The 144,179-nt window shown below is 39.9% G+C and overlaps 5 protein-coding genes, 3 long non-coding RNA genes and 3 pseudogenes across 8 annotated transcripts; 5 read left to right on the top strand and 6 right to left on the bottom strand.

The window, feature by feature from the left end:
- Window positions 1–12,093: 12,093 nt before the first annotated feature.
- On the top strand, window positions 12,094–41,669 carry LOC148926337 (polygalacturonase-like; annotated as a pseudogene).
- On the bottom strand, window positions 23,009–26,377 carry LOC125189821 (zinc finger CCCH domain-containing protein 40 pseudogene; annotated as a pseudogene).
- A 649-nt stretch (window positions 41,670–42,318) lies between the features above and the next one.
- LOC125189818 (putative E3 ubiquitin-protein ligase ARI8 pseudogene) lies at window positions 42,319–43,826 on the bottom strand (annotated as a pseudogene).
- A 779-nt stretch (window positions 43,827–44,605) lies between these two features.
- Window positions 44,606–46,874, bottom strand: LOC125190578 (pentatricopeptide repeat-containing protein At3g53360, mitochondrial-like). The gene has a single exon (XM_048087908.2). It carries the CDS (start codon window positions 46,816–46,818, stop codon window positions 44,872–44,874), a length of 1,947 nt encoding a protein of 648 aa, XP_047943865.1. The 5' UTR covers window positions 46,819–46,874; the 3' UTR covers window positions 44,606–44,871.
- A 19,321-nt stretch (window positions 46,875–66,195) lies between these two features.
- On the bottom strand, window positions 66,196–68,635 carry LOC148926338 (copper transport protein ATX1-like). Its single transcript, XM_089058209.1, has 3 exons — window positions 68,491–68,635; window positions 67,852–67,927; window positions 66,196–66,563 (listed from the first exon to the last, which is right to left on the bottom strand). Exons 1-3 carry the CDS (start codon window positions 68,497–68,499, stop codon window positions 66,415–66,417), a joined length of 234 nt encoding a protein of 77 aa, XP_088914335.1. The 5' UTR covers window positions 68,500–68,635; the 3' UTR covers window positions 66,196–66,414.
- A 2,184-nt stretch (window positions 68,636–70,819) lies between these two features.
- Window positions 70,820–77,664, top strand: LOC125186491 (pleiotropic drug resistance protein 2-like). The gene is made up of 21 exons (XM_048082860.2): window positions 70,820–71,084; window positions 71,620–72,024; window positions 72,095–72,215; window positions 72,297–72,385; window positions 72,455–72,539; window positions 72,615–72,905; window positions 72,979–73,069; window positions 73,141–74,041; window positions 74,147–74,307; window positions 74,392–74,495; window positions 74,577–74,742; window positions 74,821–74,907; window positions 74,972–75,075; window positions 75,154–75,486; window positions 75,567–75,857; window positions 75,923–76,006; window positions 76,084–76,217; window positions 76,303–76,530; window positions 76,614–76,785; window positions 76,854–77,108; window positions 77,305–77,664. The coding sequence occupies exons 1-21, from the start codon at window positions 70,942–70,944 to the stop codon at window positions 77,572–77,574; spliced, it is 4,515 nt and encodes a 1,504-aa protein (XP_047938817.1). The 5' UTR covers window positions 70,820–70,941; the 3' UTR covers window positions 77,575–77,664.
- A 300-nt stretch (window positions 77,665–77,964) lies between these two features.
- Window positions 77,965–78,650, bottom strand: LOC125186492 (uncharacterized). The gene is made up of 2 exons (XR_007170455.2): window positions 78,437–78,650; window positions 77,965–78,252 (listed from the first exon to the last, which is right to left on the bottom strand). It is a non-coding gene; the product is annotated as an uncharacterized LOC125186492 (long non-coding RNA).
- A 15,563-nt stretch (window positions 78,651–94,213) lies between these two features.
- Window positions 94,214–95,230, top strand: LOC125189817 (uncharacterized). Its single transcript, XM_048087046.2, has one exon. It carries the CDS (start codon window positions 94,214–94,216, stop codon window positions 95,228–95,230), a length of 1,017 nt encoding a protein of 338 aa, XP_047943003.2.
- A 17,355-nt stretch (window positions 95,231–112,585) lies between these two features.
- LOC148926339 (uncharacterized) lies at window positions 112,586–113,282 on the top strand. Its single transcript, XR_016130175.1, has 2 exons — window positions 112,586–113,007; window positions 113,105–113,282. It is a non-coding gene; the product is annotated as an uncharacterized LOC148926339 (long non-coding RNA).
- A 20,907-nt stretch (window positions 113,283–134,189) lies between these two features.
- LOC125186690 (uncharacterized) lies at window positions 134,190–135,278 on the top strand. The gene is made up of 5 exons (XR_007170487.2): window positions 134,190–134,250; window positions 134,421–134,470; window positions 134,645–134,752; window positions 135,012–135,074; window positions 135,169–135,278. It is a non-coding gene; the product is annotated as an uncharacterized LOC125186690 (long non-coding RNA).
- A 529-nt stretch (window positions 135,279–135,807) lies between these two features.
- Window positions 135,808–136,826, bottom strand: LOC125189815 (uncharacterized). Its single transcript, XM_048087045.1, has 2 exons — window positions 136,729–136,826; window positions 135,808–136,594 (listed from the first exon to the last, which is right to left on the bottom strand). Exons 1-2 carry the CDS (start codon window positions 136,824–136,826, stop codon window positions 135,808–135,810), a joined length of 885 nt encoding a protein of 294 aa, XP_047943002.1.
- Between the last annotated feature and the right edge of the window lie 7,353 nt (window positions 136,827–144,179).

Consider the following 144,179-nt stretch of genomic DNA (forward strand, 5'->3'; position numbering starts at 1 on the left):
AGACTCTACCATGGAAGCCGAGTATGTGGCCGCTTCGGAGGCTGCAAAAGAGGATGTATGGCTTAAGAACTTCCTTCTGGACTTAGGTGTGGTTTCGAATATGCCCAAGAGCATCACCATTAATTGTGACAATTCTGGTGCTGTGGCAAATTCGAGAGAACCACGGGCTCATAAAGCGAGCAAGCACATAGAGAGGAAGTATCATATTATTCGAGATATAGTGCGGAGAGGAGACATAAAAGTGGTCAAGATTGAGTCAGAAAACAACCTGGCAGATCCTTTCACGAAGGCATTAGCGGTAAAGCCGTATGAAAGCAGCCATGTTGAAGGAATGGGAGTTCGACTAATTCAAGACCTCAATCTGCTTTCTGTATAAGTGGGAGAATTTGACGTTAGCACATTTTGTATACTCGAAAGTGTTTTGAGTATAAGTGGGAGATTGTTAGAGTTTGTATACTAGAAATCACGTTTCGAGTGATTGAATACTGTAAAACTCTTATTTTATTTTCCAATGAATAAAACAGATTATTTTTGTCATAATGTTGTTATGTTTTACATTTAATGGATGTTAATACATGTTTAAATGTATAAGTTAACTTAACAAAGTCTAAGTCTTTGTTTTAGTAGACCGGTTGTGGGCGTCGTCCACTTTAAGGTAACACGGTCAGTTCTAAACAAAGAAAAAGATGAATTTCACAACCTAGATGGAATTTGACTATCTATCGAGAAAGGTTGCAATGTCAGTCCGCATATTTCTAAGCCTTACTACATTGGTGTGGTATAGCACTGAACGGATCTAACAGCAAGACTTGTCCTTGGGCTATCTACTGAAAGGCGAGGTCTTGATAATATTTGTTTCTTAATCAATGTAGGTTAGCATTGAGCATACGGTATTTGATTATGCATTACTTTGACTTATCAAATAGTGCGGGTTTTTCGTAACCCAATGATCCTGATATATTGGGTAGTGATGATCAATATCTAGCGGTGCTAGGATTGCTATTATATTGAATCGTGCGCGAGGTGAGTCTCGTTTGATAATGTCCTCAAGAGGAGCGCGAAACAAGGTTTTATTATTTGGAACCTAGCTAGTTAGAGTTTGATTACTCTATGAATAATAAATAAGCGTTTCATGCTAAGTCCACTATTGGAATTAATAAGAAGTCAATTAATTAAGTCCATAGCAGACATTAATTAATTAACGGACATTTTTATCTTAAGCGCGGGAAATGAAAGTTAAACGGAAACCCAGATTACTTATAATTTCGGATTTGGATGGGGAGAGTTCAATATTACTTCTGTAGTGGTTGCTCGTAATATTCCAATTATAACTTATATTAAATTGTGGGTTCAATTTAATTAGTAAAAAGTAAATTGGATGTGCCCATTGTCTGGGCCCAAAAGGAACTTAATATAAATAGGAGATTAAAGGAGACAGAATTATCACAATTTCAGCACTGAAATTTTCGAAAATTTTGCCCCCCCCCCCCCCCCCCCCGAGGAGAGGAGATTTTCGATTTCCACTCCTATTCACAAAAGGATTTCTTCTGTCTTCTTTATTTAAGTCCTAGTATTCTGGTGAGATCAGCCCACACTGATATTGGAGTACAGTTCGGGAACCAGAGAGAAGATTTGTGGTCTAGTATTCAAAGCATCAGAGAGAAGATTTGTGGTCTAGTATTCAAAGCGTCACGTGGAGAAGCTGCTAGCCATCTTCAATTCTTTGGAGAATTAATTAGGTATTTTTCTGCTCCGTAGAAAAGCATGTTTTAGGTTTCAATATTCTAAAGCATGATTAATTCAAGTTATGAGCATGATACATGTAAGAATTACGCGAATAAATTTTGTATAAATAATCTTCTAAATAGATCTGATTATTATGTGATTTATTGGTGTGATTAATGATTGCTAAATTATGTTAATTCATGCAAATTAATTAATATCCACCCGCGCTTCCGCTACCAGTTCCTTCAGATTAATCATAGAATTTAAAAGAGCCGTTAATTGCCATGATTTAACCACTTAATTGAGAATTAATCTCAATTGATCCACCTGATTCCTAATCTCAATTAGTCTCGCTCTCCATTCCCACTTTTCACAATCTGCATTTTCAAGCAAAACAAAGTGAGAGAGAGCCGAGAGAGGAGGAGAGTAGAAGAGCTTTTGATATTCAAGTTTCTACCGTCTCAATTCACGGTAATTCACCTTTCACTTTTGATTCTCCAATTTCTGGACAATCAAGAACTCCTCCTTTTCATGGCAGAAACCGAGAACTTCTAAGGATTCATCCCTAGTTCTCGTCCAACAACCGAGTGAACTATAGGTAATTCCAATCCCTCAGTTCATAGCACGATTTAGCACTTCTTTCGGAAAATCAGGCATATGCTTTTGTAGACAGCAAACGAGTCTGCCGAGTTCAAAGAGTCATTCTTTTCGGCCTTCCAAACCTCATCACCAAGTTCCAATCCTTTTCAATCCAACTTCTACACAAGCATAGCATATCAATACATGTCACATTCTGCCAAATTCAACCTCCCACAAATGAACTCAATCAATAATCAACACCAAGTAATCAGTCGAATTTCAATCAGTAGAACAACAACCCGATCGCATAACTCAAACAAGAACTTGAACCGAACATTAAAATTGAACACCCCACGGATATTAATCGGAGAAATGCGATTTAATCGGGGTGATCGGAGTTGTTTCGGGGCTGCCGAACAGTGAGCAGACACCGGTAGCGGTGAATTGGAGAACGGCGAGGGGGCCCGCACGACCGCCGACGGAGCAGCGGCGTCTGACGGCGAAGGCGGCTCGTCTGGACAGTAGCGGCGACTGCCCGATTTGTGACGGCGACGCACGGCTGGCCGCTGCTGTCCGAACCACAAGGCGATTCAAATTGGGGATCGGCGATTTGGGGGAAACTGATGGAGGTGACCGATGGTTAAGGAGGGAGTAGCAATCTGCCTCCTGTAGTCGCCGGTGATCGGAATTGAGAAGGCGACGGATTATGGAGTTCTCAGTTTGGGGATTTGGTTCTCTTGGAGAAGAAGGGAGGTGAAGAGAGGGAGGGAGTTGACCGATAGTGAGGAGAAGGGAGTTAGGAGGGTTCTTGTTGGACTCTCTTTTGAATAAATTGGTTTGGGCCTCCCTCTAATTTAAATAGTTGGGCTCACAAATTCTTAGGGAGATAAAAGGAGGGGGAACTAATTAAATCCTTGGGCCGATAAAATAGATTAAATCGTGGGGAATTATTTAATTAAATCCCGGAATAGTTTGCGAGGTACGAATAATCTTTTTCTGTGTCCGAAATAAAAATAAATGCGAAGGGAGATAATTTATTTATGCGCTTAAATAATTTTTGGGAATTTATTCCGACATCGTGGAGGAAAATACGAGGAGCCAACAGAGGAATTTTAAGCGTCAGAGGCCGACCGGCGTCGCACGCGACGCCTTGCGCGGCTGCCGAATAATCGAAAATGCGAAAGTTGAGAAGCGAGATAAAAGACTTTAATTAGGGTGCATCCATTCTAATTAGTAGTGTTCTCGCGCTAATTGTTGTGTTACTACCTTTTTGTTAAAGGGAATTTGTTCCGTGAGACTCTAATCCGGAAAGAGGAATACGCAAGTGCACGATCTTTTAAGTGAACTAGGTGGCCTTTCTTGTAAATTATATTTTGGACTTTGTTCCCAACGATGATAAATACTTTAATGTGAAATAAATGATTGTCATGCCGTGTTTGGATTTTGTGGAATACCTATCTGCCCTGACTTTGTGTCGGATGCCTGCCTTTGCCAGAGGTTTAACACTTCCTGTAATTTGTTGGTAGTTTATATTTTTCCTTAGCCCTATATAAGGCATCTTCCTGTAATTTGTAGATTAACACTTCCAAAAATGTAGTTAATTAGTAAAATTTTTCCTTTTCCGCTCTTCTCTTCCGCACTACAATTTTCCCCCAATTTTATTAGTTTCTTCATAATTCATTGATGAAGGTTTCAATCCAAATCAATTCTACATTTTCAACACATTCCACCACGTATCATTTCAAATTAATATCTATTAGCACTAACAATACTTGCAAGTATACAAGGTAGATCTTGTATAGCTAAAGGTCAGTGTCGGGATATCGAACACATGGAATAAGATTGCAACTGTCTATCATATACTAAGGGTTATATACTATTTAGAGATACATTATTTTGGGGTTGATTAATGAAAATAGACGGAAAGAAATAAACAAATAACATAAAACATAAAAATATAAATAACACATAATACAAAGCAGACTAAGGAATGTAGAGTTTTAGGAACCACAATCAAAAACTAATATCTAAAGGACTTCCTCGAATTACGGTCTCTAGAGTTACTAAGCTATCACAAATGTAACACTATATCTTCTCCCGAAGCATACAATTTGTTGATTGCTACCAAGAACCGAATTGTCCTTCCTAGAACTAAGACAACAACTCCTAAAAGCTCCTAAGATAAATTTGCTTCAAATTAAATTTCTCCTCTTTCAAATTAAACTACTCATCTCCTGAGTATTGTAGTAAAATCCACATGCATTTATAACATGACCAATCAAACAAATGTATAAGCACAATAGAAATCAAAATAACTACAAGAGCTAACAAGGAAAAACAATTGAATAAATAACTCGAAATCATAGCATATTTAACAAAAATTCTAAAAAGGATGTTTAATACTTATAGACAAGTAAAACAACAAAAAGTACTAGACATGAAGAAAAACAAAACAAAACCCAAGGTTGAACGATATAGTCTTCAGTCTTCTCTTGCCTGGATCTGCAGAGCTCTGCTCCAATGGAAGATGGAAGAATAATATGTGGAATATGAGATGGAAGAAGTATAGAGATGGAGAGGATTAGACTTTCTGAGATGGAAGAAGGTACAGAGATGGAGAAGGATTGGAAGCTTTGAGATGAATATTATGAATTAGGATATGGGGTATATATAGGCTAGAAAAAAGTTTATAAATTGGTAAAAAGTATCCTCCATGTAATTGGAAAGATGGTAAATTCGAATTCTTCCCTTGTATCAATGCCGCCAAGGCTGCCGAGGCACAGAGAACATAGGAAATCATGAAAAAATTCATCTCGACTCCATTTCGCTGCGCTAGGAGAAACAATCTCAACGCCTCCTTGTACATGTCGTTCTGCATGAATCCAGCTATCATCGAGCTCCATGTGACGTCACACTTCTCCGGCATGGCCTCAAACACGTGGAAAGCGCCGTTGATGAATCGGCATTTTTCATAAACATCGAGCAAAGTTGTGCCAATGAAGGCATTCGACTCCATCGTGACTTTACAACTAAGGCATGTAACTGTTTTTGCTATCAAAGGGTAAAATATTCGAGGCGCAAGCGCATAGCACGCTAGACAAATCGAATTCACTGAACTCTGATCCTTCTTCGAGCATTCGGGCGAATAGAGACAGAGTTGCTTTGATGTTGCCGCTTTGAGTGTAGGCGTCGATCATGGTGTTCCATGAACCACGCTTCGTAGGCGCATTTCGTCGAACACCTTACGGGCATGATCCACGACGCCGCATTTGGTGTAGAAATTAATGAGCATGTTGGAAGTGGAGTGGAAGTGTCTGATTGTAAGCCGAAATGAATGATCTGTGCGTGGGAGGATTTTCCCGGCTGGATTACTCTCTGTTTGGCGCATTTTTGAACGATGGTTTGCTGAATTTGAAGAAAAGTTTGTCTTGTGCATACCCAACTATGGGATTCTTCTTCTTCTTTATTTTGTTGGTCAGTTTTAGCTGTGTAGATTGTTGAAATGCGTTTTTGATGAAAGGTAAATGTTATGCAAGATTTAGTTTTTATGTGCAAGAATTTCATTTAGACTGTCCAAAACGGTTGGGAAATAAATGTGAATCAAGATTTTATGTTACGACATTTGGTTGGTTACTTCAAAGGATCAGAATAAAAAAAGGGGTTTGGTTTGTCAATTTTATTGGTACTACATTTGGCGTCTATCATTATTTGTCCCATTTTTCAATTTTGATCTGTCTCTTACTAGACTCTACATTTTATTTACTCAATTTCACTCATATTTTATCATAAAATTAATATGACACAAAAATATGAGTCGTATATCATTAACTTTTTTACATTTATCAAAACCCATGTTGGGTCAAAATGGAACATATATTAGAGACAGAGGGAGTTCATATTTTTAAATTTGTTTAACTAAATTAAACCAAATCCTAATTAGAATTACTTAAAATTAGGTAATTAAAGTAAATTTAAAAATTGAAATATCAAAATTAAAAAGAAAAATCTTAAAAACTGCTCCCTTCGTCCGTAAAATGTTATCCAGTTATGCCATTTCGGTCCCTCCCTAAAATTTGTCCACTTTGTTATTACCCATTAGACTAATTGACCCCAAATTATTTAAAACAAGCCCACCGTCAACCACCATTAACTAACCCTTTTCTAATCCATTAATCAATCAGCCAATTTAAAGAATTATTTAAATGTAGCCCATTTAAAATCAGCCCTAATTTATTCAACTCATTGGGCTCATCATGGAATTAATCCCAGTCCAAAGAATTATTAATGTGAATCTTAGGGATTCAAGACACATATGTTTGTCCCGGACTTGCTCTTGTAAATATTTCAACAACCCAACAAATCCCAACAAGAAATGAAACAATAAAAATGGTGGAAAAGGAAGAGGATGCAGGTGTTATGATTTAGATAGATGCTTGGAGCCTATGGACCTTCTACAAAACAATGAAGACAACCCAAGACAACTTTCACCAAAGCAAAAATCTAATGGCTCCACAAAACTAGCAACACAAGAACTAGAATTGCATACCTTAACATTCAACCTAAGCCCGGCAATAGATTGGAATGCAACCACAAGGGATTTTGATAAATCTTCAAATGAAGATGGGTGCTCACAAATGGAGTCTTTGTTCTTCAACAATGTTCAAAGTCTAATGACAAAAACCCTAGACATGGGTATTTATAGTAGAGGTTAAAAGTGCAAAATAAAAGAGGAAAAAGGAGCAAAAATTGCAAGTAGCACAAAACGCCCGGGTCGGGCGTTTTTCCTCTTCAGGCCGGGCAAACTCTCTGTGGTCGGGCGTTTTGCTCGTTCGACTGCGCGGCTTTTGTAAAACGACCATAACTTTCTCATCCGAGCTCCGATTGAGGCCTGCAAGGTACTCACGCGAAGCTGTTTCGATGGAGAAGACAACGGTGGTCTTTGAAAAGCATTTGGACATCATATGGATAGGAGAATCTTTGCTCGAATCTGACCCCAGTTGCGGCTTGACTCTTTGTCACCTCTTCTCTTCACTTTCCTTTGTTTAGCGCTACCCGGATTCGTATCATCCTCTCCTTCTTTTCGAAAGGATTTGTCCTCAAATCCGATTCTTAGATTCATCTTTCGGACACCCGGATTCACATCATTCCCTCCTTCTTTTAAAGGATTTGTCCTCAAATCCCGATCAAGCATACCTACAAAACCAAGTAAGTCCAAATCAAGTATCAATGTTCTAGAAGATGGACTAGGCTTACCAAAGGTGTAGAGAGCTATATAGCCAAGATTACAAATCTTCATGTGGAGTATATCTAATGCATATATGGTCTCATCAATCATACCATCATTGTGATCATAAAGTAATAACGATATTGGAAAATTTCGGCCACTAAGGATTAGGAGGCTATGACCAAACAATGAAGCTTGCATCAAGTAAAGAGCATAAGATCTACACCCTAACCATAATGCACATGTAAACTCAATATCACAAGTAATGGTACTATCAACAAGTTTTCTCCTAACACATTTGTGCATCACATCAAGATATTTTCCATACTCTAACAAGTCCAAAATATAAGCACATGATATGGAGACACACAACTCTAACAATCCTTTTATAAGGTAATCCAAAGCAAACTCATTTGTTGTAAGATCTTTGATAAAGGATCCATAAAACATGCCAACTCCATGGAAAAGTTTGATTCTTATGCAATAAAAGAACTTATCATGCCAAGACACACATGCATCAAACACTTTGTACCTCTTGGTCCCAAATCCACCCACTCTACCAATCCACATACCTAACATTGTCTTCATAAAAGAATTGACATTTTTAGAAGGGCTAGGGATACACAAGAAAGGATCCTCATAGCTTGCAAGATTAAACTTAACAAGTAATGATTCAAGATTATCATGCCCCATATCAAACAAACCACAAGTGATACGAGTATCAACACAAATGGGCATTTGAAAACCAATCACATTTACTTGTTTCATTAAATCATTATCACAAGTTAAGGTGAGAATACTTGAACCTTGGGAAAGAGGTGATTCAACTTGACATTTCTTCCATGAGCTTATTACTGGTAAGAAGTTACTCAGTATATCCACAACTCGGGGGTCACATTCTAATCCTCCCAATTCTTGTGTCGTAAAGTCATCAAAGAGAAAAGAGAAGTCATAAGAGTTAGTGAAATAAGGGTCATTCTCCTCACCAAAGGCAAGAATGATAGGTTGATTTAGAGCCCTCCCATGGGTGATCTTAGAATCTAACAAGCAACCTTTTTTTCTCACATGCTTGTGGTTTTTCTCTCTTGAAAATGTGGATTCACACTCACCCCCACCACTCTCTCTTGGCTTTTGCGTCTCACATTTTCGCCTTTTCTCACACTCTATCAGCTTTTGAAGCATGCTCTCATTTTCTAGCTTTTGCTCTTTCTCTCGATTCCCACTCAAATGCTTATTCCCATTACCAACCTCATGTGGCTTTGGTTCGTTTTTCAAGATTTGAAGGGCATTCAATGGCTCACACTCGTCCTCGGCTTCCACTATGCTAGACACGCCATCATTGAAAGTTGGGTGTGCATCTTCTTCATGTGTGGCCATGGACTCCGTTTCATCCTCACATTGCTCTTCATCATCATTGTCAACAAAATCCACCATATGCTCGACACACTCTTTATCATCACACTTATTTTGAAACAAGCACTTTGAAGGAGTGAAGTTGGATGACAACCACGACGAAACCTTCGTGTGATAGCTAGGATGAGATAGGTCCATCTTCTTTGGTGGAATGCTCCTTTTTCTCGTGTCACCACCATCATGTCGGGAGTTAGAGCCCTTCCAATATGAGGTAGTGTTTCTTGGATGAACTTGCTTGTTTAAAGCGACACTATCTTTAAGCATGGTAGAGGTACTAGCTTGCATTGTGGACACTTGTGTATCTATCTTGCCCACCTTATTTATCAAGGTGGTCAACATCTCCTCAATTGTGGACTCGGCATATGAACCCATATTGATGTACCTACAAAACAAATTGCACAAGACTAAAGACAAGTCCCTTTTTGTTAGTAACACAAACAACACACACACCCGAGAATGGAGAATTTAGTGAGGAGCTCACTTCCCATAATGTAAATCCCTTTTCCCCAAACTCACACCCAATGTCACTCGGAGGGCTTAGAATTTTGGGGGCTAGGATACTCTCCCTCACTTGCTCTCAAGATGTTAATCCACAAGGGTAGCACAATTTAACAAACAAGATATGCAATGAGTCAAGTAATTACTAGTTCTAGAAGCCACAAGATATAGTGAAAGCAAGGTGCTAAGCCAATGGGACAATTCAACAAATACTTTGTGTGCACGATTTCAACCCACAACAATAGACCAGGCAATTGATGTAATATTGGCCTACAACTTTGTAACAAACAAATTGATACACCCAATAACACATATATCAACTTATGACTAAAGCCCAAAGGTAGAACTTGAGATATCTCTTTTTCTTTTCTTTTCTTTTTTTGTTCTTTTTTTTTTCCTTTTTTTTTCTAACAATTACAAGAACAAGAACCAATGGCTCTTGATACCAAATAATGTGAATCTTAGGGATTCAAGACACATATGTTTGCCCCGGACTTGCTCTTGTAAATATTTCAACAACCCAACAAATCCCAACAAGAAATGAAACAATAAAAATGGTGGAAAAGGAAGAGGATGGAGGTGTTATGATTTAGATAGATGCTTGGAACCTATGGACCTTCTACAAAACAATGAAGACAACCCAAGGCAACTTTCACCAAAGCAAAAATCTAATGGCTCCACAAAACTAGCAACACAAGAACTAGAATTGCATACCTTAACATTCAACCTAAGCCCGGCAATAGATTGGAATGCAACCACAAGGGATTTTGATAAATCTTCAAATGAAGATGGGTGCTCACAAATGGAGTCTTTGTTCTTCAACAATGTTCAAAGTCTAATGACAAAAACCCTAGACATGGGTATTTATAGTAGAGGTTAAAAGTGCAAAATAAAAGAGGAAAAAGGAGCAAAAATTGCAAGTAGCACAAAACGCCCGGGTCGGGCGATTTTCCTCTCCAGGCCGGGCAAACTCTCTGTGGTCGGGCGTTTTGCTCGTTCGACTGTGCGGCTTTTGTAAAACGACCATAACTTTCTCATCCGAGCTCCGATTGAGGCGTGCAAGGTACTCAGGCAAAGCTCTTTCGATGGAGAATACAATGGTGGTCTTTGAAAAGCATTTGGACATCATATGGATAGGCGAATCTTTGCTCGAATCTGACCCCAGTTGCGGCTTGACTCTTTGTCACCTCTTCTCTTCACTTTCCTTGGTTTAGCGCTACCCGGATTCGTATCAATTATGCTTTTTAATTTGAATTCCTGCCGTTGGAAGTGTGGTAGGTGATCCATTCCGAAAGAAAAAGCATCGGTATTCACTTCCTCATTCTCCATTCACCATTTTCCCCAAATTGAGCAGCCCTTAATTCCCATCGCCTCCTCCGACTCACTCTACGCCGACGACCACAACGCCCTCTCTACACAACGCAGTCAAGTCCCGATTCGCCCTTCGTTCCACCGCCGCCTTTGCTTTCGGTTCGCGAGGTCTCATCACCACCACTCCATCGCCGTCAGAACGGAGTTGCTGTGCTATTGTTTGGCAGCCGCTGCCGTGGAATCACCGCAATGTCTCGCCGTCGCAGCTGCTGCCTTTTTCCCTTGTTTATTTGTATTTTCCTACTATTTTTTGTGTTCCTTTTTGGAATTTCACTGTCTTTGTTGTATGTCACCGTCTGATTTTGGTGCCGCCGATTCTCGCGCTCGAGAATCCACCAAGCAGTCGCTGCCATCGGGGTCTCACTTCGGTCGGTGTCATTCTCCAGCCATCTCGGCTTCATTGTCACTATCAATTTCATCGGACAGCCGTGGACTTCTCGGCTTAAGTAAGTTTGGCTAGATATGTTAGGGAGTTAGATTTGGGTTCATGAGATTGGGTTCTCTTCTTGATATGTGAGTGATGTCCAAACATTCTTGGGATGAAAGAGCAGGTCACCGCTTGCTTATTTGTAGATTGGTGTTATCCTTTGAGCATTTATCTTATAATTTGGGCTCAGCCATTGTGAAAGCTAGACCCACTGACTCTTTATTTTATCTCTCGGTTTTGGTGATGAAACAATTGTGTGATAGTGAAACTGATTGGGACTAGACAACAAACATAAATGGATTGAAAGAAAATCTTTATTTTGACTTGGTTGCTTTACTAGCGACTTTTATTCTCTTAGAGTGATTTTTTCCACTGCATGTAAGGGTCCCACTATGTAGTAAGAAAATGTGGTTTTTGTTAAATGCGTCTTTGGAAGGTTGAAATATAAACTAGAGTGTGGGTCATGAACCAAAATGGAAATTGCTAATATTTAGGAGACACCATATGTAGTAATTGTGCTATACTATTGGGGAATGGATGGACCAATTGTTACTAACTTACTAGTATCAGTGCGAACCAAATGATTATACAATGTTGGGGAGTCAATTATTTTAAGCTAGATTAGTACTGTGAATTAGCATATGCATATTACAAGTTCTATTAATAGCGCTTATAACTTTATCCTACTGGCTAACTAAAATCTCACACTTCTGAATTCTTTCTTTATTCCTGATTACGTATTTGTTTTCTTCCCTGTTTCTTAATTCAGTAGTTGTGTGGCAATGGAGGTGTTCTTGTTCTAGTTCAAGCTGTCATGAAGTTAAAGTTATCGGGCTCAGACAATATTTCCTCATACATGGCTGCTATCTCCCGCCTAAAATCTAAAGCTTTATCTATTGTGAGTGCACCTTCCAATTAAGATCATTGGATATATGTCTGTAAATACTACAACTGCTGGTAAAGTTAGCACACTTGAAAATTTTTATGTGCTTATGCTTTTGGTCGCTGCAGCTTTTGTGCCTTTGTGAAGCTGAAAGTGTATCCTACCTGGATGAGGTGGCCAGCAACACAGCAACTCGGGATATCGCAAAGTCTGTTGGACTCGAGGTATTGATTTCTAAAATCAAAGTGTAATGCAGTTTCTGTCATAACTCTCGGAGAGATACATATTTAGTTGCTTTTATGATAGACAAAGATTTCCCAGACCCTTTAGATCTATTGTTACAATTACATTGAAAAGCCAGCAAGTTTTGTTCTCTGAAAATAAACTGAAATAATCTCAAATGTGCTGCAGAAATTTTACACATCGAGAAAACCCAAATACGACACATTTCAAACTTTTTCTTCTGATTTTTAACTGCCTATTATAATCCTAGTTTGTAGTATAGCCCAGTCGCAATTGGGTCTATAACAAATGTTTATAGGTATACCATACAATAAGCATTGCAATATCTCCACTTTGAGAAGATTTTGCCTTCTATACATATACAGTTGTCAATTTCTCATTTTACCTTACTTCTATCATGGGCATATGTTTTGTATTTGTTCTGCAATTGCCGAAAAAATGTTTGGTATAGATTCAAGACAGTTAAATGGTCCCCCCTAGACAAGTTACCCAAAGGGTCAACTGGAACGTAATACAAAGCGCTTGGCAGATGTCGTCTCAGATGCTTCAAATTTTTCGGTCATTCATCATGATAAAAATTGTAAGCTTTCCATCAATACAATTAATTTTAAAATATTATAGAGTGCTATATATTCCATGGTAAGGTTTCTTTGCTTTTCATGATCAAATGTCGAAAAGAGTCAAAGCATGATCAGAGTTTCTAAGAAAATGTCTTTGCTTCTGTGAACACACTAATGATGTGCTTGAAGAGATTTTGAGATCAAATTGCTGGTTTTAACAAATGGATGTTAATTTTATGAAAGTAACTTTAAACTGAAAGGTGATAGTTTGAGCACCTGCAATAACTTAGACTTAATGATCACCTCTGTGCTTATCTTATCTTAAATTGTATTTTCCATGTTATTTAACCAAAAAAATAAAATTTATGTCTAATAAAAAACGTCATTACCATTGGTGTTTTCAAATAAAATTAAATCCTAGAAAAGAAAAAATTGAAATGCTATTGATAATGATGTTTATAAAATGTGTTCTATATAAAAAAAAGAATGACCTATAAAAGCAGTCCCAGAAGTAAGGGTTTATTTCACCACTAGTCCTTTAACTTTAAAATATCCCTAGTAGTCTGTGAACTAATGGTTTATTTCAAATTTGGTTCTTTTGCCCTTTTTATACCCGAAAATGCCCTTTTTGGGTAAAGGGCTTAAGCTCTCCCCCACTTCTTACTGGTCTTCCCATTGCCCCTACTAAAATCCTATCCCCCACCAAAATGCGCATCTTCATCTTCTTCAACACATCATTCACCACGCACAGCAGTTCCATCCTCTTTTAACAGCGACGCGCGTGAAACTAGCCTGGGCTGGCAATTTTAGACACAACATGAACCTGCACGAAATTAATGGCTTGGGTCAAATCTTATTGGGTTCGAGTCCTTATCGGGTCGACACGTTAAGAACATAAAAATTTTGTGTCGTGTTCGTGTTACCCGTTAAGAAATTGTATTATAATAATATTGATTTTTAATGTTATTTTAAATACCTAAATTTCGTGTTGTGTTCGTGTCGCGTCGTGTTCGTGTTGGATTTTGTTGTTATGAAGTATGAATCTATTAATCTTATTATTAGATTGTGCAATCAGATTTTAAGTTCCTCATCAGATTCGAGGTTTTATAATTTTTAAAGCATGAGTAGTTTTTAAATTTTTATTATATTCTTACTGTGTTTTCAGGTTGTGTAGTTATAGTGTCGTTATCGTGTCGTGTCATGTTTGTGTCGTGTTGACCTAAGATGGTTCGTGTCGTTAATGGGCTCCTATCAAGTTCGGGTTTGGGGTAGTAGGTTGTGTTCGTGTTTATCCTTATTGGGTCATGTCTTTATTGTGTTGATACGATAACGACCCAACACGCACGATTTTCCACATCTACCTGCAACGAAACAACCGTGCTGATTGCCTGATTCTTCGTGAGCGGCGAGCTTATCATCGGGGCAGAGGAGCGGTGCCAGGGGGTGTATTGCTTTTTGAAGGTATCTCGAGCTTTAGCACGTTTTTGTTTAGTTGATGTTGCTTTTGCTACTGCTACCTTTGAAGGAACTGGCAGCGGAAACGCATGCATAAATCAATTACATAATAATCAGATCTATTTAGCGGATTATTTAGACAAATTCTATTCGCGTAATTATCTCACGTATCATGCTGATAACTCAAATAATCACATGCTTTAAATTAATTGAAACCTAAAACATGTTGTTCTAAGGTTTAGCCATTATACCTTGATGATTCTCCAAAGAATCGTAGATTGCTAGCGCCTTCTCCACGTGAAGATCTTTAGTACAAAACCACGGATCTTCTGACTGGTTCCCGGACTGTGAACTGATATCAGGGTGGGCTGATCTCACCAGCGCACTAGGACTTAAATAAAGAAGACAGAAATCCTTTCCCTCGGGGGAGAGAAAATTTCGACTACTACTAGGAGTAGGGGCCGAAAATTTTGAGAAAATAATTAGTGTATATTCTGTCTCCTTTATTCTCCTATTTATAATAAGTCACATATTGGGTCCAGACAGGGATCTATGGAAGGCTTTGGATATGGGCTCCTCCAATTAGCTTTTTACTAATTAAATTAAACCCAATTTAATATAAGCTTAAAATTGGAATATTACGAGCAGCCACTACAGAAGTAATACTGCACTCCCCATCCAAATCCGAAATTATAAGTACTTCGGGTTTCCAATAATTTATATTTATTTCCCGCGCTTAAGATAGAAACATCCATTAATTAATTATTGCCTGCTATGGACTTAATTAATTAATATCTTATTTATTCCAAGAGAGGACTCAGCAAGAAAATCTTATTTATTATTCACAGAGTAATTAAACTCCAACTAGCTAGGTTCCGAATAATAAAACCTTATTTCAAGCTTCAGTTGAGGATGTTATCAAACGAGACTCACCTCGCGCACGATTCAACATAATAGCAATCCTAGCACCGCTAGATATTAATCACCATTACCCAATATACCAGGCTTATTGGGTTGCGAAAAACCCGCACCATTTGGTAAGTCAAAGTAGTGCATAATCAATACCGTATGCTCAATGCTAACGTACATTGATTGAGAAATAATTTACGAGACCTCGTCTTTCAGTAGATAGCATAAAGACTGTCTCGCTGTTAGATCCATTCAGTGCTATACCACACCAATGTCATCTTATTTCAGTAAGGGTTAGAAATAATCGGACTGACATTGCAACCTTTCACGATAGGTAGTCTAAGCCTATCTAGGTTGTGAAATTATTCTTTTTCTTTATTTAGAACTGACCGTGTTACCTTAAAGTGGACGACGCCCACAACCGGTCTACTAAAACAAAAACTTAGACTTTGTTAAATTACTTATACATTTAAATATGCAATTAACATCCATTAAATGTAAAATATAACAACATTATGACAAAAATGATCTGTTTATTCATTTGGAAAATAAAATAAGAGTTTTAACAGTATTCAATCACTCGAAAGGTGATTTCTAGTATACAAACTCTAACAATCTTCTCGCATTGATAGGGTTTTTAACGGTAGAGTCGCGGAGATGAAACGCAGTTGGCGGATGATGAGCAGCGGTAATTTCTGGCGGAGAGCTGAAATTGATGCGATTGTCATGGTGGATGCATGAAGAAAGAAAAAGAGAAGAAGGAAGAAAATGCGATAAGACATCCCTCAAAAAGTCATTGGGAATGACAACCCTGAAAATTAAAATTCTTAAAGGACAAAAATGCCCTATTCACTTTGGTGGGAATTTTCTGGCAAAAATTGTGCAAAAAGACTGCTGGTGAAATAAACCTTTAGTTCAGGGACTACTGAGGATATTTTTAAAGTCCAAGAACTAATAGTGAAACAAATACTATTTTTGTAGTTGACTCTATAAAAAAATAGGACACGACATTCATTTGTACTCATAATATAACCACAATCTCCCTCTCTCTACAAAGCGGTTATTTCAACAAGAAGAGGCACAATTTTGTCCATTCACATCAACTATTATTAAGATTTTGTGAGAGAAAAATTTGAAATTTTCCATCTTCTGGTAATAATATAGCCAACACTATTCCTCAATTTAGACTTAGTTTTGGTGGCTTATTTTTAATTCGTCATGTATACTTATTCTCGGTGAATCTCACAACAATAATTTAACATAAAGTATTGGAAGACAATATATGACTACTACTAATAATATCGTGCATTATCGGGGTTAACAGGTATACCCGCTACCTGCAAAACTCTAAAACACAATACAAGATTCCGCCTCGTTTCCTGTTGTCTTTGGATAGCGAGTACCCGTTACTTGCTACCCATTTCGAGTATCGGGTCGGGATGGAAATTAACCGTTACCTGCTACCCATTTCGCCGCCCTTACTAATTATTTGTTTCATTTTGCCATTTTCATCCGATCTTCATTTATTATTCCATTTTATTTTCACAATTTTTGGTAAGTGGACCATATCTTCCACTAACTCATTTCACTCATAATTATTATGAAACTAATATATAAAAGTATGATTAATATTTTATAAATTTTTGTCCTTTAACATTTTTTTTAATAAAGTCAAACAATATTTTAAAACTCGCATCAATTAACTTGGAACAATTAATGGGGAGCGGAAGTATAAAACATATCTCATCCAATAAATCATAGGGTATCAAGAGTGGAATTCGAATATCAAGAGCAATTTATAACTAAGGTCCAACTGTCATTATTTTGAGATTAAGTGATTTTGATTCATTTAGTGCATAATAATGAAGTCTGGATTTTAATAAAAATGAAGTGAACTGGATACAATTTGTCGTAACACGTTGTCGAGTGGATAGCCTCTGCAATCGAAAATAAACAATATGACGTATACCTAAATGATTTTTGCTTATTGAAGCCAAATAAGATCTAACTCTTTTTGGAAACCATATGAATATCAATTTTCCCATATCAATATATGCATTGCAATTGCGTCGTCCATGCCATTTTTTCACACTGTCCTATAGATTATATTATTTTTCTCCTTCATATTATATAAATAATTACTTCTAGCTTTAGTGTTGGCCTCAAAGATGAAAAGAACGAACATCATGAAACAAAAACTCATGCTGATAATTCTATTCATTTCTCCATTTGTAACGTATAGTGGTAGACACAAAAAAGCTTTGGTATTCGATATTAAAAAGTATGGCGCGAAACCTAGTTCAGATATTAGTCAGGTAAAATTCAAATTAGATGACACCTTCCTTGTGCGGCACGGGATTTTATGCAGTAAATTTTTGTGTGTTAAGAGGAGAGAGTAAAGTAAGAGAGAAGGAATAAAGTAGAGTTAAAGGTGTTTTCATTTTAAGTAATGGGTCATCTTGGTTGGGACAAACCAAAAAGGAAAGTGGGTCATCTTCAATGGGACGGAGGGAGTATCATCTTCTATCCTTATTCTTTAAAAATATCAACTGACGTCCTTACACATATTGTTGAAGAAATTTTACATTGTTCTGGAACAAAATAACATCCAAGCTGTAATGGTTATAAGTAGGAGTGTCAAAATGGATATCGGGAATTGGATACCCGATATCCAAACCCAAAATATCGGGTAATTGGATATCCGATATCCGATTTTTTGGGTTTCGGGATCAGGTTCGGGTATAGAATTTTTGGATTATCGGGTATCGGGTTATCCGATACCCGATCGGGTATACCCAAATTACCCGAATTACCCGATTTTTTTAATTAAATATAATAAATTATGTATTTATTTTATTATTTTAAAATTTTGACTAAAAGTTTATAGTTAATTTTCTTAAAAAATAATAAAAATAAATAAAATTAAAATCCAAAATCGGAATTGGACACCCGATTTTTCGGGATTGGATACCCGAGTCGGGTATTTGGGTACCCAAAATTATTTTCGGATCGGGTATCGGGTATTAGATTTTAGGAAATTCGGGATCGGGTACCCGAAATTTTCGGATCGGGTACCCGCGGGTATCCAATTTGACAGGCCTAGTTATAAGATTTTTTCTTGAGAGAGAACCGTTAATTTTTTTCATTCAATTACTTGTGTGTCCCGACGAACAATTATTTGTCACATATTTTGATGGACTTTTCTTGGGGGAATAAAATAGATCAAATTTACAAAACTATTATTTTCGTGTCCTTATCTTAGGCTTTGACAAAAGCTTGGATGGAGGCAATTGCATCAAGAAATTAAGGCAAGCAAAATACATATTCCACATGGGAATTGGTTGCTAAGTCAAGTGAATCTACGTGGCCCAAACATGGCACCTATTTTGCTTCAAGTCGATGGCACTGTGAAGGGTTATACAGATCTTCAAAAATTATCCGACAAACGAGCGGAGTGGATTACATTCAGCCATATTAACCATTTTATCCTTTCCGGCGGCGTTTTCAATGGCAGCGGTCAGGCGGCCTGGAAATCAAATGATTGTAAGAAAAATCGAAATTGCATCAAGCTTCCTATTGGAACTTTTATCTTTATCGTCATCATCTGATGATAAGTATAGAAAATTACTCACATAAAACAGATCTAGATTCATAAATAATATTATACGCGCGGTAGCATTGAAACACAACCTACTTGTTGCATAGTTTGTTTGTAGGGTTTGATCATATTACAAAAGAAATGTAGGAAACATCTGTAGATCCTTGCGTATTTCCTGCGCCAAGAAAATTAGTTTTATTCTCCATATCTAATTCTCAATAGAAAATACTCCCTCGTCCCTTAAAATTTGACAACATTTGACCCGGCACAAGTTTTAAAAAATGTAATAGAAAGTTGATTGAAAAAGTTAGTGGCATGTGAGTCCTACTTTTATATATTAATTTTTAAATAAAATGTGAGTGAGAATGAATTAGTGGAATATAAGGTCTACTACCAAATATGGTAAAAGTGAAAGGTGACATATTTTTAGGCAAGGACGAAAAAGGAAATAGGTTACAAATTTTTAAAGACGAATGGAGTATATTTAGCCTTACTACCGCATGAGCCCTATGCTAATGACACTATTTTGTCTTCTGAGTATCATTTAATTAATTCTTAGTGTAACTATAATTAATCTAATATCACACTTGAACGATTACATATATAATTTGCAACTCAAACTTTGTGTCCTTCAGTGGATTAAGGGTATCCTTGAAAGTGTGACTATTAGGTCATATTTGGTTGTCAGAATTTTGTGTGGAAAAGTAATCTGATTCTTTAAATTTTAAATTTATGTGTTTATTTTGGTTTTAAATCAAACTGGGAAAGTAATCAGAATCCCGAGAACAAAGAAAGTTAGTATAACTTCTCAGGATTCTGAATCTTAGCTTTTCTTAAGTATTCTTTTTTCCATTTTTAGGATACTTATATTTTTAATGCAATATAGTATAGTTTTATTATTATTATTATTATTATTATTATTATTATTATTATTATTATTATTATTAATATTATTATTATTATTATTATTATTATTAATTACAATGTTTTAAAAATAATTTAAAATTATAAATCATAATTAATTTCACTATAATAAATAACTATGTAAAATTATCATAATTATAACTATATTTTATAATATTTCATAATAAGTAATTAATAATTTATTAAATAATGAAAGCATAATTATATAAGATAAATAGTACAACAAATAATAATTATTATATTTTATAAATTAATAATTAATCAATAAAGTCATAGTAAAATTTTAAATTATAAAATTTATTCAATTATAATATTCGTAAAGATTATAATTATAATAATAATAATAATAATTGTATATATATTTTTTTAATAAATGAGTATAATACTCCATGTAAATATAATTACAATTACATTATTATATATTATGATGGAAAATCTGTATTTAAACTATCCATCGTAATAATAAATAATATTATTATTATTATTTGTAACTTAAAATTTATTAAAAAATTTACATTGTTATTCATTTTTATAAATAAAAATAATAATATTTTTAGTTTGGTGTTTAAATTAAACATAAATTCAAAATCTTGATAATTTCCAAACACATGAAAGTAAAGTCTTAGCAATCATATTCCCGGGATTCATTTCCCTAGGAATCATTTTCCTTGCCAACTTTACTTTTCCGTCAACCAAACATGGCCTTAGTTTAGACCCCATGTATTGATGATGATCTAATCAAAGTCTGCACAAAACTTCTAGACTTTGTTGGCAACATAACTCAATATATGAAGGATATTTATGTGAATTCAGTAAAAAAGTAATGAGAATCTTGTAGTCAAGTTCTTGCAATACTCACCAACCCAACAAAAACAACCAAGAAATTAAACAACATAAATGGAGACAATCAAACAATGAGACAAAGAAGGTGACGGAGTTATGAAATTGTTTAATGTTTGGAACCTTGGACCTTCTCCAAAACAATGAATGCAACCCAAAAACTGCTTTCATCAACACAAAAGCCTATATGACTCTACTAAACTAGCAACACAAGAAATAGTAAATCATAACTTCCACCATGCTGCGCCCACATCCCTTCAATTGTTCTACAGTATAATTGTTCTTCAATTGAACAATGAACTTAGTTCGCCAAAAGAACAATACAACCACTAGTGAATTTAATTAATTCTTCGAGGTTGAAAAAGAAAAGCAAAAAAAAAAAAAAAGAGTTAAAGCTAAAATAGAAGAAATCCTAGTGCAGTATTTATACTAAGTTAAAAAAAGTGAGGAATTTTCGTATTCGACAATAAGTAACTCCCTCCCAACTATTACTTTATCATCCTATTTCTCCAACTTTACTCCCTCTATTACTTTATTCTACTTTAGTGTCACGACCGCCCTTCTAGGGTATAATAAATGCGGGCGATCGCGACTTAGGCGGACTTAAATACAACAAAGAACATAGGCTAGGGTTTCATTAAAAGGGTTTGACCAAAGTATTTAATAAACAATTAAAACGATAAAAGTATCGGCTTAGCAATGAAATCCAATGAAGAATAGATATCAAAATTTATGCTCAAAACGACAGGGGCTTAATGTGATCCAAAATGTATCATGTCTCAATATTCTAAACAAAATGAAGTAGTTTCAAACTCAATCAAACGATAAGAAGCTCATGTTTCAGCCGAAGCAACCAAGAGAAGGGTGAAGTCATGTATAGACACAACTACACTCGGAGTTTCAAAACGACCATATTATTCAATTAACTTGCTCAATGCCGCCAACCGCTCGTCGCCGCTCAACCTGCACATAGGGAAAACACATACAAGGCTGGGTACTATAAACATACTCAGTGGACTTATGCCGAAAATATTCTTATCAAAAATTTTAGTTATCATGCCAGTTCCAGGTGTCCAACGGGGTTTCATCTTTAGAAATGCCCGAGGCACCAAAATATTTCCTTTAATCAAAATCACGGTCGCGCAACCATTTTTCTGATCGACGTTTACCATATCCTCATTCTACATGACAAGGAATGCGGCCGCATTCCAGGTCACTAGACCGGCCAAACCGTACGGCAGCACACGGTCTAACATTGGTGTACACTAACCCAAGTAGAGTTTGCGGCTCTACAAGGATCCGAATTCGATTTAATCAATAGTGGCATAGCCACAAGGGATAGGCACGACAAAACAAATCACGACATGATAACACAGATTTCACTCTCATCAATAAAGATTTAGGACGCTGTCCTTATTTTAAAAGAAAAGCCCCACCTCAACGGTTTCAACTTTCCTTTAACACCAAAACGCGCTATCCCTTTCGACGGTGACACTTTGAGAAAAACCTTATTGCCGGTTTGAAAATGCAGGTCGGTTCGTCGGACATCAGCGTACGACTTTTGTCTGTCTTGCGCTTCCTTTATCCTTCCACGATTTTTTCGAACAATTCTAACCATCTCTTCCACTGCATCAGGTTCAAGTACTCTTCGCTCGCCAACTTCATCCCAATAGAGCAGAGATCTATACTTTCTTCCGTATAGAGCTTCGTACGGCACCATGTTTATCGTTGCTTGTAGGCAAATTCAATCAGCGGTAGGGATCGGTATGAAGTGCACACACTTGGTAAGTCGTTCTATAATCACCCAAATGGCGGTGTTCCCTTTTAGAGTCTTTGACAAGGCCGTCACAAAATCCATGGCGACGTGCTCCCACTTCCACTCGGGTATCTCTAGTGGTTGTAATTTTCCATACGGTCGTTGATGTTAAGGCCTTCACTTGTTGGCAGGCTAAGCAGCGCTCCACGAATGCCGCTATATCCCTCTTCATGCCATTCCACCAAAAGGACTTCTTCAAGTCTTGATACATCTTCGTACTTCCCGGGTGAGCAGTATATGGAGTCTCACGAGCTTCACTCATGATCTCGTTCTTGAGTTCCTCGTCGTTTGGTACGCACAGTATCCCTTCGAATGTGAGGGCGTTGTCGGACTCCTCACTAAAACTTTCAGATTTGCCAGTTCTCACTTCAATTCGAATTTCTTCAAGTTTCTCATCCATCCGTTTTTTTTTTTTTTTTTGAAGGAAAAGAAGAGGTTTATGTAGCCACCATGTTCAGAAAATCAAGAGCTTAAACAATATTGAACCATAACGGGATATAAATTTTTTGGCAACAACGACAAAAGTATTCTAGAATACAACATTCATGGCTGCTGTGCCGTCTCAGTAGTTGGAGCGGTTGGAGCGGCAGGCATCCTGCCTTGAAGTCCTTGATACTGTTGATGGTTTTGTTGATTAGGTGGTAGCACTGGAGGAGGCGGTCCCATGTAGCCATACTACTGGTAGTATGGTGGGTAAAATTGACCTGGAGGGGGCGCCTGCTCGGGTAGCCATACTGCTGAGCTTGTTGATGCTGCTGTTCAGAACCACCTCTATTTTCATTAGACGCAGATGACCCACTGGAAGGCCCCTCTTGAGGTGGAATGAGGGCACCCATCCTCTCGGGATCCATAGAAGGATAATATGCCCTCAAATGATGAGGCAGAGGAGGAATGTCGAAATAAGGCACTAGTGGCGGTTGTGTCTGACCGCCAAGTGGGGGAGCCTGAAGAGGCTGTTTCTGTTGTTGCGATATGACTGCCCTTGGGAGCAACCCACTTTGAGTCACGGCTGCTTGCCGCTTTGCTTCATCAGAGCCTTCAGAGTCCAGCTTTGGAGCTTGGGGTCTGCCCCACAGCAGCTTCATCCTCAAGCCTTTAATAACTAGTTTGTTAGCAAGTTCCTCAGCTTTCTCAGCACCTTCTCGTGTCGTGTAAGTACGAAAGCACAGGCCCTCCGGAGAACCATCTTGACAGACTCTATTTCTCCATGTGCATAGAAGTTGTCTCTTAGATCCTGCTCGGTAATCCTAGCATCAAGTGTCCTCCCACATAGAGGGTTCTAGTGCTCTCATCATCGGGAGGCTCCAAAGAAGGCATCTCCCCGGCCTTGCTCAATAGCTTCATTGCCACTGGATCATTCACTCCGTAGTAGCGATCTTTAATGTTTTGTTGAGACAATTCACCTTCAACAGGCATCTCGTGCCTGTAAGGGCACTCTGGACCTCTTGTACATTGACCACGAACATAGAAACTGCAAACATGAGCTCGGTTTCTCTTGTAATATGGTGTGGTTCTCTGGAGCTTCAAAATAGTACATTTGGACGAGCCTTTCCAAATGAAGACTCATAATCAATCCCAGCCCTTACCTTGCGATCATGCTCCTCTGCAAAGTATTCCCTATTCACATCATTCTTTGGAATGGCATCATTAGAATCAATACTCAGAGCAGTATCGTGAACCTGAACGGGCAATCCATACTCGAGATCCAAAAGGCAAACCTGACAAACATTTTTCAGCTTACTACAAGTTTGGCATATCTCAGATTACTACAAGTTTCTCATCCATCCGTTGTGCTGCAACGATTTTTGTTTTCAGATCTGGTTCAACCACTAAGGTGGCAATTTAGCATTCCACTGTTTCAGGTGCCCTTACCACTTCCAATCACAATTTACTAAACTCTCGCATCAAACTTTCCTCTTCTGTCAGAAAAGTAGCTAGATGCGAATGGTTCTGCCGGCTCAAAGCATCTGCCACTACATTTGCTTTACCGGAGTGGTAGTTGATGCCACAATCGTAGTCCTTTAATAGTCCGAGCCATCATCGTTGTCGCATGTTCAAATCCTTCCGCTCGAAGAAATATTTCAGGCTCTTGTGGTCCGTAAAAATTTCACATCGAACTCCGTAGAGATGATGCCTCCAAATATTTAGGGCATGTACTACTGCTGCTAACTCCACATCGTGGGCTGGGTAGTTCAACTCGTGCGGTCTCAATTGTCGTGACACGTATGCGATCACTTTGTTGTTTTGCATCAACACGCATCCTAATCCAACCTTCGAAGCGTCGGTGTAGACTACATAGTTCGCTCCAGGCTCTGGCACTGCAAACACTGGTGCGGTCGTGAATTTCTCCTTCAAGAGTTGAAGGCTCGCTTCAGACTCCGGGGTCCAATTTACTTTGACTACCTTCTTGAGTTGTTGGGTCATTGGTCTCGCTATCTTGGAGAACCCTTCTATGAACCTTCGGTACTATCCTGCCAAACCTAGGAAACTCCGAATCTCGTTCGGTGTCTATGGTGACTTCCATTGTTGTACGGCCTCAACTTTGGCAGGTTCCACTCGGATTCCTTCTGCCGATACAATGTGTCCAAGAAAGTTTAATTCGTTTAGTCAAAACTCACACTTGCTGAATTTGGCGTATAGTTTCTCGGTCCTCAACGTCTCCAAGGTGATTCGTAGATGCTCCTCTTGCTCCTTCTCATTTTTCGAGTAGACTAGAACGTCATCTATGAAGACTAAACGAATTTATCCAAGAACAGATGGAATGCTCGATTCATCAGGTCCATGAATACTGCAGGTGCATTTGTTAGTTTGAACGGCATCACAACGAACTCGTAGTGTCCATATCTTGTGCAAAACGCAGTCTTCGGTATGTCCTCCCTTCGAACTCTTAGCTGGTGATATCCGGACCTCAAGTCCATCTTTGAGAACACGCCGGCTCCTCGAAGTTGATCAAACAGGTCATCTATCCTTGGCAGTGGATACTTGTTCTTTAGGGTCAATTTGTTCAACTCTCTATAGTCGATACACATTCTCATCGACCCATCCTTCTTCATCACGAAAAGTACTGGTGCGCCCCACGACGAGACACTAGGCCTAACGAAACCTTGGTCCATGAGCTCCTGGAGTTGTATCTTGAGTTCCTCCAACTCTTTAGGCGCCATTCGATATGGTGCTTTGGATACGGGTGTGGCTCCCGGCTCGAGGTCGATCGTGAACTCCAATTGTCGATCTGGCGGCGGTCCACGTAACACTTCGGGAAAAACGTCTGGAAAATCTCGCACAACAGCGACGTCTTCCACTTTCCTTTCATCCTTCTCATTGCCGTGAAGATAGACGAGATAGGCAGGTCGCCCCTTTCTCATCATCGCGATAGCTTGCAGCGCAGAAATTATCATGGTTCGTCGGTTCATCGAGATTCCATGATACACGATAGGTTCTTTTCCTGGAGCTTGTAAAGATATTTGCCTCTCCTTACAACGAATCGTCGCAAAATTCGTGATCAACCAGTCCATTCCTAGAATTACGTCGATATTTCTCATCGCCATAACTTGCAGGCCGTGAGCGACTAACTTAAGTTCTCCTAACACAATTTCTAGGTTCGAGCATGTTCGTGAGATTTCTACTGTCCCACCCACTGGTGAAGACACTATCACCTTATGTTCAAATTTTCTAACAGGCAAGCTCAAAGTGTACACACATATTTCAGATATAAACGAATGCGATACGCTCGTGTCAAATAAAAGGGATGTTGAGGATTTCGCCCATACCTGTCAGATTTTCCTTCTCGCATTTGTCTTGCTCAGTCTTCGGTTTCTTCTGTTCCAACATGAGGCTCCTTATCACGACGATATCTCCATCGACGGGCCTGACTCGGCGGATACTTGTGCGGTGGGGGACTAAGTGGCGGTCCATCCCTCGCAGCTGCCATGGCTGGGAGTAGCACACCTAACAAGCCAATCATATCGCCTCGAGGCTTGTACTCGGGCGGACTGAACCACATAAATGGTAACGCAGCTTGAGCAGTCCATTCACTCCAAGGAGAAGGCAGGCTGTGGATAAGTCTCGAGATCCCCGCGTGATGGGTAGCTCCTCCATACGCGTATGCATCCATCCAGCGGTCGTAGAACTCAGTGACGTAGGTCAGGAGAAAAGACTTTCCATCCCATTCAAAATCTTGGTAGGTTTCTATAGGGAAAACCTTGTTCTTCGCGTAACGGTCTCGCATTGGTGCGTAATACCGGTTGAGCATCTACAAAAAGGAAATCTCAGCATCAGCACAAGGATCGAAAGAAATCAATAGTGTATGAGGTTTCAAATGATGCGGAGAGTATGATGGATATGTATGTGTCGAACGATGGAGGTGTGAAGGTAGTATCATATCAAAAATAAACGGAATTTCATTTCTGAGGTAAATGGTTCGTATATTTTCGTGTTTTCGATAACTCACAATTCGTTCTCGTAAGTCGCTCGCCTCGCATTCGGCGTTTTATGCCTCCAAGTTCGATATCGTCACAAAATATTTTTCATTCACAACACGTTTTATAACTATGTATAGCAGCTCATGTTCATTCTCATAATATCGTTCATCATACAATCAAGCAATCACATTCACGTAGAGTTCTATTCATTCAACTCATAGCGGTCTTAACATATAACCACTTGCATAACAACATTCATCATTCTTGCATAGTCGAAGTTAGAAATTTCACATTCATGCATATTCGTCATTTCATATTCCAAGAAAATCTCAAAATGTCACAACAATTTTTATTCATTTCAATTTCCAACATTTCATAATTCATATCAGTATTCATCAAGATACTTGTTACCTCATCCATCGTGGTTGAGCGGAGACGAGTCGTGGTGTTGAGCATTCGATGATTATCGATTAATCAATTTACACATTTTTAGACTTCAATTCAAAAAGACTCTTGGGTCCAGAGCGGGCTCTGATACCAACTGTAACAGCTTGCCATTCTAGGGTATAATAAATACGGCGGTTGCTACCTAGGAGGACTTAAAAGCAATACAAACATAGGCTAGGGTTCCATTTAAAGGGATTTGACTGAAGTAATTAATGAACTATTAAAGCAATAAGTCAACGGCTTAATCATCCAAGTTTTTAAGGGAGCGTACCTGCCCAGAAGTTTCACGGCTACCTCGATTGTGCTCATCCCAAAACAGGATAACCCGATATCCTGGTCGGATTATAGACCAATTAGCCTCTGCAACGTGACAAACAAAATTATCACGAAGCTTCTTACGGCTAGACTTGCGCCCCTGCTCCCGCTGATAATCTCCCCAAATCAAAGTGGATTTTTTAAAGGCCGGCTCCTCAATGACAACGTTCTACTGGCACAAGAGATGTTTCATGAACTTGCAAAGGGCTCCCCGGCGCCCAACGTGGCGATCAAGATCGACATGGCTAAAGCCTATGATAGGGTTCAATGGACTTTTCTTGCGGCTGTCCTGCGACGCATGGGCTTTCCAGAGACTTGGGTAAGCTTGGTTGGCAGATGTATTGGATATTGTTGGTTCTCGATCTTAATTAATGGTGCTCCGGCGTGGTTCTTCAAATCCACCCGAGGACTCCGACAAGGTGACCCCATCTCCCCGGCCCTTTTCGTGATTATGGCTGACTACCTGTCGAGAGTTTTGGATAGACTCATCCTCGGCAGAAAGGACATGGTCTTCAAAGCGACACGATATTGCAAGGAAATTAGTCATTTGGCCTATGTTGATGACGTCTTGATCTTCACACAAGCTAGCACAAGGGCGCTTGGGAGGCTCAGAAGGTGCCTAGCAAATTATGAGGCCATATCCGGACAACAAATTAATCTTGCCAAGAGTAACTTTTATTTAGATGCAAAACACGAGCAATGGGCAGCCGCGGTCCAGACAGAAGGGGGATTCTCAAGAGGTACGTTTCCGTTCCTCTATCTTGGAGTCCCGATTTATCGGGGAGTCAAACGTACAGATATGTTTTTGTTTATCCGGGAGAAGCTAGCCAAGAGAGTTAGTGGGTGGGCTCATCGACATCTCTCGTTTGGAGGAAGGCTCACCCTCATCAAAAGCACGCTAGAAGCCATCCACATCCATATTTTCCAAGCAATCGAGCCGACGAAAGGGGCGCTGGGAGAACTTGATCAGATTCTCGCAAGATTCTTTTGGGGATCCACTAATGAGCACAAGAAAACGCATTGGATTAGTTGGGAGCAAATTTGCCTCCCTACGGCCGAAGGAGGCCTTGGTGTGAGACGTTTCAAAGAGGTCCTCAGAGCTTTCAGCCTCAAGCTTTGGTGGAGATATAGAGAAAACAAATCTTTGTGGGCTACTTACCTAAACTCGATATACTGCAGGAGAGCCTCTCCCCTTACAACTTCGATCTCGGGCAGGTGTAGTCCTACTTGGAGAAGGCTATCTAGAGCTTGGTCGACGGCACAACCCCACATTAGATGGATGGTTGGAAATGGGAACATCCTTTTCTGGGATGAGATCTGGTTGGGTGATACATCGATTAGGTCACTCTGCCTTGATGATAGAGGAGATCCAATGGCTCGCATCTCGGATTTCTGGACTGATGGGCAGTGGAACCAGGCAAAGATACAACAACTCCATGACCAAGAAGGGTTGCCACAAACAGTCATTGAGGATATCATCAGCATGCCAATTTTGGATGGCCACCAAGACTACCCGAGATGGATCCTTTCACAAAGGGGAAACTTCACTCTTCATTCGGCCTGGGACACTATTAGAACGCATCGCCCTATCATTCCGGCACTCAAAGATTTATGGAATATGGGAATCTCATCTTCCATTTCTATTTTTATCTGGAGACTCTTATCAAATCGCATTCCGGTGGACACGAAATTGCAGTGGAGGAACATCGAACTTGCATCCAAATGCCATTGTTGTTTGAATCGTCCTAGGATTGAGACTTTGCAGCACCTCTTTGTACAAGGGGAGGGAGCCCTCAAAGTCTGGAATGAATTTGACGCATGGTTCCCAGGTAACTCGCATCCCCTCCGCCTTAATGATACTATCCCGGATCGACTCGAAAGCTGGTCGAAGAGGTGCGGTCAGCCGACTAAGGCTCATTTAAGTGGAGTGATCCCCTGCCTTGTCTTTTGGTTCCTATGGGCTGAGCGCAATAAGAGTCGCCACTAGGATATCAGCTTCAAGGCCTTCAACGTGGTATGGCAGATTCAAATGCACCTTTGGAATCTGATGAGCAGCGGAAAGTTGGGCCCAAAACAATGGAGAGGAGTCCGGATGACCATCGACCCTCCGCCTAGAAATGATAATGGCTTCCTCCAGATGATAGTGAAATGGCTTCCTCCAGATGATAGTGAAATGGCTTCCTCCAGATGACCCTTGGCTCAAACTTAACATTGTGGGAGAGTATAATGCCGAGAGTGGTCTGGCCAGCGGAGGAGGGATCCTACGCGATCACCTTGGTTGCTTGAAGTTGGCTATCTGCTTCCCCCTTAGGGCTACATCCATATTTGAAGCGGAGCTCATGACCATCCTCCACGGCCTCCAAGAAGTTCAAAGCTATAACCGACCCATTGTGATTGAATCGAGCGTTCCCCTTCTGATTGCGCTCATTAATGCAAAGGAGTTAGGACCAGCACACTCGAGAGTACCGATGGCGCGCCTTATCCTTGCGCAAAGGCAAACCCAGTCCTGTTTCTCTTTCATCCAACGCGAGGGGAACAAGGCTGCATGCTTGATGGCAAAACGGGGCGTGGATTTGGCTTTCACTGAAAAGTTTGATGCAATTTCAGCTCCTAGACTCCTCCGAGCTATGATCCGACTGGAACAAATGGGCACCCCGAATATCAGAACCGCCGATCCTGAGGAGTATGTTTTTTGATTCAGTTTGGCCACTAGAGTAGGTAGGTGTCATGCCCGTACGGGTCTTGTCCCCCTCTTACTCTTGTGGTGCTGTCCCTTCTCCCGGCACGTCACTTTTGGGCGTGGCCAAGTTATGTACGTTGGTTTGGTTGTCTATGATATAAAGGGATGAGGGACCCACGAACCCTCAACCGTCTGGTGTTTAAAAAAAAAAAAAAAAAAAAAAAAAAACGGCTTAATCAAGAAAACAATAATGGATAGATATCATAGAATATGCTAAAAAGGCAAGGGTTCAATATAATTCAAAAACGCATTTTTGTCTCAATATTCTAAACCAAAAGGAAATAGTTCAATTCAAACAGCGATACTAAGTTTCAAGTTTCAGCGGAAGCAACCAAGAGAAAAGTGAAGACATGTATGAAGACACAACTCCACTTGATGTTTCAAATGATCATATCATTATTCAATTTATTAACCATACTCAGTGGACTCATGCCAAAACATTTTAATAGATATGCCATCCTTACCATAGTGAACTCGAGTTTGCATTTATAAAAGAATATCATCGAGTATCACAAAATAATTTCATAGACTGGCCAGTCAAACAATTCCTCCCATTTTCTCAACAATCAACAATTTCATAGTGCGACGAAAGTGTGGCCACACTATTCGCCCACGAGACCGGCCGACTAGCAAGGACGGCTCCCGATCCCAACTGTGTACACTAGCCTGATAGGGCTTGCGGCCCTACTCAGACCCGAATTCGTTTATATAGCCCTATAGCCTAATGGAGCGGACTCACAAACTAGGCATCAGGCACACAACATAACCAAAACAATCACAGGCATGGCATAACATAATCCAGCCTTATAACACCATAATCAATATTTTGGTAATAAAAGAGTTTAGTGAATAAAGTCCACCTCGATTCCTTAGATCACAAGTAGGTTCTTCCTCTTGCTATCACTCCGAGAGCGCATGTTACCACCTTTAATTTATGTGTATCACAAGTAAGTCTCAATCATCTGCTCATAATCATGCATGTTCCCAACGTTTTCCCCTTTCCCATTAACTCATTTTAATATCACCATTCAAAAATCAAGATTTTATTATCGTATCACTTTTTATTCGCACAACAACTCCAGATCTATCATCGAAACATGTCACGCATGAGTGTTTTAAAACACACCCACACGCATACACACAAACACACACGCACCAACGCGCACACACACACACGATTCACACACCCACACATATATGCACCCCATATTCATCAATTGTTTCCCCTTTCACTCAATCTATATGCATGAAGGTTCAAGAACACCGATTAATCGGTAGATGAAGAAAAGATCAATATAAAAATACCTTTCTCGATTGAACGAACGGTAGAATTCAAGTAATAGCCTTGATTCTTCAAAGATTCTTGAGTTTCAACTTCAATTCTTCTCAAAAGATGAAGAAATCTTGGAGAAAAGTAAAAGAAAAATTTGGGAGAGCGGGGACGTGATTTTGGGGAGTGGGGGGGCATTTTTTTGTGATCTAGGGTTTAGGTTTTGCCTCTTATTTATAGAGTGCAAGATATAATCCCATAATTAAATAATTAAAAAGATTTGAGGAGATATGGGAGGAGTAGTTGGCATGATTTTAGAGAGAAAAATAGGGGAATTCGAATTTTATGCTATTTAATTAGCATATGATTAAATTTGGATATTTTACGGAGTAGAATAAAATATCACGGAGCAGAATAAAAATAATAATCCTCCCCAAATAAATAGGTAAAGTGGCGATTTTTATTCCTCTCCCACAAGGAATTTAATTAGTTTCCTAATTAAAATAGGATATGGCATGATCTTCTTAGATATGGTAAGATATGCTAGAATATTTAAATTTATTCATGGAAGAGAATAAACAAGAGATCAAATAATATAATAAAATAATCCCCTCTCCTATAAATAGGGGATTTTCGAAAATCTCCTTGAAATAAGCATAGGGGTCGAAAATTTCATGGAATAAATAAGGAATAATCGGACTTTGGATTTAATTTGGATATTTATCCCAAGTAAATAATTAAATCCAAGAAAAATAGGATTTCTTTCCAATAAATAGGGGTGGTCGAAAATTCCAATTAAATAAAGATGCTCCTATTTAATCTCATTCATCCCTTAGGAATAATTCACCACAATTTTTACATCGCCCCGCATCAAAATATTCACATAATCGCATCACAAAATCCACCATTCTAATTTCACCTCCACGTCATATTTTTCAACGACCTTGACCATTCCACGGCCACGTTATATTTTCCACAATGTTGACTATTCCATAGCCACGTCATATAATCAACAAGTTTGACTATTCAACTCAAACTCAACTCCAAATCATAATTAGGTCACAAAGAATCATGTAATAAATCACTCATCAATTAATCCATATACTTCATAGCATTAAAAGCATTTAATGCAAAAGTTTTATGTCTCAGAGTGAATCACGTGCTTCGGGTCGAACACGTATTTCTGCAATTGCGACACATGAAAGACGTTGTGCACGTTCCTAAGGCTCGGCGGTAGCGCCAATCGATAGGCTACGGGTCCTACTTCTTCAAGAATTTCATAAGGTCCGATAAAACGCGGTTTCAACTTTCCTTTAACACCAAAACGCGTTATCCCTTTCGACGGGGATAACTTGAGAAAAACCTTATCGCCAGCTTGAAATTGTAAGTCGGTCCGTCGAACGTCAGCGTAAGACTTTTGTCTGTCTTGGGCTTCCTTCATTCTCACACGAATTCGTTGAACAATTTCAATCATCTCCTCAACTGCATCGGGTCCAAGTACCTTTCGCTCGCCAACTTCATCCCAGTAGAGTGGTGATCTACACTTTCTTTCGTATAGTGCTTCATACGGCGCCATATTAATCGTTGTTTGGAAGCTGTTGTTGTAAGCGAATTTGATCAACGGTAGTGCGGTCTCCCAACTTCCGCCTCGGTCGAGCACCACGGCTCTCAACATATCCTCGAGAGTTTGTATCGTCCTCTCGGATTGCCCATCGGACTGCGGGTGAAACGTCGTGCTAAAGTTTAATCGTGTTCCAAGCTCGCGCTGTAGACTAATCCAAAATTGTGAAGTGAACTTCGGGTCACGATCAGACGTAATCGTCACTGAGACTCCATGCAATCGCACGATTTCTTTTATGTAGATCTGAGCTAGTCTATCCGATCCGTGAGTTATAGGAATCGATATGAAGTGCGCACATTTGGTGAGTCGGTCTACAACACCCAAATGGCAGTGTTTCCTTTTAAGGTCTTTGGCAAGGCCGTCACGAAATCCATGGCGATGTGCTCCCATTTCCACTCGGATATTTCCAACGGTTGTAACCTTCCGTACGGTCGTTGATGTAAGGCCTTCACCTGTTGGCAGGCTAAGCAACGCTCCACAAATGCCGCTATGTCTCTCTTCATGCCATTCCACCAAAATGACTTCTTCAAGTCTTGGTACATCTTTGTACTTCCAGGGTGGGCAGTGTATGGAGTCTCATGAGCTTCACTCACTCATGATCCCGTTCTTGAGTTCTTCATCGTTTGGCACGCACAGTCTTCCTTCAAAGATGAGGGCATTGTCGGACTCCTCACTGAAACTTCCCGATTTGCCAATTCTCACTTGCATTCGAATCTCCTCGAGTTTCGCATCCATCCACTGTGCCGTGACGATTCTCGTCTTCAGATCTGGTTCAACCACTAAGGTGGCAATTCGTCCTTCCACTGTTTCAGGTGCCCTTACCACCTTCCAATCGCAATTTACTAAACTCTCGTACCAAACTTTCCTCTTCTGTCAGAAAAGTAGCTAGATGCGAATGGTCCCTCCGGCTCAAAGCATCTGCCACTACATTTGCTTTGCCAGGGTGGTAATTGATGCCACAATCGTAGTCCTTCACTAGTTCGAGCCATCTTCGTTGTCGCATGTTCAAGTCCTTCTGCTCGAAGAAATATTTCAAGCTCTTGTGGTCCATAAAGATTTTGCATCGAACTTCGTAGAGATGATGCCTCCAAATATTTAGGGCATGTACTACTGCTGTTAACTCCAAATCGTGGGTTGGGTAGTTCAACTCGTGTGGTCTCAATTGTCGTGACGCGTAGGCGATCACTTTGTTGTTTTGCATCAACACGCATCCTAGTCCAACCTTCGAAGCGTCGGTGTAGACTACGTAGTTTACTCCAGGCTCTGGCACCAATTTCTCCTTTAAGAGTTGAAAGCTTGCTTCATACTTCGGGGTCCAATTCACCTTGATTCCCTTCTTAAGTTGTTGGGTCATTGGTCTCGCAATCTTGGAGAACCCTTCTATAAACCTTCGGTAGTATCCTGCCAAGCCTAGGAAACTCCGAATCTCGCTTAGTGTCGATGGTGACTTCCATTGCTGCATGGCTTCCACTTTGGCGGGGTCCACTCTGATTCCCTCTGCCGATACAATGTGTCCAAGAAAGTTTACTTCTTTCAGCCAAAATTCACACTTGCTGAATTCACACTTGCTGAACTGATACCTAATCCAATGCACTAAACAACCCTTATCACTCAGATTAAGTTCTTGTACAGTATGTTGAATAATATCACATATTTTATGTAATTGTGTGCTTCTTGATCTTGTTTAAGATCTACCATACATGATGTTGTCCCTTGGAAATGAAATTATCTTCATGAATCGTCATATTCTCAAAGATTAAGACCATGTAATCTCTTGTACAATTGAATTTGTATTCTTTAGTTTGCTTAGGATATCTACAAATTGTGTTTCTCACTCATATCTCCAAAGAATTAGATGGAGTTGAACGAAACTTATCACGGACTGAACATTATCTAATAAAGTTTGACTTCCTTTCAGATACTCCATTCATTTATATAATATATGGAGTTGTCGAATCTGATCAGATTTCATGTGATTTCAAGTAATCAATAATTTCTCGATCGAAGTGTTCCCCTCATCGATCTAATCGAAGAGTATTGATACCTTTCCAAGTTATTTCATTACTACCCACTTAACATCCAAACTTTTTTGAAAGTTTATGGTTCATGAAAAGAAAAAATCAATACTTTAAAAAATTATAAGTAAAGTGATAAGTACAAATGGTCAGTCACTCTTTGTTTGAGTTTGAAACGATCCGCACACAATTGTGTGCATCAACTTTAACAAGTCTTTTGTATGAAACATTTTCTCATATAAGTCTAACATTCTCAATCTTGTTTCTTTCCTCATTAGAATGATCGAGTACACATATCAAAGATAGTACTCCCTTCATCCCGCTTTAGTAGTCCCAGTTACTTTTGAGCACTCATTTTGTAAAAATGATCTTAAATAGTTAAATTAAATAAATGGTAAAGTAAGAGAGACAATAATGTAGAGTGCACAAAAGTAACTGGACTGCTAAAGCGGAATGGAGGGAGTGTTATTCTTATTATTTTAGGTAAGGCCTTTTGTTTTTCCAATTTAGAATATGTCGCTCACATCCAAGCATATCTAATTATTGACATTTTCATCTCAATGACAAACATGCTTGAGCTTTCACTTGATGCATCTTGTACTTTGAATATTTGTAGTCCCTATTTAAGTGCCAATTTTCGTGACGCAAAATGCACCAATCATTCAGCAGTACCGACTTCTTTTTAGTCCATCCAGTTTTAGGCTTTAAGATCACATCCTACGTATTTTCTTAGTCTACTATTTATTCTTCCATTTAGAAGCAGTGTTTTAAAAACCGGATCGGACCGACCGGTTCGGCCACGAACCGGTGCATTGTCCGGTCCGGTTTGCATATTAAAACCGTCATCCTATTGAGCCGTTTCAGACCGGAAAAACCGCAAAAAACATCTATCTTATTTTATTCTCCACCTACTTTTTTCTCTCTTCTCTCCCCTACTCTTTCCCTCTCTCATACTTTACTCTCTCCACTTTAACTATTTAAATATCAATTCCTTAAATCATGTGCCCAAAAGAAGTGAGTCTAATACTCCGGGACGGAGGGAGTATTAGAATAGAGATTGAGAAAGAGAGAAGCTACTGGAAGATGATTTCAAAATTTTGTGGTTGAGGCATTTTTTGATATGGCGGCTTGTTGAATAAATATTAGGGTTGGGTAGGGCTGACAATTTTTGACACGACACGATAACACAACACGAACCGGCACGAAATTAATGGGTTTGGGTCAGAGCTTATCGTGTTCGTGTCCTTATCGGGTCGACCCATTAAGGACACGAAAATTTCGTGTCGTGTTCGTGTCGGGTTCGTGTTATCCGCTAACAATGCGTGTTCGTGTCGTGTTCGTGTTATCCGTTAACACATAATATTTTAATATTATTATTCTTATTAACACATAATATTTTAATATTATTATTCTTATTATTTCATTTTTCAATACTTATTTTCGTGTCATTAATGGGTTCGTGTCGTGTTCGTGTCGTGTTGACCCGAAACGGTTCGTGTCGTTAATGGGTTCGTGTCGTGTTCGTGTCATGTTCGTGTCTGAGGGTAGCGGGTCGTGTTCGTGTTCGTGTTTGAGGTTTTATTAACTAGTCGTGTTCGTGTTTGTTGTTATCGTGTTCGTGTCGTTATCGTGTCGACACGATAACGACCCGACACGCACGATTTGCCACCCTAAGGGTTGGGGATTTAAATATGGGGGTGTGGGCTGTGGGTTGTGTGGCGTGTGAGCCCCGTGTGAGGGAAGAGAATTACTATGATTCTTAGAATTTCAATTTCTATTTTATTTTAATTACATATATTATTATATTAATTGCCTGTCAAATTGATGATAAGAGTGCTAAAAATGATTATTTAAGTATTATAATTTGAATTTATTATCTTATATTTGTTGTTATGTTTAAGTATTTTGCTAAAAATATTTGAATTTATGTGTAAGTGTATAGACTTATTGGCATTTTGAGCTATTAATATTAATATATATTTAATTATATATATTTATATGTATGCTACAGTAAAACGGTTCGATCAGTGGTTCGACCGGTCCGACCAGTTGAACCGTGAACCGATAGCTACACCGGTTCGCTCACCGGTCCGATTTTTAAAACATTGTTTAGAAGACTATAGAAGTGTTCAGCATGAACACAAATTTGCCTTTGAAAATAGAAAACTTGTCTATTACGAAGTTTTACCTGCTTGTTCAATCTTCATGCTGAAGTTCACTGTGGATCTTCAATGTAATAAGAAAGAGATTGTTGGATTAAATTTATTCAGGCATTTGTGAGAAGCATAGTTTCAATTGATGTTAACCTCTCTATCAATCCAATCACCTTCCACATAAGCTTAAACTGATCTCTATTATCTCATACACTCCATTATTTGAGCTTCCAAAGCATATAAACTCTCTTTATGGCCAAGCTTTATGGGAACATCCGAACATGTGTCCATGTTCTGTATGTTGTTCAAAATAAAATGCGACATGATTAACTAAGTCGAAAGACATGATTTTCTTCGACAAACAAAGTATACTATGAAATTCCTTGTACGGAATGACACTTATTTGTGTGACCAATACACTTAATCCTTTATAATCCTAAAACTTATAAGCCAAAATGACAATCTAATCATAACGAAAGAATAAGTAGAAATAACAAATTAAAGATTAAACAAAGATCAAGTTCGTATTATTGATCAAACAAGGATTTATTGCATTGATTTGGTCTCACTAATTTTAACTTATTTTATGTCCTCGAACACAAAATATGGGTTTATTATTCATATCATATACTCTTTTTGTTTTATTAAAATGAAACATTTTCCTCTTTGAGTTGTCCTATTAAAAATGAAACGATGGAAACAACATCTCTACTTTTTCATCTCTCTTACTTTATTTTCTCTTCATTAACTCACAAAACAATACTACATAAAATTTTGTGCCGAAAAGCAAATGTTTATTTCATTTCTAATGGGACGAAGGGAGTATAAGCCTTAATGGTCCACAGGATTTAAGTCTATATTAAGCTAATTACATGGAATGCTTGCTTAGTTAATCCAATTAATTAGCGTCCATAAATTAATTTGCTCATATTGGCCACTCAAAATAATTTAACAAGTCAACCTCGTCACACGATGACAACCATGAAGGTATGAACGAGGCGAGACTTTTATGACATAATGCAGAACTTGAGCTTCAATTTTATGTACAACTCCATAATCCAAGACATGACAAGCAAAGACAGCAAGAATGTCCATATGAAATGTCTGGCATGCCACAACATGACGTTCCAATGGTTCGCGGTCTCAGCCCCTGGTGATAGTCCCAACACCGATGGCATCCACCTCTCTCACTCGTCGGATGTGAAGATCATCGGCGGTATGATAGAGACCGGTGACGATTGCATCTCCACGAACTCCGACGTGTCACGGGTGAACATCCGTGGAATCACGTGCGGCCCAGGCCACGGGATAAGCATCGGCAGTCTGGGTGGAAGCGCGGCCGAGAAGGACGTGTCGGGAATTTTCGTCACCAATTGCACTTTCATTCGGACACAAAATGGGGTTAGGGTTAAGACGTGGCCCTCCAGCCCAGCCACGTTGGAAGTTTCAGATCTTCTGTTCCAAGATTTGGTGATGATCGAGACTAGCAATCCTATTGCTATTGATCAAGAGTATTGCCCCAACCATCACTGCGACCGCACCGTAAGTTTGTTTTTTTTTTTTTTTTTTTTTCATTTTCTAGTTCTAATTTTTCTTCATATGTTTGTTGAATCCTTTTCAATGGTGCATGATGATGATTTATTTGTCTGCTTGATTATACGTTAGGCCATTTTGATTTGCACGGTAATTAGTTTACAATCAGTGGCGGATCCAGGATTAAAAAATGGAGGGAGCGGAATAAAATAATAAAATATTAAATATAATACTTCAATATGTTTTTTTAGCAAAATGAAAGTCTATTACAATTCAAGTAGCTCTAGCATCTGTTAACCGAGACAACTGATTTCTACGGGTATCCATATCTTGAAAACGTTTGAAGATTCTTTCATTAGAAACACTAGCAAAGATGGATCTTTCATTGTAAACTACCAAACTGTCATTCAACCACTCATCTCCCATTCTATTCCGCAAGTCAGTCTTGACAAATTTCATTGCTGAAAATACTCTTTCAACAGATGCACTCGCTACGGGGAAGATCAATACCAACTCAATCAGACGATAAACCAACGAAAAAACTTAATCTTTCTTGGTTTCAACAATCTTCTGAGATAGGCTAGCCAAATCTTCAATAGCATTCAATCGTGCATCTCTTCTCACAACATCAACAAAAGTTTCAAGTTGTTTAAACAATTCAGTATGTTGAGTCCATGTGAAGTCCTATGGGTAAAGAGTAGCAAGATGAACAAGCTTATCAATATTAAAAGCAGCGAAATCTTTTTTGGATCGAGGCATGCCATACAACTTAGCAAGTCTGTGGATGTTATTTCAATTGAGCTTGGGGCGATAATGGTTATTTTTTTCGGTCAACGGCGCGACATTGGAGGCAACGGAGGGGGCGGATATGGAAAATATACATCCGGGATAAGGGAAAATTAGTCGCATGGTGGGGGCGACCGCCCCCACCTGCCCCCACCTTGATCCGCCACTGTGTACAATTAGGATGTACTCACCCTCCGTCTCATAAAAATATGAGCATTTTGAATTGCATGGTAATTAGTGTATAATTGATAAAATAAGATAGAAGAAGAGAATGTTAGTTAGAGTAGTTGGATAGTGAGACCCACATTATTATTAGTGTTTAGGATGTTGTAATAATGGATCATAGTGGTATAAGTTATAAATAAATTAATGTGTATGGGCAATGAGTTAGGACAATTTTCCATATATGGAAATGTTTATATTTTTATGAGACGGAGGAAGTATTATTTTGCGTAATAGATAAACTAATAAAATATTTGATTGAAGATTTTATGAATAAGAGAAAAAAAACATTAATCAATTTATCAAAGTAATTATTATGTGGATTTTTTTTTATCAATTTACCATATTAGAAAAGTAAACACTTTATAGTTTATACATAGAGTTTGATCATATCTTCATTTACCTTGAGAGATGGAGTATATTGGATTGAACGATATAATCTAAATTAATCAACTCTTTTATTTGAATTTGACTATTTTATCATTCAAATAGTTAATTATATACTTCCTCCGTTCCATAATATTGGAGGCGGTTCTTTTCGGCATGGAGATTAAGAAAAATTGTGTTAGGTGAGTTAAAGTAAAGAGAGAGTAAAGTGGAAAATTAAAAATGTAGAGAGATGAAAAGAGAATAAAATAAGAGAGAGTAAAGTAGATGTTGAAAAATGTGTTGACTTTTACTAAAAAGAGAAATGACTCTATTACTATGGAACGTACGAAAATGGCAAAATGACTCTATTACTATGGAAGGAGGGAGTACTCTCTTTGTAAATGAAACATTTTTTTTCACTTGTTTTAAAAAAAATTAATAAATACTCCCTCCGTCTCTTAAATTTTGTCACGTTTTTACATTTTCGTCATTCCTACAAAAATTTGTCACATTTCACTTTTTACCATTTTGGTAGTGGACCTCATATTCCACTAACTCATTCTAACTCATATTTTATTATAAAATTAAAATATAAAAGTAGGACTCACTCACCATTAACTTTTTCAACTCACTTTCCATTACATCTCTAAAAACTCGTGCCCAATCTAAGTGTGAAAATATTTAAGGGATGAAGAGAATAGTTAAAGTGAAGAGAAAATAAAGTAAGAGACAAAATAATGTAGAAGAAACTCTCCTCCATATTATTTTCTCTCTTACTTTATTTTCTCTCCAGAATAACTAATCATTCTCCCAAAAACATATGTGAAAAAGAAACGTTTCGTCTTAGCTGGGATGAATCTATTAGTATTTTACTAATATCATATCATTTAAAATTAATGTCTCATGAATGTCCTAACTTTATCTGTATGGAAATGTAGTTCGTAGGGTCTAGACGACATATGTGATGGAAAATAAAATACTCCTAGTTCATTCTATTTTTTCTACTTTTTGGAACGAGTAGAAAGAAAATTATGATATTTGTTTACTGTGTGAATTGCATAGACCTTCGAGTATTAGAGTTAGAAGGGGGGTGAGAATCAAGAACATCAGAGGCCCGACCGCAACGAAGGAAGCGATAACGTTAAATTGCAGCAAGAGTAAGCCATGCGATGATGTCGAGATTGGTCATGTAGATATCAAATACATCGGGAAGAAAGGTCACATTACCACCAAATGCGCCAATGTTAAGCCCAGTCTAGTTGGAATGCATAATCCACCAGTGTGTGCTTCTAATTTTCATCACCATTCTTCTTAATTGACTGCTAGATATTTATTTTATATTTTCAGCACTAAAATCAGTTGCAAGTATAAAGTGTAACAATAGATTGGGTCAGTATGAGTATCGAATCATGAGGAATAAGATTGCAAACTGCCTATCACAATCAAGCATAATATACCATCTGAACACATGAGGTTTTTGAGTTTGATTTTATAAAACTAGGCAAAAATAAGTAAATAAGATAATCAAAACAATTAAATAAATTATTAAAATTAGGTAAACAAAGGAATTTCAAAGATATTATTTCACTACTTTAGTTATGAAACAAGAATATCCAATGCAAAGAAGACTGGAAGTCGGTTTGAGTATCACACTTGGACTTTGAAAACTAGTGCAATGAATTAGTATCACCTAGTGGACATGCTTATTTATATGAACGTCACTCATGGCTAGGGAGGGTCGCTACAATTGGCTAGGCCCTCTCTCGAGTGACACGTGGATTAACCTACAATTCGAAGCAAACACCTTAATTCTAAAGACCCAAGCCCTCTCTCTAGGGGTCGCTACAATTGGCTAGGCCCTCTCTCGAGTGACACGTGGATTAACCTACAATTCGAAGCAAACACCTTAACTCTAAAGACCCAAGCCTTCTCTCTAGCACATGCTTCTCTCGAATGCATAATAATGCAATCTGTACGAAATTATATTAAGTGCAAGAAGAAAAAGCAGAAGATAAATTTAATTATTGTGAAGGATATTATTCTAAGAATCCTATGCACCCTCAACTTCTGAAAGATCATTCTCGAGAGCCCTAACCAGATTCTGAAAAAACTTGGCAGTAACCTTAGTGAGATTAACCAACTTGGCTCTATACTCAGCAAACTCCTCCAACGCTTTCCCAGCAAAGTTGGCTCCCTCCTTCTCGGCGCAGTGGTGCAGCCTCTCCAGCGATCGCTCCGCATCCCCCTGCAAGAACTCGAAAATCTCCTTCTTCTTCCTCTCCTCCCTCCTCACGTAGTATCCATACGCGTAGCTCCACTTGAGCACGCGCCTACACTCCACGATCTGGTCCCAAACCTCAACCACAAACTCCAGTTCCGTCTCCTTCACCCCCTGCGCGGCTGAGAGGGCCGGGACCCTCTCGCTCCTTGCGCGCGCTGCATCCGCGCGTGCAATCTCCCTCGACCTGTGATTCAACGCCCATCTCTCGAAGTAGAAGGAGTACCTGGCTAGCTCTGCCCTCGCCTCCATCAAGCTGCATTCCACCACGGCCTCCTTCTCCCTCGTGTACTCGTTGCACGTGTGGCCGTAGTTCTTCCACTTCTGCATACAATTCCAGCAGAATTCGTAGCGGCATTTGCACGTCATGTGGCAGCATCCTTGATTCTTCTCAATATTTTGATTGCAGTTAGGGCAGGCCTTGGTGTAGGCCACGATCCACGATTTGTTGTCTGCTTCCGACGTGTTCTTCTCCGCCCACTTCGCCACCGTCCCGCAGCTCACTGGCCTGTGCTGCTCCTCCGTGCACTGCCAGCAGAATTTGAAGCTGCAGTCGCAAGTCACGTCATAGTCCTCCTTTCCTCCGAAGAATTCCACTGCGAATTCGCACCCGGGGCCAGGGCACCACTTCCGGGCCGGGCTCGCCTCCACGTACGATTCATACAAATAGCGACGGAATTTGAGGCCGTCCTCAGCGGGAGAGACGGCCTGAATCACGTCGAGGCCGGCCACGGTGGTGCACTTGGGCTCGGGGCATCGGAGTGTGAGGCAGGCGGCACCGGCAGCGGCGATGTAGCCGACCCAGCAGTCGGTGCAGAAGACATGGCCGCAGGCGGCAGAGAGCGTGTGGGAGACGGTTTCCATGCAAATTTTGCAGTAGAGATTGTTTTGGAGGAGAGGGACGCCGCCGCCGAAGGATTGGCTGAGTTTTTCGTCGGTGAACCAGTCGTCGAGAACGGAGTCGACGGTCCATTTGTGGCGGAGGAGGAGGCTGCAGGCGATGCCTCTGGTGACGCCGAGGAGATCCGAAACTTCGGAGATGTCGTTTTGTTGGAGCTGTTTCAGTGTTTCCTCATTCAGGATTTTGTAGGGTTTGTCATTGACTATGGTGGGGCCCTCCAAGGAGGCGTAGCCGTCATCGCCGCTTGAGTATTCGTCCTCTTCTTCGTAATCCATTTTGATTGATGTGAATTTTTTGTATGCCAAACCCAAACCCAAACACAAAGATTGAGTTTGTGAAGAATACGAATCTCATATAAACAGATTTTGAATCCGATGAAGATTAGGTTTAGGATACAGTTTGCATTATAAATAATTTATATATTCATTATTATTCCATATAAAATATTGTTTCCATATTAGTAAAATATTTGCTAATATATTGTTAGGACGTGAGAATGGTAACATTCTTTGTTTATACAATTTTACTCAATAAATATCTAATTTCACTTTTTATAAGTGACCCTATATTCCACTAACTCATTCCATTCACATTTTATTATAAGCTAATATAAAAGTAGGTTCCACATTATACCCACTTTACTTCATAAAGTCAAACAATTAATTAATTTAATACTACTTTCTTTGTCCACAAAAAATAGTCTGATTTTACCATCTTGGAATGTCCACAAAAAATTGTATCATTTCTAAAAATAGAAAGTTTCTCTATCATACTTTACACATTTTTTTCTTCTCTCTCACACTTTACTTACTTTTTCTTAGGCTGTCAAATTGTGCGGGTTGGACCGTTATCGTGTCAACCCATTGTCAACCTGGAATCATCGGGTTCTTATAGGGTCTTCCAATGGGTTCGTGTTGCATATATATAAGGAAAAATGAAACAAATGCATAAAATTACAAGTTTAATTGAATTAGAATTCAGTTCAGTAGTTTGAATAAAACAAGTTATTTTTCTACTACATGTTAGCTGAATGAATTACTTAAGAAAAAACAAAAAATTAGAGGTAGCTGAATGAATGAAGTGACTTATAATCATCAACAGCTAAGTTAGAATTACAATAATTCCAACTTGTAACTAAAACTATTGTTGTTATTCACATTCACATATCAAAATGGCTCTGAAAATGCTATTTCTGTAAAATGCATTAAGATATTGCAGACTACACTCACCTGAAAGAAAGACCCGATGAAGCTTGACTGTTGCCCTCGGATTAGGGGGCATGGAATGAAGAATATGTGGCAGTGAGGTAAATTTCATGCATAATGTTCAGATCTCCAACTAAGTCCAGCTATAACCAGCTTCCTTCTTCATTGCCTTCTCCTCCATAAGATTTCGGACTTCAGATGCTTCACTCCACATATCAGAATCAGCATAGATATTCGATAGCATCACATGAGCTGATGTATCCTTTGGATCTATGCATAAGATTTGCTCAGCAGCATACCTGGCCAGCTCCAAATGTCTGTTAATCACACAACCAGATAGAAGACTTCTCCACACTACTTTATTGGAAGCACCACCATAATTTCTTATGAAATCATATGCCTCTTTTGTCTTCCCTTTTCGAGCAAACAGGCCGACTACGCAAGCCAAATGATCCGTTCTTGGTGTAATACCAAATTCTCTAGTCATTGATCCAAAATGATGCAATGCCTCCTCCGTTGCTCCAACATGTCCACATGATGACAGCACTCCAAGGTATGTGATGTCGTCCGGTTTGACCCCATTCCTCAGCATAATGCCAAAGATTTCAAGTGCTTCTCTGCCAAATCCATGTTGAGCATAGCCGCCAATCATGGCATTCCATGAAACAAGATTCTTTCTCGGGAGAGTGTCGAAAACTTTTCTTGCATCGTTCAGTCGCCCACACTTGGCATACATATCTACTAAAGCACTTCCAACCACCACGTTAGCATCTAATCTAGGTTTAATGATGCAGCAGTGAGTTTGCTTCCCCCACTCGGCTGCGGGCAGATCGCCACAAATGCTCAAAAGACTTGAATATGTGTAAGTATCAGGTTCGAACCCTTCCAACAACATCCCCTGGATAACTCGGATTGCTATATCATAAGATTTTGCATTGATGCAGCCAGCTAATAAAGCATTCCAACTAACAATATCACACGTATCCATTTCAGAAAATGTTTTGAAGGAATCACATAAGCAGCCGAGTTTCGCATAATAGTCAAGCAGCGCATTCGAGACAAAAATAAATGGCTTAACTCCCATCTTTATAATCAAGCAATGGAGCTGCATCCCTCCTTTAATTTCAACATCCCTACTAAAGGCTCCCAGCACACAAGCAAATGTCTGCTCACTAGGTTTCAAGCCGGCGGAAATCAACTCTTGGAAAAGATCAATAGCCTCTCTGCTTTTTCCAAGATGCACGCAGCCTCCAATCAACGCAGTCCAAGCTGTGATACTCGGCTTCTCTGCCTCTCTCAGCGCCCTACTCGCGTGCTCCAAATCGCCACATTTTACATAAAGATTAATCAAGCATGTCACAACATATGGATCAATCCTAACACCAGATTTGACAGCCAGAGCTTGGACTTGCTTTCCAACATCCAAAATCAGCAATGCAGCACAAGCATGTAAGATGCTCACGTACGTAAACTCGTTAATTTTTACCCCAATCCTCAAAGACCTCAAGAAAATCCTCAAGCCCTCATCATTATCCCCACTTTGTGTGTAGCTAGTTATCAAAGAAACACAACTAACAGTATTTGGCTCAGAAATGGTCTCAAAAACTAATCTTGCAGACTTCAGCAACCCGCATTTCCCATAAAAGTTAACTAAACTATTATTCACAAAGCTATTAACAGTTTCTTCTATCTTGAATATTCTCGCGTGTATCTCTTTGCCATTCCTCAGCGCCCTAATATGAGCACAAGCCGAAAGAGCAGCAACGTAAGTGTAATGATTAGGAGTGATCCCATCTTCAAGAATCATTTCTCTGAAGCAATTCAACGCCTTCTCCAACAGGCCCATTTGGGAACAAGCGGAGATAAGTGAAGTCCAAGTGACTAGGTTTCTAACAGGCATTCCGTCGAACAGTTTCTGGGCGTAATCAATGTTACCGAGTTTTGCATACATTGTGAGCAAATGGTTGCCGCTCTGGACATCTGGATCCGGCCCGGATACAATAACCCGAGCATGGATGGATTTTCCATTGCAGATCGATTTGTTCTGAGTGGCTAATCGAATGAGGCGAGGCAAGGACATGTGGTAATATAATTTCTGCTCATTAGCGATTTTTTATTAAGGTGAGCTTTTTATTGGTTTGGCCAAAGAATATGGGATAGACTAGAGTTTTAAAAAATACTCTCTCTGTTTATTAATACTAGGCACCACTTGATCCGGCGCGGATCTTAAGAAATATAATAGAAAATAGATTGAAAAAATTAGCGGAATACGAGTCCTCCTTTTATATATTAAGTTTATAGTAAAATATGAGTATAAATAGGTTAGTGGAATATAGGGTTCATCACCAAAAGTAGTACCCCTTCGTCCCAACTAAATTGAGTCAAAATTTATGGGCACAAAAATTAAGAAATTGTGTTAAAAATTATGAGAGAGGAATAAAGTATGAGAGATAAAGATAAAGTAATGTAGGTTGTGGAATAAATTAAGAGTGATTAAATGTTTTATTTTTTTCAAAAAATGAAATAACTCAACTTAGTTGTTACATCCTAAAAAGAAATACGGCTCAACATATTTGGAACGAAGGGCATAAAAAATATAGTAAGCGTGACTAGTATTGGCGGACGGAGGGAGTATAAAAGAACTGGGTGAAAATCTATAGATTGTTAGTTGAGTTCTACTTTAAAAATCAATTTTAAAATAAAATATGAATAAAATGAATTTTGGATGTCTATTATCAAAATTTGTACTCCTTCTGTAATGTAATAAATATTACACTTTCTTTTGTAGTTTGTCATATAAAAGATGTTTTAATCAAATTGTCACATAAAAGATGTTATATGTATTTTTTTTTCTCTTACATGAATATATTCCTTCCATCCTTTAAAAATAGAAAATTCTTTTTGGTCTGTTTCATAAAAAAAAAACTTTTTGCTTAGGAAATTTATTTCTCTATAGGATTTATTTTCCACCAACATATTTTTTTTTCTTTCTTTCTTATGTTATCTATTATGAGACTAAAAGAGTAAAAAGTAAGTATAAGACAGACATACCAAAAATGAAAATAGTGACAGATAGTAAAGGGAGTAATTTATTTAATTAATTTAAAAATTTACAGTAAAAAAAGTAAGCAATAAAACATGATACGGTATTTTATGCTCCATCTACCCTAATCTAAAGTGACAGCTTGATGAAAAGACATTTTTGCCTTTTTTGGAGGGAAAAAGTAAGAGCACTCCCAATGGTCTCCCTTATTTCTCCCTAACTCCTGTCACATCAGCGCCACATCAGCACCAAAATTTATCCCCAGTTTTTAGCCAACTTTTAGCCAACTGCTCCAATGGTTTCTCCCTTATTTCTCCCTAACTCAACATTTCATTTTTACATCATCATTTTTAATATTATTTAATTTTCCCTACAAATGTGTTTAATAAATAGATTTATAAAAGAACAATTCGTCGTTGTATTAATCATTGGAAAATATAATACAACGAGAAAAAAAAAACTACAAATAAAAAACCATAAAAAACAAGGATTTAAAAAACTAAGAGGGAGGAGCGTCCGGCGAGAGGCCCATCTTGATCTTCATATTTTGGATGGTCGACCAGAGGACTGCTTCTCTTCTGGGGTTCCGCCGCCGGTGAAGTACAGCGTGTAAAACTGCGCTAGAGTGGCGGCATTGGAAGAGAACGTGGCTTGTTGTAAGAACGGAGATTCCGACTGGGCATCTGACGATGTGCCCTTCCCCTTCCGCCTCTCCTTCGCCTTCTTCGCTCCCACAGGGCGCTCGTGTGGACCATCCTCAGACAAGTCGATGGGGATCGCGCTGCCCTCACTCTCTGCACCGCTAAGTCGCGAGCGCACCGATTTCCCGTGCAGCGCGCTGTGCATCCCCGTCCGGAATTTGGGGAGATCCTTCAGCGTCTCATAGTGTTCCAATACTTGAAGCCCTTCGTCAAGTACTTGCCACTATACCTCTGCATGGCCTCATCTCGGACCATGTGCTCGTTCTGGCCACTCGTCATGTTCGTCATCAAGTTAGAGTATATACCGTTGAAGTGGTCGCGGTCCCTCATGAGGTGCTCCCAATGCCGGCGGATCGCCTCGCTGCCATGGTCCTTCATCGAGGCAGTCTTGTTGGTCTTGTACTTCTCCGCAACCCGCTCCCAGAAAATGAGCTCAGTCTGGTAGTTGCTGCGCTCCGAGTCTTGCGTCGTGTCCGCCCAGCAGTTGGCTATAAGCTCGGACTCTGCCAGAGTGTAAGTAGTCCTTGCCCGCTTCGGCTTCTCATCGGAAGCCGTATCAGTCGCAGCCGTCGACTCCGGCGACGGCGCCTTCCCCTTCCTGCTCCTGGAAGGCGGGTCGGCGGGCGTTTCTTCCACCTCGTAGTCGTCCGTGCTGTGCTGAGTGTCGGATCCGTTGTGTACGTCGCGGCCTGAGATTCTTCGTCGTCTGGAGTGGCTCCAGGGGTGTCGAACAACGATGTGACTATCTGGGGGCGATACACATCGTCGGTTGGAGAGGGCATGCTGAGGGCAGACTGGAAGTACGGAGAAAGTCTGCGCACCGGAGGAGTCTGCAATGGGGACGGACCCGCATATGGATATTGGCCGGGAGGAGAACCCATCGACAACAACGAGGCCATCCACTGCTGATTTGCTTCATCAGTGGGGTTGGGATTTTGGGAACTCGACTCTTTGCCTTTACCTTTTCGAGATTTTTTCCTATTTGAACTCATAATTTTGAAGATTGAATATAGAAGATTGAGAAAATGAGATTGAAAATTGAGAAAATGAAGATTGTGTGTGATGAATGGAGGAGGAGGAGGAATTATATATAGGGGAAAAAATAGCCGTTGGGTATTAAAAAAAAAAAAAAAAAAAAAAAAAAAAAAAAAAACGCCGGAAAACGCCGAACGCGCCTACAGTGGCCGGCGTTAATTCGGCGTTTTTTCGGGGGCCGGCGTTAATTCTACCGAATTACCGAATTAACGCCGGAAAAAACGCCGAATTCACCCCATTGGCGGCGATTTCTCGGCGAAATCCGGCGATAAAACGCCGGATTTAACGCCGCCGGCCATTGGGAGTGCTCTAAAGCTATTTTATTTACCCTTTTGGTCATTAAGAGAAATGGTAACCTTGGATAGCAAAGAGGCAAATATTATTGGACAAACAAGTTTTCAAATAATGATAAATAGATGTAGAATGATTGAGAATTCATTTATTCATTCATTTGAACTAATGTAAACTAATTTTCTGATTGCATTGCTAATCTCTTGGGGATATTCTGCCCGGAAACCGGCGACCTCTCTGGCGACAAACAAAGGTAGTATCTTTCCATCTACCCTTTTCTGAGAATTGGAACACCAAAATATTGAGTTTATTTTACAAATTTTGAAAACATGAAAAAAATTAAGAGAAAGATATCTAACCGGGAACAAGGTCAACGCCGGTATGAAAAAACAGAGGGTGACGGCGGCCACCGAATGTAGTTGCTGTCAGGCTGGGGCAGCAACAACTGGGGTGGGGCGTGAAACCGAGAGAGATTTGACACAATGGCGGAAGAACTGGCGGGTCGGGCGGAAGGAGCGGCGGCGAGTCGGGGCAGAGGGAGCGGTGGAGTGGGCGGCGAGTCAGGAGGAAGGAGCGGCGGCGAGTCGGGGCGGAGGGAGCGGTGGGGCGGGCGGAGAGTCAGGTGGGAGGAGCAGCGGCGAATCGGGGCGGAAGGAGCCGCGGCGAGTAGCAGCTCCGATTGGGAAGATAAAGAGAGAAGAGAGATAGGGAGAGTGAAATGGGGGCGCCGCCTCCTGTGTGTAGAAGCGTATTAGGGTTTGATCAAAGATTAGTATTAATTTATGTAGTAAATATTTGGGCTTTGTTTCAGGATTTTTTAATGAATTTTCTATAATAAATGAAAACAACAATATAAAAGCATCACCATCCGTGCTCTTAGCTAAGAGCACGGAAGGGGGCCCGGACCCATTTTTACTCCTTGTCCTTAGCTAAGAGCACAACACCCACATCCATGCTCTTAGCTAAGGACAAGCTCAAGGGTCCCATCATTTTATTATTCAATTTAAATAAAAACATTTCCACAATATTAAAATGCATTAAAAATACCTGGATTACTATCAAATTATAAAATAATTAAAAATTACATAATTCAAATCCTAAAAATTAAAAATTACATAATTCAAATCCTAAAAATTAAAAATTACACAATTAAAATCCATAAAATTAAAAAGGCCCACTACTCGTTGTCGAATTTTGCTCAAATGTGATTGATTAGATCTTTTTGTAGCTCATTGTGGGCTCTTGTATCGTTGCGCAAAAAGAATCCGTCTTTGCTCTTGTGGATTGCTGAACGACTTCACGAAAATCGACCACCTTGGGTAGATACCATCGGCGAGATAGTAACCCATGTAGTATGCATTTCCGTTGACGGTGAAGTCGATCGCCGGTGCTACACTATTCAAACCATCATCGAAGAGTGGTGAAGAATATAACACGTTCAAGTCGTTGTTGGATCCGTCAACACCGAAATATGCATGTCAAATCCATAGGCGGTAGTCGGGGACCGCTTCAAGGATAAGCGTTGGGCCGCCGCCTTTGTGGCAGCTTAAGTATTGACCCCTCCAAGCAGTCGGGCAATTCTTCCACTTCCAATGCATGCAGTCAATGCTGCCTAGCATACCGAGAAAACCGTGGACTGTTTTGTGAAGACGAAGCAACCGTTGACAATCATCGGTGGTGGGTGCCCGAAGTTCCTCACTGAAAGCAGAACGAACGCCGTCGCAAAAATTCTTAAGGCATAGGATTCCAGTTGACTCACCGACATGAAAATACTCGTCGAAGAGGTCAGCCTTTTGCCCAGTAGCAAGTTGTCGGATGGCACAAGTACACTTTTGCAACACCGAGAGACTTTGCCGACCGGTTGCGTCTGCACCTTCTTGAAAGTATTCAACGCGGATGGACAATGTGTTGACAATACGCATAAACAACCATTTTGACATGCGAAAATGGCGCCGAAAGTAATCTTCTGGATACCGCGGCTGGTCGGAAAAATAGTCGGCAACGAGCCTTTCGTGGGCTCCCTCTCGATCACGAGGGATGTAGCGACGTTTTGCTCTAGTTGGTTGAGGGGCGGGGGTATTGGCGGCGATATAGGCCGCACGATATTGTTCATAATATTCTTGTTCTTCGCGCTCCACTTCCGCAATGAGATTGGTGAAATCCATTTTTGAATTTTTTTAGAGAGGGTTTGGGTGAGAGAGGAAGATGTAGATGATTTAGTATGAAAAAGTATGAATGCGAGATAATTTGATGTGAAAAGTGTTTAATGAATGTGTGTATTTATAGATGATTTTGGGATAGAAAAAAAAATCACAAAAATCCAAAAAAAAAGTCCATAAACGGCTCTATTTTTTCGGAATCCAAAAATATATATTTTTTTAATTTTTGGTATTATTTCGAATTAATTATGAATTTTTTTTTTAAATCGAATTTTCCTACGGCTAAGCCGTTGGCCAATCAGGACGTGTCACGTAGGGCTGCTCAGCGGCACGGACGGACGGACGCTTTCTCTTCAACCGCTGCAGATGCTCTAACAGTTTTATACTACTCCATTGATACTCTTTTTAACTAAATGGGGATTTAATTTGGATGTTGGGACGATTAATTTATTTTATATCTGTCAAAATTTAAATAAATTAAACAATATCCATGGCTAAAAATAATTATTAATAAAATATACTATGGAAAAATAAATTTTTTTGTACTGAATAATACTCCCTTCGTCCCCCAAAGTTTATCTCAATTGGACATGGGTTTTAAAAAATCTAATAAAAAGTGAGTTGAAAAATTAGTGGAACGTGGTCCTACTTTTATGAAGTATATTAGTTTTATAATAAAATGTGAACATGAATGAGCAGGGACCGGAGTGATAAACTTAGTCAATTTCTCACTTAATATTACACACTAATATTATTTTTGTGAAAATAAAGTAACATTAAAATAATAATTTTTTAGAATAAGATTTAAAGATTGTTGATATTTAAGAATTTATTCTAATTTATTACTATTTCGTTTTTGTAAAACTTTAAGTAAAAAAAATTGATTGATTATAAGTAAATAAATAATAATATATTAAAATTGAAAATAACCAAAATACCAAACCCAAAATTTCAAAGTTATCGGCTTATAATTATATTGAGATTTGATTATTCACTTTATGTATTTATGGAGTGGTTCCCAATTAATTGTAGAAATTAATTATAGTAAATTCTACTATATTACTAATTATATATTGTTAGAGAAGTTACAACTTTAATTATATACAAATACCAAATCAAAAATTTCAAAAGTACTACGTTTTTAATTATTGTAAATTTTGATATTTATTTCGGTGTAGTATATATGTAGTTAATTTTTAATTATTCGAGAACTAATTTGTAGTAAAGTCTATGACACTAATTATATTTAATCATAAAATAATTATAGTACACGTGTTAATCTTTACTGAAAAGTTTAGTTTGTTAAAAAATTATCATAATAAATGCGTATAATTTATACTTTTAGGTATATTTATTATGTTTTCATCAATCTTTTTAATATAGTCATAAATTTAGATTTTTTTATTAATATTATTATTTTACTTTTATATTTTAATTATAATAAAGCTTAAAATAAATTCATGTCAACAATTTAAAGTAATGAACAACTTTTATTCATTTCAGGTTATGCCAAAGTAGTTGAGTCATTATAATAAATATACTTACTACAATTTCGACTTTGAAGTTTTTCATTTTATTTTATTTTATTGATTGGTACATTAAATTTATCATGGTACAATTAAATTATTGTAATGACTATTTGTACATCTAGATATTTACAAGATATAATATATTGTTTATATATTTTCTAGAATAAATGATAGACTTTAAATATTTTAATTAAGAGTATAATCCTCTTTTGGTCCTAAACATATGGCCGATTTATGATTTTGGTCTAAAACATTCACTTTTCAAAAAGTAAGTCCAAAACATACGAAAATGCTCTCGAATAGGTCCTTTTTTTACGGTTCCGTCAATTCTCGGCGGTCAACCGTCAATTAGGGAAAATTTGACTCGATTAGCTTATTTTAATTACTGTATCTAATTGAATTTTTTTTTCTTTGGATTTTACATTTTTAAATCCTAAATGGAAATAGTGAAAATACTCTAATATTAAACAAAAAATTCAACACTCATTTCATTCAAATTTCTCTCCCCCTTTTCTCCCGCTCCTTCTTCTTGTTCCTCCCCAAGAACCCTAATTCTTTTTCTCCATCTCTGCAACAAACAAACACCTTCGAACATGGGTCGTTCGACGTGTAGCTGGAACTCCGTCGACGTCGACAGCGACCGCGACCGGGTCGTGACTTCGGAGACCTCCGATTTAGCTACGCTTTCTACTATTGTAAGAAGACGGCGGCACTCCGTATTGGCACCGGACAAGGCAAACCGTCGAGGGGAAGCTTTACTTCATATGTGAGAGGAAGGAATGAAGTTTCTTCAAGTGGTGCGAGCCAAATCGTGATGTCGAAGCTCGGGCCTGTTCTTCGTCCACCTCAGTCGGTGGTGCCGATTTTGAGGAGCTGGCTTTAAATTTTAACGCAATTAATGAAAAAATCCAGAAATTAGTGAATGTTTTGAGCTTTGTTCTTTGTTTTGTCGTTGTTGTAACACTTTTGTTTATGTTCAAGTAATTTGATGTAGTGTTTGCAAAGTGAATCGTATCTGAATTTTGAAGTAGATAAGTAATTTAAATTTGTTATTGTAACATTGTTGTTCGTATTTGAATTTTGAAGTGAATCGTTCATAATTTTCTTAGAAAAATCGCCAGAAAGCACTAATTGGACAATCCTAAAATATAAGACAAAGTAATCCTTCATATAAATTATTTACTTCCATTTGGTCCTGATCAATTACGCACACCAATTTTAGACTTACAGGTACAACATTTTGTAGGTGATGTTGGTTTCATACGTTATGGGATTGCTTCTTCGTATGTGATTGTTTCTTCGTCGACTATGTCTATAAACTGACATCAAATTGAACCAATAAATAACAACAAAATACAATACAAAGTGGTCCTTCATATTCATTTTTTACTTCGAATTGGTCCTAAACATTTACACGATCAAAATGCCATTGGCATAAGGTACTGCTTCTATCCTACCACCAACAAAGCTCAAAAACAACCGCAGTTACAACCACAAAAAAAAATATTGTCATAAGGCAATGTATCAACCTTAACACCATCAACATTCAAAAATCATCAAAATCCAAAAACCATCAACACCAAATATTCATGACTCGATTTTTCGACTTGCTTCCTCGTCGTCTTCAACTTCTGGAATCGGAAAACAATGGACTTCTGGAACCGGAGGAGAAGAACTAGGGTTTGAACCCACAACATCCGACGAAGCCGACGCTCCTTGTTCGTCAGGCGGATGTCCTTCTGTCGTCTTCCTCTTTCTCGAGTATGCGTGTTTCACTTCACCGAGACCGTCGGCGTAACGTAACAGTTGGGCGTATTCCAACTCATGAAAACTAACAATAATCGGTCGGATTCAGGATTTTTGGTCGGAATCGGAGCTAGGGTTCTTAGGAGAGGGGCGTGAGAGAAGATAGAAAAGAAAATGATGTTTCGTTTTTTCAGACTTAGAAAATTTTAGAAGAATGGAGGGTTTTAATTATGGATGTCAATCGGGCCGGCCCACCGGGTTTCGGGCCAATCCTACTCGGGTTGCGGGCTAATCGAGTTGCGATTTTTTCGGGTTATAAAATTTCAACCCTAACCCTAAAAGCTCGGGTTTCGGGCTAGCTCAGCGGGTTAATAGGGTTGCTACCGATAAAGTTAACGTGCGATCGATCCAAGAAATATTGACAAAAATTAGTTATATTTATAAAATATAAAATATTTAATTATGATAAATTTGAGATATATAATTAAACTCAAACACAAACATGGTCAAATACTAATATTTGAGATTTGTGCAAAATAAAACATAAATTTATAACAATATAAAGCATGTTTTAAAACATGTTTTAGAAATTTAAATATTTTTTAATGAATTAGAAGTTTCTAATTTATTTATTTATTATTATGTTAATAAAAATTTAATATATAATTTGTATATTTAATATAAAATTGAATTTTTTTTTTAAGTTATCTATATTATAAATATAATCAATGAAAGTATCCAATTAGGAGTCAAACATATAGAACAATAGAAATTTTATCCGGTTTTCGGGCCAGCCCATCGGTTTTTCGGGTCTGGCCCTAACAGGTTGCGGGTTAATCGAGTGCGGGCTAATCGGGTTGTAATTTTATCGGGCTAAAAATTTTCAACCCTAACCCTATAAATTTAGTGGGCTATTCGGGCCAGCCCACGGGTTGGGGCTGCATTGACATCCCTAGTTTTAATTTTGGAAGAATGAGGAGATTTGTCTTTTTATTTCAAATTCTAATATTGAATTATTTAGCAAAATAATTAACATAATATTAACCAATTAATAATCTCTGATTAAGTCTAAGTGAGTCAAATTTTCGCTAAATGACGATACCATTTTTCATAAATCGGTCATATGTTTAGGACCAAAATAGTACTCCCTCCGTCCCAGATAATTTGACCCAGTATTCCATTTCGGGCCGTCCCACATAATTTGTCTCATTTCACTTTTACCATTTTTAGTAGTGGACCTCATATTCCACTAACTCATTCATACTCACATTTTATTATAAAACTAATACTTTAAAAGTAGGACCCACAACCCACCAACTTTTCAACTCACTTTCCATTAAATTTCTTAAAACAAGTGTCAGGTCAAAGTGTCCCAAATTATCTGGGATGGAGGGAATACTATACTCTTTAATTAATGAAAGAAAAGGGGTAAAAGAAAGTAAGACTGACAATTTTTTATCCGACATGAATCTGCGCGAAGTTAACTGATACAATCACGTACGTATGGGGTTTGGGATCTTTATAGGGTCGACCCAATAAGAACTCGAAGATTTCGGGTCGAGATAGGGTCAGATTTCTTATGTCCCGTGCGTAGCATTGGTAATATATGGTGCATTTATTTTTATTTTATTTTACTCCACTTAGTTTTTTTTTGTTCATCTCTTTTTATATATACTCCACTTAGTTCATAGATTAAAAAATATAGAAATTGTATGCCGAATATGAAATGTTTCATTTAGACTGGGTTGGGAGGAGTATAGTTTTCTTTTTATTATTATTTATGATGTTATTAGTGTTAGGTTTGGTATACTGAAAAGCATGTTTCGAGCAAGTTTCGCTCGAATAGAATCTTGCTTGTATACGTAAAACTCTATAATCCACTTTTATCCCGATTCTGTATTATTCGAGCAGGTTCGCACGAATAGAATCAGTATATTATTACATTGTGTTTACTTGTGCATTTATAAGATGTTTTACAAACAATTTAGCATAAGAAGTAAACAAAGCCTAAGTCTTTTGCTTAGTAGACTGGTTATGGGCGTCGTCCACTTTAAGGTAACTACAGTCGGTTCTATGCAATGCTTTGCAAAAGAGAAAGAAGAATTTCACAACCTAGATAGGCTTTGGCAACCTATCGTGAAAGGTTGCAATGTCAGTCTGATTATTTCTAAGCCTTTCTGAAATAAGATGACGTTGGTATGGTATAGCACTGAATGAATCTAACAACAAGACGTGTCTTTATGCTATCTACTGAAAGACTAGGCCTTGATAAAATACTATTTTTTAATCTACATACGTTGAGCATACGGTATTGATTATGCACTACTTTGACTTATCAAATGGTGCGGATTTTTCGCAACCCAATAATCCTGATATATTGGGTAGTGGTAATTAATATCTAGCCGTGCTAGGATTGCTATTATGTTGAATCGCGCGCGAGGTGAGTCTCGTTTGATAATGTCCTCAAGAGGAGCTCGAACAAGGTTTTATTATTCGGAAAACTGACTAGTTGGAATTTAATTATTCCATGAATAATAAATAAGTGTTTCTTGCTAAGTTCATTCTTGGAATTAATAAGATATTAATTAATTAAGTCCATAGAAGACATTAATTAATTAATGGACATTTATGTCTTAAGCACGGGAAATAAATAATAAACAAAATGGAAACCTGGATTACTTGTAATTTCAGATTTGGATGGGGAGTGCAATATTACTTCTGTAGTGGCTGCTCGTAATATTCCAATATAAGCTTGTATTAAATTGTGGGTTCAATTTAATTAGTAAAAAGCTAATTGGGGGAGCCCATATCCAAAACCTTCCATAGATCCCTGACTGAGCCCAATATGAACTTAATATAAATAGGAGAATAAAGGAGAGACAAAATCACAATTAATTATTAGATGAAATTTTCGTCCCCCTCTCTAATTAGTAGAGGAGCTCGAAAATTCTTCAGCTCTCCTCCGTGAGGAATTTCTGTCTTCCTTTTATTCGAGTCCTAGTATTTTGATAAGATCAGCCCACCCTGATATCGAGACACAGTTCGGGAACCAGTAAGAAGATTCGTGGTCTAGTATTGAAGATCATCCCGTGGAGAAGGCGCGATCAATCGACGATTCTTTGGAGAATCAAATTGGTAACTCTAAATCGTAGAAATCATGTTTAGGATTTATATTTTTCTAAGCATGAAGTATTTGTGTTCTAGCATGCAATTATCTGTTTAACATGTGAATTGATTAATCGCATAATCGGTCAAATATATCCGTATCTGATTTATTTGTTTTGTACAAGTCTTCCGCTGTGCAAGGGGTACCAAACCCCAACAATTAATTATTTATAATGTTATGAATACTTAATGTAATTAACACATATTCTTAATCATAAACTCATTATATTTTTATTATCCTTTTTCTTTAATTTATTTACTTTATAATTTTTCTTCATTATATAAAAATATGTTTTTAGTTATAAACAATTATATTGCAATTTCAAAAGTTATGAACTACTGGTTTGTTATTGTTTTACTTATGTTTTTGTTTGCATTTATGAATACTAATGTTTTGTTAATCGAAACTGGTGAGCTATTTATTCGTTCAAATAATTTGCTGTTTTTTTTTTCTTTTGTAAATAGTAGTATTTTCTATGTCATCCACATATCTCCTCTTTTGTTATTTCTTTTATTTTATACTCCTACACTCATATCAAATATTAAAATAGTTTACAATTATCTGCTAAAATATGAAATATTTTATTGAGAGCGGGTTGAGAGAAGTACAAATACTTTTTTTTTGTTGTTTATAATATTTTTAATTGTTTATAATATTACAAATACTTATTTTAATTCTTTCTTATCTCTAAATATATTTTTATAGTTATTTACTCTTTATTTTTTATTTTAAGGTAATATATCTTTATTATTTAAAAATATTTTGTCCTGTGCATAGCACAGATGTTAACACTAGTTAGTTCATTAGGATGTTAAGTGATTTATTTTCTTTTAGGATGTTACACTTAAAGTGATTTATTTTCTTTTTAGCAAATATAACATAGTTAATCTCTTATTTTATTTATTATCCAAGCCTCTTGACCTAGCGGTTAAGGGGGCAAGGATATCGCGTCCCCATCCTAGAGGTCACGAGTTCGACCCCTAGGAGGCGCAATCTGGGATTAATTTCCTATGTGGACCTGACAAGCTTATGGGCCTGTACCCAGGGGCAGGGGTTTGTTAAGTTTGCTTGTGTGGGCTTGTGGGCCTGCCGAGCTTATGGGCCTGTACCCAAGCTGTGGGTGGGTGGGTGAGGTTAAGTTTGCTTGTCATAATTCGAACTCATTTCGAGGGTAGATGGAGAACCATTGACGACCCTCTTAAAAAAAATCTCTTTTATTTTATTCTCTTTTCATTTTATTATATTCTTATTATTTTATTCCCTTTCTACTTAATTCTCTAAATTGCATTTTTTTTTAATATTATGCCAAAAAAACGTATTGCTTATAGCGGACGAAGGGAGTAGTTTTGCATTGAAAAATGCTAACCAATGAGCTAGAACGCTTAGAGCTTTGCTTGAAAAGGCCACAAACTGGAAATTGGAGACAGTGTATGAGTTGGTAAAAGTTAATACTCCCTCCTCCCGCCTAGGGGTGTTGAAACGAATAGCGGGTAATGGATAATACCCATCCCGACTCAATACCCATCAGGTATTGGATACCCGCTACCCGATGAAAAAAGGAAATAGGATCGGGGTCGGGTATTATGATTTTGGGTTTGACGGGTATCGAGTTTATCCGTTATGCTTGATAAAATGATACTTTGGGTGCATAAAATGATAGTTTCTGAAAATGATAAAATGATACTTTGTGAATAGTGTTTTGTTCTACTTAAGTGACAAGTTATTTGGGTAAATAAAAAGATATTTGTGTAGATACAATGATGGTTTTACATTATAAAATGATAGTTTCATGGGCTAAAATGATACTTTATGTTTGTGTGTGTGTGTCCTGCTGCTGTGTTTGTGTGTGTTGTTGTGTGTGTCTCTGTGTTTGTGTCTGTGTGTGTTTTGTTGTGTTTGTGTGTGTGTTGCTATGTGTTTGGATGATTTATTTAAATGAAGAAAAGGTTCTTTTGCCTGATAAAATGATACTTTGGGTGCATAAAATAATAGTTTCAGAAGATAAAATGATTCATGCTTTGTTTTGTATCACCAATTCATACCTTAGTTTTGCATTGAAAAATGCTAACCAATGAGCTAGAACGCTTAGAGCTTTGCTTGAAAAGGCCACAAACTGAAAATTGAAGACACGTGTATGAGTTGGTAAAAGTTAATACTCCCTCCCGCCTAGGGGTGTTGAAACAAATAGCGGGTAATGGATAATACCCATCCCGACTCAATACCCATCAGGTATTGGATACCCGCTACCCGATGAAAAAAGGAAATAGGATCGGGGTCGGGTATTATGATTTTGGGTTTGACGGGTATCGAGTTTATCCGTTACTCGCACGGGTATACCCGTTAAATCCAATAAACCCGCTTTTTTTTAGCATTAGGATTTAAATTTTATTGTTAACTAATTAGTTCGATCATTTTATGAATGTATGGTTTATTTCTAATTTCCTTTTTGTACTATTTCTAATTTCCTTTTTGTACACTCCTACGGGAGTTTCAGGTGGTAACATAATGTAAAACGGATATTTCAATTTTTGTTTTAAAAATACAAGTCATTATTCTTAAAATTTACAATGTATTGTATGATAAATAAAAAATAAAATACTTATTGATAATAAAATTGATCACATAATTTTAGATAGATTGCAACTTGGATTTTGGCAGTGTTCAACTTATATAAACATTCAACTAACAATAAAAAGTAGATTAAAAAACAAATAAGGTGTATCGGGGTCGGGTACCCACAATGTCTGGTGCAGGACATTCAACTCGGGTATCGGGACATACCCGACTCAATGTGGGGCGGGTATCTGCCATTGTGTCCAAAATTGGGTGTCGATAACCATTTCGACACCCCTACTCCAACCCATGAAAATAGAGATATTTGGGACAACACAAATTTTAAAGTGTAATCGATAAAATAGAAGAGAGATAAAAAGAAAAAGTTTTTGGATTATGTATTTATATTAGTGGAGAATGGACACCTCATTAGCGAGAAAGAAGGGTACTATTTTTATGGGATGAGTCAAGATGAAAGAGTCTTAATTTTTATGGGACGGACCAAAATAAAAAGAGTCTCTATTTTTATGTGACAGAGGAAGTAGTAAATTATTCCTCTTCATCAGTTGTTAAATAGTACTCCTTCCGTCTCATAATAGATGTCACACTGCGGTGATGACACAGAATTTTAGGAAATGTTGTTTTGTGTGTTAAGTGGAGAGAACAAATATATATTTTTATATATCAATGTGAGATATAACTTTTTCTAAATAAAGAAATGCAATATTTCTTATGGGACAAACTAACTAGAAAATCATAATATTTACTTTGGGATAGAGAAAGTATCTCATTTGATATGTATATTTATAATTTATTTTATTAAACATGAAGATATTTGACTTAGAAAAAAAAAATTAAATCATTTTAATATACCATCTTCATCCGTAAAAGGTAGTCTTGGTAGTAAAAAGCGTGCGTCTTAGTGCAAACTAGTAAACTAAGACACAGAATTTTAGCAAATGTTGTTTTGTGTGTTAAGTGGAGAGAATGAATATATATTTTTATATATCAATGTGAGATATAACTTTTTCTAAATAAAGAAATGCAATATTTCTTATGGGCAAACTAACAAGAAAATCATAATATTTACTTTCGGATAGAGAAAGTATCTCATTTGAGATGTATATTTATAATTTATGTTATTAAACATGAAGATATTTGACTTAGAAAAAAAAAATTAAATCATTTTAATATACTATCTTCATCCGTAAAAGGTAGTCTTGGTAGTAAAAAGCGTGTGTCTTAGTGCAAACTAGTAAACTAAGAAATAGACAGATAAAAAGAATATTTGAAATACTTTTAGTAGGAAATGGCTTTTATCTTATTACAGATATAGAAATTGGGATTTAATCAAATGCAAACTCTAAACATCGTACAAACTCGAACTATAATCTGGACTATTAAAAATATTAACAGATTACAAAATAACAGCAATAGAATATATCAATACAGTGCCAATGGTTGACACCATGTTGGCATTGTGTTGATATTGTGTTGACATCAAAATCTTGAAATTTTACACTATGTTGACATTGTGTTAACATTGTATTGAAAAGTTTGAAGTTTGTACAGTATATAGAATTTGCTTATTATTATTACCCTATAAAAACTTATCACAAATCGATAGAAACTAATTCTTATTGACGTAGTTAATAGGAGTATTTGTTTTACGATAAAAACGAGTTAGTAATATATAAAAATCGTATTTGCTAAATAATTTTGAATAGTGAAATGAGAAATTTAGTAATGCCCGAAGAGGGCTATAAGAGCATCTCCAATGGTCGGCTAGCGACCGGCTAGCCGATTCGTCGCGCTGGCCGATCGGCTAGCCGAACCATTGGAGTCGGCGAGAGCGAAATCGGCGAGCACTTCGGCGTGGGCTGGCCGATCGGCTAGCCGCCATTGTGGCGGCCCGATCGGCCAGCGCCGATTTTAGTATTTTTTTTTTTTAAAAAAAAACCTATATAAACGCGATTTTCGTTTCATTTTCATTTATACCACTTGTTTTAACGAGTTTTCTCTCTCTCTAACTTTCTGTACAAGAGCATCATCGAGCGATGGATCACAACAACGAGTCCAGTCCAGCGACAAGTGGATCTCAGACTCCCACGGTACCTGTGGGATCTGGATGGGGGCAGATGGGCCCGGGGTTTAACATCCCTTGGAATCAGATGATGGGGATGATGGCCGGTGCGCCGGGGGGGGGGGGGGGGGGGGGGCGCAGGGGTATGCCGAGGGGTATGCCGTGGGGGATGCCGGGCGGCGGGCAGGGGAGCGGCGGGCAGTCAGTGCCCGGGTGGGGGGGTATGCCCCAGATGCAGCAGCAGATGATGCTGCAGCAGATGATGGGGATGATGTGGCAGGGCGGGATGCAGGGGGGGGATGCAGCACGGTATGCATCCCGGGATGCAGGGGGGGTGCAGGGGTCACCGGGAGGGGACACGGTATATCGGCCCTCGCTTGATTTTTTGACGGCTTCGTCTCACACGTCGACCCCAGTGGAGACGCAGTTCACTGGCGATGACCTTCTGTCATTGCATGATATGGGGATCGATCTCGGGGATCCGGATATTCCCGTTCCAGCGAGGCGGGCCGCGCCGAAGAAGAAGACGAGGGGGAAGGCCAAGGCGGTCGGCGAGTCATCGCAGCCCGCTGTTGACGACACCCCTGGCCAGAGGAAGTGGACGGAGGATGAGTACGCCGGGGTGGCCAGGGGGTGGTTGGAGGTGTGCGACGATCCGCTGGTTGCGAACAACCAGCGGATCGTCAACATGTGGGCGAAGATCAGAGCTGCCTATAGGAGGCACTGCCCGCACGGGAAGGACTTCAGCGGGGAGGAGGTCCGGAAGGGGTGGGAGCGCACCAGGGCCGCGGTGGGCCGTTTTGCGAATTTGTACGCCAACGCCCTCCGTCAGCTCAGTAGTTGGCAGAATGAGGACGACACCCGGAGGATCGCCACGAGTCAGTTCCCCTCGGCGGGGAAGTATAAGGAGTTCACCTTCTGGGAGTGCTTCTTGTTGCTGAAGGACTCCGAGAAGTTCCGGGCGGGGTACGACGCTGGGTGGCCGAAGAAGCAGCGACTGAACTATAGCGGCGACTACAGCGGCAGCAGCGGCGGATCCCACGACCTCCCCCCGGATGCTGAGGAGTTTCCATCCCCTCCTTCATTTACTGGTCGCCCCTGCCCGGTTGGACAGAAGCGGGCGCAGCGGGCTGCGAGGGGCGGATCCCCCCTATCGCCCCGCGAGGTCCAGTCCTCCGCCCTCCCACCCGCCCCACTCGAGTACACTCTCTATTCGCGTAACCATACGCGGGATCAGATGTACAAGGTCTTGCAAGAGTGGAGGGCCGCCACTGACCCCACGGAGAAGATGTTTCTTCACGAGATGCTCGAGAGCATGCGGGTTGATTTGGAAATCGCGAGGGCACGACTAGCGGGTTCTGACGTGGGCTCAGATACCACGGGCGGCGGCGACGGCGACGGCGAGGACGAGGACGACGGCGACGGCGATGAGGAGTAGAGAGTGGCGGGGCTCGTGTGTTGAAGCCCTTTTTTTAAAAAAAAAAATCATGTACTTTTTTTTTAAAATCTTTGTACTTTTTTTTAATGGAATGGATTATGTTTCCCGTATATGTCTCGTAAATTTAATTCCGTATTTTAATCGTAATTTTAATTCCGTAAATGTAGTATATTTTGAATTATTTTTATTGCGGCTGGTCTATGGCTGGCCTAAATCTGATGTGGCAGGTGGATTTTTTAGTGTTGCTGACGTGGCAGGGGAGAGAATGGTTGGCCTATGGCTGGCCTATTGCTGGCCTATGCACCATTGGAGATGCTCTAATGTGCATTAGAAATAGGAAATATATTAGATATTCGTAGAGATACGAGCTCTTAACTTCTGCTCATAAGATTGACGTCAGTAAAACGTTATTTATATTAAAAAAACTTGCGTTAATAATACTTATACTTCATCACGTCCACGAAAAATAGTTTCATTTTGCCATTTTGAGATGTCCACAAAAAATAGTCTCATTTCTTAAAATGAAAAGTTTTCTTTCATACTTTTTCTCAAAGCTTTTCTTTCATACTTTTTCTCCCATTTATCATACTCTTACCCTAGGGATGTCAGTGTAGCCCATAACCCGTGGACTGGCCGAATAGCCCGTCAAATTTATAGAGTTAGTGCTAGAAATTTCTAGCTCGATAAAATCAAAACCCTATTAGCCTGCACCCGATTAACCCGCAACCCGTTAGGACCAGACCCGAAAACCCAATGGACTGGCCCGAAAATCTGATAAAATTTCTATTATTCTATTTTTTTTACTTCTAATTGGACACTTTATTAATTAATTTTGTAATATAGATAACTAAAAATTAACTTTCAATTTTATATTAAATATAAAAGTTATATATTAATTTTTTATTAATATAATAATTCATAAATAAATTAAAAACTTCAAATTCACTAAAAAATATTTAAATTTCTAAACCATGCATTCAAATTCCACGAAATATCTCAAATATTAGTATTTGATCATGTTTATGATTGAGTTTCAGCATATATCTCAAATATATCATAATTGAATGTTTTACATTGTATGAATATAACTAATTTTAATCATTATTTATTGGATTGATCGCATGTTAATATTATCGGCAACAACCTGATTAACCCGTTGGGCTAGCCCGAAACCCGAGCTTTTAGGGTTAAGGTTGAACTTTTATAACCCGAAAGAAATCACAACCCGATTAGCCCGCACCCAATTGACCGCAATCCGAGTAGAGTTGGCCCAAAACCCGACGGGCTGGCCCAGTTGACATCCCTTACTCACTTTTTCATATATCTCTCTTACTTTACCCACTTTTTCTTCTCATATTTCTTATTTTACTAATTTCTTATTAAAACTCGTGTCATCCAAGAATGAAACTATTTATTTTGCATAGAGGATACTTGCAAAATAAATAAAAAATAATACTACTTGGTGAGAGAGCTAAATCTTTTGGAAATAAAAACTAATTATATCTAGAAGCTCAAAATATTATGGAATCTACATAGTAGTGAAATTTATGGAGTAGTATTGACAAGTTTAGATTTCCAATGCATATTTGACACGATAAACTATCGACGTGATATGTTACCTCTTTACATTGACTGCGTAATATGGTAATGTGTCAAAATCCATGTCATATCTCAAATCCATAAACATATCGAATTCAATACTACCAAATAAACTTATTCAATTTCAACATATTCTATATATCCCCAAATTAGGCATGTGTCCAGCCATCGGTTGTTTGACGACGTCCTTACATGAATCAAATTAAAGAGACAAATATAATCTTTACAGACAAGAAAACGAAGGTAATCATCATGGTTGCAAGAAGATTCCACTTATGACTTAAATGTGCTAAAAAGATAATATTCCCATGTTGTCCAACCCTTGCAACACGCCTATGTGGACTTCGATCCTGGCTCGCCCGCCTCCCAGAACGAGGTTGCCTTCCCAGTCTTCGAAACAGCCTGAAGAACAGTTTCGGGTGGGATATTGGTTTTCACGGTCACCTTTTGACTCTCCAAATCAATGTCGAATGACTCAACACCTGCTCAAGGACATAACAGTTCAATTAATTGGCTAAATCAAGGTCCATCAGTTCATTCCAATCAAACTATTGAGCGAATGTGACAGACACTACAAAATCACATTATCATTACAATGTGTATGACCCACAACAAGTCATTGACCACTTCAAGGGATCATTTATTTGGATGATGGCTTAGACTATCATATCAATACATGTGATTTGAGTATTGCAAAGATTAGACAATCGAATGAGCTTAAAATAGTTCACTCTATCAAAAGTATGTGAACAAATTATCACCCAAAGTAAACATCCCCTTAGTGTGTTAAAGTTTATAATCATATAGAACAACAATAGTTGTTCGGTTTTTCTGGAGTGGAAACATATGCACTTATCCCTCATACGTGAATGTAGTTGAAATAGACCGCGCAATAATCTAGATTGGTAGCACTTATTGCCGGTATAAGCTATTCTGATCATTACTACAATCCATAAGAGACGATTTCTTCCTTATAGCATGTGTATAGCTCGTTAAAATTATATTTCCAACACAACACAAAGACAAAAAATAAAAAAAACTCACGAGACCAATGAATGGACATGAGTGAAGCAAAATATATCAAGTAAGACAGGTATGTTATCTAAAAAGGGAGCAGTGGACGACAAAAATACTGACATAACAAGTACGTCAATAAAGGAACACATAAGTTCTCGATATTGGCATGAAAGCAAAGATACAGACTTGAAGAAACAGAGTACCCACAAAATTTCACCTTAATAATAAGAAAGAAAGCCTAATCTTAAGAATCGCACCAAGCAAATGAACCGATTAGTAATACCGATGCAAAAACAAGGTTTATTCTTAAGATACGAATCTTGACTTTGATGGCAAAAACTCGACCAAACCTTCTGTCAGTTGGAGGATTCAGTCATGCTGTTAGTGTATATGAAAAACTTAGAAAAACAGGTCAGACTACCGCGAAACGATGCTATGCACCACAAGCTGCTAGAAAGTGGAAATAATCCTACCAGAAAATTTATTGTCTCAATTGATGCTAAGTGGCTAACTGAAAACCACTACCTACAGAGAATCACACTTCAAACTTAAAACAAAGAAGACAAATGCAGTTGGCACGTTTAGTATGTTATTTTTTATAAAGCTAAATCGAGTCCTCCATTGTTAAAGCTCATCTGGAAAAATCAAACACATCAAGATCCAAGGGATTATGGGGAAAACTTGAATTCATTCAAGTAAAATGAGCAGCTCCGCATTATTATTATTATAGATATGAAAGATGTTGTGACAGACCTTCCGTCTTCCCAAGAACCCTCTTCACTGCTCCGACACAGCCTTGACATGACATGGCAACCTTAAGCTCAACTGTCTGCAATCCAACACAAAGTAAACACACAATGACGATTAGTTCTTCATCCAAATTAATAACAATTCATCAATCAAAAAGTTGAATACTTCCAATAAGATTTAGTACAAGAATTCGGATCAAATTAGGAAGAAGTCCAACAAAGAATCCAAAAACAAGACAAAAACAAATATTAAGAGACAGAAGTAATTGGTAGCAAAATATTGATAGCACACTAACAAAAAAAAAAAAGAAAAGAAAAGAAAAGTAAGTTGCTTTGTTGGTAGAAATTAAATTCAGTCAACATCACAGAACAAAAAGAATTTCTCCCATAAGGAAAAGCCAAAGTTAAGCAACAATTAAAAACAGAGATGCAACCAATAAAGCAGATTTTATCACACAACATCGCCACGAATAAAGTAATAATTCCTCAGTTTTCAGCAACAAAATCCAAACCCCCAATTCAAAACTTGTTCAAAATCGGTGAAAATCGCCAGATTAAGGTGAAAGTACAGACGAATTAGCACATGGACCACCATAAACCACATAAATTTCTAACGATTTCTATAAAAAAATCTTGCTTTAACCTGAGACATGGCGATAGTGTTATTGAAGCCGAGCTAGAACTATTGGGATAGATGATATGATAATGGGAAGAAAATTCGAAATGAGGCCAAGACAGGATAGCGATATTGAAAGTAATGACAAAAATGTAATTATAATAAGAAAAAATAGGAGTAAATGAATTTAGAAGAAACTTTTGTGGTTATTTAAATATTTCAATAGTTCATCCTACCACGAAAAATTTCTAAACTTTTGTGGTTATTTAAATATTTCAATAGTTCATCCAACCACGAAAAATAGTTTTATTGGTGTGGATTATACAATATTTTAACAAGTAGGAAAGAATAGAGAAAAAATAGATAAAGTAAGAGACAGAAAAAAAAAAGTAAGAAACAGAAGAAGAAAACGGTGGATAAAGTATACGAAAAAAACTTCATTTTGAAATGAGACTATATTTTTTGGACATTTCAAAATAGCAACATAGAACTAATTTTTGCGAGAAGTTATTATGTCAAAAAAATTTACTGTTAATCATAATTATTTAGGTTTCGAACCAACCCAAAATGCTAATCAATCTAAGGCTTAATGAAAATTAGTCAATGTATTTTCATTATTAATAATCCAATATTTATAAATATATCATAGACGGAACCAGGAATTTAATCAAGCCGATGCTTAAATTTAATAATAATAATAATAATTTTAATTTCAATAATATAATAAAATATATTACATGTACTATCTGTACAATTTTGACGGCACACCAGATGAATATTTTTTTTAACGAGTCATCATGTTTATACAATTTAAAGAATAGTCTCATTTTAAAAATTATTACTCCCTCTGTCCCGCTTTAGGAGTCCCGGTTGATCAATTTTGGGCGTCCCACTTTAGGAGTCCCGGTTGAGATAAATTAATAAAAAATGCCTACAAAGTGTTAAAAGTAGGTCCCAACATCCACTACAACTAATAAAAAAGTGTTAAAAGTGGATCCCAACATCCACTAAAACATTTATTTATTGGACACTCAACTAAAAGTGGGTCCCAACATCCACTACAATATTTATTTATTACACACTAAACACTTTTTTCTTAAAACATGTGCCCGACTCAACCGGGACTCCTAAAGCGGGACGGAGGGAGTATTGAAGATTTCTTTCGCCACACTTAAGGGTGGGTCGATACGATATATCGTATCGAAAACGTTGTATCGTGTATCGTATCGAAAATATCGATATGAAAGAATTTCATATCGTTAATTTGATATATCGAACTTTCGATATAAAAAATTTTCATATCGTTATCGTATCGATATTTCGATATATCGTACCGAAATTCGATATATCGTACCGAAATTCGATATATCGTTAAATATCGATATATATCGAAAATAAAATATCGTCTAAAATATCGATATATCGAAAATTTTCGATATATATCGTATTTTCGATATAAAACGATATATCGCGATATAAGAAAATTCATATCGTTATCGTATCGAAAACTTACGATACGATTCGTATCGTATCGTATCGAAAATTACGATATATCGAAAATTCGATAATTTTTCGATATTTTTCAATACGATACGAGCGATATATCATTTTTTCGGTATTTTTCCCCAGCCCTAGCCACACTTGTAACAATAATTATTTTTTGGCTCACAGTTGAATTAGGAATTTTAATACTGCTATTTTTTAGAGTATTTGAAATGAATAATTTTAATATTTTTTGAGAAAATGTTAGTACATATCTCTCCGAGAGTCTCATTTCTAAACGGTGCGGGTTTTAAGAAATGTTAAGAAAAGTGGGTGGAAGAAAGTTAGTGGAATAGGGGTCCCACTTGTATATATTAGTTTTAAATGATATGTGAGTGGATTGAGTTAGTGGAATGTGAGGTCTCTTTTTACCGTTTATGGTAATTATGAACCGAGAATCTTATTCGTTGACGGACAAAAATGGAAAAATAGAACTCTTATTCGTGGACAGATGGAGTAATTTTAATCAATAATTATAAGATATCTGATAACAATTTTATAATTTTTTGAGGAAAAAAAATCAATGCACAATTGTAATCAATAATTGTAAGATTTCTGATGATAATTTAATAATATGTAGTCTCAAATTGAAAATTTGCTAAGAAAGTTATAAAATAATTTTATAATCAATTTTATTATTAATTTATTATATTTTGATTTGATTTGATTTGATTTATGCATTATTCGATTATTATGCCAATTAAAGTTAAACCTGAATACTATTTTAGAAATCTAGAGTTGATTATTTGGACTTTCGAGGGCTTCATTATACTTATACCAGAAAATTAAAAATATATAAATGCCCACTCACTTAAAAAACTAATTGCCCAAAATGAATATCCCTAATTGACTTCTCCTTCCTCCAATCTTCAAATTTATCGGCGGAGTGCAGCCTGAGCTCAAGCTATCTGGGCAGGGGCGGAGACCGAGCGGAGGATGGCCGTGAGCGGGAATATTCCGGGTCCACCGCCGGCCAAGCCCCCGCCCTATGTAGTTCTGCCGCTGCTTCATAGGGTTATACAAAATGACATAAAGAATTGTTACATATCTCATGTAAGCATCATACATACTCATATAAGGTATAAGTTGTTTGTTTTAATTATATAGTAAGTATTTAATTTAATTTTAAGATATTAAAAATTATTATTGGCATTGTAAGTCCATCAACAATACTGATAGTAAAAGTATTTTCTCCATTTTCAAAAAAATAAGAAGCTCAATTTATTAGGCCAGATCAAATAGTTTAATGTGATAATCTATAAATTAGTGAACTTGTCAGGCTATTTTGATATATCAACTCATGTAATATGTGTATGCAAGAAGGGAATATAAATAGAAACAATCATATATTCATATGTATACAGAAGCTAAAAATGATAACATTGTACGACAAAAACATGGATAATTCAAATGCATATGTATGGCATTTTTAATGCCGTTAGCAGACAAACCATAGAATATTTTATAGATATAATAATGTCACCTACAAAATTCTCTTATGCCAAATTTTGTAAATGTTTCTTACCTTTTTGTCAATTGTATATATATACCAACCCCAACATTGTAACATTGCAACACCAAAGAGAAACATTCTAACACTGTCTTCACAAACAGAGAGCACTGTAGCAGGCTTGAAATGGCGGCTGCAGTGGCACGAGACGAGTTGACACGGTCCATGAGCCGTAAGGCGAGTTTTGCATCGTCCAGTACTAAAGGCTGGGCTTCTGCAAGCTTCCGAGAGGCGTTTGGAGCTCAGGGAGGCGACGTGTTCCAGAAAAGTGGGAGACAAGACGATGAGGAACAGCTCAAGTGGGCTGCCATTGAGAGGCTCCCTACTTACGATCGGATGAGGAAAGGCATCTTGAAGCAAGTGTTGGACAATGGCAACGTGATTCATGAAGAAATTGATTTTGGTAACCTTGGAGTCCACAACAAGAAGCATATCATGGACACCATGTTGAAAGCTCTTGAAGATGATAATGAGAGGTTTCTTTTGAGGCTTAGAGACAGAATAAATAGGTAATATGTTTTTACTCATCTGGACTATTTTGAGGGAGAAAACTGAAGTTGTTTATGTTTTCCTCAATAGGGTTGGAATTAATGTGCCAAAATGTGAAGTTAGATTTGAGCATCTATCTGTTGAAGGAGATGCATTTGCTGGAAGCCGAGCTCTTCCTACTCTTTACAATTCAACTATAAACGCCGTTGAGGTACTGTTTTTTAGTCTTTGAAAGAATTTCCGAAATATTTTTCTTTGCAAATATTAGTTGGAGTTTCTTTGTTATGAATAGGGAATTCTTGATTTCTTGAGGCTTTTCCCATCCAAAAAGAAGACTGTTAGGATACTAACCGATGTTTCTGGAATAGTGAGGCCATCAAGGTATAGAATCATAATTATGTAGTTACTTGTTTCGTAATTCTAGTATTTACAACTGATTTCTGTAAGCAGATTGACCCTTCTATTAGGCCCTCCGAGCTCTGGTAAGACGACGTTGCTGAAGGCGCTTGCTGGGAAGCTAGAACAAGATCTAAGGGTATGAGTACCTTCAACCCATGTGACATCAAATTTTACTTTTTATAACGGATCGTTTCCCATTTTCTGAAACCAGGAGAGTGGGAAGGTCACCTATTGTGGCCATGAGCTGAGGGAGTTCATTCCTCAGAGAACTTGTGCCTACATAAGCCAGCATGATCTTCACCATGGGGAGATGACAGTGAGGGAGACCTTGGATTTCTCGAGCCGTTGCTTTGGTGTTGGAGCTAGGTATGAACTGCTAGCAGAGCTTTCTAGAAGGGAGAAAGATGCAGGCATTAAGCCAGATCCTGAAATAGATGCCTTCATGAAAGCCATTGCTGTTTCTGGGCAGAGGACTAGTTTGGTGACAGATTCTGTGCTCAAGGTAGGTTTTCTTCATCAAATTTAGTCTACCAGCATTTTATATTAATCAAGTGATCAATTGATTCGATAAATAGGTTCTTGGAATTGATATTTGTGCTGATACAATGGTTGGTGATGAGATGAGGAGGGGAATTTCTGGAGGGCAGAAGAAGCGTGTGACGACTGGTATGACCGAAAAATTCTACATTTCTTCGACTAATTTGAAGGAAATGCTTATGTATTGACATATAATGCAGGAGAGATGTTGGTTGGCCCTGCAAAAGTTTTCTTGATGGATGAAATATCGACTGGTCTAGACAGCTCCACGACATATCAAATCATCAAATACATGAAGCAAATGGTCCACATTATGGACATAACCATGATCATCTCCCTCCTCCAACCTGCCCCTGAAACTTTCGAACTTTTTGATGACATAATCTTGCTTTCAGAAGGGCAGATTGTCTACCAAGGCCCCCGTGAGCACGTTCTTGGTTTCTTTGAGAATGTGGGATTCAAATGCCCAGAGAGGAAAGGAGTAGCCGATTTCCTACAAGAAGTCACCTCCAAGAAGGATCAAGAACAGTACTGGTCAAGGAAAAATGTGCCTTATGAATATGTATCAGATTCTGATTTTGCCTTTCGCTTTCAATCCTTCCACGTCGGGCAGAAGATCTTTGGTGAGTTGGGAGTGCCATACGACAAGAGTAGAGTTCATCCAGCTGCATTGGTGAAGGAAAAGTACGGTATCTCCAACAAAGACCTGTTGAAGGCATGTCTGTCTAGGGAGTGGCTGCTAATGCAGCGCAATTCCTTTGTTTATATTTTCAAGACAACGCAGATCACCATCATGGCTCTCTTCACCTTCACGGTGTTCTTCAGAACACAGATGAAGCATGGACACATTGATAACGGAGGAAAATTTTACGGTGCCTTGTTTTTCAGCCTCATCAATGTCATGTTCAATGGGATGGCTGAGCTTGCAATGACCATTTTTAGGCTTCCTGTGTTTTTCAAACAACGGGACGCCTTGTTCTACCCGGCTTGGGCTTTTGCCCTCCCAATTTGGCTCCTGAGGCTTCCAATCTCGGTCATGGAGTCAGGGATTTGGATCATTCTCACATATTACACTGTGGGATATGCACCTTCTGCTAGTAGGTACGAGTTTCAACGTTTATACTTTTCGATAGTCTATTACTAGTGAGTTTGTAAAGGAATAAAACACATAAAATTTCTAACCAAAACAAGCCAAAAAAATCACAGGTTCTTTATGCAGTTCCTGGCGTTTGTGGGCATCCATCAGATGGCATTAGGCCTCTTTCGTTTCATAGCAGCGCTTGGAAGAACGCAGGTAGTTGCAAACACTCTAGGAACCTTCACATTGTTGTTGGTGTTCGTACTTGGTGGATTCATCATTGCCAAAGGTTAGCAACAAAACTTCTTGAATAATACTAATACTGAGGCCATACATCTCTATACTGCAACGTGCGTCATCTCTTTTGCTGCAGATGATCTTCAACCATGGATGAGATGGGCTTACTATCTTTCTCCTATGTCGTATGGCCAAAACGCGATTGTCATAGTAGAATTTCTCGATCCTAGATGGTCTGGGGTAAGCTGGCTGATACTATATATAACTACATAGCCGTAGAAAAATGTTTACTTCTCTTATGTTGTGAAACTCGACTTCCAGAAAAATGACGATGGCAGATTTGCTGGAAGAACTGTGGGAGAAGAGCTATTGGCTGGAAGGGGAATGTTTACCGAACAACACTGGTATTGGATTTGTGTTATTGCACTCTTCGGATTTTCTCTCTTCTTCAACTTGTGCTTTGTTGCTGCGCTAACATACTTGAAACGTAAGACTCGTAGTTTCTGTTTCAACATTAGTTGTGAAACCTGAATCTTGCATAAGTTCATCTATGTCTTGCATGCAGCATTGGGAGATTCAAAATCTGGTGGTTCAATCTTGGAGGATGAAACTACGAAAAACAGAATTAGTGCTAATGGCCAAACAAATGAAGGTTTGAAACCATTAGTTTTCTTCCTTAGGTAGCATTCTAGTCATAATAATGACTGATTTTGTAGTGAGAAATGCTCAAGAACAAGATACCAAACGCGGGATGGTGCTTCCTTTCAAACCCTTGTCGCTTTCCTTTGATAACGTGAACTACTACGTTGATATGCCTGCAGTAAGTAGCTTGTACACATCTCATCTTTCTCATAATAAAAGTTAAACAAGGGCCTATTAGAATGAAACTTTTTAACAGGAAATGAAAGGCGAAGGGGTTGAGGAGACACGTCTGCAGCTACTGAGGGGCGTCAGTGGTGCATTTAGACCAGGAGTTTTGACAGCATTGATGGGAGTAAGTGGTGCCGGGAAAACCACATTGATGGATGTTCTAGCCGGAAGGAAAACAGGTGGATACATTGAAGGAGACATCAGAGTTTCAGGTTTCCCAAAGAATCAAGAAACGTTTGCTCGTGTGAGTGGCTACTGTGAGCAGAATGACATCCATTCCCCACATGTCACTGTCTATGAATCTCTCCTATATTCAGCCTGGCTCCGTCTTCCAGCAGATGTAAACAAGGCAACACGGCAGGCAAGTTTCATCAACTTGCATCTTTCTTGGAGTTTTATTTATTTTCCCTTTTTATGATCATATCCATAGTGTTATTTCAGATGTTTGTGGAGGAAGTGATGGACTTAGTTGAGCTGAACTCGTTGAGAAACTCCCTAGTCGGGCTTCCTGGAGTCGATGGTTTATCAACAGAACAGAGGAAAAGGCTCACCATTGCGGTTGAGCTAGTTGCAAATCCATCAATCATCTTCATGGATGAGCCAACGTCGGGCTTGGATGCTCGAGCTGCAGCCATTGTCATGCGTGCTGTGAGGAACACGGTCGATACAGGGAGAACCGTCGTTTGCACAATCCATCAACCAAGCATAGACATCTTTGAATCATTTGATGAGGTAACATAGTCACCTTCTCATAATCCTTTTCTTAAGGCCTAATTCCAAATTCTCTTTTCATTCAGCTATTTTTAATGAAGAGAGGTGGGCAAGTCATATATGCAGGACCTTTGGGCAGCAACTCTCAACTTCTAGTAGACTACTTTGAGGTTAATTTCATCACCACTTTCTTCTCAAACTAGTACTACATAAAACATTCTTACGCATTTGTTTTCACTCATTCCAGTCTATTTCCGGAGTTCCTAAAATCAGACAAGACTACAATCCAGCTACATGGATGCTAGAAGTTAGCTCTGCAGCAGTTGAATCTCAACTAGACATGGACTTTGCAGAAATCTACTCTAACTCTGATCTCAACAGGTATCAAAATATATAGAGGCTATCTTTTCAATCTACCATAATAATAATAAAAAAAGAAGAAGCTTATCATATGTATCAACTGTAGGAAGAATCTGGAACTTATCCAGAAGCTGAGCAATCCAGAAGCAGGATCACATGACCTCTTCTTCCCCACCAAATACTCACAACCTCTTTTGGTCCAATTCGTGGCGTGTTTTTGGAAACAATATTGGTCTTACTGGAGGAATCCTCAGTATAATGTGATCAGATTCTTCATGACAACAGTGATTGGCCTTATATTCGGCGTCATCTTCTGGAACAAAGGAACAACAATGTACAAGTTTATGTTACAGAAAATGGAAAGATGAAGGTTGAAACATGGTGTTTATTAAACAAGTGCGGTGGCATATTTTGCAGGTATAAAGAACAGGACCTGACGAATCTTCTAGGAGCAATGTATGCAGCAGTGCTATTCCTAGGTGGAACAAACACATCTGCAGTTCAATCGGTTGTGGCCATAGAGAGAACAGTGTTCTATCGCGAGAGAGCTGCAGGGATGTTCTCAGCATTGCCTTATGCATTCGCACAGGTGTGAAACAAGTTGAATGGCGCCTGGCTTGATCGTGCCTTACTGAGCCTTTTATATCTTTTTGGCAGGTGTCTGTTGAGACAAGCTACATCGCGGTGCAGACATTCTTGTACAGCCTTCTCCTGTACTCAATGATTGGATTTGAGTGGGGAGCAACCAAGTTCATATGGTTCTACTACTATGTGTTCATGTGCTTCGTCTACTTCACCTTCTACGGCATGATGCTTGTGGCTCTCACACCTAGCTACCAGATTGCTGCAATTCTCATGTCATTTTTTCTCAGCTTCTGGAATCTCTTCTCTGGTTTTCTCATTCCCAGGATGGTAAGACAACACATGTATTTTTATTTTTTTTATTTTTTTTTATTTATTATTATTATTATTATTATTATTATTATTATTATTATTATTATTATTATTATTATTATTATTATCCATTCATCTAGGATTAAGTGGTAAGAAAACACATGTAGCAGTTGTTTGTCATGCTGTAGTAATGAAATTGCAATTAATGTTGCAGTTGATCCCGGTGTGGTGGAGGTGGTACTACTGGGGCTCTCCGGTGGCATGGACGATATACGGGCTGGTGACGTCACAACTGGGAGACAAGACGGAGCATGTTCTTGTTCCGGACCATGGTGATATGCCTATTAAGGACTATCTTAAAGTTGTCTTAGGTTATGACTCTGATTTCCTTGGATATGTTGCCTTGGCTCATGTTGGATGGGCTTTGCTCTTCTTTGTTGTCTTTGTCTATGGCATCAAGGTCTTGAATTTCCAAAGGAGATAGCTATCCAAAGGATTTAGTGCTTCTATTGTTTGTAAGATCCATCAAATGTTTTTTTCATTTCCTTAATAAATAACAAGAATATTCAGTTAACTTCAATGTTTCTTCTTAAGAAAATTATCAAATCAAATGAATCCAAATTGAACTAGACAATATTATGTTCTAGCTAATTCAAACTAAAACTTTCGCCTTGTAGTAATTTATGTAAATTTAAATATCAACACAAGATAGTTGATAGATTATGTCTTTGAGTTGATAATTTATAATACAAAATTGAAAAATTATATATTCTGTATTGGATGTTAGTTATTATTTGATCTCAGTCATATCTCTATAACAAACCAAATCCCCCCAAATTACCAAAAGTCAGATTATATCCATTGCATAGAAATGGGAGCACCAATCAACGAGCACATAAAATAGATTGTGAAAAGTGAAATGAAAGTCCAATGTTAAATTGAAAGGAATAGATGTTAGGAAGAATTGTGTAGCAGATAGTAATGGAAGGATGGTTTTGACTTGCCCAAAACCTGAATTCAAGGGATACTTGATGTAATCTGTGAGATGAATACAAAATTGGCATAAGCTCTCTCCATTCAATCATTTTTCATATTTACGACATCTTTCTATGTAGACAACAACAGCTAACCATCAATCGCAGCCAACATCTGCGAATATAATCTGCAAATAACACAATAACCAAACCATGAGTTAAAACTGAAATAGATCATCTTCAATTTGCTGATGATTATATGAAAACTAAACTATACAGTACAAGTTTAAATTTAATATACATCGTAGTTAAGGATAACAAGTCACAATTGAGCATGAACAACAAAGATGCCAGAGCTTATAGCATTCTTACAATTTCTGGGCACTCAAAATCGATACCAGCTGCCTCAATTCGCTCTCGTCTCTTTTCAGTACACCAGTAACTTATTTCTGTTGTTGTTCTAGAGTAGGGTCGGTTTCTATAATGATATGGATCCAAGTATTTTGAGGAAAACCAAATTGATGTTTGATCTTATCCTTTTTTTAATGTAATATAAAAATAGATTCAACAACAAATATTGATTCTAAGAAGAATGAAAGATCAAGGAATAGAGACTATGTAAAGAATAAATGTCATTGATGGAATAAAAAAAAGGCATTTAAACCATGTTAATCCACAAGTCTCAAAATACACATTTATTTATTCATATTTTACTTAGAATTGATGAATTCAAACAATCTATAACTAGAAATTTGGATAAAACTCTCAAAAGGAAAACGAATCTCAAGCTCTTAATTCAATCAAAATCTCATTTGAAAAATGAGGAAAAATACTAGTTATACCTTATGCCCGAATTCCAAGAGAAGCCCCACAAAATCTATCTCTACTTCATGTACCCAGCCGGGTGAATTACAAAGCGAATAAAACACCCAGTCGGGTGTTCATTTTAGAACCCTTCCTGCCGGCACTCCGCCCGGCAGGAAGTTTTTAGATTTAACACGAGTTTTAATGCAAAATTGACAAAGTAAAAGAGAATGAGTCCCACCTCATTAGAGAGATTTTTTTTTCAAAATTAGAAAATGCATATCCTTATGAGAGACAGACTAAAAAGGAAAGAATAAATATTCTTGTGGGACGGAGGGAGTATTAGTTTATAATAAAATGTGATTGAGAATGAGTTAGTGAAATGTGGTAACTAATATAAAATGTGAGTGAGAATGAGTTAGTCAAATGTGAAGTCCACTACAGAAAATGATAATTGGATATTTTAATGAAGAGAGAGGGGAGATATATTTATTTTCAGACGTGGACATCTCGAATGTGACGTACGAGTAGAATGTTAACAACTTTAATATGCACATGATGAACCAATAAATAATGTTTGATCTTAGATACACTAGTTGCATCAAAGTGGCGAGATTATAGTATGTCAATACTTGGGAATCTGAAATTTGCATATATAGCATAATAGGGTTATGCTAAAATGACAATCTATTACCAATGATGACCCTTAGATGAGCAGATTCATGGTAGGCATGCATGTCTATGTATTGCAAATTGAATGATTATATCTGATTTTATATCACAAATTACTTGGAACCATATGCCGAGTAGCTTGACTATGTATCGCAAATTGCTTGCTTATGTATCGCACATTGCTTGCCTAGGTTGTCATTTTAACTATGGTGTCATCATAGTGCTCTCTGATTTTACATCGCAAAATGCTTGGAACCATATGTCGAGTTGTTTGCCTATGTATCGCAGATTGCTTGCTTATGTTGTCTAAGTTGTCATTTTAACTATGTGTCACCATAACATACCCCTATCATAATATTGTCTTAAATTTACATTACAATTAAAACCGAACAATCAAGTTTGTAGCAATGAAAAACTAACCGTCCTCTTCCTAGCGATTCCAAGTCTCATAACCGTCCTCTTCCTAGCGATTCCGAGTCTCATAACCGTCCTATTCCTAGGAATGTAAATAGAATAACCAAAACAAACCTTCCATACCAAAATGGTTATTAGGTGGTGTGTCCAACCAATAAATATTTGGACAAATGAAGATCCACATCCAACTAGACATGAAAATTAATGCAATTATTTTTAAGAGATATTCATTAAATTAATTTTATAGAAAATTGCATAACCAATAAATAGAAATTACCATTATATTTTTTACCACTTATATAATATATGTTCATACTTAAATACATGCATAATATAATTTATATTCTCATATTAAGTTACTAATATGTATATAATCGTTTATATGCATGAAAAGAAGATAGAAAAACGAAATTATGGCTATACTTTTAATTTGTGTAGATTTTTCAATCATATATGTATTAAGAAAAATGTACGCACATAAGTACGCAAGAAAAAGAAAATTATAGCCATAAAATTTTAGTCGCCTACTGCATATAAGTACATTGAATAATAATAATAATAATAATAATAATAATAATAATAATAATAATAATAATAATAATAATAATAATAATAATAATAATAATAATAATAATAATAATAACAATAATAATAATAATAGTAATAATAATAATAATACTCATCCTTTTTTTTGTGAGATTTGTCTATTTCACCGATTGTTTGTGCGATTTGAATATTTCACATATCTTTTGTGCGATTTGAATATACATACATATAGAGAGGTGCGATTTAAATATTTCACTATTTGTGAGATTTGAAAATTGAATATCTAATGAGTTCAATTTTTGCAATTTTAGGTTGTTCAGAAAGTTATATGCGATTTCTACCGTTCCCAAACGCCCATTGAAAATCAACCAGATTTGAACACCGACGGGCCAGGATTTCAGATGCAGAGAGAGAAAGAATCTTCTGTTTTTGGATGAATTTCTCTTTTCTTGTTTTAGCTCCTAAGTCTATGTCAAGTCCAATAACGCATAGTCTCATACGATATTCATTTAATGTAGCGTGGTTATTTCTTGTTTTTTATGGTTTAGTAAATGGAGTTTATCTAAATGGTGGTAATGGAGTAGTATTGTTTTGTAGTGACACACACTGTAGTTTTTATTTAATAAATTGTTTGCTTTAGATTCTTTCTCAAAAACATCCCTACCACTAGATTTGTGTCATGATCTTCGAATGTCAAAATAAGCCTCTCGAGCATGCTGTTCATAAAATAAAGTTTTTTTTTTTCAATTAAACACCTTTACAGTGGAGGGTTCGTGGGTCCCTCATCCCTTTATATCATAACTCAAGAGGTACAAAGCTTGGCCACGCCCAAAAGTGACGTGCCAAAGGAAGGAAAAACAAACAGCCCAACAAAACTTGGCCACGACCTAAAGTGCCGTGCCGGGAAGAAACCTGACAATCAGTCATATCAAGCTATTTAGAGGACAAAACAAAAACAACACAAACGAGGGATTTCCAAGGCAGAATCACCATAAGAGTAAACGGGGGACAAGCTAAAGTAGCTTGACACCTACCTACTCTAAGGCGGCCGCGAGGGAACAGCAGCCGATTGCCAACACCATGGTTTGAAGTTTACCCGTGGTCCTCATCACACACACGAATGTTAGGTACTCCCATTTCTTCCAACCGAACGATAGCTTTTAGTAATCTTGGGGCTGTTTGGGCATTGAAGCGAGTGAATTCCTCAAGCTCCAATCCCATTTTGGCTAGAAGATCCGCGGCTCTATTCCCTTCCCGGTGGATGAAGGAAATGCGATAATCTCCATGTCTCCTATGCAAGGCCAGGAGGGCCATGGCTCGGCAAACGTGGGCTGGGCCCCAGCTTAGACCCTTGGCTAAGCTGATTGCTTGGGCAGCGTCCGATTCAACCCAAATTGGCTGGGCCAACTCTCTAGCCAAGGACACTCCGTGATGGATGGCCAAAAGTTCGGCCTCCAAAGCTGAATGTGCCTCAAAAGGAGTAGAGAAGGCGGCAACCATTCTTCCCAAGTGGTCTCGAATAGTGCCTCCACCCCCTGCTCTCCCTGTTGATTCTGCGAAGGCACCATCCGTGTTAAGTTTGATCCACGGGTGGTCCGGGGGGTTCCATTTCACCGCCAAAGCGCGCGGGATGGGTCGCCTTCCTTCATCACGGTTTGGGCTGCACACCCCCAGCTTGACATCCTTCCAATGCTTCGGCTTGATACTCCCATTGGCGATGCTGTTTCGAACAAACATTTGGACTTTCCAAATCACATTGAATGGCTTGAACTGTGTCTCTTGATGGCGGCTCCTATTTCGTTCAGCCCAAAGAAACCACAAAATGAGGTAAGGCATGGAACGACTAAGGTGTTTCTTACTTGTTTGGTGGGTTGTTTGGGGCCATACTTCAAGCCTATCTGGGATAGTGTCATTGATGCGGAGTGGTGGAGAGGACCCTTCTAACCAGCCATCGAACTCTTTCCATACTCTAGAGGCCCCGCTGTCTTGGATGAAGAGGTGCTGGAGGGACTCCGTGCCGGGTCTAAGGGGGCAGCAAAGGCACTTAGACGCCAGCTCGATCTTGCGCCATTGGAGCTTGGTGTCAACTGGAATTCGATTCGAAAGGAGTCTCCAAGCAAAGATGGAGATGGAAGAGGTGAGTCCGACCTTCCAAATGTCATCAAGTCTGGGGACAATCGGCCTCTGTGTACGGATAGTATCCCAAGTAGAGGACACTGAGAAATCGCCAAGGCGAGATAAAGACCATCTCGGGATGTCTGGCCCCCCCGAGATGATTGGGGTATTCCAAATCTTCATAATGATGTGCTGAGGTAGTCCAGCCTGGTCTTGAAGCTGCTGGAGTTTGGGCTCATCCCAAGTACCCCCGTCCCTAATAAACTCCGAAACAAGGGTCCTAGGGCTGTCCCTCTCATCAAGGCATAGATCTCTCAAGGTGTTATCGCCAATCCATATGTCATCCCAAAAGTAGATTTTCCCTTCCCCAACCAGCCACCGGGTATACGGTTGAGCATAGGGTCGAGCTCTTAATATCCTCCTCCAAGTTGGGCTGGCACGACTCGAGGCACCATGCGTGAGCGGCGATGAATTGAAGCAATATTTAGCCATCAAATATCTTGCCCAAAGGGAGTTCTGCTCCCGGAAACGCCACCACAATTTGATAGTAAAGGCTCGTAGTAACTCTTTGAAATTCCGTATTTCAAGCCCTCCTTCGGCGGTTGGGCGGCAAATCTGGTCCCAACTGATCCAATGGGTCATTTTCCTCTTGTGTGATGATCCCCAAAAGAACCGAGCACTGATCCAGTTGTTTAAGTGCACTAATTGTTGGCTCGATGGCTTGGAAGATGTGGATCGGGACCGCTTCGAGGGTGCTCTTGATGAGCGTGAGCCTTCCCCCAAAGGACAGGTGTCGGTGGGCCCACCCCGAGATCCTGTTGGCGATCTTTTCCCTAAGAAACATGAACAACTCTGTGCGTTTGGCACCACGGTAGATAGGCACTCCCAAGTAAGTGCAAGGAAACGAACCCGGAGAGAAGCCTCCTTCCCGCTGAATAGCAACGACCATCCCACGTGCGCCTCCACAATATAAAAATTACTTTTGCCAAGGTTAATCTGTTGCCCAGAAATCGCCTCATACTCGGTGAGGCAAGCTCTAAGTTGACGCAAGGCAGGTGTAGCTGCTTGCGTGAAAATAATGATGTCATCGGCATAGGCAAGGTGGCTGATCTCCATGCACCGGCGAGCCACCTTGAATGTCATTTCTCTCTTGCCCAATATAAGCCTATCAATGGCTTTCGACAGATATTCCGCTGCAATCACAAACAAAGCCGGGGAGATGGGGTCACCTTGTCTGAGCCCCCGCGTGGATTTGAAGAAGCCTGAGGGGCCGCCATTAATGAGGATAGAAAACCAGCACGACCCCACACATCTATCAATAAGGGACAACCAAGCTTCCGAGAAGCCCATGCACCTAAGGACTTGGATAAGGAACGACCATTGAACGCGATCGTAGGCCTTAGCCATATCAATTTTAATCGCAACATTTGGGGCTGGTGAACATCTGTGGAGTTCATGGAACATCTCTTGGGCAAGGAGGACATTGTCGTGGAGGAGTCGCCCTTTCACAAAGCCACTTTGGTTAGGGGAGATAACCAACGGGAGGAGGGGGGTGATTCTCGCTGTAAGGATTTTGGTAATGATTTTGTTGATGATGTTGCAAAGACTAATGGGGCGATAATCTGCCTAAGTCTCTGGGAGGGTTTTCTTTGGGATAAGGAGAATGCTTGTCGCCGTGATGCTACGGGGTAAGAAGGCCCCGTTAAAGAATTGTTGAACTGCCGCAATAACATCTGAACCAATAATGCTCCAACAAGATTGGTAGAAGGTAGCCGAAAAGCCGTCCGGACCAGGTGTGCTATCCCCGGAAATATCAAACACCGCTCTCTTCACTTCATCCGCATCCGGAGGTTCGCAGAGGGCCTCGAGCTGGGCTGAATGGGGAAGTGGCTGTATAAGAGTCGGGTCCATCTCGGCAAGGGCTGGGGCATCAGGAGGAAGGAGGTTTTTAAAGAAATCAACCGCAGAGCTTTTAATCTCCAAATCATCAGTAAGCTCAATCCCGTTCACTTGAATTTTATGGATGCGAAGCCTAACCGTTTTTTGCTTCACCCTGCTTTGGTAGAATCTAGTGTTTTTGTCTCCCTCCGCAAGCCATTTCATGGCTGCTTTTTGTCGCCAGAAATCCTCTTCCATCTTTAGGCATAGGATGTAGGTAGCAATAGCTTTGTTGATCGTCTTCCTATTTGTGGGCGAGGGATCAGCTTCAAAATTAGCTTGGGCTGTAGCAATCTCCCCCTCCATAATCTTAATGTTGGCGTGAATGTTGCCAAACACCTCTCTATTCCACCTCTTGAGGGTCTTCTTCACTTTGGCAAGTTTGATTTGGAGACCAAGAAGACCATGTACACCCGAGGGCTGATCCCACGCCTCCCGGACCAGATCCAAAAAACCTTCATGCCGTGTCCACATATTTTGAAATCGGAAGGCACTTCCCGTGGACGTGGTGTTCACCAATTCTTAACGAACAAGAACCGGCCCATGATCCGAGGACACCCGCGGCAGGTTTGTCACCCTAGAGGCCTCAAAAATCCTAGCCCACATCTCGCTGACCAAGACCCTATCCAACCTCTCGAAAAGCCCTTTCTTAGCCCAAGTGTATTCCGAGCCATCAAAGCCCGGGTCCAGAAGTCTGCAATCCTCAATAGTTTCCGCAAAGTCGACCATTTCGGCTTGACGGTTGGTATCGCTACCAGCCCTATATCCCGGGGTTAAAATGGTGTTGAAATCCCCCCCGATCATCCACGGAGATCCATCTAAGCTGTTTGAGAGTTCCCTCATTTTATCCCATAGCAAGTACCTTTCCACCCTAGCACACTTAGCATAGACGGCCGAGATGGCAATATGAGTAGCTAACCGAGGAGATGTAAATCGGCCATGCAGGATCTGCTCCGAGTCATCTTCGACAATAAAATCAGCCCCTTCTTTCACAAAAATCCAGATCTTTCCGTTGGTGTTGGAGCCTTTGAAGACCAGCCCCAAAGCCTTGGAGTATCGATCCGGATTGGGGGTTGTAAGCGGTTCCATTATTGCAAGAAAACCAATATTGTAATTGTTAATTATTCGTTTGAGGACGTTTTGGGTAGGCGCATTAGCGATTCCCCTAACGTTCCAAAACAGAAAATTGAGAGACATCATTAACAAGGTGAGTTCATACCCGGAGAGGAAGAAGTCCCCCCTTGGAAGTCAGCACCTTGGCATCCGTTACCCCCTTCAATGCGTGGGGGGGGGGGTGTCCATATTATCTTCGGTAATGGGATGCACTTCCCTATCCGATGCCCCACTCTCCCCACAGCCATCAGCATCAAATTCGCCAATTTCCATAAGAGAGTGGTATTGATTAGTGCTCATATAGCTTCTAAACGCCGATCCACCACGTCCCCCTTCCAGCGAGTGTCGTCCAGCCCCCCTCAAACCTCTTCGGCCATTAGAGGAAGATCCCCGCCCTGCATGGTTGCCGCCCCTTGAACTACTAGTAGAACCCCTCTCTTGCGAGATGTGGGCTAAGTCTAAGCTCCCAAAGGTTCCCGGGTTCTCACCCTTGTCTCACGCAGATGTTCATAAAAGAAAGTTGCATTCTCAATGAATTGAATGGTTGCCTAGGTATGGCCCAACTCATCCTTTTATACTGGAACAACCAATTCTACAACACAATTGGAAAATGAAGAATCAAATGTAAAGATCGACACAAGGAATTACGTGGTTTGATCCACAAACGGATCTACATCCACGGACGAAGGCGAGATGATTTTATTCCAGATACAACCAAAGAATTGATTACAATACACTCAATCAATCTAGCTCACTACTCAATCGGAGAAGATAACTCGATTGTGAAACTCTCAACTAGCAAGCAAAAGAATTACAGTGTATATTCCCTATCTACTCTCTCGAATCTTGGAGGAAGAAGAAAGGGGGAAATTTGCTGGATATGAACTGAACTGAATGAGCTGTGTAACTCACTCAAAATGGCCGACTACATAGTTGACTTGGGCCTTCTCAACTTGGGCCTGAGTTTCTTACTTTGGGCCGTTGTTGATCCAGCCGCACACAAACCCAAAAAATTCCACCTTGGCTGCATCCACCAAACCATCTCCACCTTCACCTATGCCTCCTCATCTCCGAGCAATCAAGTTAACCAAGTCCAAGCTATGCTTGAACTTAGTACTTGGCAATGGCTTAGTCAACATGTCAGTGCATTCTCTGAAGTGTGTACCTTCTTCACAACCACCATACCTCTGCTCACTTCATCCCTAACAAAATGAAGCTTGATATCTATGTGTTTACTCCTCTCATGAAAAGTTTGGTGTTTAGCTAGGCTAATGGCACTATTGTTATCACAAAGGATTGTCACTGAATCATGCACTACACCAAAATCACTCAATATCCCCTTCAACCACTTAGCTTCTTTCACTGCCTCTGTCAAAGAGATGTACTCTGCCTCTGTTGTGGAGAGTGCAACTACATGCTGAAGGTTGGACTTCCAACTTATGGCAGTACCATATAACTTGAAGATATAGGCAGATTGAGACTTTCTGCTATTAACATTTGCAGCATAGTCTGCATCACAGTACCCCATGAGTTCATTCTCACCATCCACTGTGCAAAACAACAACCCCAAATCTTGTGTACCTACCAGATACTTCATGATCCACTTCAACGCTTGCCAATGTGTACCACCCGGATCAGCCATGAATCTGCTGGTCAGACTTATGGCATGTGAGAGGTCAGGCCTGGTACAAAGCATCATGTACATAATACTCCCAACAATGCTTGCATAAGGGACCTTAGACATTAGTTTCCTCTCTTGGTCAGTGGCTGGCCTCTGACTTATTGATAGCTTGAAGTGTGGACTTGTTGGAGTTGACACTCTTCTAGAATCAATCATCTGGAACTTAATTAGCATTTTCTTGATGTAGCTATGCTGCATAAGCCACAACTTCTTTGCACCTCTGTCGCTGATAGTGTCCATCCCAAGAATCCTTTTTGAATTTCCCAAGTCTTTCATCTCAAAAGCTTCCTCCAGATCTTCCTTTATTTGTTTAACTTCTGTCTTGCTTGGCCCTTCCACAAGCATATCATCCACATAGAGCAATAAGTAAGCAACAACTTTGTTTCACTTGTACCTAATGTAAACACAATTGTCAAAAGCAGACTTTCTGAAACCCATCTTCTCCATCTGTCTATCAAATGGCAGGTACCATTGCCTACTACTTTGTTCAAGTCCATAGAGACTTCTCTTCAGGCAACAAACCTTATTCTTGAAGGAACTGGCAGCGGAAGCGCGTTCGAGGTTCATAATTTAATAATTAATCGAACAAATAAATCACATAATAATCAGATCAATTTAGCAGATTATTTAGACAAAATCTATTCGTGTACTCATAACTTGAATTAATCATGCTTTAAGTGTATTCAAACCTAAAACATGGTTTTCTACAGAGCAGAAATAATACCTAATTAATTCTCCAAAGAATTGATGATGGCTAGCAACTTCTGATACGCTAGCATTTTGCACTATTTAAGGCCATTTTGTGGCCCGTTTTTTATGTCAAAGTTGCATTACATGTCCATTATTTGCATATTTTATCTATTTTGGTATTTTGACATGTTTTGTGAGAAATGTGCATATTTGAGCCTAAAAAGGGAGTAAAAACGCGAAGCAGGAAATCTGGAGCTTCTCCGGCGACAGCCGCAACACTTCCGGTGACCGCCAGCGCTCAGCGGTGACAAAGAAACGCCCGGCGACCGCCGGCCAAGGTGCGGCGGCCCGCCACAAAAATGCGGCGCGCTACAGCTGTCTTCAAACTCAATTTTCTGGCGATCCAGAAGTCCGATCGGGGCGTTCTACACACCATTCTCTTCGTTTTGAAAAAAGCTTCAGGATGGTACAAGAATCACTTCAATCGGAGTTCTGTGGAGAGAGTTATGGCTGTTTTATTTGCTTTAGTTTTATGTTCCAATTGTTTTCACTCCAATCTATGTTTTTAGCTTATTCAATTATGTCTAACTAAATTTATAGGATTGTTTGGATGTGTTAGTAACTTTAATTGGTTTATACAATTCCTTTTTCTATTTAATATCCGTTTTATTTTTACTTTGTTTCTTCCCTAAGTAGTTTTGATTCTACATGATTGAGTGACACAATCTTGTATGATTTAATATAGCTTGCTTCATAACTGTGAGAGAGTTCTAGCGAGTTAGATTCACTTAGTAGACGCTACAATTAGCTTCCCTTAAAACGGCACTGTTAATTGAGAATGAGGACTTTTCAAGGGTCTTAGGAGCTTTTTGGAGTTACGTGTTGGGATTGACAACCCTAATGTTGTAATCAACGTTTGTATCGCATGAGCATAAGCTAGGTGACTCGTCTTTTCAAAGTATAAACTGTGCTAGGGTATTGTAGTTGGAATTTGTATAACCATAATTGTGAACGTACATCCCTAGAATTCTCTTATCTCTCATATTTTATCTTTGTGATTTAATTGCATTTAGTTGTTTGATTGCTTTTAATTGTTTTCAGTTTCCAAAGTTTTCATAATTCTCTTGTTTCTCTAGATATCTATCATGTATACTTGCAGGTATTTTTAGTGCTAATAAATAGTGCATCAACTTCTCCACGTGACGCTTTGAATACTAGACCACGGATCTTCTCTCTGGTTCTCGAACTGTACTCCAATATCAGTGTGGGCTGATCTTACCGGAATACTAGGACTTAAATAAAGAAGGCAGAAGAAATCCTTTTCCAATTTGAGGAAAATTTCGAACTCCTCTTACTAGAGGGGGACGAAAATTTTAGTAGTAAAAATTATGATTTCTGTCTCCTTTATTCTCCTATTTATATTAAGTTCGTTTTAGGCCCAGACAGGGATCTATGGAAGGTTTTGGATATGAGCTCATCCAATTTACTTTTTACTAATTAAATTGAACCCACAATTTAATATAAGCTTTAATTGAAACATTACTAGCAGCCACTACAAAAGTAATATTGAACTCCCCCCATCCAAATCCGAAATTATAAGTAATCCGGGTTTCCGTTTTAACTTTCATTTCCGCGCTTAAGATAAAAATGTCCATTACTTAATTAATGTCTGCTATGGACTTAATTAATTAATTTCTTATTAATTCCAAGAGTGGACTTAACATGAAACGCTTATTTATTATTCATAGAGTGATTAAACTCCAACTAGCTAGGTTCCGAATAATAAAACCTTGTTTCGCACTCCTCTTGAGGACATTATCAAATGAGACTCACCTCGCGCACAATTCAATATAATAGCAATCCTAGCACTGCTAGATATTAATCACCACTACCCAATATATCAGGATTATTAGGTTACGAAATACCCGCACCATTTGATAAGTCAAAGTAATGTATAATATATACCATATGCTCAATGCTAACCTACATTGATTAAGAAACAAATATTCATCAAGACCTCGCCTTTCAGTAGATAGCATAAGGACAAGTCTTCCTTTTAGATCCGTTCAGTGCTTTACCACACTAATGTCATCTTATTTCAGTAAGGCTTAGAAATATGCGGACTGACTTTGCAACCTTTCACGATGGATAGTCTAATTCCATCTAGGTCGTGAAATTCTTCTTTTTCTTTGTTTAGGACTGACCGTGTTACCTTATAGTGGACGCCGCCCATAACCGGTCTACTAAAACAAAGACTTAGACTTTGTTAAGTTAACTTATACATTTAAACATGCAATTAACATCCATTAAATGTAAAACATAACAACATTATGAAAAAAATAATTTGTTTTATTCCTTGGAAAATAAAATAAGAGTTTTACAGTATTCAATCACTCGAAACGTGATTTCTAGTATACAAACTCTAACAATCTCCCACTTATACTCAAAACACTTTCGAGTATACAAAAAAATGTGCTAACGTCTAATTCTCCCGCTTATACTGAAAGCGGATTGAGGTCTTGTATTAGTTGAACTCCCATTCCTTCAACATGGCTCTCAAACGGCTTGACCGCTAAAGCCTTCGTGAAAGGATCTGCCAGGTTGTTTTCTGACTCAATCTTGACCACTTGTATGTCTCCTCTCTGCACTATATCTCTAATGATACGATACTTCCTCTCTATGTGCTTGCTCGCTTTATGAGCCCGTGGTTCCCTCGAATTCGCCACAGCACCAGAATTGTCACAATAAATGGTGATGCTCTTCGGCATATTCATAGCCACACCTAAGTCCAGAAGGAAGTTCTTAAGCCATTCAACATCTTTTGCAGCCTCCGAAGCGGCTACATATTCGGCTTCCACGGTAGAGTCTGCAATGCATTTCTGCTTTACACTCTTCCAAATTACAGCTCCACCTCCTAAGGTAAACACATATCCGGAAGTTAATTTTCTCGAATCTACATCAGCTTGAAAGTCTGAATCTGTATATCCTAAAGGACAGAGCTCGGATGCATTGTAAACTAGAACATAGTCCTTAGTCCGATTAAGGTACTTGAGTATGTTCTTTACGGCAGTCCAATGTCCTTAGCCCAGATTCGACTGATATCTTGCTACCATGCCAACATCAAAGCAAATATCAGGCCTTGTACAAAGCATAGCATACATGAGACTACCAACTGCCGAAGCGTATGTTATCCTTCTCATCTCTGCTATCTCAGATGCAGTCTTAGGACACATCTCTTGAGATAAATGGATGCCATGTCTAAAAGGTAAGAAACCTTTCTTGGCATCTTGCATGCTAAAGCGACTAAGTACAATGTCGATGTAAGGTTCTTGAGATAAGCACAACATCCTTTTATTACAGTCCCGTAGGACCTTGATGCCTAGAATGTGTTCCCCGTCTCCCATATCCTTCATCTCGAACTGGTTTGACAACCACGTTCGTATTGATGACAACATCTTTTTATTGTTTCCAATTAAAAGAATGTTATCTACATATAAATCTAAGAACACCACATTCCCGTTCTCAACCTTCTTGTACACACAGCTATCATTAGGGCATTTTTCGAATCTAAACTTTTGAACAGTTTGATCAAAACACTGGTTCCATGATCTAGATGCTTGCTTGAGGCCATAAATGGCCTTTTTAAGCTTCCGAACCATGTGTTCCTTGCTCTTTACCACATAGCCTTCGGGTTGTTCCACGTAGATGGTCTCCTCAAGACTCCCGTTTAAAAACGCAGTCTTAACATCCATCTGCCATACTTCCCAATCCATGTAAGCTGCAATAGACAAAAGAATACGGATCGATTTGAGCGTGGCTACTGGGGAGAAGGTCTCATCGTAATCGATGCCTTCCCTTTGGGTATACCCATTAGCCACTTGCCTTAAAGACTTTAACTCGTCCATCGGATCCACGTTTACGTTTGTATATCCACTTGTTCCCAATGGCAGTACAACCTTCGGGTAGGATAGAAAAATCATAGACGTCTTTGTCTACCATTGATTGTAGTTCCGAATCCATTGCTTTCACCCATTCGCAATGATCGACATCAGCCTGCGCAAGATTCCAGGGATCAAGTACATTGCTGTCCGAGGAGTGATCCATGCACTCTCCCAAACCAATGTATCTTTCGGGTTCATGAGAGACCCTCCCACTGCGACGCGACACTACAACATTTGGAGTAGTAGTTGAAATTTCTGGAATTGTTGTTACACTAGGTAGTTTTTCTTCGTTAATGGAACTTGTGACTGAAGTTGCTCTTCAAGAGCTATCTCACTGCTGGACTTATGATTCATTACAAAGTCTTCCTCTAAGAATGTGGCATGTGTGCTCACAATTACTTTCTTATCAAGGAGACTATTGAATTCATAAGCTTTCGATCCTCTAGGGTAACCTATAAACACACATACCTCACCCACACACTCTCAGATGTTCTAGATTGGGCTTTCGCCCAGTCCACAACTTATATGGGGTAGTAGAAACTGATTTAGAAGGCAAGTTGTCTAATATGTAGCTTGCTGATAGCAAGGCATGCCCCCAAAATGAAATTGGTAACCGTGCATAACTCATCATCGATCGGATCATGTTTAACAAAGTCCTATTCCTTCTTTCAGCTACGCCATTCTGCTGGGGTGTGCCCGGCGCAGTCAGTTGGGATTGAATTCCTGACGCTGATAAGTAGTCCAAAAACTCAGCACTTAGGTACTCGCCTCCGCGATCAGATCGCAAGCATTTGATACTCTACCATGACACGTCTCTACCTTAGCCTTAAACTCCTTGAACTAGTCAAAAGTTTCAGACTTGTAGCGCATCAAATAGACGTATCCAATTTTTGAGAAGTCATCAGTGAAGGTGATGAAGTATCGAAAACCGCCCCTTGCCTCGATTGACATTGGTCCACACACATCAGCATGAACGAGCTCAAGTACTTCCTTGACCCTATTACCCTTTGACCTAAAAGGTCTCTTAGTCATCTTGCCTTCGAAACATGATTCACATTTCGAAAATGGTTCCTTCTCAAGACCTTTAATAAGATCTTGATCAACCATCGCATGAATCCTTCTCTCGTTGGCATGACCAAGTCTAAGGTTCCATAAGTACGTTTCGTTCATTGAAATTGAAGGTTCTTTTTTTCTTTTCTTTGAAACTTTCGATGTAGCATTGAGTTCTGATTTACATTGATTAAACTGTGTAGAAGTGATTATATACAGATTGTTTTCCATGATACCACGACAGATATAAGAACCATCTTTCTTAATAACGCAACTATCATTAAAAGAAATCGAATATCCATCAAAAGATAATTTAGAAACTGAAATTAAATTTCTTCTAAAAGAAGGTATCAACAAAACATTCTTCAAAATCAAAAATCTATCACTACTAAAACGTAAATAAACGTCTCCCACTGCAACGACCGCCACTTTAGTAGCGTCGCCCAGCTGGACTTCGATCTCACGATCATGTAACCATCTTGTCACCTACATTAAGTCAGGATCAAAACATATATGATCAGTTGCTCCAGTATCAATAACCCACGTATGAGTAGACATCGAAACGTGATTTCTAGTATACAAACTCTAACAATCTCCCACTTATACTCAAAACACTTTCGAGTATACAAAAAAATGTGCTAACGTCTAATTCTCCCACTTATACTGAAAGCGGATTGAGGTCTTGTATTAGTCGAACTCCCATTCCTTCAACATGGCTCTCAAACGGCTTGACCGCTAAACTAAAGCCTTCATGAAAGGATCTGCCAGGTTGTTTTCTGACTCAATCTTGACCACTTGTATGTCTCCTCTCTGCACTATATCTCTAATGTTAGATACTTCCTCTCTATGTGCTTGCTCGCTTTATGAGCACGTGGTTTCCTCGAATTCGCCACAGCACTAGAATTGTCACAATACAACCTCTTTTGCAGCCTGCGGGGAGTGCGGGGTTTCAGAGATGGAAGTGCAGCCACCTCCCGAAGCCAATGATTATGACCCTCGGAGCATTGAGGGGGGAAACGGAGATCAAGTCACCAAATGCCAAGGAGGAACTTCTGCCTCCATGGGTACCAACTCACCTTGTTAATTATGTCTTTCAATTTCTTGTTTTGGAACGTTAGGGGAACTGCGAACGCAAACGTACTTAAACGATTAATTAAAAATTACAATGTTGGTTTTCTTGCAATAATGGAACCCCTCACACTACCTAATCCGGAACGTTACTCCAAGTCATTGGGGCTGGTCTTCAAAGGCTCTAACTCCAACGGGAAGATCTGGGTTTTTGTGGAAGACGGGGCTGATTTCGACGTTGAGGATGATTCGGAGCAGGTTCTTCACGGCCGGCTCTCATCTCCTTGGCTAGCTACTCAAATTGCCATCTCGGCCGTCTATGCTAAGTGTTCTAGGCCGGAGAGATACGCTTTGTGGGATAAAATGAGGGAACTTGCTAGCACCTTGGATGGTTGTCCGTGGATGATCGGGGGAGATTTCAATACCATCCTATCCCCGGGGGATCGGGTTGGTACCGACACCAATCGGCAAGCAGAGATGGCTGACTTGGCGGAAACCATCGAAGACTGTAGACTTCTGGACCCGGGGTTCGACGGTGCAGCCTTCACTTGGGCAAAGAACGGGTTGTTTGAGAGGCTTGACAGGATTTTGGTGAGTGAGACGTGGACTAGTTCTTTTGAGGCCACTCGGGTGACAAATTTGCCTCGGGTGTCTTCGGACCATGGGCCGATCCTCGCCCTGTGCAAACTTGCCAACACCACGACCACGGGGAGGGCTTTCCAATTTCAAAATATGTGGACAAGACATGAAGGTTTTTTGGGGCTGGTTCGGGAGGTGTGGGTGCAACCCACGGGGGCTGGTGGCCTTCTTAGTCTCCAAATTAAACTTGCAAGAGTTAAAAGGGCCCTCAAGGAGTGGAATAGAGAGGTCTTTGGGAACATCCATGCAAACGTTAAGAATATGGAGGTGGAAATTGCGGCGGCTCAAGCTAACTATGAAGCGGATCCCTCGGCCGCCAATAGGGCTATAATCAACAAATCTATTGCCACCTGCATACTTCTTCTCAAGATGGAGGAAGATTTCTGGAGACAAAAAGCAACTATGAGATGGCTTGCGGAGGGGGATAAAAATACGAAATTCTGTCAAAGTTGGGTGAAGCAGAAGAGAGTCCGCCTTCGCATCCATAAAATCTAGGCGAATGGACGGGAACTCACAGATGACTTGGAGATTAAAAGCTCTGTAGTAGAATTTTTCAAAGACCTCCTCGCTCCCGATGCCCCGGCCCTTGCCGAAATGGATCCAGATCTGATCCGGCCACTTCCCCACTCGACTCGGCTTGAAACTCTTTCCGATCCTCCTGATGCGGATGAAGTGAAGAGTGCGGTTTTTGATATTTCGGGGGATAGTACACCCGGTCCGGATGGGTTCCCGGCCACTTTCTATCAAACTTGTTGGAGCACCATTGGTGCGGACGTTATTGAGGCAGTCCAGCAATTCTTCAACGGGGCTTTTCTTCCCCATAGCATTACGGCGACGAGCATTGTTCTTATCCCTAAGAAAGCCACGCCGGAAACTTGGGCCGATTACCACCCTATCAGCCTTTGCAACGTGATCAACAAAGTCATTACGAAGATCCTCACGGCAAGAATCACCCCCCTCCTTCCCTTGGTCACTTCACCTAACCAAAGTGGCTTTGTGAAAGGTCGACTCCTCCATGATAACGTCCTCCTTGCTCAGGAGATGTTCCATGAACTCCATCGATGCTCTCCAGCCCCTAATGTGGCCATTAAAATTGACATGGCTAAGGCATACGATCGAGTTCAATGGCCATTCTTGCTGCAAGTTCTTAGGAGCATGGGCTTTTCGGAGGCTTGGCTGTCCCTTGTTGAACGGTGCATAGGATCATGTTGGTTCTCGGTACTCATTAATGGAGCCCCGTCAGGCTTCTTCAAATCTACGTGGGGGCTTAGACACGGTGATCCGATTTCTCCCGCCCTCTTTGTGATTGCAGCGGAATATCTCTCGAAAGCCCTAGACAAGCTTATTCTGGGCAAGAGGGAGATGACATTCAAGGCGGCTCGGCTTTGCATGGAAATCAGCCATCTTGCATACGCTGATGATATTATCAATTTCACACAGGCGGCAACACCCTCTCTTCGTCTACTTAGGAATTGCCTTGCCAACTATGAGGCGGTCTCCGGTCAGCAGATTAGCCTTGCCAAGAGTAATTTCTTCATCACGGAGGAGCACGCAGGCTGGACTAACTCTATTCAGCTTGAAGGCGGATTCTCACCGGGCTCCTTTCCCTTCCTCTACTTGGGCGTCCCTATCTACCGTGGGGCTAAGCGCACAGAGATGTTCATGTTCCTCCGAAAAAAGATTGCCAATAGGATTTCTGGTTGGGCCCACCGACACCTTTCCTTTGTGGGAAGGCTCACGATCATCAAGAGCACCCTCAAAGCGGTCCCGATCCACATCTTTCAAGCTATCGAGCCAACGGTCAGCGCTCTCAATCAACTCGACCAGCTCATGGCTCGCTTCTTTTGGGGTTCAACAAATGACATGAAAAGGACTCATTGGATTAGCTGGGATCAAATCTCCCTTCCAACTGCTGAGGGAGGGCTTGGCGTAAGGAGTTCAAAGAGGTACTTCGAGCCTTTACTATCAAACTGTGGTGGAGATTTCGAGAACAAAACTCCCTTTGGGCTAAATACATGCTGGCCAAATATTGCCATAATTTGTCGCCCATCATGCTCGGAGCCTCGAGCCGTGCTAGCCCAACTTGGAGGAGAATACATAGAGCCCAACCCTATGTGCAACCGCACATCCGGTGGCTTGTTGGGAAAGGTAATGTCTATTTTTGGGATGATATTTGGATTGGCAACACTACCTTGAGAGAACTATGCCTTGATGAGAGGGGTAGCCCTCGGACTCTTGTATCGGAGTTTATTAGGAGTGAAGGAGGTTGGGATGTGGCCAAACTTCAGCAGCTCAATGAACAGGCTGGTCTTCCTCAACATATCATTGCAAAGATACGGGATACCCCAATCATCACGGGGGAGCCAGACATCCCAAGATGGTCGCTATCTCGGCTCGGTGATTTCTCGATTTCCTCCACCTAGGATACTATCCGCTCACAGAGGCCGATCATTCCTAGCCTTGACGATATTTGGAAGGCTGGACTCACCTCTTCCATCGCCATTTTTGTTTGGAGACTTCTATCGAACCGTATCCCAGTTGATACCAAGCTCCAATGGCACAAGATCGAGTTGGCATCTAAGTGCCTTTGCTGCCCACTTAGGCCCGGCATGGAGTCCCTTCAACATCTCTTCATCCAAGGCTTCGGGGCCTCTAGAGTGTGGAGAGAGTTCGATGGCTTCTCCCCACCGCTCCGTGTCAATGACACTATCCCAGATAGGCTCAAAGTGTGGCCCCTCAGAACGCAGCAAGCAAGTAAGAAACACCTTAGCCGTCTCATGCCATACCTCATTTTTTGGTTCATTTGAGCAGAATGAAATAGGAGCCGGCATCATGAGACACTGTTTAAGGCGTCCAATGTGATCTGGCAAGTGCAAATGTATGTCCGAAACAGCTTCGCTAATGGACACCTTAAAGCGAAGCACTAGTCGCATGTCAAGCTTGGGGTGTGTCGGCCAAGCCTCGCTGAGGAAAGGCGGCCCATACCGCGGGCTATGGCTGTGAAATGGTACCCCCCGGACCAACCGTGGCTCAAACTTAATACGGATGGCGCCTTTTCGGAATCCACGGGGAGAGCCGGGGGTGGAGGGATTATTCGAGACCACTTGGGGAGATTGATCGCAGCGTTCACCACCCCGCTCGACGCTCAATCAGCCTTGGAGGCCGAACTCTTGGCCATTCGTCATGGGTTGTTATTGGCTAGGGAGTTCGCCAAACCAATTTGGGTTGAATCGGATGTTGCCCAAGCAATCAGCCTTGCCAAGGGTTCAGGCTGGGGGCCAGCCCATTCACGCTGAGCCATGGCACACTTGGCCTTGCATAGAAGACATGGAGATTACCGCATTTCCTTCATCCACCGGGAAGGGAACAAAGCTGCTGACCTTCTAGCCAAAATGGGCCTGGAAATCGAGGAACAGACACGATTTGACAACCAAACAGCCCCAAGATTGCTCAAAGCCATTGTGAGAATGGAAGAGATGGGAGTTCCAAATATCGAGTGTGCGACGAGGATCCCGGCGGGGAATCGAGGCCTTGTTGATTGACACTCGGTTATTGTTCTTTTGCGACCGCCTTAGAGTAGGTAGGTGTCGAGCCTCATTTGACTCGTCCCCCGCATACTTTTGTGGTGGTAATGCCCCTGTCTTTTATTTTTGTAGATTTTGGTTTGTGATGTGTAGCCTTTCGGCTAATCGTCTTGTATCTCTCGGCACGTCACTTTTGGGCGTGGCCAAGTATTGTACCACTTTGCGTTGTGATATATAGGGATGAGGGACCCACGAACCCTCCACCGTCAGGTGTTTAATAAAAAAAAACGCCTCTTTTGCAGCCTCCGAAGCGGCCGCATTTTCGGCTTCCATGGTAGATTCTGCAATGCATTTCTGCTTTACACTCTTCCAAATTACAGCTCCACCTCCTAAGGTAAACACATATCCGGAAGTTGATTTTCTCGAATCTACATCAGCTTGAAAGTCTGAATCTGTATATCCTAAAGGACAAAGCTCAGATGTATTGTAAACTAGTACATAGTCCTTAGTCCGATTAAGGTACTTGAATATGTTCTTTACGACAGTCCAATGTCCTGGCCTGGATTTGATTGATATCTTGCTACCATGCCAACAACAAAGCAAATATCAGGTCTAGTACAAAGCATAGCATACATGAGACTACCAACAGCCGAGGCATATGGTATCCTTCTCATCTTTGCTATCTCAGATGCTGTCTTTGGACACATCTCTTGAGATAAATGGATGTCGTGTCTAAAAGGTAAGAAACCTTTCTTGGCATCTTGCATGCTAAAGCGTCTAAGTACTGTATCGATGTAAGATTCTTGGAATAAGTACAACATTTTCTTTGCACGGTTGCGAAGAACCTTGATAACGAGAATGTGTCCCGCATCAACCATATCTTTCATCTCGAACTGGCTGGACAACCAAATTCGTACTGATGACAACATCTTTTTATTTTTTCCAATTAGAAGAATGTCATCTACATATAAAACTAAGAACACAACATTTTCTTTTTCAACCTTCTTGTACACGCAATTTTCATTAGGGCACTTTTCATGGAAATGCGTGTTTCTTTCATTATGTATACATTTGATAGTTATATGTTGGTTTTAGTTAATGAACACCATTAAGAGTGAATATCTACATATTTAGGTAGTTCTTTTATTACTGACTAGATTCCTAGTTTAATCTATCCGTCATGATTTTGTTCACTGTAAGTCTCATTTCTCGTGGAGGGCATTTCTTTTAGCGGTTAGAACTTTGGGCCTAGTAATCTTGTGACAAAGTGTATGAACAACTTATGTACGTTGTACTTGTTGTTATATGTGTTATATGTGTATACTCTCAATGTATATGTTGTATTTTCATAATATTGTTCCTTTCCTTTTTGGTTATGGTAATTAGTTTTTAATGCCACGGGTCTGATCCAGCTGAACAAAGTGGGGACTTATCAAGACCTGTGGACATCCCAACATTTAGTCAGTACTAAATTAATAATTGTCTATAATCAACACCACTATCCAAACTAATTGGCTATTTTTCCTTTAACCCAGTATCCCTTAATAGTTAATAGATGTGTTCACTTTCTACTGAATTACTAATTTCACTATCCAAACTGGTTTGCTTTCCAAACCGAACTTGCATCTACCAAAAAATTGTGCCTGGATATTTCAGAAGTTTGTTGAAGATTTTTTTTTAAACACCTTTACGGTGGAGGGTTCGTGGGTCCCTCATCCCTTTATATCATAACTCAAGGGGTACAATGCTTGGCCACGCCCAAAAGTGACGTGCCAAAGGAAGGGAAAACAACCAGCCCTACAATACTTGGCCACGACCAAAAGTGCCGTGCCGGGAAGAAACATGACAATCCATCCTATCAAGCTATCTAAAGGACAAAACAAAAGCTATACAATCGTGAGATTTCCAAGGAAAAATCACCATAAGAGTAAACGGGGGACAAGCTATAGTAGCTCGACACCTACCTACTCTAAGGCGACTGCGAGGGAGCAGCAGCCGATTGTCAACACCATGGTTCGAAGCTTAACCGTGGTCCTCATCACACACACGAATCTTAGGTACTCCCATTTCTTCCAATCGAACGATAGCTTTTAGTAATCTTGGGGCTGTTTGGGCATTGAAGCGAGTGAATTCCTCAAGCTCCAATCCCATTTTGGCTAGAAGATCCGCGACTCTATTCCCTTCCCGGTGGATGAAGGAAATGCGATAATCTCCATGTCTCATATGCAAGGCCAGGTGGGCCATGGCTCGGCGAACGTGGGCTGGGCCCCAGCTTTTTTTTTATTTTTTGAAAAACACCTAACGGTGGAGGGTTCGTGGGTCCCTCATCCCTATATATCTCAACTGAAGTTGGTACAATACATGGCTACGTCCAAAAGTAACGTACCGGAAAGAACAAGATAGTCATCCCTATTTCGACAGAGTATCACGGTATCACCTCCATACTTCGAGGAATACCATTCTACTCTAATCACGAACGCAAAAGCCATCTAGAGCCAAACATAAGGTCTAAACTACTGATTGAAACGGAAGTTGGGCAATCCTAATTGATCCATCCTAACCATGGATAAGACCATGCGCGAAGCCGTCTCTTGCTCAAAGACCTCAAAAGTTTCTGTCATGCATCCTTGTTGAGCCAAAAGGATTGCCGCCTTGTTACCTTCCTTGGGGGTGTGGGAGATTTTAGCACCCATTGATTTTAAAGCATTTTTGATCCGAGTGATCCAATGTCGATTATCAGCAGCCCCATGCTTCTCCGCGTTCAGCAAACTTGCAATCTCGGGTTCCCCAACTTCAATCCAGATATTCGACCCCCTCCCCATCGCCATGTCGATGCCGATATACACAGCTTGGAGAGCTGCCTCCATTCGGGACCTGGCTGTGATATTTGTTTTGAAGCCACACACCAGGTTACCACCATGATCTCGGAGAGTGCCACCAGCCCCTGCTCCCTCTGCACTCCAAGCACCATAGGTGTTAAGCTTCAGCCAATTACTTTCGGGAGGGATCCAGCTGACCATCCTGATTCGATCCCGCGGACACTCCCTCCACTTTGAGAAATTCAATCCAATGTTGACTTCACAACCAGTCCATTGTTTTTGTCCAAGTTTTCCAGATGAGATAAGGTGCTGCAGGTATTGTTTGGTTCGGTCGAACACGGTCCTTGCTGTGAAGACCGTTCCTCTGTGAATGTGATTGTTACGTTCCAACCACAGAAGCCATAGAACCACGCTCGGTATGACGGTACAGACATGATATTTTTCCGTTTTGCACAACCGGTTGTGCCAAAATTTGATTCTCCCCTCTATAGTGACGGCTCCATTCCACCTAGGGAGGTTTGGGAACCATGTAACATCCTAAAAATAGGCTTAGATGAAACTCGAAAATCCGATAAAAAAATGGATACTTTAGGATTTCTCCATGATCAATTCAATTTTGTAAATGATAATAATTAGATAGAGAGAGCATTACTAGATGTTAAAATGAATTAGTATATGACCTGTGGCACAAAGAATGCTAAGAGATTTAAATTAGAATAAGAAAATCATCGGTTTAGCATTTCTTTTTGACGATTTATTAGAAATGACCAAGGATATCTATTCATTAAAGTCATGCCATTTGTACACTTAATATACCATAAAATAAATAATTAAAGCCTATCCTAAACACCCCATTGTCGGTGCACATAGAGGAGAAGCCTCTCTAGTTTTCATGTTTTCTCTAGAATCTTCACCCCCAAAAATATATCAAGTCACTGTCAAATTACAGAGAGGGGGGAGGAAGACATCTTTGAATGAAAATAATAAAAGGAGGAGGAATATTGCAATTTATCTTCCCCTGTGAACCGTCGTCGCCTCTTCCCGTTGGTGCCGCAGTGACGCATCACTGTTGCCGTTTGTCGCCTCAGCTCCAATCTCAACAACATCACATTCTCTTGTTCTTCCACTTCTTGATACTCACCTTCAGTTTTACAATTAAATGTAAGCATTTTATCATTCTGTAATTAATAGTTTCATATGTTGAAAGTGAATAATTAAGTAGGAAACAAATGGAATTCTTGATGGGTGGGTAGGAAAGTGCCGACTATTCTCTTTATTGGACTTAGTGCTTTGGTTTTAATTCTTGTTTGGTAATGAGATTCATTTCTCATGATTTAACTAAGCATGTGTTAATGTGTTATAAAATAAAATGAAATTTGACGGTGGATGGAGGCGAAGGACAGTAGGTAGGTAGTAATATTTTGATAAATTTGTAGAAAAGGTTGTCCTTAACCAAAGGATACTATAAATTTTGATATATTATTCAAGTTCTGCTATTGATATTTTGGCATAGTTTTGGTCTAAACGACCTGAGAAAATGTTTTTAACTGGCTGCGGTTTAACATATCTAAATTATGATATTATTATTATTTTTTCGGTTGGAATATATGGGGTGTTACAAACCAAGCCGAGACCCAATACCAGACTTGTCTTGCCACATCGCCCTGTATGAAAAGGTGCTCTCATTTCCACGTCCGGGGATCGACAACATCTACATTTTGAGGCGATGCTAATTTTTCTCCATTGTAACTTTGCATCCACCGGAATTCGGTTGGCAAGGAGCCTCCATAGAAAGATGGAAATAGAGGGGAGGAGACAATCATTCCAAACCAGCTTGAGGACTTCTACTGGCTGGTGCCGCCGTCTACATATTTCCCAGGCAGAGCTAGTTGAGAAGTTACCATGTGGTGATTCAGTCCAGCGTAGGATATATTTGCCCCTAACATCAATTGGGGTATCAACGATATCTGCGATTTTTACCAGAGGGACTCCGAGCGGTTCAAGTACACCTCTTATTAGGCTTTCGTTCCATTCCCCATTCCTCCAAAATTCCTTAACTTTCTTGTGTGGTAATCTCATTCCTAGGTTGCACAGCTCACTAATCGGTTTGTCTCCCCACCAAACATCCTCTCAAAAATGGATTTCTCCATTCCCTAGAATCCACCTGATACGACTATGTGTCTTACTTGCTGCCCTCGCCATCCTTTTCCATGTGGTACTTTGCGTCTTTGAGAATGGTGTCAATGAAGGGGCGCAATTCCGGCAATATTTCTGGAGCATAAATTTTACCCAAAGTGAATCTTGCTCCCTGAAACGGATCCAAAGCTTCATCCCGAAGGCTTCAACCATCTCTTCAAACTTACATATTCCAAGTCCTCATCCGTGGGGTAGCAAATTTGGTCCCAACTAATCCAATGTGTGGCTTTTTTCTCATTCGTTGTACCCCAGAAAAACCTCGCAAGGAGTCCCTCCAACTGTTTTAGCGCCTCCTTTGTCGGTTCAAGAACTAATAAGCGTTAGCCTGCCTCCGAAGGAAAGATACCTGTGTGACCACGAGTGAATGCGCGATGAGATCTTCTTCTTCCCTTTGAAGATAGGAACACCAAGATAGGTGAATGGGAAGGACCCCCGGCGGAAGCCGCCGCTCGCCTCAATATTCGAGGCCCAACTTGCATGCTTCTCGTCAATGTAGAACTGACTTTTTTCCTTATTAATCCTCTGGCCTGATGCTGCAGCATAGTGATTCAAACATTCGATGAGTTCCTGGATCGACTCTTGCTTTGCTTGTGTGAAGACAATGATATCATCTGCATAAGCAAGATGCGACACTTCCATCCCGTGCCTCGTGGTAGCATACCTCATCTCCCGTCTCCCAAGGATCAGAGAGTCTAGACTCCTTGATAAATATTCTGCCGCTATGACAAAAAGAGAGGGTGAAAGCAGATCACCTTGTCGGAGGCCTCTAGACGATTTGAAGAAACCTGCCGCAGCCCCATTAACCAAAACCGAGAACCAGCAAGAGTTGACGTTGCGCTCGATCAGAGAGATCCACTTTTCTTCGAATCCCATTTTGCGTAAAATTTTGATAAAAAATGGCCATTGGACGCGATCATAAGCTTTTGCCATATCCAATTTAATTGCTACATTAGGAGATGGAGAACTATTCGCAAGATCCCGGATAATTTCCTGAGCGAGGAGAACGTTATCACTCAAGAGTCTTCCTTTGACGAATCCACTTTGATTTGGGGCCGTGCGGATAGGGAGCAACGGGGCCAGCCTCTCCGACAGAATTTTGGAGATGATTTTATTAGACACGTTGCAGAGACTTATTGGTCTGAAGTCCGGCCAAGTTTGTGGGTTCTCTCTTTTAGGTAACAGAACAATCATGGTGGCGGTAAAGCTCCTTGGCATGTAAGCTCCATTGAAGAAGTCAGTCACAGCCGCCACCACATCATCGCCAACAATATTCCAGCAAACTTGGTATAAAAGCGATGAGAAACCATCCGGCCCCGGGGTACTATCCGCAGAGATTCCGAAGACCGCCTTCTTCACTTCTTCCTTGGATGGATTATTACACAAATATCCAGACTCCATATTCTCGGGCAGCGAATTGATGATGTCCAGATTCGGTTCTTCAAGTTGTTGGCCGTCCGAGGAAAGCAAGTTTTGGAAAAAAGAGGCTGCTGAAGATCTCATCTCATCCTCATCAGATATCATAACTCCCCCCACTTGAATTTCATGAATACGGGATTTTGATCTTGTCTGACGAACCCATCCTTGAAAAAATTTAGTATTTCGCTCCCCCTCAACCACCCACCGCGCCTCTGCCTTTTGACGCCAAAAATCTTCCTCCATTCTCAACCACAGTAGATATTCGGTTGTCTTCTTGTTGAAATTTTCTCTGTTCTCCGCTGATGCATCTGCTTCGAAGGAATTCTGGGCGTTAACGGCTTCCAATTCTGCCATTTTAAGGCGTACAAAAATGTTACCAAAGACTTCCTTATTCCACCTTTTCAGCCCCTTCTTGACCCGACCAAGTTTGATTTGTAGATTGTTCATCCCATGAAACCCGGTGTCTACATTCCAAAGCATCCTGATTTCATCAAGAAACTTATGATGTCTAGTCCACATAGCTTGAAACCGGAACGAGGATCTCCGAGTGCCAATTGATTCCGCACATCTAATTAGAAGAGGGCCATGATCAGACACGATCCTTGGCAGCACTGTGATCCTTGTTGATGCAAACTGTGTTGACCATCCTTCATTAATGAGAATCCTATCGAGCCTCTGGAAAAGTGCCCCTCTCACCCACGTAAAAACAGGGCCGTCATGTCCCGGATCAATTAGGTTGCAGTCACTAATAACCTCTGCAAAATCCAGCATTTCCAAGGTTTTACTCCTCGACACCTCCGAGGCACCCCCTTTCCGCTCCTTCTCATTCAGGTAAATGTTTAAGTCCCCCCCTACCGCCCATGGCAGCCCTTACATATCTTCCGCGATGTCTCGGAGTGTCTCCCACAAGGGGAATCTGCCCCTTCTTGAGCATTTTCCATATACCACAGAAATAAAGAAAGGGTTTTTGAGCCCTCCAACAGTGCTCTTGACATGAATGAGCTGATCACTATCAACACAACTTTCAATTTTCCACTCTTTCTCTGCAAAAATCCAAAATTTGTTAGACATGTTACCACCTTTGAACTCCAGCCTCGCCAACCTGCAAATCTCAGGCCTCGGGAGGGTTAAAGGTTCAATAATAGCAACGAAGGACAGTTTATAATTTGTAATTAGGTGATTGAGTACGCTCTGGGTCTTAGCATTAGCCATACCCCGCGCATTCCACACTAATATATTACAAGTCATGGATCAGTTATACCAACTTAGGAGCTGACGGCCCCTCTGTCAATGAGTGTGTTCCTGTTTCAACTTCCATCGTATTAGACCCAGTTGCTATATCCGGCGGTTTTAGATTAAGGTGATCTCCTACCACTGTGAAGTTCCTCCCTGTGAAGTTCCTGGACATTATCTTCCACCATATACTCCTCATGTTGGAGATATTGCAACGGATTTTGTTTCACAAAGTGTTGCAACACCCCATCCCCTGTTTCTCTCTGTTGTACCCTGTTTGAGTGACCGTGATTAACACCTTCCTCCGAGGCTGAGCCTGGCCTTCCACCATCACTATCAAGAGTTTTATTCTTCCCCTTCAATGTTCCTATATCAGCTGAACTCGATCTAAGCAGCACCGTCGGGTTCACCTTCCCCTGTTTTCCTTTTTTCCCCTTCCTACCTTGTCTAGTGAAACCTTCCTCGCCCACAAAATCAGCCAAAGTGGACGATTTAGGTCTGGAGGAACTACCTACTTCCATCACATGAGGCTGACCCAGCTCCTTTTCTTTCCCCTGTTTCTGCTGGTTCCTCATCTCATTTTCTCCGCTCCCGTCTTTAGCTGGTGCTGGCCCTTGTAAGTTGTTCTCTACCTTCGAGTGTCTCGGCTTAAACCCTTGGCTGGGCCAACTCTCTAGCCAAGGATACTCCATGATGGATGGCCAAGAGTTCAGCCTCCAAAGCTGAATGTGCCTCAAAAGGGGTAGAGAAGGCGGCGACCATTCTTCCCAAGTGGTCTTGGACAATGCCTCCACCCCCTGCTCTTCTTGTTGATTCTGCAAAGGCACCATCCGTGTTAAGTTTGATCCACGGGTGGTCCGGGGGGTTCCATTTCACCGCCAAAGTGCGCGGAATGGGTCGCCTTCCTTCATCACGGTCTGGGCTGCACACCCCAAGCTTGACATCCTTCCAATGCTTCGGCTTTATACTTCCATTGGCGATGTTGTTTCGGACTCAAGGCTCCTTGTATGAGCGGCGATGAGTTGAAGCAATATTTAGCCATCATGTATCTTGCCCAGAGGGAGTTTTGCTCCCGAAAACGCCACCATAATTTGATAGTGAAGGCTCTTAGTACCTCTTTGAAATTCCGTATTCCAAGCCCTCCTTCGGCAGTTGGGTGGCAAATCTGGTCCCAGCTGATCCAGTGGTCCTTTTCCTCTCATTTGTTGATCCCCAAAAGAACTGGGCCATGAGCCGATCCATTTGGTTAAGCGCACTGATTGTTGGCTCAATAGCTTGGAAGATGTGGATCGGGATCGCCTCGAGGGTACTTTTGATGACGATGGGCCCACCCTGAAATCTTGTTGGCAATCTTTTCCCGAAGGAACATGAACATCTTTGTGCGTTTGACTCCACGATAGGTAGGCACTCCCAAATAGATAACAGGAAAAGAGCCCGGTGAGAAACCTCCTTCCCGCTGAATAGGATTGGACCAGCCCACGTGCGCCTCCGCAATGTAGAAGTTACTTTTGCCGAGGTTAATCTGTTGACCGGATATGGCCTCATATTCGGTGAGGCGAGCTCTAAGTTGGCGCAAAGCGGGTGTGGCCGCTTGCGTGAAGATAATAATGTCATCGGCATAGGCAAGGTGGCTGATCTCCATGCATCGACGAGCCACCTTGAATGACATTTCTCTCTTGCCCAAGATGAGCTTATCTAGGGCTTTCGATAGATACTCCGTTGCAATCACAAACAGAGCCGGCGAGATAGGGTCTCCTTGCCTAAGCCCTCGCGTGGATTTGAAGAAGCCCGAGGGGGCGCCATTAATGAGGACTGAGAACCAACACGACCTCACGCATCTATCAATAAGTGACAACCATGCTTCTGTATGTAGGTGGTTGGAAAATTTTGAGGTAAATATAGTATAACGACACAGAATTTGAGAAAATAATTTTGCAGAAAAATAAAAATGAAGAGATAGATAGATAGAGACAGAGGTTGTGATGCAATTGATTATGTGACAGAGGCAAGGATTAAAATAGTTATATATAGTTAATAATACATTTCTCAAATTCTGTGTCGTTATACACTTGAGAACTTGGAGAAGAAACGACCATTGGACGCGATCATAGGCCTTTGCCATATCAATTTTTATCGCAACATTTGGGGCTGGAGAGCATCTATGAAGTTCATGGAACATCTCTTGGGCAAGGAGGACATTGTCATGGAGGAGTCGCCCTTTCACAAAGCCACTTTGGTTAGGGGAAATGACCAAAGGAAGGATGGGGGTGATTCTCGTTGTAAGGATTTTAGTGATGACCTTTTTGATGACATTGCAGAGGCTAATGGGGCGGTAGTCAGCCCAAGTCTCCGGGAGGGTCTTCTTAGGGATGAGAACAATGCTCGTCGCCGTGATGCTACGGGATAGGAAAGCCCCGTTAAAGAATTGTTGGACAGCCTTAATAACATCCGATCCAACAATGCTCCAACATGATTGATAGAAGGTGGCCGAGAATCTATCCGGGCCAGGTGTGCTATCCCCCGAAATACCAAAAATCGCTCTCCACTTCTTCCGCATCTGGGGGTTCGGAGAGAGTCTCGAGCTGGGCCGAATGAGGGAGTGGTTGTATTAGACTCGGATCCATCTCAGCAAGGGCTGGAGTATCGGGACCAAGGAGGTTTTTGAAGAAATCAACCGCAGAGCTTTTAATTTCCAACTCATCTGTGAGCTCACGCCCATTCACCTGGATTTTGTGGATGCGCAACCGAACTCTTTTCGGCTTCACCCAACTTTGGTAGAATCTAGTGTTTTTGTCGCCAGAAATCCTCTTCCATCTTGAGGCAAAGAATGTATGTAGCAATAGCTTTGTTGATCATCGTTCTGTTTACGGGCGAGGGGTCAGAAGTTTGTTGAAGATTAAGGAAGGTATGCTATGGTTTTTTCGACCAAGAGTCCACAACTCAATCAAGACTTTTCTAGACTTTATGCACAACATATTGTTGGTGTAAATATCTTCACAGAGTAATTGGTGTTTCATGCTCAACAATTTTTAGATGTAAACAGTGTTTTTGCAGTTGATGCTATTCAAGCACTGGGTAACGTTAGAATTAATATACCTGATACCCGACAGTTCTTAGAGATAATAAGATATAATTTGTGTCCAGTCACTCCCTAACCTTGTAAATTTATCTGAGCTTATTTTGCTGACAATGTGTAGGAGAAATTGAAGGAGAAGAAACCTACTTCAACGGAGGCCCTTACCCAAACCCTTCAGGCAATGCACAAGTCCAGATGCTGGTGTCTAACTGACATCGTTGAAGGCATGATTTACCTTTACTTCAGTTCTGTTGAAGGAGAAGAACCTACTTCAACGGAGGCCCTTACCCAAACCCTTCAGGCAATGCACAAGTCCGGATGTTGGTGTCCAACTGACATTGTTGAAGGAATGATCTTCCTTTATTTCTGTTCTGAAGTATTGTTTAACCTCTAAATCTTATCATATTATTTCCTTGTGCTTTGAAGTATATTGTTTTCTTTCTGGCCTTTTCCTTTGACACTTTCCCATTTTTTTAATTTTTTATTGTCTTCTGTCATGTTTCATGTCTATTTGCTCTAGCTCAGCTCTTTTATCATCATGTTGACTTCTATTATTTAGGACATTCTATGTAATTGCATTTTCAAATATTTTCATGTATTTGCCTCAGTCATTGACATTAAGATGTACAAGTGTCCTTATGCTGCATTATTGATCACATGCTATCTGAATGCAGTTTTCTTATAGATATATGTACATTGTTGCAAAAAGCATCAACAATTGTGTTTGTTTTTTCATAGTATTATGTTTGGTCATTAGTAACTTTTGTGTCCCTAAATTGATCTACATGTATTATTAATCCCTTAATGATGGAACACCTGTTGCAAGGGATGCAGCTTTCTCAGCTTTGGCGGCTATGCGTTTGACATGGTAACTATTTCTAGATTTTCCATCTACATCTCATGGTTTTTAATTGCCAATTTAGCTGTTTTGACATCTCTGTTATTTAAATGGTTGGTACGAGACCATTCGAGAGGTGTCAAGAAAAGTTGGATGATATAAGACAAAAGAAGTTGTCCGAAATGATTGGGGTCCATTGGGGGTATAATTTTTGTTATATACTGTGAATTATAATAGTATTTTATATTTTTTATAGGAATATGTTTTGACCTTTGTCATTACAATAATCTCAGGTGTGGTTCAATCTTCTGGAGGAGTAATGACCACGGAGTAAATTCTCTACTTCACTATTTTTTTTATTATTGTGGAATGAGTAATACATATGTTTAATACACGCAGAGAATTCTCTATGTGTAATACACACAGATGTTTATAGTGTGTGCTATGTGTATGTTATGAACATGTATATTTTATGTATAGTGTGAGTCTTCTGTAGTATATGTAGTGTATGTAGCTTTTTTATAATGTAGTGTTACACTTTTTGTATGTGTAGTGTGTATTTTTTTTATGCATTTGTAATGCGTGTATTTTGTGTATAGTAGTAGTGTGTGTATTTTTGTATGGTGTATTTAGTTCATTTGTTTTGTGTTTATACTTTCTATATAGCGTGTATTATGTAATTTATGCATTGTGTCTGATGCGTGTATATTTTGTATATTATGTTTTGAGCGTGTGTTATGTGTGTATTTTATAATACATGTTTATTTGTGTACAAGTGTGTGTTTTTTTGTATTATATGTAGCGTGTGTATTTTGTGTGTGTGGATGTTTGTATTTATAGTATAATAATGTGTGTAGTGTGTATATCTGTATGTTCAGTGAGTGTATATATACTGTCAGTGGTGCGTGTTTTTTTATGGTGTGTAAAGCATATGTGTTTGGTGTATAGCGTGGGTATTGTATGTAAATTATGTGTATCTTGTCTATAGTGTGTAATGCGTATTTTGTGTATAGTGTTGTATATAGTAAGTGTATATGCAGTGTGTGTATTGGGTTTAGGATTTAGGGTAGTAAGTATTGTGTGTGCAATGTGTATTTTGTGTATAGCATGTGTAGTATGTGTAATGTACGTAGCGTAGTGTATAGTATGTTTAGTGTGTGTATTGTGAGTATAGTGTGTTTAGTTTGTGATTAGTGTGTATAGTGTGTTTGTTTTTGTTTTTTGTATAATGTGTGAAGTATATATGTGTTTTGTGTATAGTGTGTGCAATGTGTATTGTGTGTATATAGTGTGTGTGTTTATATTTTGTGTATAGCGTGTGTATTATGTGCAATGTACGCATGTGTGTATAGTGCTTTTATTTTATATATAGCACGTGTCCAGTGCGTGTATTTTTTGTGTAGTGTGGTTATAGTGTGTGCTATGTATGTCTTTTTAGTACGTGCATATTTGTGTAGTGTGTATTTTGGGAAAAGAAAATTTATGGTTACAAAGACTTTCTATTCACTGTTCCAACATCAAATGGCTTCACAACTTTGTGATTTGGTTGTGTTATTGCTCATTTCTCATGATATCTTTCCCTTGCTGTGAGCATTAGTGTGTTTGTAGTGGCATTCGTGTTGTCTGTAACGTTATTCACCTGCGATTTCCGTCAGCAAAATACTGGCAGGAAAGTATAGAAAAAAAGTTGCAGGGAGCATGTTGATATATTATTATTCAAAGTGATAGTATCTCTTGATTATCTTTAGCACAAAATTTGATATAGCGTTGTTTGCACAAATAGGAAAGAATGCCAGGTGGTACTGATATCCACTCTCCTACGTACCAAATTTTAGAGGCAATAATAGAACTATATCGGCTGATTCATATGTTTTTAATCGAACTACTTGCTCATGAGAGACGGAGGAATAAGAAACGAAAGCGTAGCACATCTATTCTCCCATATACAATGCGTGGCAGAATCCCTAGACAATTAAAGCACATGAATCGATTGGTGGGTGTTAATGATATTGATTGCATGTCAAACTTTAGAATGGACAAAAACACATTTGGTAAGTTATGTTCATTGCTACGCCAAGTAGGGGTGCTACATGATGGAAAAGATGTAAAAGTGGAAGAGCAGGTAGCCATTTTCTTAGCCATTATAGCGCATCACAAAAAAAAATAGGATTGTTCGTTTTGATTTCTTGAGGTCTGGACAAACTGTATCACAATATGTCCATAAAGTTTTACACTCTATTTTGAAACTGCATGAAATTTTGTTGGTAAAACCGGATCCGGTAAAAGAAGATTGTACGGACCCACGATGGAAGTGGTTTAAGGTAATACATAATATGATTATGTGGTTTGTATTTCTATTCATAATTTACTTTGAAATGATTAGTATTCTTTATATTGTGGTTGCTAATGTCTTCATAGGATTGCCTTGGTACATTGGACGGAACCTACATTAATGTACCTGTCAGGAACGAGGATAAGCCAAGATACAGGACACGGAAGGGTCATATTGCTACCAATACATTGGCAGTTTGTGATACAAATTTAAAGTTTACATACTTTTTGCCGGGTGGGAGGGATCAGCCGCAGACTCTAGGGTATTACAGGACGCGATCAACAGAGAGGATGGTCTTAGAGTACCAAGAGGTGAACCATTTGTTTAAGTTTGTGTTTGGTTTTTTATATTTAACCTTGTTAAACTAACCATTTCTGTAATTCTTCTAACTATTTTTTCAGGGAACAATTATAACGGATACGCCGATTCCGAAGGCTTCCTAGCACCATACAAGGGAGTGAGATACCATTTGAAAGAATGGGGTCATGGGATTGAGAGACCTCAGAATGCACATGAGTTGTTCAACATGAGGCATTCAAAAGCACGCAACATTATTGAGCGTGCCTATGGTATAATGAAGATGCGATGGGGTATATTAAGATCAGCTAGTTATTATCCAATAAAGGTTTAAAATCGGATTATCATGGCGTATTTCCTATTACATAATTTTATTCGTAATGATATGGTGACAGATCCCTTCGAAGAACAAATAGGAACAGAATTGCCTCACTTGGACTATGAGGAGAATGGCGGACATGTGGATTATGTGGATATTGTTGAATCAACTCAGGAATGGAATCAGAAACGCGATGAAATTGCACAAGGAATGTGGCTAACGGTAAGAGAAAACTTCATATAATTTTTGCATAATTATTTTAGTTATTTTTTGTGAAACTACATTTATCCACACAATTATTCTTTGTGCCTCTTTGTAGTATAATGAAGGTGAGTTGTGAAACCACAAGAACAAGATTACCACAAGAAGGCCATATGAAGAAAGCTTTAGTTTTAGTGTGTGGTTGAATTGTCATGGTTCTAGAGTAGAGATGGATAAATCAGGACAACTGTTGTGTTACTTTTTGTTTTAGATGAATTGATTCTTTTGTGTTCTCACTGAGTGTCCAACTTTTCATCAGAAACAGTCTTATATATGCAACTACTCACTTGCATAATATTCATATCATGGTCTCATACTCCTACTTTGCTTATTTACTGATGAACCTTTGATGAATAAATAATACTTCTACTTTGCTTATTTGTTTCTGACTTACTGCTCAGTTTGATTGCATGGTGGTTGATTCCTTTTATTGAAATTCAAATATGTGATAAGTATTGAGCAAATATTATCAGAATATTGATAAGCAGATAATAAATTCATTGCAATGACCATCAAAAAAGTATTTTCATCAAAATTTCCACAGTAAATTTCCACAATTCAGTTTGATTTCATATGCTCGTCCATCTAAATATGCATGTTATCCTCAATAAATTCCATCAAAATCCAATAAACATAAATGGATCCTACGACAATCCACCAGTTTAACTAAAATCAACAAACATCCAATTGAGCTAGAAGCATAGCAATAAATATCAGCAGATTATAGGCTATAACAGCAGTTTATTAGCAAATTTCACTGTCTCAGCCTTCTATAAAAATGCAATCTTGATCTTGTCACATGTATAGAAAATTTAATGGAAATAAAAGTCAAGGCGTATCATAACAAAAAATCACATCCACAATTCATACGATAACAAAAATCCAAGACATACTAGCCCAAAACATGTTAACAACTGAAATTGGCATCATCACAACTAAAGTCTTCCTATTATTCAATGATTACAAACCAAGTTCATTTTTTCTGAAAAACTTCGAGCATGTAGGTAATGTAGTCAAGGCGTTCAGATTCAGGCAAGGCAATGACGACATCAAGATGCTCCTGTTTCTAAAGTAGGATGCGAATTGCTTCAAACTTATCTCTTTGGGATAGGATGCCTCCCAAAATCTTGACAATCTTTGTTCGTTTGTTGCTTAGGTCAATCTCGTACACACTCTTCAGACTTTCAGTTGTGTCAGAGTGCATCTTACTAAGCAGCTGGAAGGTAGGATCTGTCGAATCATCTCCCTTTCGCTTCCTACCACTCTGCTTTAAACCCTTTGTTCCCTTCTTGCAAACTGAATGAGTATCATTCTCCTCCCCCATGATATCATCCTTGTCCAAGTTGATACTATGCTCTCCAGAAGTATTTGTGTTTCCTATCGACTCCTATGCATCTAACTCATTCACTGCTTTTTTTACGCCCTCAACAATATCTCCACTAGCCCTGTCTTTTCCAAAAATTATTTTCCAGTCGTCTAAGTATCGCCATGGCTTGTTCCTGATCAATCTTGCATTAGAGTCAACCTGAAATGAAAGATGAGTAAACCTGTTATTGCAAGCAGTCATCCTTTTCATTAAAAAAATGCAATAGTATAATAGAACTTAACATGAAAGTGGAAACGAGGATGAAAGTGGTAAGGCATCAAAGAAATCCAAGTAATGAGAATGTTTTTGCTAACAGTAATGAAATGGGAAAGTCAAGTCAGAAAAAATATGCAAGCAAACAACCTAAAAGTTCTGAGATATGTCCATGTCTGTGTTTCTACGTAATACAGTAGTAGGACATTATGTGTCATTCTGCATTGAATGTTAATATGGATGTCACAAAATAACAGATTTCCTTACCTATAACAAAATAAAATAGAAAAGAAATAAAATCAATCATGTTGAGATGCAAGAGTGTCAGTAACAGTCACCAAATCTAATGCTTCGTGTTATGAAAATTACCTTCATAATGTATTCCCATTGGTCATTGCTGATGTCTACTAAAAAGTCTCCTTTGACGTTAAATCCAGCACCGCTCAAAAGTCTCCTTTTTTTTTTAAACACCTGACGGTGGAGGGTTCGTGGGTCCCTCATCCCTATATATCACAACGCAAAGTGGTACAATACTTGGCCACGCCCAAAAGTGATGTGCCGAGAGATACAAGACGATTAGCCGAAAGGCTACACATCACAAACCAAAACCTACAAAAATAAAAGACAGGGGCATTACCACCACAAGAGTATGCGGGGGACGAGTCAAATGAGGCTTGACACCTACCTACTCTAAGGCGGTCGCAAAAGAACAACAGCCGAGTGTCAATCAACAAGGCCTCGATTCCCCGCCGGGATCCTCGTCGCACACTCGAATATTTGGAACTCCCATCTCTTCCATTCTCACAATGGCTTTGAGCAATCTTGGGGCTGTTTGGTTGTCAAATCATGTCTGTTCCTCGATTTCCAAGCCCATTTTGGCTAGAAGGTCAGCAGCTTTGTTCCCTTCCCGGTGGATGAAGGAAATGCGGTAATCTCCATGTCTTCTATGCAAGGCCAAGTGTTCCATGGCTTGGCGTGAATGGGCTGGCCCCCAGCTTGAACCCTTGGCAAGGCTAATTGCTTGGGCAGCATCCGAATCAACCCAAATTGGTTGGGCGAACTCCCTAGCCAATAACAACCCATGATGAATGGCCAAGAGTTCGGCCTCCAAGGCTGATTGAGCGTCGAGCGGGGTGGTGAAAGCTGCGATCAATCTCCCCGAGTGGTCTCGAATAATCCCTCCACCCCCGGCTCTCCCCGTGGATTCCGAAAAGGCGCCATCCGTATTAAGTTTGAGCCACGGTTGGTCCGGGGGGTACCATTTCACAGCCATAGCCCGCGGTATGGGCTGCCTTTCCTCAGCGAGGCTTGGCCGACATACCCCAAGCTTGACATGCGACCAGTGCTTCGCTTTAAGGTGTCCATTAGCGATGCTGTTTCGGACATACATTTGCACTTGCCAGATAACATTGGATGCCTTAAACTGAGTCTCATGATGCCGGCTCCTATTTCGTTCTGCCCAAATGAACCAAAAAATGAGGTATGACATGAGACGGCTAAGGTGTTTCTTACTTGCTTGCTGCGTTCTGAGGGGCCACACTTCGAGCCTATCTGGGATAGTGTCATTGACACGGAGCGGTGGGGAGAGGCCCTCAAACCAGCCATCGAACTCTCTCCACACTCTAGAGGCCCCGAAGCCTTGGATGAAGAGATGTTGAAGGGACTCCGTGCCGGGCCTAAGTGGGCAGCAAAGGCACTTAGATGCCAACTCGATCTTGCGCCATTGGAGCTTGGTATCAACTGGGATACGGTTCGATAGAAGTCTCCAAACAAAAATGGTGATGGAAGAGGTGAGTCCAGCCTTCCAAATATCGTCAAGGCTAGGAATGATCGGCCTCTGTGAGCAGATAGTATCCCAGGTGGAGGAAATCGAGAAATCACCGAGTCGAGATAGCGACCATCTTGGGATGTCTGGCTCCCCCATGATGATTGGGGTATCCCGTATCTTTGCAATGATATATTGAGGAAGACCAGCCTGTTCATTGAGCTGCTGAAGTTTGGCCACATCCCAACCTCCTTCACTCCTAATAAACTCCAATACAAGAGTCTGAGGGCTACCCCTTTCATCAAGGCATAGTTCTCTCAAGGTAGTGTTGCCAATCCAAATATCATCCCAAAAATAGACATTACCTTTCCCAACAAGCCACCGGATGTGCGGTTGCGCATAGGGTCGGGCTCTAAGTATTCTCCTCCAAGTTGGGCTAGCACGGCTCGAGGCTCCGAGCATGATAGGTGACAAATTATGGCAATATTTGGCCAGCATGTATTTAGCCCAAAGGGAGTTTTGTTTCATTAAGGAGTTGTAGTTTCTCTTCCACATTGTCAACTTCAAATTAATATGGGGGACTTTCCTTGAAGTCTGTATTTGGAAACTCACGTTGCAAGGCTTCCTCAAGCTTCTGTGCATACCCCGATCTAAATTCGTTGTCTGCCTTATAACCGAGTGCGACAAGTTCCTTCAGCGAGGATAGAAGTATTTCGTCTTCCTGGACAGACCAAACGCGCCTTCCCTTTTCGATTTTAACCGGCTTCAAATGAGCAGGCTCGGCACTACCTGAGATTGATTTAGAAAGGGATTCAATTGTCGAAAACAATAATGTATAATTGTATATTGACATTAGTATTCATTTCATAAATGTTATTCTTATAAGTACATTCTTAGATATAATGAAATGATTATAAAATCACCATTTAAAAAGCTTAATATGGGTATTTAATAATTTAAAAGAATAATGAAAGTATTAATTTAACCTTGGATATCAGAATTTAAGTTGGAGAATGAAGAAGACCCCCTTGCACCACCCAAGGCTTTCATCACCCTATATCAGAAATTAAAAATATATCAGAAATTAAAAAAAAAGGTTATGTATATTATGAATGCAACAAGGAATCTTACTAAAGCAGACTCAAATGAACGATGCCGTAAGGAATCTACTACGCCACTGTTAGGTGTAAGTAGTTCTAGCTATCAGCTCGAGTTTCTTCACAAACCCAACTACGAAAGAAATCTCACCGGCAAACAGACAAGCTAATTAGCTCTAGTAATTCATTCAGATTGCAGATTGTGCCATACAAGATTCAGAATGGGAATTTACTATTTTTTAGGACCACACAACTCTGATTTTTAAACCCAGATCAACATCAATTTGGAACCTAAATTCTCCTATTACAAAGAATTCAACAAAAGTTACCTCATATACATAACTCATTTATCCTAATTAGATCTAAGTCGCAAGTGATATATCCTTGTAATAAAGGGATGATGAATTCATCAAGCTACACGATAAAACACACCATTCTAAAACCAAACTTCATTCCTACAGACTTTCCATCTAAAACACATTGCAGCATGTTCTTTATCCTGCATGAGTGGAAGGCAATATATATATCTGACCTTATTCTTAATAAGCTTCTCAAATAAATTCCGGTTACAAAGACCACAAGCAAAACCAAAAGCTGCACAATAATTGATCTAATCTATCCAAGTAAAAATATAAAGTATTAGTAATATTTTCATATAATCATACAAGGTCAAAGAAAACAATAGCAGGGCTGGAAAATTAGCAGGTGCAGCTCCAACCAGAAAATGAGAAAATATCAAAATTTTCAAATTCAAGCCTAATAAATTGGTAAAACAGAAAATCTAAGCTCTCACAACACACAATGATAATGACATTGCAGTTCCTACGACTTTTCCCAACCAATTTTCCAAAACCAAAAGTAATTCAAAAAAGTAATCGACGGAAACTACCTTGCTTGATTTAGGGGAAGAAGATATGCGGAGGAATGAGTGAGGAAGAGACGTTGCAACAAGAGAAATGGGTGGGAGAAGAGGTGCCGGATCGGAGAGACGCTGTAAGTGTCTCAATCTTCTAAATCAAAGGAAATAAGTTCAGAATAACCAAATGATACTAAAGTGTTTCAAAAATTCAGCGGAAACGACCAAGAGAAAGTGAAGCCATGTATGAAGACACAACTACCCTCGAAGTTCAAAATATCCATTTTATTTAATTAATGTGCTCAACACCCGCCAACGCTCGTCGCCGATCAACCTGCACATAAGGAAAACACATGCAAGGGTGAGTATTTTGAAATACCCAATGGACTGGTTGCCAAAACATTTTATTTATTATGCCACCCTTACCACAGTGATCTCGAGTTTTACAATTATCAAAATAAATATCATCGAGTATCACAAAAATATTTTCATAGACTGGTCAGTCAAACAACTCCCCAATTTGCTCATCAATTTCTACAATCACATCATTTCCATAGTGCGACGAAAGTGTGGGCACACTTTTCGCCCACGAGAACGGCCGACTAGCAAGGACGGCTCCCCATCCCACCGTGTACACTAGCCTAGTAGGGTTTGCGGCCCTACTCAGACCCGAATTCGTTTATACATATCCATAGCCCTATAGCCCAATGGAGCGAACTCACAAACTAGGCATCAGGCGCACAACATCATCAAAACAATCATAGGCATGGCATAACAGTTTAAACCACCCTTATCTCTCCACATTCATAAATTTGCAACATAAAAGAGTTTAAGAATAAAGCCCACCTTGACTGCTTAGATTTCAAGTACGTTTCTCTCTTTTGTTATCCGGCTTCGCAACCAAGGTTTCACCTTTTAATCACATATGCACATATCATGAATTAGTTTCACCATCAACTCCTAAATCATGCATTTTATTTATTTATTTATTTATTTTTTTTATAAAAAAACACCATTCGGTGGAGGGTTCGTGAGTCCCTCATCCCTATATTACAAAAACCAGGGGCTTACAATACTTGGTCGTACCCGAATGTGGCACTCCAAAAGAAACTAAACAAACTAAAGGAAGAGTAGGACACGGTCCGGTAAAAGTTGTATCGGACCTCATACTACTCTTGCAACAGCGATGACAATCAGCAACAAGCACAACAACAAGGGCTACCTAGTTTCGTTTAACCTAATATAGGGAATTCCCAACTGTTCCGTGCGAATTGTAGCCTTGAGGAGTCTAGGAATGGAGTTGGGGTCGAAACGGTGGAAGGATGTCAATTCAGAACCCATTTATGCGAGACATATAGCCGGTGTGTTGCACTCTTTGTGAATATAGGAGAATCTAAGTCTCCCTTCTCGCAGGAGAAGACGAAGACTTGCCACGACGTGCCTAGATGGACCTGGACCGGCGCAATCTGAGTTTAGAAGGGTAATGGCTTGTCGTGAGCACGATTCCGCCCACGTAAATTCCCCCGACTCCCTGGCCAGAAGGATTCCCTTGCGGATGGTAAGGAGCTCTGCTTCAAGAAGCGAAGAGGCCGAGAGAGGGATTGAGAAAGCCGAGACGAGGCTACCAAGATGGTTTCGCACAATCCCACCCCCACTAGCTTGACTAGCTGACTGGTTGAAGATGCCATGCGTATTGAGCTTGAGCCACGGTTGCTCCGGAGGGTTCCATTTGACAGGAGTTACGAGGTCGACCCTATTTCTATTTGTATGGGCCTGCTCAGGAGCCGGGAATGGCAAGGCGACCCTTTCCCAATGTTTTGGCCCAATGACTCGAATCTCCATAAGTTTCCTAATGTGCATCTGGACCTGCCACACAACATTGAAGGCTCTAAACTTTAGCTCGTTGTGGCGACATTTGTTTCTCTCCGACCACAAAAACCAAAGGATAAGACAGGGGAGGAGGCGACAGAGATGGATTTTCGAGTGTTGCTGCATTCTTTTCGCCCACTTTTCCATTTTATCCGGAATGGAGTCATGGAGTAGAAGGGGCTCTCCACTTCCTAAAAACCAGGAGTCAAATTCACTCCCAGATGCTTGAAGTACCCCTCCCTTGAATGAACAAGTGTTGTAATGTTTCGGCATTAGGGCTATCCGGGCAGCAATGACATTTGGAGGCGAGGCTGATATTACGCCATTGGAGCTTCGCATCTACCGGGATCCTATTTGAAAGAAGCCTCCAGATAAAGATGGAAATGGACGCAGTGAGTCCTTTATTCCACACATCATCTAGAGCCGGAATGGTTGGCCGTTGGGATCTGATATTATTCCAAGCCGACGCCAAGGAGAAATTTCCATGACGGGATAGGCACCAACGTGGGATATCTTGTTGGCCCTGTAGGATTGGGACGTTTTGAATATCTTCTAACAGCCGGACCGGGAGCCCAGCTTGTTTTTGAATGAGTTGGAGCTTGGATGCGCTCCACCCGTCATTATCCCAGAAATCCGAGACCCGTGCCAAGGGATCTCCTCTGTCATCAAGACTACTCTCTCGTAAGGTGGTGTCCCCAAGCCAGATATCATCCCAAAACAAGACATTGCCCTCCCCGATGACCCACCAAATGTGGGGGTGGGCATGGATCCATGCCCTAGAAAGTCTCCGCCATGTTGGGCTTGCACGCCCCGAGATCGACGTGGTTAGTGGCAAGACTTTGCTACAATATTTGCTGAACATGTGTCGTGCCCACATCGAGTTTTGTTCCTGGAATCTCCACCAAAGTTTAATGTTGAAAGCGAGAATTAGTTTCAGCATCAACTCCTAAATCATGCATGTCTCAACGTTTCCCCTTTTTCCTACCGATCTAGTTTATATTTCACATTCAAAACCGACACACTCATCATATAAGTTTATACACTCAACAATCTTAGATCTAACATCAACTTATGTCACACATGAGGGTTATTCACATGTCACACACACACACACGCACACACACGCACGCATACACACACACACACACGGACACATATTTTCTATATACCATTTATCCCACTTTCACTCAATCTAGATGCATGAGGGTTCAAGAATACCGATTAATCGGTTAGAAAGAAGAAAGATTAATATATAGGTACCTTTAACACCAAAGCGCGTTATCCCTTTCGATGGGGATATCTTGAGGAAAACTTTATCGCTGGCTTGAAATTGTAAGTCTGTCCGTCGGACGTCGGCGTATGACTTTTGTCTGTCCTGAGTTTCCTTCATTCTCACACGGATTTGTCGAACAATTTCGACCATCTCTTCGACTGCATCGAGTCCAAGTGCCCTTCGTTCGCCAACTTCATCCCAGTAGAGCGGAGATCTACACTTTCTTCCATATAGTGCTTCATACGGCGCCATGCTGATCGTTGCTTGGAAGCTGTTGTTGTAGGCGAATTCAATCAGAGGGAGTGCGGTCTCCCAACTTCCGCCTCGGTCGAGCACCACGACTCTTAGCATATCCTCGAGAGTTTTTATCGTCCTCTCGGCAATTCCATCGGACTGTGGGTGAAATGTCGTGCTAAAATTTAAGCGTGTTCCCAGCTCGCGCTGTAGACTAATCCAAAACTTTGAAGTGAACTTTGGGTCACGATCAGACGTAATCGTCACTGGGACTCCTGTAATCGCACGATTTCTTGTATGTAGATCCTAGCTAGCTTGTCTGATCCATGGGTTATAGGAATCGGTATGAAGTGCGCACTCTTGGTAAGTCGATCTATAATCACCCAGATCGCGGTGTTCCCTTTTAGGGTCCTTGGCAATGCCGTCACAAAATCCATGGCGATGTGCTCCCATTTCCACTTGGGTATCTCTAGTGGTTGTAACTTCGCGTACGGTCGTTGATGCAAGGCCTTCACCTGTTGGCAGGCTAAGCAGCGTTCCACAAATGCCGCGACATCCTTCGTCATGCCATTCCACCAAAAGGACTTCTTCAGATCCTGGTACATCTTTGTGCTCCCCGGGTGAGTAGTGTATGGGGTTTCGTGAGCTTCACTCATGATCTCGTTCTTGAGTCCCTCGTCGTTCAGTACGCACAGTCTCCCTTTAAAGATGAGGGCGTTGTCGGAAGCCTCGCTAAAACCTCCGGATTCACCGGTTCTTACTTCGACTCGAATCTCCTCCAATTTCGCATCCATCTGTTGTGCTGCAACGATCCTCGTCCTTAGATTAGGCTTTACTACTAAGGCGGCGATTCGGCCCTCCACGGTTTCAGGTGCCCTTACCACTTCTATTCGCAACTTACTCAACTCTCATATCAAACTTTCCTCTTATGTCAGAAAAGTAGTGAGTTGCGAATGGTCTCTACGGCTCAAAGCATCTGCCACTACATTTGCCTTGCCAGGGTGGTAGTTGAAGCCACAATCGTAGTCCTTTACCAGCTCGAGCCACCTTCGTTGTCGCATGTTCAGGTCCTTCTGCTCGAAGTACTTCAAACTCTTATGATCCGTAAAGATTTCACACCTAACTCCGTAGAGATGGTGCCTCCAAATCTTTAAGGCATGCACTACTGCTGCTAACTCCAAATCGTGGGTTGGGTAGTTCAACTCGTGTGGTTTCAATTGTCGTGACGCGTAGGCGATCACCTTGTTGTTTTGCATCAACACGCATCCTAATCCAATCTTCGAAGCGTCGGTGTAGACTACGTAGTTTACTCCAAGCTCTGGTACAGCCAACACTGGTGCGGTGGTTAATTTCTCCTTCAAGAGTTGAAAGCTTGCTTCACACTCCGGGGTCCAATTCACCTTGATTCCCTTCTTAAGTTGTTGGGTCATTGGTCTCGCTATCTTGGAGAACCCTTCTATAAACCTTCGGTAGTATCTTGCCAATCCTAGGAAACTCCGAATCTCGCTTGGCGTCGATGGTGACTTCCATTGCTGCACGGCTTCAACTTTGGCGGGGTCCACTCTGATTCCTTCTGCCGATATAATGTGTCCAAGAAAGTTTACTTCTTTCAGCCAAAATTCACACTTGCTGAATTTGGCGTATAGCTTCTCGGTCCTCAAAGTCTCCAAAGCAATTCGTAGATGCTCCTCGTGCTCCTTCTCGTTCCTCGAGTAGACTAAAACGTCATCAATGAATACTAAGACGAATTTATCCAAGTATGGGTGGAATACCCGGTTCATCAAGTCCATGAATACCGCTGGGGCATTCGTTAGACCGAATGGCATCACAACGAACTCGTAGTGACCATATCTTGTGCGAAACGCAGTCTTCGGTATGTCCTCCCTTCGAACTCTTAGTTGATGATATCCGGACCTCAAGTCCATCTTTGAAACCACGCCGGCTCCTCGAAGTTGATCGAACAAGTCATCTATCCTCGACAGTGGGTACTTGTTCTTAAGGGTCAATTTGCTCAACTCTCAATAGTCGATACACATTCTCATCGACCCATCCTTCTTCTTCACGAAAAGTACTAGTGCGCCCCACGGCGAGACATTAGGCCTAACGAAACCTAGGTCCATGAGCTCCTAGAGTTGTATCTTGAGTTCCTCCAACTCTTTAGGCGCCATTCGATATGGTGCTTTGGATATGGGTGCGGCTCCTGGTTCGAGGTCGATCGTGAACTCCAATTGTCGATTTGGCGGCGGTCCAGGTAGTACTTCGGGAAAAACATCTGGATATTCTAGTACGACAGCGACGTCTTCCATCTTCTTTTCTCCAAGCATCCGATTATAACAAATATCCGAATTCTCCGCTTCGTTATTCATGCATTGATCATCAGCTACTTGAAAGCATATTTTCTTTCTCAAGAGTTTATTGCTTAAGTTCGATCTTCTAGCAGCTTGTGGCAGTTTGTTGTTGCAGAATATCTAACATCTCGTTTATTGGTTATGTCGACGCTTTTAGTTGGTGTATAAATTTCCACGCGTGATTGGCCCATAGGAACTTATTCCTTGTGTGTATCCGAAAAGCACAGCTCTAACATTTAATTCGAAAATTGATCAAACAGTCTTACTTGGATAGAAACTAATTTCAACTCGAAGATGCACAACAAAAATGTCTTTCATCGGAAAGGCTCCAAACTTAATCAAGGAAACAAGAATAACATTTCTGGCTCGACACTTTCAAATCTCATCATTAACAATTGGTTTGAAACAAAGCAAGGACTAAGTTCCATTGAACTTAACCCGTCCATTCTGAGAATTAAATGGTTTAGATGTATCAAATAGAACCCATAGAGCTTGAGAATTTACTTCTAATGAGAGATCGAAAGAACATGGGATGGGTCATGAAAACAGGGTGAAACTGCAATAAATCTCAAATGCAAAAATTCCGGACAGCAAAGAATGATATCGTTCAAACATGTCGAGGCCTAAAACAATCAGTCGCGGCAGAATTTAGAAATATAGACAAATTTCATGAAGTAGCACTAATAATGGTTCAACGGGTTTGTTGGGGGAAACTCAAAGTGATTGGAACTTTTTCAGAAATTTAATATGATCGACCCGTTCAGGAAGAAGAGAACATGATAGCCTTAACTTGGTGTTGAAGGAAGAAAAATCATTGAGTATGAAACAATATATGTAGTGAAACCGAGCTAAAAAGAATTTCACTTCTGCCAGAAAGAGCTTGCCACAAACATGGTTACAAAATAAATGGGTGAACCAAAGTTTCAAGAAGAATATTCCATCCTTTGAAGAAAATATGTCTGGAGATGTAATCATACTGAAGGTCATAACTGCAAGCAACTTTAGGATTAATGTTCAATGACAGAAGCTCATAAAATCAAATATCGTCCTTATGAATGACGAATTAAAGAAGACTACTCACTCACGATGTCCAAAGTTACAAGGGCAGACACCAATTTTCAAGCCAAGTGAGTCATGACTCGATATAGGAAAAGAAATAATGGACATCACTTGTAAATTGTGAGTCAACCAAGGTGTTTAAATAGACAAGGGCTCACGGTTATTTAAAACGTCCCGAAAAGAACTTAGGATCCAAGTAAGTACTGTTGATTTAAAAATTCAGTCATTCTATGGTAACGTCGTTCTATGAAACCGTGGATTCCAAATTGAGATTCATCTTGTCGTCGAAATTAATAACTATTTTTGATGGTTGCATCTTCAAAGTTTTCGGGCCATGTCACACGGTCATTTTCGAAATACATTGCCATTATACACGTGGTCTTAATGTGTCATAAGCGTCGTCGTATGTGTGTCGCATCGCCACTTTCGCATGGTATGCAAGACGGCATAGTTTTATTAGATCTTAAGTATGATCTCGCCATTGTAAGGATACACCAAAGTTCGAAATATAAATATTTTTGGTTCTATCACTCAGGAAAGTGATATTGCTATTGTCAACTTGCAACTAAGTTCTCTAGCACGTTCAGTCTGGCCTACTTCTTAGGCACTCTATAATTTCAAGCATAGCTTGAAGTCTCATACTTCAACATATATTCGATCATTTCCTAACTCAAGTTTCATATGGCTCCTACGTTAGCAACAAAGTTCAAAGTTCCACATTTCACTTTCATAGTGGTTCTTCACGATACCTCGCACTTCCTCGGTCATGAATTTTCACCACATAAAACGCCATCCATATATTGCACAATCCACATGTTTATTCATATAAATCATCTGGTGTCCCATTGCATAACAAGCATCGGACATTAATATATGTGGATAGTAACACTCGGTCAATATTCATGGAATCGCATTTCACAATTTCACAAGCTCGCTGTAAATATTTGACGGATCACCATTCAAGAAGCATTGCTTCACATTCACACAATATTTCCTAACTCCTAGGAGTCATCCTATGGCTTTCTATTTACACAAAATAACATTTTCCACCGAAATTTTCAAGAGCATATTATTTCCAAACGAAAGTCATAGTAATATTCTGTACCTCTTTCTTCGTGGTTGAGCGGGACGAGTTGCGGTGTTGAGCCTTCCGTATTTAGTGCGTTAGTAAATGATTACAAGGACAAACTTAGATTTTGAAAAGACTCTTGGGTCCAGAGTGGAAAGAAACTGAGGCTCTGATACCAACTGTAACAGCCTGGATTTCTAGGGTATAATAAATACGGCGACTGCCACCAAAACGGACTTAAAAGCAATAAGAACATAAGCTATGGTTTCGTTTAAAGAGATTTAACCATGGTATTAAACGAACTATCAAAGCAATAAGTCAACGGTTTAACCAAGAAAAATCAATGAAGAATAGATATCATAAACTACGATCAAAAGTCAAGGATTCGACATAAATTCAACAAAAACCACCACATGTCTCAATCTTCTAAATCAAAGGAAATAAGTTCAGAATAACCAAATGATACTAAAGTGTTTCAAAAATTCAGCGGAAACGACCAAGAGAAAGTGAAGCCATGTATGAAGACACAACTACACTCGAAGTTCAAAATATCCATCTTATTTAATTAATGTGCTCAACACCCGCCAACGCTCGTCGCCGTTCAACCTGCACATAAGGAAAACACATGCAGGGGTGAGTATTTTGAAATACACAGTGGACTCGTTGCCAAAACATTTTATTTATTATGCCACCCTTACCACAGTGATCTCGAGTTTTACAGTTATCAAAATAAATATCATCGAGTATCACAAAAATATTTTCATAGACTGGTCAATCAAACAACTCCCCAATTTTCTCATCAATTTCTACAATCACATCATTTCCATAGTGCGACGAAAGTGTGGGCACACTTTTCGCCCACGAGAACGGCCGACTAGCACGGATGGCTCCCGATCCCACCGTGTACACTAGCCTGGTAGGGTTTGCGGCCCTACTCAGACCCGAATTCGTTTATACATATCCATAGCCCTATAGCCCAATGGAGCGAACTCACAAACTAGGCATCAGGCGCACAACATCATCAGAACAATCATAGGCATGGCATAATAGTTTAAACCACCATTATCTCTCCACATTCATAAATTTGCAACATAAAAGAGTTTAAGAATAAAGCCCACCTTGACTGCTTAGATTTCAAGTAAGTTTCTCTCTTTTGTTATCCGGCTTCGCAACCAAGGTTTCACCTTTTAATCACATATGCACATATCATGAATTAGTTTCAGCATCAACTCCTAAATCATGCATGTCTCAACGTTTCCCCATTTTCCCACCGATCCGGTTTATATTTATCATTCAAAACCAAGACACACTCATCATATAAGTTTATACACTCAACAATCTTAGATCTAACATCAACTTATGTCACACATGAGGGTTATTCACATGTCACACATACACACACGCACACACATGCACGCATACACACACACATGCACACATATTTTCTATATACCATTTATCCCACTTTCACTCAATCTAGATGCATGGGGGTTCAAGAATACCGATTAATCTGTTATAAAGAAGAAAGATTAATATATAGGTACCTTTTCTTGCTAAAACGAACGGTAGAAACAAAGTAGAGACTTGATTCTTCAACAATTCTTGAGGCTCAAACTCAAATTCTTCTCAAAAGATGAAGAATTATTGGAGAAAAGTAGATGGAAAATTGAGAGAGAGAGAAGAGAGGGAGTGGCGTGTGATTTGGGGGTGGGGGGCGAAAATTTTGGGTTTAGGGTTAGGTTTTGCTCTTATTTATAGGGTTCAATAAAATCTTTAGGTAATTAAATAGAATATTTAGAAAGATTTGATTCTACACAATTAAATAAAACAAAATATTGTGGAGTAGAGAGGAAGGAACAAAATGGCGTGAATTAGGGTTTCAAGGCTAGGGATTTTTCGAAAATCGTAGGCTTTTATTTAGCCAAGATTTTGTTTGGTATTTTTTTCGGAGTAGAATAAAATCACGGAGCAAAATAAAATAATAGTTCTCCCACTAAAATTTCGAAATAGGCGTGTAGTTTGGCTCTCTCATAAGGAATAGATTTTAAATATTAACTAAAATAAGATATGGCAAGATCTCCTTGAGGTATGGTAAGATTTGCTAGAATATTTAATTTTAGGTATGGAAGGAAATCAATAAGGGATCAATTAAACAAATAAAATAATTCCTCCTTCCCAAACTTATTTGATTTTCGAAAATCACATAGATTAAATAGGGGTGTCGATTTTTCTCATTGAGAAATAGAGAATAATTGGGTTTTGAATTTAATTTGGATAAATATCCCAAGAATTAAATTAAATCCGGAAAAATAGGATTTTTCTCCAATAATGTGAAGGGTTCAAAAATTCTCAAAAATGTGGTTATAGTATTTATGGAAATATCCTAATAATCTCACTCACCCTTAAACAAATAATTCACCACATAATTCACTTTTAATTCAAATATTCATATGCCACGTCATATACTCAACGAGTTTGACTTTTCAAACTCCAACGCAACCCTAGACACAACTCGGTCATAAGAACTTAGGAGATAAATTCGTTCATCATTTAATTCGCGTCTCCTAAGTCATCAATAGTATTAATTTAGGAAATTTTACGGCTCTAAAATTAGGGTTCGAAATTTCGGGATGTTACAGACGCGCTAGTGCTAGCGCTGGATCGCTGAATCGAGAGCCCTAATTTTTTGGGATTGTGAGAAATGGGAAAGAAATTGAGCATGTGTGTTAGAGGGATTGATCTGGAATAATATTATTTTCACAGGGTTAGATAAGTCATTTTAGGTTTCTATCTTGAGTTTTATCTTTGTGTACCAAACAAGATGACTAAATTATTTATCTTGGATTTAATCTCAATTTTTATCTTAGACCCATATTAATTAGTTATCTTATGTTAATTTATCATGCCTACCAAACACCCCCTTGAGCTCCCTTAAGCTACTGGAAACGTGCTAAAGGCTATAAAGAAATAGGCAGTAGGCATCCAGCTATCGCTCCCCTAGTTGTACTCCTTATTTCATTTGAAAATGTTAAAATCTAATTAAATATGTGCAATATATACAATTTTTTAAAATTAATTAGATGATCACTAGACTAGAGATGGTAAAATTTAATTAAATATTTTCTAAATTCCAATTAAATCTAGTTTTTTAAAATTATTCAGACGAGGCTCAATACTAAACGTATTCAATTTAAAATTGCACATTTAAAAATTATGATACTGAATTCAAATTTGTAAACTACTACTCTCTCATTTCCATGTTAGTTGAGTTATTTTTATATTTCGAAAAGTTACAAGTTAATTGAATCATTTCTATTTATGAGTAAAATTAACTCTCTCGTTTACTTAAACTATGTGGTGAAAAGAAATGTCTTAGTCCCTCTGTTTTTTAAAAATAGCAACTTTTTCCATTTTAGTCCGTTCTTTAAAAATAACAACTTTCAAACTTTCTATTTTTGAAAATGTTTACACCCCTATACATCAATTTATTTACCACTTATATCACCAATAAAGTGGACCCCATAATCCACTAACACTAATTCCATTACCTTTTTTTCTCTCTTACTTGCCAATTTTTCTCTCTCCCTCTCTTATTTTACCAATTTTTTATCTTCCTCTCTCTTAGTTTACTAAATTGTGCATTAAAACACGTGCCGTTTCAAATATTTCTATTTTTAAAAAATAGAGGGAGTAATTAACCGGAGAAAACTATAATTTAATAGATTGATTTTGAAATGAGATGGTAAGGGATTTGGGTTGTTTTGTGGAGTAATATTTATGATTGTGTGAATTCAAAAATTGAAAAAATGTTACATACAAAATTAAATATTACTATTATTTTGAAAATATTCAGTCCCTAAATTTCTGGTTCCGCCGCTACTCAAAATTATCTGTTGTTCCTTCACAAAGAAAACATATACTCCCTCCGTCCCACTTAAAATGCAACATTTGAGAATCGGCACGGGATTTTATGTAGTGTTGTTTTGTGAGTTAATGAAGAGAGAGTAAAGTAAGAGAGATGAAAAAGTAGAGATAGAGTTGTTTCCATTTAAGGAAACGTTTCATTTTCAATGGGACAACCAAAAAAGGAAAACGTTGCATTTTTAATGGGACAGAGGGAGTATATAAAGTCCCGTACAAGCATCAGCTTTAATTCATCAGTGAAAATTTTCGTACAATAATTTATTAAGCCCAACTAAAAATCAAATAGGCCCAACAATTAATTTACCAACACATTTATTAAATTGAAGAGGCCCAACACATTTATCATACTAAGGAAAAGGAAAAGGATTATTATATGCTCCCAGCCAAACACGTAATACTCCTCCATAACTAGTACTCCCTCCGTAACTGAAAATTTATCACCTTTTTTTTCATCCATTCCTAAAAATTTGTCACATTTCACTTTTATCATTTTTGGTAATGGACCCCACATTCCACTAACTCATTCTCACCCACATTTTATTTTAAAACTAATATATAAAAGTAGTACCCACATGCCACTAACTTTTTCAACAACTTTCTATTACATATTTTAAAACCCGTGTCGGGTCAAATGGTGACGAATTTTGGAGGACGGAGGGAGTAGTACTTTATTTTAAAAAAATATATTTTTCTCCCTCAACACTACACGTCTATCTCCCTCTCCAATTTGTTTTATACTCCCTTCTCCCACAAAGATTGTCCCACTTTAATTGAGCACGGATTTTAAGAAATGTAATGAAAAGTGAGTTGAAATAGTTATTGGAATGTGTGTCCTACTTTTATATATTAGTTTTATAATAAAATGTGAGTAGGAATGAGTTAGTAGAATATGGGGTCCACTACTAAAAATGGTAAAAGAAGTGAAATGGGACAAACTTTATGTGACGGACCAAAATGGAAAAATAGGACAATTTTATGGGACGGAGGGAGTATCATCATTCTCAAGCCAACAACTCTCTCTCTCTCTCTCTCTCTCTACATTCCATCGAAAAAAGTTCTCTCTCGGCTCCCTGCCTATATGTATAGTGTGTGTCATGTGTAAAGTCCAATTTTTGCCCAACCAAAATACGAATTTAGTCCAAAACATTCAATTTTGGAAAAACAGATCCATATCAAATGAAAATGTCGCTGAAGTAGTCCTTTTTTTGCCGGTTCCGTCAAAAAAACTAACGGTCAACATAGTGGCATGACTGAAATGGTTGAATAATTGAAAAATAAGATTATTCAGGAATAAACATTGAATGCTAAAAAAAGGATTGATCAAATTCTATTGAGTCTGACTCATAGTGATCATTTATCAAAGAATGACTCTGGTTATCAAATGATTGAACAACCGGGAGCAATTTACTTACGATACTTAGTTGACATTCATAAAAAGACATTCATAAAAAGTATCTTTTGAATTATGAGTTCAATACATCCTAACCCAAAATGGAAAGGGAATGCTTGGAAAATTGGTTTATCCAAATCCTTCTTGGATGGAAACCACACCGAAAAATGCCATTGCCAAAAAGTGACAAGGTATTAGTATATCTACTACAAAATTTAAATGTGAAAAATTGTCCTCTAAAAATGGAAATATTGAATGAATTGATCGTAAATTATGAGATTTTACTATCTTGTTCTTTTTCCCCTCTAGAGAAGATATTAATTGTAGAAAAAACGGAATTTCGACAATAAAAGCTAACCCCTCTATATAATTTGAGAATATAAATTAGTGTTTCGCGCCAAAAATGGATTTTTGTTAGAATCATTAGACATTAGTATTTTTTACATAACCGTAAAAAAAGGACTACTTCGGCAAGGACTTCATTTGTTATGGACCTATTTTTCAAAAAGTGAATATTCGTTTTGGACCATATTCGTATTTTTTAGGATCCAAATTGACTTTTACTCTTCTTTATACAGTGTATAGTATGTGTATGGTGTGTATATTGTTCCCAAAGTGACTCTTACTCTTCTTTATACAGTGTATAGCATGTGTATGGTGTGTATATTGTTCAATAAGTGCAGTGCGTGCATTGTATACATTGAGTGTATACTTTGTGTATGGTTTTTGTATTTTGTGTTGTTTTGTTTATGTGTGTGCAGTGTTTGTATTTTGTGTATAGAATTTAATTTAGACATAGTGTGTACAATGCGTGTATACAAGTGTGTTATATTTGTGTATAGTCTGAACATGTATATCAATTTATTGTGTGTAGTGTGTTTGCAGGACATGTAATTTGTTTATTGAACTTCATGTGTAATTTATGTGTAGTGTTTGTTTGTACTTTGTGTGTAGTGTTGTTGTTGTTGTTGTTGTTTTTTTTTTTTTTTTAAATTAACTCCTATATGAAGGAGGATATTATATATAAACTCCTACAAAGGAGGAAATTACAACTGAGGTCAAGAGGGCTCGAACTCAGTACCTCATACATTGATGTCTAAGCTCCTTGCCTCTAGGACAAAGGCTCTGGACTTGTATGTAGTGTTGTTTATTACTACATTCGTCCCACAATAAGAGTCACATTTTGTCATTTCAGTCCGTGTTAAAATAAGAGTCACATTCTCTTTTTCCTTTAACGGTAAGTAGGTCATACATTCCACTAACTCTCTTCACTCACATTTTATTAGAAAGCCAATATAAAAAGTGGACCTAATATTCTACTAATTTTTTCAACCCACTATTCCTTATATTTCTTAAAGCTCACCAAATGTGATTCTTATTATTAGATGGAGGTAGTATGTGCAATGTATGTAGTGTGTATTTTGTGTTATCTTTGTTTGTGATTGCCGCGCATGTATTTATTCATGTGTGCGCAGTGTGTGTGTTTTATGGTAATTTGTGTGTATTGTGTCATGTTTTGCGTATAGTGTGTATTTGTACTTAAATGTGAATGCATTTTGTGTCTATGTGAGTGCAGGATGTGTATTTTGTACGTTTGTGTATTTTATGTAGTCTTTGTTTAGCGTATTGTGTGTATTGTTCATTTTCTGTAGTGTAAGTGTAGCGCATTGCGTGTATTTTGTGTGTTTAGTGTCTTGTGTATATTGTGTATTTTTTGTATATTGTGTTTAGTGTGCAGTAAGTGTAGTAAGCAAGTGCACTGTGTGCATATTGTGCGTATACTTTGTGTATGGTGTGGGTGTTCGTGTATACTGTATTTATTTTGTTTGTTTTGTGTTTAGTGTGTGTAGTGTGTATTATTTGTATTTTGTGTAGAGAGTAGTGTGTAGCGTGTAGTGTGCAATTTGCAATGCTTATTTTGTGTATAGAGTATGTCCAATGCGTGTATTTTGTGGTTTTCTTTTACGAGTCTAAAATATCTTCCCTATCAGCACCTCCTCAGGATCTTATCGATCCAGTTGATATATTAAAGCCTTTGGAGAAGTCTGGATTTTGGGAAGCGGTGGTAAGTGGCCTATCTTTGTCATTTACCTATAACAAATATTCAAGAAATAGTTTAATGTAGCCTTTTATACATATTTGTTGTATTTTATTTTCAGACAACTTCAAAATGGTGTGAGAGTTTAGAGGTTGTTGCTGAACTGTTAATACCTCAGGATCCATCCAGATGTCCATCTTCAGCATAAAATATGATTCTCTTGCGATTATAACCTAGAAACCTGAAGTTCTCTGATTTGGTTGTTAAATGTTTGATCTAGCTACAAAGGTATTATATCTTATTTTTTTCTAAAAAAATTTAAATTATCCACTGTTCTTATTGTATTGATGTTGTGAAAATGTCATTTTTCCAAATATGAGCTTGTTCTTCAATTCAAATTAACAAATATTACTCTTTGCAGGCATTTGCAACTCCAAAGAAGGTTGTTAAAGTTATTAGTTTTACATCAACTGGTGGCATAGATTGACTTCCACGTGAAGATACAAGTCAAAAGGTCACCCCCACATTGTTAAAAGGCTTAGAGAGTTCTGATTGGAAGGTTTGTAAGTATATGTTTGTTAATCAACAAATTTGTTTATGATTTAAGAGGGCATGCCGTCAATCTGACTTTATCTTCTGCCTAGGTCCTCTTGGAAACTATTTAAAATATAACCAAAATTTTGGAAGAGCTGAACTGGAACTGGTATGTTCAGTGGAAAATTTGAAATAACTATCAAATTTTGTATATGGAGTATATTATTATCTACATGATGTGCCCTCTTATCTTTCTTGTTTTAGGAGATCTATTTAGAGCTCTATAAGGGCATCTACATGACAGTAATAAAAGTTTGACAATTGCTACTTTGTCCACAGTTGGTGCTCTTGGAACTACAATGGGATGTCCGGTTGAGAAGTCAAGCTAGGTACTCTTTTATACTATTAGTTATAGGTTTATTAAGATTCACTTGCGCTAACAAACTGAGATTTACAATCTCAATAATATAAATGCTTGGGATTGTTTATTAAATCCTGAATCCTCAAAGCCAAAAGTTGTATCTTTAAATCCCAATATTGAAACTCTTCTGTAATGTACATAGCTCCTGTGAAGGCTTGATCATGTACATGAATGTGGCTCATGCATGCCATACTTTGCTTGAGTGTACATCCGTTCAATGTTGTCAATCACCACGTAGCCAAAGATCGAGGTAATACAATGCTGTCACTTACTTTTGTAGAATCTGTCTACCCCCTTGCCTAACTCATTCCTTGATTAAGTTCTAGGTTCAGTGTGAATTGCAATTTATGTGCATCACTGTTTCTGGCCCAACCATCTTAAGCTTTAATCAATTGAAGCTGGGTTTATACTGATACTGCTATTATACCTTCGTGTTGTTTTACCTTAGAGGCTTAGATTTCTGGTTTTCTTTTACTAGTCTAAGATATCTCCCCTATCTACTCTCTCAGGACCTTATCGATCTAGTTGATATATTAAAACCTTTGGAGAAGTCTGGATTTTGGCAAGCGGTGGTAAGTGGCCTATCTTTGTACTTTACCTATGAAAAATGCTCAAAAAATAATTTAACATAGCCTTTTATGCATAAATTTTGTATTTTATTTTCAGAAAGCTTCAAAATGGTACGAGAGGAAAGAGGTTGTTGCTGAACTAGCCGAAGTTGCTTCAACCAAAAAGATTTCTCTTGGAGATTTTTTCAGAAAGTTTGTCATACACTAAAGAAGGTATGTTATGGTTTTTTCCATGACCACAAGTCCACAGCTCAATTAAGGTTTTTATTGACTTTTCGCAGAATATATTGTTGGTGTTAACATCGTGAAAATGTAATTGGTGTTGCTTGCACAACATTTTGATTATTGCAGGTTATCCCGAATTTAAATGTTACTGAAGGTAGGAAAAAAAAGGAAAAAACATTATTGTTGCAGCTGAAGCTATTCAAGCGCTGGGCAACCTTCCTAAGTGTATAAGACCCCTTCCTAAAAAAAAGAGAAAAAAGAAAAAAAAATGAAAAAAAAGAATTAAAAGAATTAAAAGGAAAAAAAATAAAAAAAGAAAAAAAGAAAAAAAAAGAAAAAATAGAGAAAAAGAAAAAAAATAATTGCTATTGCATATAAAGCTATTCAAGTACTGGGCAATGTTGCTAGGGATCCAAGAGCCCATTTTTCGGCCAGTTGTCGCTTCTTAAATGCTTGTAAAGTGGTTAGTCCTGAACTTTGTAAAGTGGTAATTGCATACCTTCGTGTTGTTTTACCTTTGAGGCTTAGATTTCTGGTTTTCTTTTACGAGTCTAAAATATCTTTCCTTTTTTTTTTGCTGAACTGCCGCAACAACATCACTCCCAATAATACTCCAACAAGATTGATAAAAGATGGCCGAGAACCCGTCCGGACCCGGTGTGCTATCCCCCGACATGTCAAAGACCACTCTCTTCACTTCCTCCGCATCCGGGAGGTCGGATAAAGCCTCAAGGTGGGCCGAGGAGGGGAGAGGCTGAATTAGATTTGGGTCCATCTCAACAAGGGCTGGGGCATCCAGAGCAAGGAGATTCTTGAAGAAAGTTACCGCTGAGTTTTTAATCTCCAAATCATCCGTAAGCTCACGCCCATCCACTTGAACTTTGTGAATCCGCAGCCGAATCCTTTTCTGCCTCACCCAACTTTGATAGATTTTAGTGTTTTTGTCTTCCTCTACGAGCCATCTCATAGCAGCTTTTTGCCGCCAGAAGTCTTCCTCCATCTTGAGGAAGAGAATGTAGGACGCAATATGTTTGTTGATTAGCATCCTATTGGCGGGTGAGAGGTCTTCTTCGAACCAAGCCTGGGCTGCCGCAATCTCTTCATCCATGATCTTGATGTTAGCATGAATATTCCCGAAGACCTCCTTATTCCACCACTTAAGAGACTGTTTAACTTTGGCAAGTTTGATTTGGAAACCAAGTAGCCCGTGAGCATCCAAGGTTTGTGCCCATACCTCTCTGACTAGGTCCAAAAATCCTTCATGCCGAGTCCACATGTTTTGAAATCTGAAGCCCTCCCTATGGTCATGGTGTTCGTAAGTTTGCACTGAACAAGAACCGGCCCATGATCCAACGATACCCGAGGCAAGTTTGTCACCCTCACGGACTCAAAGTGAGTAGTCCACGTCTCCCTGACCAAGACCCTATCCAACCTCTCAAAAAGCCCGTTCTTAGCCCAGGTGTACTCCGATCCATCAAACCCCGGGTCTAGCAGTCTACAGTCTTCGATGGTCTCCGCAAAGTCTACCATTTCGGCTTGCGTGCCAGCCCTATCGCCCGGGGATAGAATAGTATTGAAATCCCCCCTATCATCCATGGTGATCCTTCAACAACATTAGTTAGATCCCTCAATTTATCCCATAGTGGATATCTCTCCGCCCGAGCGCACTTAGCGTAGACGGCCGAGATGTCAAAATGTCTAGCTAGCCGCGGGGAAGAGAAACGCCCCATGAAGCACCTGCTCTGAGTCATCCTTCACCACAAAGTCAGCCCCTTCTTCCACAAAAATCCATATTTTTCCTTTGGTATTGGAGCCTTTGAACACCATCCCCAAGGTCTTGGAGTACCGATCCTGGTTTGGGAGTGTGAGCGGTTCCATTATTGCAAGAAAGCCAATATTGTAATTTTTAATTAGTCGTTTGAGGACGTTTTGGGTAGGCGCGTTAGCAATTCCCCTTACGTTCCAAAACAAGAAATTGAACGACATAATTAACAAAGTGAATTCATACCAGGAGTGGAAGAGATCCCTCCTTGGAATTCAATGGCTTGTAATTTGTTTTCCCCTTCAACGTTCGCGGGGGTGCTAGTGTTGGCTCCGGTAGGAGGCTGTACCTCCATCTCCGAGTCCCCATTCTCCCCACAACCATCAACCTCAAAAGCTTCATTTTCCATGAGAGAGTGGTATTGGTTTTTTTTTTTTTTTTTTTTTTAATTTAAATTCACCCCAGGGGTGGAGGGTTAAGGCGGACCCACACCTATGCATTACCAAAGACAATAAAAACAAACACCGACTCGCCCAAAAGTGACGAGTCGCCAAGACCATTGAGAGTACAATGAGGGCTACTCTATCAACTAGAGTGGCCACCTATCTACTCTTAACGAACCCTATTACAGTTGGAATGATGCCACCCGCATCACAAAACCAAGGTTCCCGTTGACCTCATAAATTGAGGTTGGTCGAACTTCCTCCCAGATCGATCACCTCAACATTGCCTATCCCAAAAGACACCGTCGCCACGTTGCTCCCCTTGAGGAGAGTCTCCAAATAGTTAGCTTTATGAGCACCCCCTTGTGGTTGGTAAAAGGTGTATGTCGGTTTTCCTTTCCATCAGTTTGACACCAATTGGAACCCATCTTCGTCAACTTGGATTTGCACCTTTGTTGGTGCTTTCACTCTTGATATCCCGTCCGCACCCCCTTTCTCTTTGCTTGTCCTCGACCCGGTTGCCTCCCTGGACGAGGCCTCTCGGTTCGGGTTCGGGGTGTGGGCGTCGGACGAAGGGTTTTTTGGCCTCCAAGCCCGTCGGTTGGAATCCGACCCGAGGTTGGGACGGGTATGAGAGGGCGACTAGGCTCCTTCGTGGGCTGCTCCACCTTTTTCTTCCTCAATGTGAAGCATGCTTCCTTGACTTGCCCAACATGCTTGCATTCCACACAATACAAAGGGATACGCTCCCACGCCACCTTGTACCTAGTGTCCTTGCCTAGGATGTTGAGGATGATCTCTTCCCGTGGAGGCGTCGAGATATCAATCTCAATACAAATCTGGGCAAAGGTGTGTCGGTTTTGGTTCAATGTTGCACGATCGGCTTGAATTGGCTTCCCCAAAAGCTTGCCAATCGCTATAAGGGCTGATTGGTCGTAGAGGTGGATTGGGAGACCAATCACCCTACACCACACCACGGCAATCGGGGATTCAAAGAAAGTGCCAAAATCTAGTGTCCACTTGAACACCCGCATAGGATGTTGCTCTTTATACCACACCGGCGCTCCGTTAGGGCCATTGAGTATCCGGCCGTAGTCTCGGGCATCCCGGAATTGAATGAGGATGTGTTTGGCATTAACAAACTTCCACTTGAAGCCATCAATGAATTGGATGTGGGATAGGGATTTTTGGATTTGTTGTGGTGTCGGGATGGTGTGGGAGAACTTCCCGATGATGGCGTGCCCAATCTTGTCCGCCAAAAGCTTTGTTTCGGCGTTTGAGAAAGTGAGCGATGGAACCCCCTCACACCTCCCGGCTGTTCCCAGCTCCTTATCATGTTCGGCATCAAGAGTCACCGGATCGGTATCCGCTGCTCCTCCATTCTCTACCTCGGCACTGTAGTTCTCGAACTTGTCCCCAAGCGCCGGTTTGACAGGGTGGTTCCAAGCCGGTAGTGGGTCATCATTGGAAACCATCGACACCGTTGGACCCCCGAAGGGTGCAGCCGCGTTGCCTTCCTCAAATACCGGGTTTTCAGGTTGGGAATGACCATTATCATGCCGGGTTGATTAGTGCTCATATAGTTCCCCGCTGATGAGTTTCCGCGGCCTCCCCCTAGCGCTTGGCGTACAGCTCATCGAGCATTAGGGAACGTCCCTCATCGGCCATTATGGTTTCCCCTCGTACTACTCATGAACCCGCTGTCTTGTGGGATGACGGCCAGTTCCAGGGCCTGGTCCACGCTCTTGGACCCTCCCTGGCCTTTGTGCCCGTCTCTCCCTCCTCGGCCTCCATGTCCCTTGTTTTCCCCACCAGGTACGTCGGATGAGTCACCCATGATGTCCGGGCCCTGCCACACTATACATATAGGCATATTTTACACACCTTACATAAAATACACACGCTATACACAAAAATACAGACTATTCACAAAATATACAAACATCGCACACTATACACCAATTGTGCATACACTACAAACAAAATATACATACCCCACACACACCGCACACCCGTTGCACATATAACACAAAATGCACTCATTACACAAAATACACACACTGCACACAATACACATAGCAACAATGCGCTATACACACATTATACACAATATACACAACGCACACACTATACAAACACACATTATAAATACACTCATTACACATATTACACAATATAAACACCATAGAAAACATACACAACACTTCACATATGTACACACACTATGATACACACAATATGCACACTACATAAACTATACAAAACCACAATGCAAACATTATAAAAACAATACCCACAGTACACACATACTAGAAACCAAATACACACTATAAACAAAATATGCACACATACACATACACATTATACACAATATAAAACACTGCACTACACAAATACACAAAATACATGTTGTGCAAACATGTACACACAAAATACATGCTCAGCAAACACATGTACACACAAAATCTCCAAACAAATATGGCGATGAAAGATGAGAGTCCGGCCTTCCAAATATCGTCAAGACTAGGAATGGTGGGTCTCTGTGAGCGGATAGTATCCCAGGTGAAGGAAGCCGAGAAATCGCCGAGCTGAGATAACGTCCATCTTGGGATATCCGGCTCCCTCGTGATGATTGGGGTGTCCCGTATCCTCGCAATGATATGCTGGGGGAGGCCAGCCTGTTCATTAAGCTGCTGATGTTTGGGCTCATCCCAAACCCCTTCGCTCCTAATAAACTCCGAGACGAGGGTCCGAGGGCTGCCCCTCTCATCAAGGAAAAGTTCTCTCAAAGTGGTGTTGTCAATCCATATATCATCCCAGAAGTAGACATTTCCTTCCCCAATAAGCCACCGGATGTGCGGTTGAACGTAGGGACGAGCTCTAAGTATTCTCCTCCAAGTTGGGCTAGCACGACTCGAGGATCCTTGCATGATTGGCGACGAGTTATGGCAGTATTTGGCCATCATGTATCTAGCCCAAAGAGAGTTTTGTTCCTTGAATCTCTACCATAGTTTGATAGTGAAGGCTCGGAGGACCTCCTTGAACTTCCGTATACCAAGCCCTCCCTCGGCAGTTGGAAGGCAGATCTGATCCCAGCTAATCCAATGGGTCCTTTTCCTCTCATTTGTTGACCCCCAAAAGAAGCAGGCCATGAGCTGGTCAAGTTGTTTAAGGGCGCTGACCGTTGGCTCAATGGCGTGGAAGATATGGATCGGGACCGCTTCGAGGGTGCCCTTGATGAGCGTGAGCCTTTCCCCAAAGGACAGGTGATGGTGGGCCCAGCCAGAAATCCTGTTGGCAATCTTTTCATGAAGGAACATAAACATCTCTGTGCGCTTAGCTCCACGGTAGATAGGGACGCCCAGATAGAGAGAGGGGAAAGAGCCCAGTGAGAATCCTCCTTCGAGCTGGATGGTGGTAGCCCAGCCCGCGTGCTCCTCCGCGATGTAAAAGTTTCTCTTGGCAAGGCTAATTTGCTGACCGGAGACCGCCTCATAATTGGTGAGGCAAGTTCTAAGTTGGCGCAGAGCGGGTGTTGCCGCCTGTGTGAAAATGATAATATCATCGGCATAAGCAAGATGGTTGATTTCCATACAACGTCGAGCCGCCTTGAATGTCATATCTCTCTTGCCCAAAATGACCTTGTCAAGGGCTTTCGAGAGGTATTCCGCTGCAATCACAAAGAGGGCCGGGGATATCGGGTCGCCTTGCCTAAGCCCCCGTGTAGATTTGATGAAGCCCGAGGGAGCTCCATTAATCAATACCGAGAACCAACATGACCCAATGGACCGTTCAATAAGAGAAAGCCAAGCTTCCGTAAAGCCCATGTGCCTAAGAACTTGCAGCAAGAACGACCTTTGGACACGTTCATATGCCTTCGCCATATCAATTTTGTTGGCCACATTAGGGGCTGGACAACATCTATAAAGTTCATGAAACATCTCCTGGGCAAGGAGGACATTATCATTGAGGAGTTGACCTTTCACAAAGCCACTTTGGTTAGGTGAAATGACCAAGGGGAGGAGGGGGGTGGTTCTTGCCGTTAGGATCTTGGTAATGATTTTGTTGCTCACGTTGCAAAAGCTGATAGGGTGGTAATCGGCCCAAGTTTCCGGCAGGGCCTTCTTAGGAATAAGGACAATGCTCGTCGCCGTAATTCTACGGGAAAGAAAAGCCCCGTTGAAGAACTGCTGAACTGCCTCGATAACATCCGCTCCAATGGACTCCAACAAGATTGATAGAAAGTGGTCGAGATCCCATCCGGACCGGGTGTGCTATCCCCCGAGATATAAAAAACCGCTCTCTTCACTTCATCCGCATCGGGGGGATCGGATAGGGTTTCAAGCCGAGTCGAATGGGGAAGTGGCCGGATCAGATCTGGATCCATTTCGGCAAGGACCGGGGCGTCGGGAGCGAGGAGGTCTTTGAAGAATTCTACTGCAGAGCTTTTATTCTCCAAGTCATCTATGAGTTCTCGCCCGTTCGCCTGGATTTTGTGGATGCGAAGGCAGACACTTTTCTGCTTCACCCAACTTTGGTAAAATTTAGTGTTTTTGTCTCCTCCCTCCGCAAGCCATCTCATAGCTGCTTTTTGCCGCCAGAAATCTTCTTCCATCTTGAGAAGAAGGATGTAGGTGGCAATAGATTTGTTGATTATAGTCCTATTGGCGGCCGAAGGATCCGCTTCAAAGTTAGCTTGAGTCGCCGCAATTTCCACCTCCATGTAGGTTGCACCCACACCTCCCGAACCAGGCCCAAAAATCCTTCATGTCTTGTCCACATATTTTGGAATCGGAAGGCCCTCCCAGTGGTCGTGGTGTTCGCAAGTTTGCACCCGGACAAGAATCGGTCCATGGTCCGAAGACACCCGAGGAAAATTTGTCACCTGAGAGGCTTCAAAAGTACTAGTCCACATCTCACTAACCAAGATCCTGTCCAGCCTCTCGAACAACCCGTTCTTGGCCCAAGTGAAGGCTGCACAGTCGAACCCCGGGTCCAAAAGTCTACATTCTTCGATGGTTTCCGCAAAGTCAGTCATCTCTGCTTGCCGGATGGTTTCCGCAAAGTCAGCCAACCCTATCCCCCGGGGATAGAATGGTATTAAATCTCCCCCGATCATCCATGGAAAACCATCCAGAGTGTTAGCTAGTTCCCTCATTTTATCCGACAAGGCGTATCTCTCCGGTCTAGAACCTGCTCCAAATCATCCTCAACAAAGAAATCAACCTCATCTTCCACAAACACCCAGATCTTCCTGTTGGAGTTAGAGCCTTTGAAGACCAGCCCCAATGCCTTGGAGTACCGTTCCGGGTTAGGTGGTGTGAGCGGTTCCATTATTGCAAGAAAACCATCATTGTAATTAATTAATTAATCGTTTAAGTACGTTTTGGGTAGGCGCGTTAGTGATTCCCCTAACGTTCCAAAACTAGAAATTGAAAGGCATAATTAACAAGGTCAGTTGATACCCGTAGAGGGAGAAGTCCCTCCTTGGCATTTGGTGACTTGATCTCCATTTCCCCCTTCAATGCGCAGAGGGTTATAAGCATTGGCTCCGGGAGACAACTGCACTTCCATCTCCGAAACCCCGAATTCCCCGCAGCCCTCGACGTCAAATTCTCCGTTTGCCATGAGAGCGTAGTATTTATTGGAGCTCAAATAGTTCCCTTCCATCGAATTGCCACGACCCCCAGTCATCGGCTGCCGCCCAGCCCCCCTTGATCCACCTCGAGCATAAGGGAAGGATCCTCGGCGGGTGTTGTAGGATCCCCTACCGGTACCTACACAGCCACGCTGTTGTGGGGTGGTGGCTAGATCCGGGTCCAGACTCGTTGAGTGTTCCGGGGCCTCGGCTCCAACTTCCCCGCCTTGCCCTCCAAAGTCCCGGGGTTCCCCACCAAATGCACCGCTTGGTTCGCCCACGATATCCGGTCCCAACCACTCTGATTCCTCGGCTCCCTTTCCTTTTGACACAAGGTTAGGAGGGTCATCGTGAAGAACCACTCCAGCAATTTTGATGCCATTTGTAGGTGTTTCATGGTCATGATTCTTCCCTTGTTGATTCCCTAGGTTGCCTTCCTCACCTTGTTGTTTCTGTTTTGGTGGCACAAGTGTGTGTCCCACATGTTTGCACTCTCCACAATATGAAGGGATCTTTGCCCATCTCACTTGCTGCACCATTTCTCGACCACAAATATCAAGGATGATTTCTTCGGGCAGTGGCTTTGTGAAATCGATCTCAATGCAAATGCGAGCAAAGGATAACCTTGTCTTGTTGGCTGTGGCATGATCTACAAGTATCGGGTTGCCCAGCAGCTTGCCGATGGCAAAAAGAGCGGATTGGTCGAATAAATGGACGGGGAGACCGATTAGGTTGCACCAAATTGCCGCGATCGAGGATTCACAAGAGGCGTCAAAATCTGGGGACCATTTAAAAACCCTCATTGGATGGCGATCAATGAACCAGATTGGAGCTCCCTTGGGTTCCCTGAGAAGCCGAGCATAATCCGCAATATCCTCAAATTGAACAAGTATGTGTTTCGCATTAATATATTTCCATGAGAACCCTCGGCATAATTTAATGTTACCGAGAGCCTTTTGAATTTGATGTGATGAGAGAACTTACCAATTATAGCATGTCCCATGTTTTCGGCTAGCTTCTGAATTCTGATCCGGAGAAAT

Source organism: Salvia hispanica, chromosome 5 (assembly GCF_029641045.1).
Source record: "Salvia hispanica isolate PSC_SH4W2 chromosome 5, Shi_PSC_v1, whole genome shotgun sequence".
Taxonomy (NCBI): Eukaryota; Viridiplantae; Streptophyta; class Magnoliopsida; order Lamiales; family Lamiaceae; genus Salvia; species Salvia hispanica.

What these genes read in the sequence shown, in the direction of transcription:
- LOC125190578 (XM_048087908.2), bottom strand. Translation starts at nt 46,818, where the DNA reads ATGTCCTTGCCTCGCCTCATTCGATTAGCCACTCAGAACAAATCGATC.
- LOC148926338 (XM_089058209.1), bottom strand. An exon ending in GGTTCTTGGGAAGACGGAAG is followed by an intron (nt 66,564 to 67,851) that starts GTCTGTCACAAC and finishes GTCCTTGAGCAG; the next exon opens with GTGTTGAGTCATTCGACATT.
- LOC125186491 (XM_048082860.2), top strand. Translation starts at nt 70,942, where the DNA reads ATGGCCGTGAGCGGGAATATTCCGGGTCCACCGCCGGCCAAGCCCCCG. An exon ending in GAAGAAGCGTGTGACGACTG is followed by an intron (nt 73,070 to 73,140) that starts GTATGACCGAAA and finishes CATATAATGCAG; the next exon opens with GAGAGATGTTGGTTGGCCCT. An exon ending in TGGAACAAAGGAACAACAAT is followed by an intron (nt 76,531 to 76,613) that starts GTACAAGTTTAT and finishes CATATTTTGCAG; the next exon opens with GTATAAAGAACAGGACCTGA.
- LOC125189817 (XM_048087046.2), top strand. Translation starts at nt 94,214, where the DNA reads ATGGAACCCCTCACACTACCTAATCCGGAACGTTACTCCAAGTCATTG.
- LOC125189815 (XM_048087045.1), bottom strand. Translation starts at nt 136,826, where the DNA reads ATGGTAGACTTTGCGGAGACCATCGAAGACTGTAGACTGCTAGACCCG. An exon ending in AAGAACGGGCTTTTTGAGAG is followed by an intron (nt 136,595 to 136,728) that starts GTTGGATAGGGT and finishes CCATGACCATAG; the next exon opens with GGAGGGCTTCAGATTTCAAA.